Raw genomic sequence first — 121,096 nt, forward strand, 5'->3', positions numbered from 1 at the left:
GATTATTCCTGCTAACGACCCTGCATCAGTGTGGAAAGGCCTGAAATTAATTACTAACTTCAAGACACCATCCCCCAACACTGTAGGGAACCAACAACTGGCTGACGACTTGAATATGTTTTACTGTAGATTTGAAAGGCCCAGTCTCACACCCCACACCCACTCTGACCTTCACTTCACACAAACATCAACACCTCCTGCAACCCCCCTCCACCCCCCTCCTGCTATTCAATTTGCACATAAGATCTGTGAAGAGGAGGTGTGCCGTTCTTCCGGAAACAAAAGACAAGGAAAGCACAGGGCCCAGATGGTATTTCATCCACATGTCTAAATTCCTGTGCTGACCAGCTGGCCCCCACCGTCACACAGATCTTCAACAGCAGTGTGAAGTTCCCTGCTGCTTCAAATGCTCCACCATCATTCCTGTCCCAAAGAAACCCAAACTCACAGGACTTAATGACTACAGGCCTGTCGCTCTGACGTCTGTGGTCATGAAGTCATTTGAGAGACTGGTGTTGGCCCACCTGAAGGACATCACTGGACCCTTTCTAGATCCCCTTCAATTTTCTTATCGAGCAAACAGGCCTGTGGATGATGTAGACCAGGGACATATGCAAGGATCCTTTTGTGGACTTCAGTTCGGCTTTCAACACCATCATGCCAGCTATTCTCTGGACTAAATTTCACAAACTCTCTGTTCCCATGTCTATCTGTCAGTGGATCACCAGCTTTCTGACAGACATGCAGCAGCTAGTGACACAGGGGAAATACGATCAGCACTGGTGCCCCCCAGGGATGTGTGCTCTCCCCACTACTCTTCTCCCTGTATAGCAATGACTGCACTGCCAAGGACCCCTCTGTCAAGCTCCTGAAGTATAGAAGGGAGGTTGAATGGCTGGCTCACTGGTGCAGTCAAAACAACCTGGAGCTGAACATGCTCAAAACAGTGGAGATGATGGTGGTCTTTAGAAGGAACACCCCACCATCAACCCCGCTCACCATTCTGAACAGCACTGTGGCAGTAGTGGAGTACAGAATGGTGAGTGGGGTCGATGGTGGGGTGTTCCTTCTAAAGACCACCATCATCTCCACTGTTTTGAGCATGTTCAGCTCCAGGTTGTTTTGACTGCACCAGTGAGCCAGCCGTTCAACCTCCCTTCTATACTTCATATATATATATATATATATATATATATATATATATATATATATATATATATATATATATATACACACACACACACACACACACACACACACACACACAGTATATATATATATATATATATATATATTTCTTTGTCTTATTGTGAAATTCTATATATACTTATATATTTACTTTTTATTATTATCTCTGTCTTGTTGTTGTATTGTTTGTGCACTGGAAGCTTCTGTCACCAAGACAAATTCCTTGGATGTGTAAGCATACTTGGCAATAAAGCTCATTCCGATTCTGATTCTGTCAGGCCAAACAAGTGCTGTTTATCGCCTGGACTGAGTCCACGTTGACACAACACTCATGGAGATTGTGTTCATGACTCACAAAACTCATCGCTCTCAGTTTGCTTTCTATGTCTAGCAAAGAAAGGATAAAGAGCACAGAGAGTTTGAGGATGATTTGTTGCATTGCATCTCTCCTCCTCTCTTTCTCAAGCAGCTTTGCCTGTTCAGTGTGCCCATGGCGATTTGGGGCTCACTCCAGCGCACTATTATCGTTCACATTCGGCGATGGTAATTATGTCAGGGATATTTTGTCGCTGGGCTTTTATTAGTGAGACATGTACTCGCGAAGGTAAGACGCATACCGTAATTCCCACTGCAGGCAGGAAAAAGGGACAAAAACAGCCTCAGAGACTGTCTCTTGCGTTACCACCTTTGCGGTGCTTGTTAAACACGCAGCACCACTAATCAGCACTCCAACCCCCAAGGTTTCTGTCCAGGAAATTGGCAGGTCTTTAAGTGGCCCAGTGTCTGTGGAGTGACACCCCTGGCTAAATTTGTCAGGAATTTGCTTCTTGCTTTCCCCGCCGTGTGAGCCGGAAACAGGTTGGCAGCATGAAGTAGGTCACTTCAGTGCCTGTTTTAATGTTGTTGGCAACAGTTCAGAATATCCTTCAGGCCTTGTCGGTTCACGACTCTTGCTTACAGTTTGACCGGGCTTTTCAAAAGCCATTCAAAAGCCCAAGTAGGGTCATGTGCCCAATTTGCTGGCCTTCCACTTTAGGGCTCAGGTTGTTCCCTGCAAGCATTCTCTCCTCTTCCCTTTGAGTTGGATGAGGCTATGAGACTGTATATGCTTTGCCCTGTGAGGGTAGTAAGCATAAACATTTATCGAATCAACTCAGTATCAACTCAGGTTTGGCCATCTCCAAGCAAAGAATTTTCCACTGGATTTTGGAGGTCACTGCACTCGCTTATGAGTCACAAGACATACAGAGTCTCATCGGTGTTAGGGCTCATTCTTGGGCAAAAGGCATGTCCTTAGTGGACATCTGTCTGGCTGCAGGCTGGGCTTCCCCTAACACCTTTGCCAGGTATTTTAACTTGGATGTTTCCTTTCTCGCTTACCAGGGTTTGGCTGTGGAGGAATTTTTTATTTTTTTTTTCACTATCTTGTTGGCTAGTGTCATGGCATTATGTTCACTGCCTTCTGCAATATGTCACTATGCAAGATGGTTAGTGTCATTTGTTGCTTAGGTGGACAGACTGGTTTTGGCCATGTGTATTTTTATTTTTTTTATTGGCCCACTTCCTTAACGGCTAGTGCCACTGTATCACTTTCCAGTCTGTGACCATTTTTGTCTCTTCACTTCCCACTATGTGTGAAGCAAAGCTATTCATGAAATGTTTCACGACCTGGAATGGCTAGTGTCATTGTTATACTATTACCATAAATGGTTTCCTTTTTGTCCCTATTCCTTCCTATTTTTCAATACGAAGGGGTGGTCATGCCTATGTTTTTTCACCCTATTGGCTAGTAGGCATTGTCACTTGCATGTGAATCAGTAGCACAGTGTTATGGTATACGGCTCCCATAGTGTCATCTACTGACACAGCGTCGAAGAGACCAACTTCAAAGGAATCATCTCAGTTACTGATGTAACCTTGGTTCCCTGAAAGGAGGGAATGAGATGCTGCATCAGTAGCTGACGCTATGGGGCAATATACCATAACACTTTCAGGAAACCAAGTTTACATCAGTAACCTAGACTTTTTCAAACTAAAATGTTTAGTGTGGACATGGCCCTAGTATTGTAAAGATGGGAGGGATGGACAGTTACAAGCATAAATAGATAAATAGCTAATATTCATTATGAAAGTAACTGAGCTTGCAGTTAGATAATAATAACACACACTTATTATCATACAAACCAAATCAAACAGTAAATTTAATTGAAAACCTAAGTCAAATTGGTGTTTGATGAGTGACAAAAAAGACAAATGCACAGTATATTCAGAGGGTGCAAAAAAGAAACACCATAGGGTTAATGTAATTATATCACAATTACAAATGCAGCTGCAAAGATGAGTCACATTAATTACTTTAGGTTCATTTGCCAATTAGCAGTATGTGTCAGCTATTAAAATGTCTGAAAATTAGCACTTTGATATGCAAGTTTTCAAAGCCTCATGAGGCGACTAACAAACTTTTAAAGAGGACATATGACTGAATTGCCAGTTATTTAATGAATTAAACAGCCTCATAAATTATGACATCATATTTTAAACATAGAAAAACTGCATTGGTAAAGTTGATCCATGAGACACATCACAGGGTAGTTGCTAAGTGCCAATAAAGTACAGTCTCAAAAATTACCACAAAAATAAATCTGGTCCTTTGTAACCCAGTCTCCTTAAAAAAAACTGTACATTGAGCTGCACAAAGCTGAAATGTATGGCAGCGCTGCCATTCCAAAACCACTGATATCTATTAGCAACAAACAAATACCCATTTCTTGGTGAAAGAAGACTGAACATGGAGCCCAGAGCAATATAAAATAGTCTCATGACTAATTTTTTATATATCAAGATAGGTTTGAAGAAAACCAAATGATACCTTCAACCTATAATGCCTGTTGTTAAATATAGAGAGCATCCATAATGGTATGATAAGCAGTCTTGTGGGAATATATCGTTTTGTCCTGTAATTGCTCTGCATGTTTGTATGACAGCCATGAAATATAAAGTCTTTTTAAAAAAGCAGGTGTCCACTATGATGCACACACTGTTCCCTCATTATGCTCCCATATTCCAGGATGACATTGCCATGGACTATATGCTAGATTATTGCAAAACCTGTTTCATAAAACACCAAGTCAAATGCCTTCCATGCCCTCCCGAGTTACCCGAGAAAGAAAGAAAGAAAGAAAGAAAAAACATTGAACATTTATCCAGCATTCCCACACTTTTTAACCAATTAATTTCCATGACTTCTCCATGATTATTCAAATCATTCATGAGTGTGTGTATATATATATATATATATATATATATATATATATATACACACACACACACACACACACACACACACACACACACACACACACACACACATACACATACACTATATATATATATATATATATATATATATATATATATATATATATATATATATATATATATATATATATATATATATATCTCAGTGGAGATTTCTCAGGGCCAGCAAAGCCTTCTCTGCTGGCCTTACATGCCAAATAAATAAATATTTTTTATCCTTTCATTCTCAGTTATCTTTTTGCCTATGTATTTTTAATCACTTTCCACTCCTAATAAATCTACAAACAAATAGAGAAAAACTAAAATGTTTATTCAATCAGAATTTATTCCTTGATGCTTACAAGCAAAGTGTGACAACCGTTTCACAAATCGCATGCCGGAAGCAGCGCGTGAGTCTGAGCTCCACCCCTTTAGGCCTTCAGAATTTCTTCAGAATCCCTCAACAGTGCAAATATATACTTTGTCTTCCTATGTATACATAGTTACTTCCAGCTGCAATATTGATTTTAAACACTTGATATGTATGAGCAATTTAAAAAAACTAAACTATTTTTTGTTCAGGGGCTCTTGGCTGCTTGGGGATCCAAGTTATGCCTTATGTTGCGGGTAATCACATATTGATCACTGGCCATGTAGGATTTCATTAAAATTGCACTTGACTCTGCTATAAACCCTGGATCCCTCAGCAATCTGTGTAAATAGGCTGGTGTAGTAGTGTATTTCAGTTAAGAGCTATTTTGCATCAATAGGTATGTTATCTATTTTGTATTTAGGTCACCTGTAGGCCTGCTGCACTGTTAAGTGTGTAATTTCTGCACCACTAGTGGCAAAAATAATGATTGTTTTCAGACAGGTTTTCCAAACACTCTTCCTATCTTATATTGGCAAAACAAACAAAACAAACAAAGAGTTTTGCCTCACAATACTACAAGACAAAATTTGTTTAAACAAAAAAAAAAAAAATTTCAATCAGGGGAACATGCAGCAATCTTTGTCCTCAACCGTTTTTTCAACTCAGTGAACATGATAACTTTACAATTATAACATGTTTCATCTTGTAACTAATTATCCTTTACTTGACCAGATTGGGTTATAAATACTGAGCTGTTTACGTAGAAGGGAGATAAAGTCCTAATGGTAGCAGTAAAAAAGGCAGGCAGAGTGGGCAGAAGAAACAGATGGTTAGAGCTTTGGAGAGTTGCAGCGGAAGGTTGACATGCCTGAATCTAATGCCATGCAGTAGAGAGAGGAGGCGCGTCAATGATTTAATGAAGTCCTCTGCTCATCTCCTCTACAGAGCTGCTTTAATCTAAAGCCATCACTGCACAGCTCTTCCCTGACAGGTGCAGGAAATGCAATCAGCATTACATGCCGCCCCTGAGAGTGCTCCACCAGAGTAAAGTCATGAATGAAACGTCATGTGGCAATTTTTATAAATATATATTTAATCCTTATGGTTGTTTGCATGTAATAAATGTTTTTTAAAAGATGAAGAATGTGTCATGTCCAAGGCACTGGCATACTGTCAGAGTACAGCCACTTGAATGCATGGCTCACCCTTTTGGCATTGTCATGCATTCTCTTGTCTTGTTGGTTATTGGCATGAGTGCATTGCTCTTATGTCATCTTGCGGCATGCATTCGTGTCAATTGATTTGTTTGTCTCTCGTGACTTCACGTTGCGCTCGTGTTGCGCTTCGTGTCCAGGTCGTGATCCGTTGTCATGTTGTGTTGGGGTTCGGCCACTTCAGTCTTGGTTGCCTGTTTATCTGTGGCCGAGCCCTCGCACAAATGTCCCGTCTTTTCTGTCATTTGGCATGAGCGTATGTTGCTGTTGTCTCAGGCGATATGCGCTTGTGTCATTCGGGTGTTATGTCTGTGCCACGTGTCTCTCAGTCCTGCATCACACCCCACCTCCTTTTCTGTTCATTATTAGTTTATTGGTTTCACCTGTTCCCTGTTATAACCTGTTTGATTTCTCTCCCTTTATTAGCTCCTTGTGTTTGCTGTCCTGTGCTGGATTGTCTTCACTCGTTGGTTGGTTTTCTTCCCTGTCTGTTCGATCTGCATGTGTTTTTTTTGTTTTTTTTAAGTTGGTTTTGTTAGTCATTTTCTCCCTTGTGAGATTTGTATGTTATGTTTATTTTGTATTTTAAATAAAAAGCTCATTGATGCCATCTGCGACTGGGTCCTTCCTTTAAACACCCCATTCAATGACACATACAAATTACTAATAGCTATTTTTGTTTTTTTCTATACAATAATCTTTCAAGCAACTCATTAATTAGGTGCCAAAAAGTTTGTAAAGAGGAATTCAAACGCATTCTTTCCACTTGTGTTCCATCCATAAATACATTCTTTTTGGCTGTAATGGGGCAGAACCAAGATCCATTCTGCTGACATCAAGGGATGGCATTAGTTGGGCTGAAATATGTAGGACAGGGATCTTTAACATGGGGTCTGCCAATTACTCTTTTATTTCAAACTAATTTCTATAAAGGATATGAAAATATGTGTTAAATCGAAAATGTATTTCAAGTTAACTTCAAGCTAAAGTGAAGAAGTGAAAGTACAGCTAAATGCTTCATTGTCTCTCCCACATTAAAATGCATTAAGCAATATGTAATTAGAATGTAATGTACAAGTATGTCTCTGTACATCATTAATTACTGTTTTAATGGCTTTGTAATGTAAGCATGATAATTAAGAACATAAATACATTAGGTAATATGGTACTATACGCATGTTATTGTAGGACAGTCTTAAAACGCAACACTCAAGCCACCAAGGGGCCCTTGGAAAAAGGTTGAAGACCCCTGATCTAGGACAGCAAGGGTTTATCCAAAATAATGCATCTTTCAGATAAATTTGTAAAAATCATATACTGTATGTAACTCCAAATATATACTCCTTGATTAATATCCCCTTTTCATAATTCCTGGGTTGAAAAGAGATTATGCTTCTGTTTTTTTCCATGTCATGTGCCGGCAAAATGTTATATTTCATATTAATGTTATTTTTATGCTAACTGTTAATATAAATAATGAATGCATAAAATTTAATTTATGTCTGTTTCATGGGCTGCTGTTTCTCTTTTTATTTTAGAAGAACGTTCCATTCTTTTATTTAGAGAAATAATTTACTTTCTCTAAAATGAAAAAGAATCCTGCCTCTTTATGTTAGTGAAACCATGTATGGTATCTAAATGCTACCTTTACACATTTAGGGAATGATCACCCTTCACACTAAACATGCACCTAAGGGAGCATGAAAATCAGCAGAGCTAAAAATCTGCCGATTTAGTGGTCAAAATGTTAACCTAAGTTATGTGTGATTCTTTGTTGTTTTAAAGGCTCTCAAATGCATGAAATATGAATTGTGTTGAAGTCTCGGAGGAAGTTTGAGACCGAAGATAAAGCGGAGCACAGGGAGAGCCCTGTCCAAACAAGTGCACTGAAATCCCATTATCCAGTGTGGACGGTAAACAGAAACGTCCTGGTTACTTTCATAACCTCCGGGAACGAGACGGTATGTCAATGTAGTGACACTAGGGGTCACTCTTGGGAGCCCTAAACACCTCTGATCTTTGAAAAAAGGCCAATGGGAATTGGCGAGTGGAATTTGCATGCCACTCCCCCGGACATACGAGTATAAAAGGAGCTGGTATGCAACCACTCATTCAGGTTTTGTGCTGAGGAGCCGAGACAAGGTCCTGACCATTTCAGCAGGTAGTTCAGTGTTGTGGCAAGAGGGACACAACGTCTCGTTCCCTCCATCGGGGAACAGAGGTTACGAAAGTAACCAGGACGTTCCCTATCTATCACTCACTCGACGTTGTGTCGATGTAGTGACACTAGGGGTACCTATACAAAACGGCACGACTACTGAATTGTGTTACGTGGACTAGCAGTGCGAGACGGGCAGACCTCTGTGTGCCTCGTAGCCAGCGCACCAGGCCGTCATGTAACCTCCCCCAATGCTCTTATGAGTGTCAAACGTTCCTTTGGGAACAAGTCAACTGCCCAACAAATAGGGACAGGCTAGCCCAGGCGTGGCCTCTTTTCCTCTTTTTTCTCCCCAAAAAGAGTGGAATTTATTAACCAACTGGGGGCCATAAATGTCTAAGTCGGGGGGGTGTCATTCCCAAAGGGAAGACACCACAGAGACCACACCCTGCCCAGAGAAGGGGGGGGGTATTTAGAGTGGAAATACATCACATGGTCTTACCGAGTCTTGTCAGAAGTATGTCATGTGGAGAAGTCGCCTGGTAGGTCCTACCCGAGGGGGGAGGAGTTTCTAAAAGCATGGTGACCGGGGGCAGAGGGGCCTCTGCCCTAGGAAGATGCAGTTTACGGACAGGGAAACGATTTAGCGGAAGATATATCACATGGGGTCACCTATGGGGAACCAGCACATGTGGAGCACCTACCCCAGTACAAGGCTTAGTTAGCACATGTACTGGGCCGGCAGTGAGTTTCTCTGCAAACTCGTCTGCCACAGGGCTAAGGAGGAAAATCATCCAGGGATTACAACTTGTGAACATGACTGGGAGTCAAAAGCACACGTCTTCACCTCGTGGGAGGGGAAAGGCGCTATACGCAAGCGGTACACCCGGCCAGCCGTCCCGGAACTTACCTGTTTAGACCTGACAACACACGGGACGAAACTGGCTCAACCCGGGGATTATAGAACCTCACAAAGGTGTTGGGTTTCACCCAGCCCACTGCTCTGCAGATGTCTGCCAAAGAGGCACCACTGGTCAGGGCCCAGGAGGCCGCTACACTCCTAGTAGAGTGGGCTCATAGCGCCATGGGGGGCGACACGTCCTGAGCGTGATATGCCATCACGATGGCGTCAATGACCCAGTGGGCGATCCTCTGTCTGGAGACAGCGCTTCCTTTACGCTGTCCACCAAAGCAGACAAAGAGCTGCTCGGAGCTTCTAAAGCTCTGCGTGCGATCCAAATAGATGCATAAAGCACGCACCGGACACAGCAATGCCAAAGCTGGGTCTGCCTCCTCCTGTGGCAGCGCTTGCAGGTTCACCACCTGGTCCCTAAAGGGGTCATGGGAACCTTGGGCACATAGCCCGGTCGGGGTCTTAGGATCATGTGAGAGTAGACCGGACCGAACTCCAAGCACGTTTTGCTGACAGAGAATGCCTGCAGGTCTCCTACCCTCTTGATGGAAGTGAGCGCAGTCAGGAGGGCAGTCTTCAAAGAGAGTGCCTTAAGCTCAGCTGACTGCAGGGCTCAAAGAGGGCTCTCCGTAGACCCCGAAGGACTACAGAGAGGTCCCATGAGGGGATGAGACGCGGTCTGGAGGGATTCAACCTCCTAGCGCCTCTCAGGAACCTGATGATCAGGTCATGCTTACCATCCACTGTGTCGCGGTGTGCCGCTATAGCGGCTACATGCACCTTCAAGGTGGAGGGGGACATCCACTCCTCCAGCCTCTCCTGCAGGAAGGAAAGCACCGATCCGACTGCGCATTTCTGGGGGTCTTCGCATCAGGAAGAACACCACTTAGCGAACAGACACCACTTCAAAGCATACAGGCACCTCATAGAGGGAGCCCTGGCCTGAGTGATCGTGTCTACCACCGCAGGTCCAAGGGCCAGACGTGGAGATTCCAGATGTCTGGTTGCGGGTGCCAGATGGTGCTCCGTCCCTGAGAAAGAAGGTCCTTCCCCAGGGGAATTCGCCGGGGGGGGGGGCTGTCGCGAGGAGCATGAGGTCCGAGAACCACGTCTAGGTGGGCCAGTAGGGTGCTACAGTAGGGTGCTACTATGGTACTAGCAAGTAGGCTCACTGGGGGAAATGCGTATTTGCATAGTCCAGGGGGCCAGCTGTGTGCCAGCGTGTCTATACCGAGGGGTGCCTCGGTCAGGGTGTACCAAAGCGGGCAGTGGGAGGATTCCCGGGAAGCAAACAGGTCTACCTGTGCTCGACCGAATCGACACCAGATCAGCTGGACCACCTGGGGGTAGAGTCTCCACTCTCCCCTGAGCGTAACCTGTCATGACAGCACGTCTGCTGCGGTGTTGAGGTCGCCCAGGATGTGAGTGGCTCGTAGCAACTTGAGGCGCTGCTGACTCCAGAGGAGTTGATGGTTGGCGCTACCATCGCAGTGTTGTCCATCTGGACCAACACGTGCTTGCCCTGGATCAACGGCTGTAACCTCCACAGTGCTCATTTGTGAGGCGTGCCGTCATGGAGACTGAGTCCAACTCCAAGCTGAGAAAAGAGATGCTCTGAACTGGGGAGAGCTTGCTCTTTTCCCAGTTGACCTGAAGCCCTAGACGGCTGAGGTGCCTGAGCACCAGGTCCCTGTGTGTGCACAATAACTCTTGAGAGTGAGCTAGGATCAGCCAGTCATCGAGGTAGTTGAGTATGTGGATGCCCACTTCCCTGAGCAGCGCCTTATCCACCTGGGGGATCACCGAGCTCCTCATGCACTTCCGGGAAGAAAGGGGTGGGGGGGCAGCGGTGGGAGGTCGTGAGCGGTGCTCTGGGCCCAGGAACCAATCATCAAGCTGCGAGGGTTCAGGGGAGAGTGGAGGGTTCCACTCTAGCCCGACGCTCGCGGCTGCCTGGGAAAGCATGTTCATCATCTCTGCGTCGGCCTGAGACTGGGTGACCACACCCGAAGGAGGGAGCCCTGCCGAGGCATCCGCGTCAGAGTGGACAAGCCCGCTCTCCGATGCTGTGCTCGATAACTCATCGTCTTCCCGGGCTCCGAATAAGAGGTCGAACTCACCGTGAGACAAGCCGGCGGTCTCATCTGAGAGCCCGACCGTGGCGAGCGAGCGTGCTTGTCAATGGCAGGTCCCTGGGTGTTTGCCCGTCGGAGGTGCTCCCATTGAGGTCCCCAAATCGCCCCCAGTGCTAACCGGCATGGCCTCATACCCGTAGGTAGAAGGACCGAGGCGGGGAGCCGCTGGGGTGGCTTGCTTTCTTACGAATGCAAGCCGCGACCGCAACATTGCCATTGTCATGTTTTCGCAATGAGGACAAGACCCATCCACGAACGATGTCTCCACATGGGCAGCACCCAGACACGTAAGACAGCGATCGTGGCCATCAGAAGCGAAGAGATAACGACCACAACCAGGAATAACACACAAACGGAAGGCATCTTTAAAAAGACTTTCCGTGTGTGCCGCTCTTTTAGAATGAAAATATACTCTTTTTAGAATATACTCTTTTTGTTATTCTGCCGAAGTGCCCAGGGGCATTCTCTGCACTCCATGTGTGCAGAGGGGGAGAAGCCACTGAAATGCGGCATAAAATCCAGCAGATGAGGTGAATGAACTCGCAGATGAATTCGGCTTCAATGAATAGAACCGCTAGGCTCCGAAGAGAAAATCTGAATGAGTGGTTGCATACCAGCTCTTTTTATACCCGTATGTCCGGGGGAGTGGCATACAAATTCCACTCGCCAATTCCCATTGGCCTTTTTTCAAAGATCAGAGGTGTTTAGGGCTCCCAAGAGTGACCCCTAGTGTCACTACATCGACACAACGTCGAGTGAGTGAAAGATAGGGAACAATATTTGCATGTGTTGCAGCTACACTCAAAAAGCCTCTTTACATTGGGCTCCTGACTGAGCCTTTGAAAGTTGTTTGAGTGCATCAGTTTCAGTCAATAAATCAATGTCACATTGAGATTTGTTTGCCCTAAGAGCTTGGGACACTTCTGACATCCCGTGAATTGAATGAGGATAAATTGATAGCATGTCAGAATTTTCTAGAATAACTGCACCAAAATTGCATGCCAACACAATATATGTGCTATATTTTCAAATACTAGCACACTGAGTAAGCAACTTGCAATGACATCATGTAAATAAATGAATATGCTATATGCATGTCATTATAGTCCATGATTAAAACACAAAACTTAATTTCCTACAATATGTAACAGGGGGTGTCTGCTCTGTCTCTGTAGTCATCAAGGTGTCCTTGGCATGAAAAAGTTTAAAGATCCTTGTGGCAATGGGGGTGTGATCTTGACAAAGATAATAATGAGTGCAATACACTCACCGGCCACTTTAGGTACACCTGTACATCTACTTATTCATGCAATTATCTAATCAGCCAATCGTGTGGAAGCAGTGTAATGTATAAAATTATGCAGATATGGCTAAGGAGCTTCAGTTAATGTTCACATCAAGTTAATGTTCACTCATCTCAGTGATTTAGACCGTGGCGTGATTGTTGGTGCCAGACGGGCTGGTTTGAGTATTTCTGTAACTGCTGATCTCCTGGGATTTTCACACACAACAGTCTCAAGAGTGTAAAGACAATGGTGCGAAAAACAAAAAACATCCAGCATGCAGCAGTTCTGTGGACGAAAACGGCTTGTTAATGACAGAGGTCAGAGGAGAATGGCCAGACTGGTCCAAGCTGATAGTAACCCAAATAACCACACGTTACAACAGTGCTATGTAGAAAAGCACTTCTGAACACACAACACGTTGAACATTGAGGCGGATGAGTTACAGTAGCAGAAGACCCCTCCAGGTACCACTACTGTCAGCTTAGCACAGGCTCACCAAAACTGGACAGTAGACGATTGGAAAAACATCGCCTCTACTGAGAAATCTGGATTTCTTCTGAGGTACACAAATGGTAGGCCCACTGCAGCCTCAATTTTCTGTTCTTGGCTGACAGAAGTGGAACCCAAAGTGGTCTTCTGCTGTTATAGCCCATCCACCTCAAGGTTTGACATGTTGTGCATTCTGAGATGCTATTCTGCTCACAATTGTACAGAGGGGTTATAAGAGTTACCGTAGCCTTTGTCAGCTCGAACTAGTTTGGCCATTCTCCGTTGACCTCTCTCATCAACAAGGCATTTTCGTCCACAGAACTGCTGCTCACTGGTTGTTTTTTTGTTTTTTGCACCATTCTCTATACACTCTAGAGAATGTTGCATGTGAAAATCCCAGGAGATCAGCAATTACAGAAATACTCAAACCAGCCCATCTGGCACCACCAATCATGCCACTATACAAATCACTGAGATCACATTTTTTCCCCATCCTGATGGTTGATTTGAACATTAAATTAATGAAGCTCCTTTTTATCCCATTTTATACATTACACTACTGCCACACGATTGGCTGATTAGATAAAAATCGCATAAATAAGTAGATGTACAGGTGTACCTAATAAAGTGGCCGGTGAGTGTATATGTGCTATATTTTCAAATTCTTGCACACTCAACGAGTAGCCCGTCATAATGACATCATACAAAGATAATTTAAAATGATTAATTTATGAATCATTAAACTTTATCAATTATTCAACTATATATTTTCCATTTCATTCATAAAATATATGACCCTTATTAGTCATTATAATTAAATGCATAAAATTGTCTGGATAATTTTTAGTTTTTTTAATAGTCTGAAGGATAACAATGACTGATAATTGTGTTAAAAGGTTGTTTGGTCCAAGATCTGGTTACTGTACTAGAGGTCAGGTTATGCACACCTTAAATTTGACTTCCTGGTTAAATAACAGAAATCTTGCTATGATTGATTACAAAGAGCTCAGCTCAGTGTAGAGTTGTTTGTGCCTTGTCAGCTTTGAAGTGGAAGTTTAATTATATCCCAGAGGAACACTGATGGAACATCCAATACAGTGAACAACTGCAGGTAATTTCCTATGTTCTACTCATCCTTTTGCTCTTGAGGTAAAGATCATTATCATACAACAAAGAAGCAAAAGCACGGGCTTCTTTGGGCAATCTTCTTTATTCTTTTTGAGCAAGAGTCAGAGGAGAGATTTATCCCCATTTCTAAAAAAAGATTAATGAATGACTACCGTCCTACACTAGCTCAAACATACTGTATATTTTCAGATTACATTGGGAAATAGGCCTACTAATTTACCCTCAACAATTAAAGGTGAAGTGTAGCATATGTGTGTCATTAGCGGCACCAAACGGAAGTGCAAAAATATTGATCAGTGCAAAAATAAGATCATATTACTGTGCATCCTGCAACAGTCGGTTGAAAGTTTTTCAGTTAAAATCGGTCTGTGTTTACCAAAATTCGAACTACTGCCCCCAATGGCCAAAGCTGGAAGTGTGAAATGTCCACAGAGTGGCACCAAAAGCTAGTTGTTTTTAGATGTAAATTATGTAATGCAGTCAAGAGGAATGCATATTTTATAAAACATACACTCTATTCCAAACCCCAACCCTAAACCTAACCATCAGTGAAGTAAAAATGTAATCTTAGATGGAAAATGTAACCTCCGAATCGTGCTCATCATTGATTATGTGAACGTGATTACTTCCTGGTTTCAATGGAACCAGAACCTGTGTCTCTAAGGCAGCTCGCGCAATGCGCCATCCGTAGCCCCACAGGAAAATGAAAACACATTTGAATTGATGCCTCATGGGGGATGCCGCTTATTGTTAATTTGGCAAAATGGGGTTGATTTCAGGGTACAGGAACATTTGATAGCAACATGTCGAGTTCCAGTGTAATAATATTGTTCCCAAACACTCACCCATCTGCCATTGGTTAAACACACAGAGTCCCGCCCCAACTCGCACCATTGGTTGTGCCAATGTTTTGATAATGACACAGTGTTTAAACCTAAAAATGGATTACTTATTGTTGCCTAACCTCATTAGATTGGGATAGGAGAAAGTTATCATTGGAAAAAAAAAAACACGCTTCACCTTTAACATCATATAAAATCAATAAAATAAACACTGATACCATCAAAATTCTCTGTCTAAAACTGACACTCAACCTTCTCGGAGAGCTTAATGTCACAGAGCAGCTGCTAAAGTGAGACATAATTTAAAGGCACATGAGTCAGTTCTGTAGCACTGGGTGTTGAAGCCTTCATTTAACTTGGGCCGATAATAAAGTCATATGTTTCTATCTAGATTTGAACTGCCCCTCTTAACTTGTCCTTGAATAGCAGTTCATCTGTCCACAAAGTTGGCCAACTCCCCTGCGGTAGTTTGATAACATTTGTTTATGTGAAGCCAGAGAATCTAAAAGAAAAGAACATTTGTCAAGTGCTAATCAAACACACTGAGAGGCAGAGAGCTTGTGACACATAGATATGAAACTCTTATCAAAGCCCAAGTCCGTGGCTCTGTTCTTCAAAAAGATCACTACTGACTGCACCTTATCAGCCAACACATAGCGGCAAACCTTGGCAGGAGTTCTACAGCTCAGTGCACATTTAGGTTTTTAATTAGCAGCATTGGTGTCAATTAATTTTTTATTCTCTAATTTGCACAAAGGAATAGTGCTTCAATCACAACACATGCACAAGGTTTATCACATTTGACAAATTTGTCAACGAACCTGTATTACATGACCTTAATTAAGTGGCATATTCGGTTGTGACTTGTATGGGAAGGACTAGTATTTTCCTTGATCTAACATAAAAGACAAATTGTATGTTCTGCACTACTTTACTGTAGCAACACTTGGAGTTTCTGAAAAATTTAACAGATTATCAAACCCAAAGAGAATCTGTGCTCACAGAACTCAGATTTCCCCAGAAATTGAACGCCCTTCGTTCACAAAACTGTACACACACACACACACACCCCCCCCACACCTTTATATTTATTTATTAAATATTTGGTCTAATTTGTTTATGCTTCAGCTATCAATGAGAATGTACACTCAGCTCTGACTAAGACATTTTACCATGTTTAAATCCGTACTGAATTTCCTTCAAATTAAGTGCAGAAAATTAAGTGCGGATTCCATCTGGGCCTGCAGATTAGCTGCAAACTGTTTCTCACAGAATTACTTACATTTATGAAAAGAAATGGTTTGGATGAACGGATACAGAGAGCTGCAGGGCTCCCACACATTTTTGACCAATGGATTTCCATGACATCTCCTGTAATTCATAATTATTGGATTAGGTTTTTTTTTTTTTTTTATAATAATTTCTTAGAGATTGCTGGGCAGATTTGTTTATGTCAGGTACAAATCTTTTGCATTAACCGATTAAACTTATTAGTGTACAGATGTCTCCAATATAGCCCTCAATGGAGAGGCCAATGTTACCAATGTTATTTTACTCTTAAAAAAAAAAAAAAGAAAGAAATCAAGCAGATAAATATTTAAGAGCAGAGCTAAACTAGACAAAAATATATATATTGACAATAGAAATTCCCATTACTTTTTAAGATTTTATAGCTTTCCATGACTTTTCAATGGGAACCCCAGAGCTGATGATGCCCTGGATGTCCTAAATCAGTAGTGATACATCTGTATCCTGTCTATGAAAGACAATGTCCTGTGAGAGACTCACAAAGTCACAAAATGTAATTTTTTACACATAATTAGGCTACCTGAAGCAAACCTCCTCAACAATAAACCATAGCTCCACTGTCAAAATGTTTTTCCAGGTTGTCCTCTAGTACCATACTCTTCACAGGAGAGCACACTCATTCCTTGCACATTGCAAAACAGATGGTGAGAGACAGATAATGATACAGTCATACAAACTGACTCATCATGAAAGTAATTTATCTTAATTGAGAGGGGAACTTATCAGGATGAAAAATGACATTAATTTACTATATAATTAAGTGTATGACTGACTAAGGTGCAATGAAGATCAAGAGCCACGAATATGAGATGTGAATCTCATTAAAAACACTCAGACGCATACTCTGAAATGAAGGCCACAGCGCTTGTTGCAATTTAGCTGTCTACAGTTTCTCTTTAATACCTTCCTCTAAAGTTTGGCCAACCAGATCATTCTAAGCAAAGTTTTCTGATCATCATAAAATTACATGTGGGGGGAGGGACTGAATTAATTACCGTGTCTGCCAAGCTACATTTCCCATGCTAGATTCACTTTGGTGTTTTATTAGATGTTGTATCTCAAACGGTCAGTTGGACAGCCAGAACGCAGTCAAATTTCACTGGGCAATGCTGGCAGTGCAGGAGAGAGATTAGAACATGGCCTTCCATTTATGAAGCCTGACTAGCTGTGTACAAAGGGAATGATGTGAGGTCAGTGTTGTTTTTGTATAGAATAAAAATGAGTGGAGCCGTGGCAGCAACTGCTGATCCTGCATCTGTTGCCAGCATTTGGAAAGAACAATAATGAACAAAACTTTGGTGCGTATTTGTGAAGCGCAGCCTTACTGCATGTGTGAGAGTGACCGGCTGTGTCCACCACGCTTTACCTAAGCAAATGGTTTGAAATTGTTTTATTGTCTAGAATAATCAGGATACAACAGTGGTATAGTGCAGGTCTGAAATCTATTGCCAGTAGCTTGTTAATAACTAACATGGAATAAAACACACCCACATTAAGTCCCATTTCGAGCGGACTAAACAATGCACACATTCTCTGTCTCGCTCTCCCTGCACTCACTGCTAACCATGCCAGGTCTAATGTACCATGAGTCAAACGTTACAGTCAGTGCTCTAAGCCAGAAGGGCTCAAGCCCATTAAGTTATCAGAGAGACACACATCAAGATGTGGAGTGATAGAAAGCATAAAATGCTGGACAATTTGTCAAAAGAACCAGACAATGAATAAAACACAATGACGGTACAGAGATCTTTCATCTCAAATCATAAGCGGTGCTTTATTGGATGGATGTTTGTGTTAAATGGTGCTGAAATACCCATGCTAACCAAACAAAACACAAAACATTGAACAAAATTGTGAAATTATGCTTGTCTCTTGTCTGACACAATAAGCCACCATCTCACATAAAGGTCAGACTATTTTCCTACCAATTTCCAAGTTAAATCACTCTTAAGCAGTGTGTCAAGGCGTGTATTTATAAATGTACTGCAGTCCTTTCCTAGAGAGCAACTTTCCGAGTCGAATTTTGAGTTTAAAGCCAAGTGCCATATTTGAATATTGACACTTCAAAAGCTCCTTGATTTCATTGGACCAAGACACCAGTTCTTTTGGGAGTGATTTGAAATTCTCACTGAAGCTGTATAGATCCCTCTTGGCTGCAGATAATGAATTCTAAGGCAAGTCTCTTCAGCTCAACCTGGAGATATTGACATGTGGGTGAAACATAGCATCTGTCGTTTCATCCAATCAGACTGTCGTGACAATAAGAAAACTCAGTGTAGAGGGTTAAAGGAATAGTTCACTCGAAACTTATTTACTCACCCTCGTATCATTCCAAACCCATATGACTTTCTTTCTTTTGCAGAACACAAAGAAAAAAAAAGAAAAAAAAGAATATCATGATCACTGATACCCATACTTTAGTAGTGGAAAGTGCCTTACTTTAAAGCTTAAAGAGCACCTATTATGATTTTTAAACATACCTAATTTTGTTTTAAAGGTCTCATACATTAGATTTACATGCATCCAAGGTCAAAAAACACTTTAATTTGCTCATAATTTAAATTGCAGCATTACCTTTTTTTTCCAGTGTCAAAAATGACTCGTTCAATAATCTGTTCTAAAGGATTCATTCTAAACTCCTCCTTTCAGAGAGGCTACTCTGCTATGATTGTTCAGATGTCCCAGTCTGTTGTGATTGGTCTACCGCTTAGTGTAGTGTTTGAGGGCGGGTCAAAGCTGTCCGCGAGCAGCCAATGAAGACCAGAGGTGGGTTTTTTGTTACCAAATTACAGGAAGTAAATCTGGAATTACTAACGACTCATTTCAGGTGTTCAGAATCTTTGCTGACTTTTTTACATTCACAAACAGCTATATAACACACTACATGAAAGGTAATATTTGAAAAACCATAATAGGTGCTCTTTAAAAGCACGCAAAAGTGTAATAAAAGTAGTTCATGTGACGAATGCATCATATTACAAGTCTTTTGATGGCATACAATAATTTTATATAATGAACAGACTGACATTTAAGTCATCATTCACTCTCAAATCAAATTAAATCGTTGATCCCGGTTTTCTGTGCTGTCCTCTTTAAGACTTCAATAAACACACCCACCATGTTATGATTGACTAACATCTTTGAAGCGCAAACATTCGTGGAGTTGTTTTCCAAAAATAAAAAAAAATGAAGACAGGCAAATGATTTACAAAATCCCCTGAAAGCACCCAGTCCAGGCAATTATTAATACAGTATAGCTATAGTATATGTTCAAATTTATGTGAAACATGCAATCAAACTACTACAGTTTTTCTGAGATAACAATCGGAAACTGAAGAAAGTCAGCATATACGGATATGGTGATACAATAATGATACAGTATATAAAGCTGAGAACAGTGAAAATAGTCCAGATTAACATAAGCTGTGAATGTGAAGGGTTGATAAATCTTTATCCAGCTGTAATGGATGGTTAACTCGGTAGTGCAGCCGATTCAATATGCATCCTGTGTAATGGGAAGGGGATTTTAAAACAAGTAGTTTTTGCAGAGTAGAAAAAATAAATGCTCTTTTTGGACTGCAGAGGAAGTTTTGAGTTCTGAAAATTACAGTATGCTTTTATAGTACAATGACCTCTTATTTGTCAAAATACCAAGGAAAATCTGATTCCTCATGACATGACCACTTTTACTTTCTCTGTATGGAAAAGAGCAGCTTTAAGCATACTGCTATAAATAATTTATTTTATGTTCATCGGAGGAAAGAAAGTCATAAAGGTTTGAAAGACATGAGGGTGATTAAAAGATGGTAGAATTTTCTTTTTTGGGTGAACTATTCCTTTAATGCTAGCATTTTTCCACCACCTGCTGAATAAGCAGTCCAAATAAGAAGATACACAGTACAATCAGTTGCCTTAAACAGTCAATTATGGTCTGACACATAATGAGGAAACAGCATCCACTGTGGCTCTTTGAATATCGAGTTTGACAGGGCTTGTTTGAGGTATTGCTTGGGAAAGCAGAAACAGTGTACTTTAACGGAACACCAAACAGAATAGCTAATGCATGGTGGAAAAACAGACCTGCTGGCACACATAAGAAGTCCATTAAAGACAGAGATAACGTTTAGCAGGCAGAAATAAGATATCTGCAGTGTTGGGAAATGTCGCACCCAGAATTAACAACTTTGGTTCAAAGTAGCACATTTACATGCATTAATAAACCAACAATGTGTAAGGTCATGTAAACTCCTTAAACACCATCATAAAAGATCATAAACAGTTTAAGCACAAACTGATTGGCACGTATAGATTTTTGCCTATTATTCCGATTTTGCGTTTTATGTAAACACATTTAGTGGCATTCTTACCGGCTTTTCAAAATTACGTCAAATGCAGAGAAATATCCGATAATTTCTAATCTCATGCAAGATCAGTTTTCTTGCATTTTTGGATTTTTGAATAATCTTATTTTTAGTAGTTATCAGCATATTGTTGTGCATGTAAAAAAGACCTGTCAAGAACACGTACTTGTCATTTTTAACTTTAAATCAATACAAACAAAATACAATAAAAAATACATTAAGGACCATTAGGTTTTTTTACATTATTTTCAAGCACATTTTACCCCCAATTCTCATTACCACAACGCGTCTGAGCATTATACTTTTACTGTTCCTGTTAAAAGTAAAAAAGATGCTGTTGCACAATGATTTTTTAAATTAAAACCAACGAAAATGAAAGGCAGTTTCATGGGAGTACTACTATCACTACAATGATGTATAAACAGGGCTGGGGAGTAATGGAATACATGTAACGGGATTACGTATTTAAAATACAAAATATATGCCTAAACACAATAACATAAACCCAAAATAACATACCACTATGCACACCAGCACCCATACATCATCCATTCACAAGTCCCACACTACTGAAAAAAAAGTAAACAAAAACATCTCTTGGTCCAACAGACATATACTATATATACCTTCAGAGACTCCACCCCCACGCCTTCTTAGAGCAGCTTAGGAGAAAAAACAACGTTCTTCATATCAACTAAACATGGAAATCAAGTCAGAATCTATAAATCCCTCTCACAGCAACACAAAATACACACAAATGCACACACACAAGCATAAAGATTCACACTCTCCTGTCAGAGCCTATAAATCATTGCAGCGCAAAAGCAGTATGCCTCCCATCCATCTGCATTGTGGCGTTCTTGCTGGCCACTTGGCCCCACAGCCTTGTCAGCACTCCACACAGAGCTACTCCTGCGACTCCTCAGCCCCACATGTATATATTAATTCCAATCACAAAGACTTATGTCTTATTTATAGGGATGCACAGATCGTTACATTAGCATCTGTGTGGGGTGTTTAATGGTAAATTGCTACAGCTATGCAACATCACTGAGGCCGCCTTTTTATGGAAATAAGAGTTGATGATTTCACCTTAGAGCACGACATTACTGCATAGGCCTAGGATAGGCCACACTTTGATCTTTGTTGTATATATTTAGTAAAGTATCTCATCAATAAAATACTTAGCCTTAACTATATTCTTTTCATTTAAAATATAAAGTATATCTGATTTTTTGTTGCTGAGATACAAGATGACCTTATGTCACTATAGTCAACATTAAATATATTCATGTATTTTTTTTTTTTTTTGTATTCAGAGCTGCAAAAATTATTTATGCAATGTATGCAATGCATAGGGGTTATTTCTAGGCATACTGTAGCTGAGGGAGCTCCCTTCGCCTTGCTAGGGTATCTGATTGACAGAATTTTTGGGTGAACTATCCCTTAATTATGTTGCTTAGTTTTTGTCCTTATTGTTTTATAGATTAGATTTAACAAAATTCACCAGATGGCTCTATTAACTTTTTCTTAGAAAAGGTTATTTACACAGCAGCTGGTTTGATAAGGTTTTGTGAACAACAGATGCTCTAGATTTGTGAAGGTGGGAACAAATACGAATGCTGCACATTGACCTAGATGATGCCCTTTTGCAATACTGTAGAAGCAGTACCTAAACCAACCCCTTTATAACTTTGCTCAGTGCTGATGAAACAATAGTAGGTGGCCTGCACTTAATAAATCTGGACTAAAATAAATAAAAACCAGTCTCAACAGGGCAATATTATATGCAATATGAAAAAAAAAAAAACAACAACAAAAACATGATGTGTTCTTGAATATGACAAACAACAGCACGTTGGACTTCAAAAATGGCAAGATAACATGATTCAATCATCAAAACAAGATCAGAGGCAAGTACTGTGTATATAGTATATATAAGCAATAATTGTAAACATAGATGGGAAGAGGAAAAAAATATAAAATCACAGCCTCTTGTGCAGTTACTTACCCTTATATTACAAGTGGGATCTTTGGAGAACACAACACACAAGTGATAATGTGATGATGTTCTGCATTGAAAACCAATGCAGGGCAAAATCCCTAAACAAATTCTACTTACCTACCAGGAGGCCCTGTTCTTAAAATCTGACTGTAACTAGCCCGCTTGCAGCCAAAATCTCAGCTTCACCTTTAATATAAAATACACAAGTTAGAAACATTTCAATTGACAAGTTGAAGTTCCCTGAATAATAGCCTTGTATATGTAAACAAAGCAGTAGTCTGGACACTCACTGCACATAAACTCATTAACAAAACCAAAAGAAAGCAACTATTAAAAACATGTAAAAGAAATCCTTTGAGAACAAAAAGGAGAAAAGAGAAAAAAAAAGATAAACACGTTTGCTTATGTAAAACACAAAAGAACTTGTCAAACAGAGGTTTAAGACAAAACGAACAGCATGCTTAGGCAAAACCGAAGTTTAAGCCAAATGATCAAGAACTGTGTAATGCTACTGTCCACAGACAAGCAAACAAAGTCTTCAACAACCTGGCAGCTAGAAGCATCCTACTGAAGCAGAATGTCAATTCTTTCCTTAAAAGGGTGAAACATTTGTCGCATTTTTCTTCCTTAAAATAAGAGCTTATTCTCATAGAGCTAGTTGTTTTCAAGACTGTAAAGGTTACAGGTAATGCTTAACTCAACAGCACTTAAAGGGATAGTTCACCCAAAAATGAAAATTCTCTCTCATCATTTACTCACCCTCATGCCATCCCAGATGTTTATGACTTTCTTTCTTCTGCTGAACACAAACCAAGATTTTTAGAAGAATATTTCAGCTCAGTAGACCCATAAAATTCAAGTGAATGATAACCAAAACTTTGAAGCTCCAAAAAGCACATAAAGGCAGCATAAAAGTAATCCATATGACTCCAGTGGTCAAATCAATGTCTTCTGAAGCAATCCTATCAGCTTTGGGTGAGAAAAGACCAAAATATAACTCCTTTTTTCACAATAAATCTTGACATCAGCAGTCTCCTTGGCGATCATGATTTCAAGCTCGATTACACTTCCTAGCGCCATCTAGCTCTGGGCATGAGTCACACACTAGGAAGTGTAATTGAACTTAAAATCATGATTGTGTCTAAAGATTGCAATGGCAGGATGTACAGTGAAACATGAGTTATAATTTGGTCTGTTCTCACTCTAAATCGATTAGATCTTTCTAAAGATATTTGTTTGTGTTCAGCAGAAGAAAGAAAGTCATATACATCTGGGATTGCATGGGGTTAGTAAATGATGAGAGAATTTTCCTTTTTTGGTGAACTATCCCTTTAATATAGCCTAGTTTGTTTTGGAAAGACTTTAGTTTTCTATGTGGACAGTTGCACTGTCATCTAGTGGCAAATAATATACAGTGCAAAGTGATAGAGAAGTCAGTAAGGTAAGGAAATGATCAACTCTCCCTTATTAAACAATATTTACTATAATGATTCAATAGTAAACTACAATGCGACGACTGCGCATGTTATTTAACTTTTGTTGATATAAAAGACAATTTGCACACTAGAGGCAAGTTTGCTTCAAATCTTAAATTTCTAAAGCTCAAGGGAATTTATTACGTCAAAACGTTATCTTCACAATTTGTAAAAATAAAATAAAATAAAATAAAATAAAATAAAATATTCGATATAAATGACCCAGGCATTTCAAGATAGCTGGACATTTGTTGGCATCTGAGCCTCTTGAATGCTATATTATGAGCCTCAACTTCATTAGCATCACCCTCGTCACACTTTTTGTCACTGATGTTGTAAAAATTTAATGATCTTGGTGAAACACGGTATGGTCTACGTTTTAAACCAAATAGTGACTGTAATATTTAAATTGTAATGTAACAGTTTCAACATTTGTAATGTGACGTTCAAAGCAATTTTGGATAGTATTAACTTATTCTAAGAATACATCGTTATGACGCACCAACAAGCATAATATCTGTTGAGCGATGTGGTTTGTACTTAAATTTTGAGCTGTAGCAGCGGACTTGTGAACGCCACGTACCTCTTTGAGCAAGAGTCCTTCATAAGTTACCCTGGAAACCTTTGACAGACAGATCAAGCCCCAATGACAAACCAACGCGCAAACCTCAAAGGAGGAAGTGAGAGGATTTATCCAATCACCCGAGCGAAGGGCGTGTCTTTACACCGCAGTAGGCAGGTTTGTAGGCTGGGTTCACGGAACTGTGCTTAGCACACATCAGGTAAAAAACAAGTTGCAAATAAACTGTCAGCGCGCTAATCTCTGTGACGCTTGAGCGAGGCGAGGACAGCGAGTTTGTACACTATTCTCAGGGGATCTTTGAGGGTAAGTGCTCGCCTGTTGCTCCTTACAATGTCCGCTGTATTCCTTTAACATCTGATTTTATCAGGGGTTTATTTTTTATTACAAGCGTATTGTGCAATCTAGCTTTGTTTACAAAGGGAAAAAAACAGAAACACACGTTGTTCAGTACCCAGTTTATTGTAAATTGCGAATGTGTTTTCACGCATAACACAGTTTTTTTTCGATTCGTCGTAGTTAATGGATAAGGATGTCTTGCAGAGGGATTGACAAGCCTCTGACTGGTTTATCATACACGTGCTTGTGACGTCACACGGCTTGTAGGGAGTTCCCTTTAAGAAGAAATATACCCATGATAAGGCCATGTCATTTTTTTATCAATAACTGTCTTTTCTTTTAGATTCTTTTCTTTTATTATAATTTTTTTGGGAGGTTTAGTTTATATTAAGTAAAATATCTAAGGGGGGGGGGGGGGGGGGGGGTAACGGAATACATGTAACGGGATTACGTATTTAAAATACAAAATATAAGTAACTGTATTCCACTACAGTTACAATTTAAATCATTGGTCATTAGAATACAGTTACATTCAAAAAGTATTTTGATTACTGAAGAGATTACTTTGCATTTTATTGTCATTTTTTTCATTTAATATTTAGTCCTTTCAGATGGAAAACATTTATCCATATAAATGATGTGATCCAAAGTGCATTTGAACAGCGGTGAAACACTTTCTTATGATATGTTACATTCATACGAGCAGACAGAGAAGTACGTTTGGAGCAGAATAAATAGAAATAAACCTTGTGTAAATTGTCAGCTTTACGCTAAGCTAAAATGCTATTTCTAGCCATTTTACATGCACGTTACCAGGCACGATCATATTTTTTTTATCAAGAAAATTCACATTGGATCATAATTTATTTTTTCTAGTAAGATCTTTAATATTAGTGCAAAATTTGTATTCTTGATAATAATTTTTGTATTGTTTTCCTGTAAAAATATAAAAAAGATCAATTAGATGTATCTTGTTTTAGAAACAACACTGCATAAGATATTTAGGTTTTACAGAGAATGTATTTTTAACGTGTATTTTGTCTTACTGTACTAGCAGAATTTTTATAGTCAAAACAATTGAAAAAATCTACCAGTGCTGAAGAAGTAATCCAAAGTATTTAGAATATGTTACTGACCTTGAGTAATCTAACGGAATATGTTACAAATTACATTTTAGAACATGTATTCTGTAATCTGTTGTGGAATACATTTGAAAAGTAACCCTCCCAACCCTGACTGTATATGTGATCATATATTTAATAGAAATCTAAAAAGCATCAAAAAGTGCAAATAGTGTTGGATTTTGTTTGCACCCCTAATAAAAATACTAACATACAGTATAGTGGCATCACTGCAGTGTGTTTATTGTGTTTATTTAAAGTCCCACAGACACCCTACACCAACCCCTAAACCTAAACTTCCCTTACAATAATTAATCATGGTTTTACTACAGTAGCCATAGCATCACCATGGTATTTTGTAGTCAAATCATAGTTTCTAAAATTACAATTGGTTACTATATTAACACCATATTACTCTAGTAACACCATGGTGAAATGCATTAAAAATAAAGCTTCTGCCAAAAACATGGATACAACCATATTACTATAGTAAAACCATGGTTAATTTTACCCGGATTAAACCTTTCTCTTATCACCCGACTTTTACAGTGACCAAATCTCTGTGAGGAAATCAACCTTTATGTTAATTTTTATTAGTAGTAGTAGTAGTAGCGTTAAAGGAAATATTAAGAGTTGAGACGGGAAACAGGATGGGCAAAAGGTGGAATCGAACCCTGGTCATCCACATGAAAAAGCACATCCACACTGACGTTACACCCCACGCCACTGCAACAATACTAGTGGGTGCAGTTTGTCTTAAATTTCTGTTTCCACCAGGCTATTGGAGTGCAAATAGCCACGCTGTGTGGCAGGTGCTGTTTACACCTAGTGCAAATAGTCACTCCATTAATAGAATTAAGATAATTTACCCCATTTAATTTATCCCCTAGGCAACAGGTTGATGCTGTAATTCCACCCACTGATAATTTTAAGAATGTTACATACATGCATATAAAATGATGACAATATTGACATTAGTGGCGTTCTTGTCTTTACACAGATGTTGGGACGCAAAGGTCTGTCACGCTGTTGCTTGATGCTGTGTCTGTGGGCTTGTTTGGATGCAGTGCCAGTTGCTATAGATAAGACCAAAGTGAGCCCTCCAGCACAGCAATTGGACCCACCTAAAAGTGCAGTAAGTAATTTTATAGCTGTGTTATAAGTACCAGTTGTGCCTCTAATTTTAAGGATTTGTAATCTTGCTTGTATGAAATCTTTAGATAGGTAGCAATGAATATAAAGTAAATCTTGATTATTATAAGTTTGTGTACAATAAGTGCCTTAAAAGAAGGGTTCAACAAATACAGACTGGCTCTGATTGCTCAGTCTGTTTGAAAACATGAATCATGTAGGTTTCATAAAATGTGGTTGCTCTAGTCTTTTCTCTAACTTTAATGTGTACATCTAATTTGAAATCATTTAGGACACCGGACTGCACTATGACCGGTATCTCAGAGAGGTTATTGACTTCCTGGAAAAGGACCAACATTTCAGGGAGAAACTTCATAACACAGACATGGAAGACATCAAGGTAGTGCAGCACCTTATTTTCCAACCTTACTTTTCAGATGTGCAATCAGATTATGTGAACACCTCATTGTTTACTTCTCATCCCCCGTTTGGCAAAACAGCAAGGGAAGCTGGCTAAAGAGTTGGACTTTGTTAGCCATCACGTGCGAACTAAACTTGATGAGCTAAAGAGGCAGGAGGTGACCAGACTGCGCACCCTAATCAAAGCCAAACAAGACATGAATAGAGAAAAAGGTATCACATAGCAAGAACTGCCTAAAATTATACATTACAATGCAATTTGTTTTTGTTATTAGTTTGTGGTTAACATTTGCACACAAGCTATTGTGAAATGTCCTCAATCATCTTGTTTGTTTGCTCACAGAGCACAGATATGCAGGGACACAGTATGTTGTATCTGAGAGTCTCATTCATCAAACTTTTTATTTCACAATTTATTTTATATACACTATTCGGCCAAAAGTGTGTGGACACCCAAACACCCATATGTGCTCGCAGAGCCATTAATTTCAAAACCATTGGCATTAATATAGAGTTGTTCCTCCATAACAGCTTCCACTTGTCTAGGAAAACATTGCATTACATGTTGGAACATGGCTGCAGGGATTTGGTTGCTTTCAGCACTAAGCAATGGGGCCTGGCTCACAGTTGATGTTCCAATTCATCATAGAGGTGTTCCATGGGGTTCAGTCTGGGTTTGTGCAGGCTTTCACACCAGACTCCATCAAAAAATCATTTGTTTTTACAACTTGCTTTGTGCACAGGTGTAGTCATGCTGGAATATTAAAGGCCCTCCCCAAACGGTTGCAGACTGATCTTACAGTAAAATCGAAAACGGTTTGTTGACTTTTCTTTAGCTAAAATCTGTCTGTGCTTACCGAAATTTGAAACACTGCCCCCAGTGGCCAAAGTGGTAAGTGTTGTTGGGCATATGGGCACGTGTGAGCTCCATTTTTCAGGTGAAATGTCCATGAGGGCCGCCAAAATAGAGTTGTTTTTATCTATACAGGCTGTAATACAGTGAAGAGGAATGCATATTTTATAAACTGTACCCCAAACCTAAACCTAACCATCAGTGGAGGAAAAAAAGGGGAAAATGCAACCTCCGAATTGCGCTATTCAGTGATTATGTGAATGCAATTACTTCTTGGTTTAAATGCAGGATTTGAACCCGGGTCTCCCATACTGCTGACGCAACGCGCTTCCAGTTGCTCCACAAGGGAAGGTAAACATGCCAGGGCCAATGCAAAGGATATGCCGCTTGTCAGTGAGTTGCCATAACAGGGCCGATCCTAGGGTACTGGAACTCTTGGAAACAACATGCCGACTTCCCGTATAAAAATGTTGAACTGTTGCCACAAAGTTGGAAGCTACCGTTCTCTAGAATGTCATTATATTCCGCAGCATTACGATCTGTAATTAAGGGGCCTAGCCAAACCTGTTCATTATACGGTGGTGTTCACATAATTTTGGCCATGTAGTCTACCTGTAACCTTGGCCTGCTGCATGGACAAGAAACATTAAAAAAAAATCTGCTGTTCTGTATTTTCCCCGAAGGTATGACAGTGGACCACCAAGCCCTTCTGAAACAGTTCGAGCATCTGAATCACATGAATCCACATACATTCGAGGTGGAAGATTTGGATCGCCTCATTAAATCGGTAAGCTCCATATCTGACTTTTGGTTGAGTTCACTGGTCTTCATATCTCACATTTACATTTTCCTCTCTGTCTGTTCTCTAATTTTGTTAATCTAAGGCCACTAATGACCTGGAGAACTATGACAAAGAACGACATGAAGATTTCAAGAGGTATGAGATGATGAAGGAGCATGAACGGAGGGAATATCTTAAGAAGCTAGATGATGAAGCACGCAAGAAAGAAGAGGAACACTATGAAGAGATGAGGAAAAAACATGCAGATCATCCCAAAATCAATCACCCTGTAAGCTTAAGACACTCAATTAGCTATTTAGTGGATGCTTGTGAATCTGCACACAGGTCTTCTTATTAGTGTATGACGTCAAAATCACAGGTTTGATTCCCAGGAAGACACAATACTGTTAAAATGTATGAACTGAATGCACTGTAAATCACATTTGATAAAACATCTGTCAAATGCATAAATGTAAATGTCCTTTTGTTGAAAATTCTTGAAATTATAGGAGAACAACATACATAAAGTACACTAGTAAACAGTGTACATTGCAATTCCTAAATGTATGTTTGGCCATATTTAAATATTGCTAGGGTAACTGAAGGGAGGTTTAAATAATTAACATGTTAAATCATATAATCTAAAATGATATGTGCATTAAGCTGTTACTGTTAATGGTTTGGTCTGTATATGTGTCAATAGGGCAGTGAAGACCAGTTGAAAGAGGTCTGGGAGGAGACTGATGGTTTGGATCCCAATGAGTTTGACCCAAAGACATTCTTCAACCTGCATGGTGAGATCACAGAACTGCTCTGTTCTGAACACAGCTCCATTTTGTTCACCACCAGGAGACAGAATCACAGCATCACTGTGACATCTGTTTGCTTTCACAGACACCAATGGAGATGGCTACTTTGATGAGCAAGAGCTTGAGGCACTGTTTACCAAAGAGGTTTGCATTAACATTTCAATTAATAGCTATCATAATAGTCTTTGAAGATGACACAGCTTTATGATGGTAGTAAATCTGACGTTTATCTCAACCATGTTCAGCTAGAGAAGATCTATGACCCCACACGCGAAGAGGACGACATGGTGGAAATGGAGGAGGAGAGACTTCGTATGAGAGAACATGTGATGAATGAGGTGGGGACATCATAGTAGAGCATTCAGTTCTTCGATTGAAAATCATTACTAATGATATTATGGCTTGTATTTACTGGAAAACTAGTGACTGGTCCACTTAATCTCATTATAATTTCTTTGTATGGTCTGTCCATAGGTTGACACTAACAAAGACAGGCTTGTTTCATTAGATGAATTTATGGCTGCCACAAATAAACAAGAGTTTCTTGAGCCAGATGGATGGGAGGTAATTTTTTTTTACCTTTGTTTTCTTAACCTCTTGAGACCCGAACGTGACTGCTGTGTGCATTTTCCGTTTCCCTTTTTTGATATGTAACTAGCAGCACCTAATAAACAAGCAAAAAAAATAAAATAAAAATAATTCCTAGAGCACACATACATGGACAGTGGGACTATGTTGTGAAATTTTAAATCACACTAAGCTATAGAAAGTCGATTCTTTTCATCAAATTGTTTAGCATAAATAATTCTGATTCAAAGTAATGCCCAGCATCATCCAATCACTGCCAACCATGTTAAAATAAAATGTAGCATTATAAAATTCTCAGTATATTTACTGAGTACCATTGTCCCATGTCTGCCAAACATGTTGAGTGGTCCAAACATCATCTGCAGCCTGAAACTGAACATTTGGTTGGAAATTAGGATTTTAAAGCAGCATATCAAACGAAACTAGAGACGCTACTCTTTACAACCAAACAGGTTTCAATGGAAAAAAAAACATAGATATTTCTTACCAGAGGCATTTTTGTTGCCGCTGCGTCCGTAGGAGCACCGAGGAAATCGACGTCATGTTGTTGTCACATGAACCCTTTAAATGACAGTCTAGAGTCTTGTGAACAGTATTCATTTGGTTTTTATTCATTTAAATTATGCATTGCATATAGCGAATCCAAAAAAGCGAGTCCTCGCATGAGGCAGTGGGGTCGCACAAGGTTAAAGGTAAATTCCATTCAATTGTCTTAACTTTCAAAAATGTCTTTGTCTGCTTCTTCTTGAGACTCTGGAGCAGAATCCAGCCTACACTGAAGAAGAGATTAGAGAGTTTGAAGAGCATTTATTGCGGGAGGAGAACGACCTCAACCAGAAAACGAATGATCTGCTACAACAGAAAGAAGACTTGGAGAGACAGCAGGAACAGCTTAATGCTCAGAAAATGGAGCTACAGAGGGTAGGAGAGCATAAGAAGAGAAAGAGAGAACAAAGAAATAGAAACTAGCAGACACTAACTTGCAGGCAGACAGTGCATGAAAAATATAGCATAAAGATTGTGTTGTTGTCCATGACACGAGTTTACGGGTGAATCTCACAAAAGTTGTCAAGAACATGTCTAAATCATATTTCACCCCAAAATCAAATGAAAGAAAAACGTTTTTTTTTTTCTTCTATTTTTTAGGAGCTATTTTAAGACACACTCACTGAGCACTTTATTAGGAACACTGTGGTCATAAAAAATTCCCTGACGTAGTCTTCTGCTGTTGTATCCCATCCGCCTCAAGGTTCGATGTGTTGTACATTCTGAGATGCCAGTCTGCTCACAATTGTACAGAGTGTTTACCTGAGTTATCGTAGCCTTCTGTAAGCTCGAACCAGTCTGGCCATTCACCGTTGACCTCTCTCATCAACAAGGCGCTTTTGTTCCCAGAACTGCCTCTCACTGGAGGTTTTTTGTTTTTGGCACCATTCTGAGTAAACTCTAGTGACTGTTGTGCATGAAAATTACAGGAGATCAGCAGTTACAGAAATACTCAAACCAGCCCGTCTGGCACCAACAATCATGCCACAGTCTAAATCACTGAGATCAATTTTTTCCCCATTCTTATGGTTGATGTGAACATTAACTGAAGCTCCTGACCCATATCTGCATGATTTTATGCATTGTACTGCTGCCACACGATTGGCTGATTAGATAATCACATCAATAAGTAGGTGTACAGGTGTTCCTAATAAAATGCTCAGTGAGTTAATTTTCTGTTATTATGATTGCTTCTACTGGCATTATTTTCATAACAATGTGGCAACTCCCCCCATTCTCATTACTGTATTGTAAGACATTGTAATTGTAAGAATTGTAAGAAAATCTAATTGTAAAAACTAATGCAAAACAATAATTATACATCATAGGAAAGTATTTATACAGAATGCATTTGTTGTGCTGCCTTTAATTTATGCTGATTTAAATGTTAAATCCTTGTAATTTTTTGTGGTGATCTAATGAGAACCTTCTAAAGTGAAGTGTCCAGGTGCGATTTATCTTTTCTTCTTGCAAAATATAACCTTTTTTTCTTTTGGGGTGAAACGTGACCAAAATATTAGAAATGTGTTAATATTTGAGCATGTGCTCTGTGGCTGTAAATGTTGGGGATTTTGTCTATCCTCAGTATTCCTACATACTGATACCATGTTGATTCCTTGTTGATTCATTGTTTCTTCTTCTCTTTAGGCAGCAGAGCACATGGAGAGGTTGAAAGCACAGAAAACAGAGCCTCTAGTCCTGGACAAAGGTCAGTGTGATTGTTTTTACAGTTTTGTGGTCAAAAGTGGATCTCTGATTATGAGCAACTAAGTATTGAATTTCTGTGCTTTGAAATCTTGTTTTTTTTAGCAAATGAAGTGGAGATACTTCCTGTGGAGATACTACCTGGGGACAGTCATCCCATGTCACAAGGTCACCAGCAAGACCTTCCAACACATTCTTAGCAATTCAAGCTCTCCTCAATGTCTGTAAATTGTTCCTCATGTACTGTGTCTTTTTATGTAGTGTCAAATATTTCCATCCTCACATTTAAAAGGATGATATACTGTCTCTCAGCAAATGGCTTGGCATTCCTTGAAATGATCAAGTAGAACATCATTCTGGTAGTATTAGCTAACACAAAAGAGAACTGACTAATCTTGAGTAATGCTATGTCCAACAGGCTGTTTTGTGAGGACAGGGATTGTACTTGAAACTTCTGTTTAGAGAAATCAACTTTTTAGTGTTTTTGTAAATCTTGTGTCTGCTTTGCAAAATCTTTGCACAACATTACAGGCCAAGACTGGTACTATTAATATTCATTATTCATGATTAGACAGTAAACCTGGGCAACAAACAATTAATTTCCTGTTAAATGCTTTACAATTCCGCATTTCCATTGTATAGCACTTCCTATGATAAGACATGTTAAAGTATGCAGAATTAAAAAAAAAGATTAATGTCCTCAACAACATAACCATGATGCTATCATTACTGTTTTAATCAAGCAATTGGTTTATTTATTATTATTATTTGCTCACTTTCATGGTATAAATTGCAAAACAATGACAAAACAATTTTTTTAAATATTTGTCCCATATAATTAATTCAATTAAAGTATGCCTGATGTCTTTTCGCTATAACTAAAGTTTGAACCATCTGTCCTAGATCAAACTGCACTATTGTGGTCCAATTAGGAGGCATTTAATGTAGTTTCACATTAACAGTTAATTATTTTAAGCTGTTTCTACAATGTTAACATAATTAATAAATTTTTTTCTCTCAACCAGTATCCTACGTTTTACCTTCAAACTATGAAAACAAATCCAATTAAGCATAATAATGTGTATGTGAGACAATTTTGGCTTGTTTGACTGTCTTTTCAGATTTAATGTGTAAATGATTGTGCTTTACATTTCTTTAAAATTATTAAATTATCTCGGCTTCACCAATTGTGTTTTCTGGTTACCATTACAACATACACATACAGTATAAAATCCATAATAATAAAACAATTTCCATTTAAGCCATAACATCATGAGACAGGATCTGTTTTTTGCCATAAGAATCCTCAAACCTGGACAAAAGGTAATCAACTGACTTAACTGGAGGATATTTGTCTGATCCATCACAGCAAGAAATATGGCCTCATCATCAGGCTGTACAAAGAAGGCCAAAGACTGGCGTGTGTTGGTGTCACCTACAGGTGGCAGTAAAACCCTATGAACCTGAAGGAGCAAGCTAGAGATAAGAATGCTAAGCACATACAGGTGCATCTCAATAAATTAGAATGTCGTGGAAAAGTTCATTTATTTCAGTAATTCAACTCAAATTGTGAAATTCGTGTTAAATAAATTGAATGCACACAGACTGAAGTAGTTTAAGTCTTTGGTTCTTTTAATTGTGATGATTTTGGCTCACATTTAACAAAAACCCACCAATTCACTATCTCAAAAAATTAGAATATGGTGACATTCCAATCAGCTAATCAACTCAAAACACCTGCAAAGGTTTCCTGAGCCTTCAAAATGGTCTCTCAGTTTGGTTCACTAGGCTACACAATCTTGGGGAAGACTGCTGATCTGACAGTTGTCCAGAAGACAATCATTGACACCCTTCACAAGGAGGGTAAGCCACAAACATTCATTGCCAAAGAAGCTGGCTGTTCACAGAGTGCTGTATCCAAGCATGTTAACAGAAAGTTGAGTGGAAGGAAAAAGTGTGGAAGAAAAAGATGCACAACCAACCGAGAGAACCGCAGCCTTATGAGGATTGTCAAGCAAAATCGATTCAAGAATTTGGGTGAACTTCACAAGGAATGGACTGAGGCTGGGGTCAAGGCATCAAGAGCCACCACACACAGACGTGTCAAGGAATTTGGCTACAGTTGTCATATTCCTCTTGTTAAGCCACTCCTGAACCACAGACAATGTCAGAGGCGTCTTACCTGGGCTAAGGAGAAGAAGAACTGGACTGTTGCCCAGTGGTCCAAAGTCCTCTTTTCAGATGAGAGCAAGTTTTGTATTTCATTTGGAAACCAAGGTCCTAGAGTCTGGAGGAAGGGTGGAGAAGCTCATAGCCCAAGTTGCTTGAAGTCCAGTGTTAAGTTTCCACAGTCTGTGATGATTTGGGGTGCAATGTCATTGCTGGTGTTGGTCCACTGTGTTTTTTGAAAACCAAAGTCACTGCACCCGTTTACCAAGAAATTTTGGAGCACTTCATGCTTCCTTCTGCTGACCAGCTTTTTAAAGATGCTGATTTCATTTTCCAGCAGGATTTGGCACCTGCCCTCACTGCCAAAAGCACCAAAAGTTGGTTAAATGACCATGGTGTTGGTGTGCTTGACTAGCCAGCAAACTCGCCAGACCTGAACCCCATAGAGAATCTATAGGGTATTGTCAAGAGGAAAATGAGAAACAAGAGACTAAAAAATGCAGATGAGCTGAAGGCCACTGTCAAAGAAACCTGGGCTTCCATACCACCTCAGCAGTGCCACAAACTGATCACCTCCATGCCACGCCGAATTGAGGCAGTAATTAAAGCAAAATGGAGCCCCTACCAAGTATTGAGTACATATACAATAAATGAACATACTTTCCAGAAGGCCAACAATTCACTAAAAATGTTTTTTTTTTTTTTATTGGTCCTATGATGTATTCTAATTTTTTGAGATGGTGAATTGGTGGGTTTTTGTTAAATGTGAGCCAAAATCATCACAATTAAAAGAACCAAAGACTTAAACTACTTCAGTCTGTGTGCATTCAATTTATTTAACATGAGTTTCACAATTTGAGTTGAATTACTGAAATAAATGAACTTTTCCACGACATTCTAATTTATTGAGATGCACCTGTAACCTGATGAATTCAATCAAATGCCATATAACAGTTGAGAAACTTACGGCAGACACATAAACATCACTAGTCCACCTTTGCATCAGGTCTGCTATGTTAATTATAACTGTTCCAGGAATACTTGAAGCTGAAATATATTCTCCATTCTGGTTAAAAACCTGGAGGATAACACACAGAGACATGCAGTATGTGGTAACAGCCTACTGTATGTCATTATGACAATTCATGCAAAACAGCACTTTTCCCTCATTTCCTATACTGGTACTCACCTGCAGTCCACCCTCTGGGCTTTGGAAGAGCAAAGTGATACTACCATAGTCAGAATGTTCACCACAGCGCAACTGACCGTCCTTCACAGACATGCTCTTCACCGGAGGATAGTACAAAGTCCGCAGTGTGGTGCCATTCACATTACCTTAAAACAGCCCACAATACATAAATCTCGTTAAAGCCAGAGGGAAAAGGGGAATTATTAACATGCAACCTTTGGGTCACTACAAGGAAGTGCATATCATTTTACTTACTTCCAACATTCTTATGTGCTTTAAGGAAGATCTCTTCTTCCAGACCCAAACCGAGAGCCATCACACGTAGCACTCTGAGAGAGAGTTCCTTACAGCGCAGAAAAAAGGACACTTGGATATCTCGGAAATCCTCTACTCCTTCCGAGGGCCAGTCCTTAGCAAATCGAGTGTGGAGAGATATATTTCCAATCACAAATGTAAAGCTTTCTAAAAGTATCTTATCATTGTGCTACAACAAGAAAATGTGCATATTCAAAATTCGGATTTTTTTTTTTTTTTTTTTTTCAAATACTGTATATAGTGGGGTCCAAAAGTCTGAGACAACATCAACATTTATTTTTATTTTATTTTTTCATTTAAACTTGGAAATAAACAGACTTTTAGGATTTTAAACTATTAAAAACAGTCGAAAAGTGACGTAAAATGAAGAAATATTTAACCCTTGTGCGTCAATAAAAAAATAAAAAAAAGTTACTCAAAAATGTCCACGTCAAAAAATTGCCATAATAATATTACATATTAATATTATTTTCCACTTTCATGAGTTAATATTTTTTAACCAACATCAGTCCTGGTCATAACTACCAAATATTCATTAATTTTCAGGATTTTAACCCTTTAAATGCCAGTATGTTTATATTATGCCACTGTTCTTTTTTATGAAACAAACACAAAAAATGTATTTTCCATATACTAAATGCTAAGGGCGCATATAAATATATATATATATATTTTTTTTTTTTCCTCACAGTCTGCGATATGTCAACGATTAGCAACAACATTGATTTTGATGCATAATACTTTTTTGTGCAGTGTCAGATTTTAATAAATAAATAAATAAATAGAAAAGAAACACATTCAGGACCTTAGAGGACAAAAATGTCCATGTCAAAGAACTGCCATAAAAATATTATATATTAATATTATTTTCCACTTTCACTGTCTTTGATTTTATAACCAACATCAGTCCTGATCATAACTACCAAATATTCATTCATTTTCAGGATTTTTACCCTTTTAAATTGTTTACATAATGCCACTGTTGATTTTGACACACACACACACACACACACACACACACACACACAGACTTCTCAATACACACATACAAAACACACTCTGACATCCAAACCAACACACCCACACAATTTTATCTGCATCATTTATTCAATTGGCCTACGGTGCTCTATAATACAGCAAACAGAAAATAGGAAAAAAGCATGTATTTGCTCCATAATGGTGCAATCTGGTGGAAAATAGTACAAATTAAAATTTTGAAGCCAGGGCTCAAGAATGAAAGCATAATATCATAGAATTCATGATTTTATGCTTTAATGGCACTGGGATCAATTATTGCAGTTTTAATGGGTTTCAATGGGGACATTTTTGCCCTGAAGGTCCTGAGTGTAACTATTTTGTGTACACAGTGTATTATAGATGCATTATAGGAAATGAGGTTGAAATATCAAAATTCCCCCAAAAACACACACATTTGGCAAAATGTATGCCGTTTGCATTAACAGCGAAAATAATCGAAAAACGAAAATGAAAAAGACAAAAATGCCCCTAAGGTCGCACAAGGGTTAAGATTCTGCACTATTCAAATCTCAACACATGTGACATTGACAATGATAATACAAGATTCTTTTGATTGTACAAAAGATCAGATTTCCTTGCTTGCATTAAGGCACACATTATGCTCGTTGGAACGTTCTCTAATAATGCCGGGATAACATGTATTATCAGGTTTTGAACAAACTTGTGAAATCCATGCAATGATTGCATGCCACCATTAAAGCAAAAGGGGGAAATGCCAAATACTAAAAACTTAAAGGTGCACTCATTGAGCTATAAAATATGGTGCATTCAGTAACTTTTGTCTTTGTGTCATCTTGGACTTACACTGACACCTAGTGGCTTGGATGCAGCATATTTTAAAATCAATATTTTCAGTTTCAGATGCTATTGTAGAAATTTTGTGTTCACAGTCAGCCATGATTACTTTAATCAATGAGTGAAAGTGTCAAATAACAGAAGGTTACTGAGATTAAATGAGTAGTATTCGGCTGCACGAGATTCTAACATAGCAGCCCCCATGTGCGGACCCTCTCCATGTAGAATAAAACAGCTTTTATAAGGTTAGTGATATTTACCGGAGTCTTCATTTTAATGTGAGCGGTCATGATTTCCTACATTTATTGCAAAAATACAATTCATGTCTTTAGGAGATTTTTAATGAGGAAAAAATTACTGAGTGCACCTTTAATGTACATTTTTCAATTCAGCGTTCCACTCAAATTGTTATGTTACTAATAGAATTTGCAATTAAAATTCGTTTGTTGTGGTAAAGAATAGAACAAACCCTTAGTGGCAATACACTTACTATTATAACTTAGGGTTTTCTTAAAGGGATAGTTCACCCAAAAATGAAAATTCTCTCATCATTTACTCACCCACATGCCATTCCAGATGTGTATGACTTTCTTCTGCTGAACACAAACAATGATTTTTAGAAGAATGTTTCAGTTATTTAGGTCCTTACAATGCAAGTGAATGGGTACCAACATTTTGAAGCTCCAAAAAGCACATAAAGGCAGCATAAAAGTAATCCATAAGACTCCAGTGGTTAAATCCATGTCTCAGAAGCAATATGATAGGTATGGCTGAGAAACAGATCAATAGTTAAGCCCTTTTTTTATTATAAATTCTCCTCCCTGCCCAGTAGGTGGCGATATGCATGAAGAATGTGAATTGCCAAAAACAAAAGAAGAAAGTGAAAGTGGAGATTGATCGTAAAAAAGGACTTAAATATTGATCTGTTTCTCACCCACACCTATCATATCGCTTTAGAAGACATGGATTTAACCACTGGAGTCGTACGGATTACTTTTATGCTGCCTTTATGTGCTTTTGGAGCTTCAAATTTTTGGTACCCATTGACTTGCATTGTGAGTACCTACAGAGCTGAAATATTCTTCTAAAAATATTCGTGTCCAGTATAGGAAAGAAAGTCAAACACATCTGGGATGGCATGAAGGTGAGTAAATGATCAAATAACTTTAATTTTTGGGTGAACTATCCCTTTAACTTAAAGGTTTCTTGCAACTGGGCCTGGACCTTTGGACCCCACTGTAGTATTTAGACTTTTTTACTGTCTGACAGTGTTATATAATGATCGGTTTTACTAACCCTTCTATATTCATTGCTTAAACAAGTCTGGTGTTGTAAAGTTGTGACAGATGGGTAAACATAGCTCTGATTAACAATATAATTGTGTGCATGTAATTATAAAATCATGCTTGGTAGTAAAACACTAACACTGTTAGCATACAGTTGTGCACTATAGTCATGCTATCCATCTGAGAGACAGACAGAAAAGGGGAGATTACTGAGAAAAAGGCAATTTACAATATCCATGCACAAAGATGTTGTATTAAAGGCCTCCTTCAGATCACCGGGACGTCGAGGATTCAAACTGTGAAATTACAAGAGAAGATTAAAATATTGGCATGTTTTTTCTTTCATTCGTGACTCGTGAGTATAGCAGTAATGCTGAGTTTACAAGTGTGACATGCCTTTCGGTTTCTAATGAAACCCAGCCGTGGTTTACACTGCAGGAGAAATTGCCCCTGCTGAAAGGCTTTTTCATATCTTCAGGCAAACAGAAGAACTTCTTTGAAATACTCATGACTTTGTCCACCTATAAAACGGAGTATACGGTGAAGAAAATACTATATTGTAATTCTAAAAAAGTAGAGGTAATGTAACTACAAACCTCTTCCTGGTTTATTCCAGTGTTTTTCAGATAAACAAATCCCACCTCGACGAAGGCCGTTCTCAGTTCTTCACTTAACTTTTCCAATTTATCAGCTGCTACATTGGTCTTTCCCAATTCGTAAACATTAAAGTCGACGATAGGTATCTCCATACTGAGCTATTTTCTCCGGAGACTGCAAAACGTCAAGAAGTTGTTTAAAATGGTTAATAAACCCTTAAGAAATAAAGTATTGTTGCCTCGCGAATCAACGCACAGTCTGCTGTTGAACTAATCATCTGCGTAGTCGATTTTGGTGACGTAGAGGATGTTTTGGTTTTTATGCGTTACTGAGTACATTATTACTTAGGAGTATTAAAGTATTACACTGAGACTTTTGTTTAATATAACTTAGCTTTTTAAAAATGTTAATAACCATGGATTTCGTTTTTCCTCATCACCCACAGAAAACAAAAATATAAATTAAGCAATATACTATACCAACAACCATCCATGCGATTATCTAATCAGCCAATCATGTGGCAGCAGTGCATAAAACCATGCAGATACGGGTCAGGTGCTTTCAGTTAATATTCACATCAACCATCAGAATGGGGAAAAAAAAAATTGATCTTGGTGATTTGGACCATGTCATGATTGTTGTTGCCAGATGGGCTGGTTTGAGTATTTCTGTAACTGCTGATTTTCATGCACAACAGTCTCTAGAATTTACTCCAAATGGTGCCAAAAACAAAAAACATCCAGTGAGGGGAGTTCTGTGGACGAAAATGTCTTGTTGATGAGAGAGGTCAACAGAGAATGGCCAGACTGGTTCGAACTGACAAAGTCTACGGTAACTCAGATAACCGCTCTGTACAGTTGTGGTGAGAATATCATCTCAGAATGCTATTGCGAGATGCAGGATGACGCTGTTTTGGCGGCACGAGGGGGACCTACACAATATTAGGCATGGTTGTTTTAATGTTGTGGCTGATCGGTGTACTGTATATGTATATATACACTGATGAGCCAAAACATTATAACCACTAACAGGTGAAGCAAATAATGTTGATCATCTCCTAACACATGTCAAGCCACATGTCAAGGTCTGGATAGATTAGATGGTAAGCGAACAACCAGTTCTCGTAGTCAGTGCGTTGAATGCAGGAGAAATGGGCAGGAGTAAAGACCTGATCGACTTAGACAATGGCCAAATAGTTATGGCCAGACGACTGGGTCAGAGCGTCTCTGAAACGGCAAGGCTTGTGGTGTGCTCCCGGTCATTAGTGGGGAGTACCGACAGTGGTTCGAGGAGGGCCAAACCACAAACCACAAACCGGCAACAGGGTGTTGGGCATCCAAGGCTCATCGATTTGCAAGTGCAACGAAGGCTATCCCGTCTGGTTAATCATGAGGCCTTGAACATATATTGATTTAAACATATGTTAATTCAAAATAGCGAAGGAAGTATGGTTACAAGAAAAATAATACACAGCTTGTAGGGCTTTCACTGATGAAAAACAAACAAACAAAAACAGATAAAAACATTGCACCTTATTTAATTGCCATCTTTAATTTTTGATGGGAATGACAACGAGTCTGTGAGGGATAGACCTTACAGTCTTCTAATGGGTTGTACTGTTGTTTGAAGTTGATGAAAAAAAAAACATTTCTGCATAAAGAAAACCTACCAAAAAAATGTGATGTGATCTAGGAGATTTATTCAGTGCATACCATTGAAAAGACTGACATCTTTCACTCACAGCCTCGTTTTCATTCATGTCAAACATCCAAAATGCAGCTACTGTGAAGAAGGTCTATTGGTCTTGTTTCTAAAATCATAACATTCTCAGTCAACTGGGTCATTGGATTCATTCTGATGGATTGACTTCTAGGATGAAATCCAGATGGAGTGACTTATAGGATGACAGGCACACGCACACACACAAAAAAAAAAATTCATTTGAAATTGGGAGTCCATTTCTTTTATGTTTTCTTTCCAAATTTGCTCTTCTTGTCCTTATTTTTCTTTATCTTCTTGTCTTGCCATTGTTCTTTCTGGTTTGTGCCTTCTAATTTCCTTTTCTTGTCACTAAGGGAGAAAAGGAAAGATGAGTTCATAGCAGTTCAAGCTGTCTCCATACAGACAAAACTCAAAAATAAAGGTCTCTGACATTTGTGTCCTCCACATGCCAGAGCTCCATCTTTCAACACTTACATTTTTATGCTAACAATAGCTGTTTGTCCTGCTTTCTTCAACACTTGGTCCCACTCCTCATCATCTCCTCTGATCATGTACCTTCATAAAAAAATTATAATAGAGTACATGTAGCACTGCACAGCCATCTGACTGAAAATGTCATAAATAGTACTTCCTCTAGATTCACGTTATCACCAGATGTACCTAATTACACTAACATTGATGAGAGAAGGTTTTCACTTTTTTAAGTATAAAATTTTATATTTATCTGGTAATATCTGCATGGTAATAGTTAAATAAAGTTTGGTCCATTGCTTTGAGATTACTCACTGTGAAAGATCCATGTCTTTAATGTTCTCCATGTCCTTGTTGTGTCTCTCTTGAAACTCTTTGGCAGCCTCATTCTACAGGTGTGGAGATATAGTCAAAATTTTCTCACAAAACAATTACATAACTTTTGACTACAGGCTGAGAAACAACATTGTTACAAGTATCAAACAATTGTAATAGACTAAAAAAGAAGCAATTCATGGAGTACCTATTCTATGAATGTGAGTGATTGTATATTTGTTCCTTCAAGGACTGCCGTAGGATTTACCCATTTAAAATTGGCTAGTGAGATGCCACCTAAAGATGCTTGGTCCTGTTGGCTAAGCAATATCTTTCAAATCACAAAAAAAAAATCTATAGTATCGTACCAGATCTTCATTTAGTGTCTGTGCAGTTGGTTCCATGCTTATGTCTTTGGTGGCCACCATCTCTGCCTCAACTGCCTTTTCCTGAAGAGTGTTGAAGAACTGCAGAAGAGTTGAAAAACAATAACTACACACTGAAACAACAATATAGAGTAGGCCAAAGAGCAAATACAGTGCATTCAAAAAGTATTCAGATGCCTTAATTTTTTTTTCACATTATGTTATGTTGTTATGCAGTCTTACGCTAAAACGTTTTAATTATTTTCACATCAATCTACACTCCATACCCCATCATAACAGAGCAATAAACCAGATTTTTGATTACTTTGCAAATTTATTAAAAAGAAGAAACTGAAATATCACATTGACATAAGTATTCAGACCCTTAACTCAGTACTTAGTTGAAGCACCTTTGGCAGCGATCACAGCTTCAAGTCTTTTTGGGTATGAAGCGACAAGCTTTTCACTCCTGGATTTTGGGATTTACGGCCATTCTTCTCTGCAGATCCTCTCAAGCTCTGTCAGGTTGGATGGGGACCATCGGTGGACAGCCATTTTCAGGTCTCTCCGATTGGGTTCAAGTCCAGGCTCTGGCTAGGCCTCTCAAAGACATTGACAGAGTTGTCCCAAAGCCACTCTTGCATTGTCTTGGATGTGTGCTTAAGGTCATTGTCCTGTTGGAAGGTGAACCTTCAGCCCAGTCTGAGGTCCCGAGCGCTCTGGACCAGGTTTTCATTAAGGATATCTCTGTATTTTACTGCGTTCAGCTTTCCTTCAACCCTGACCAGTCCCCCAGTCCCTGCCATTGAAAAACACCCCACAGCATGATGCTACCACCACCATGTTTCACTGTTGGGATGGTATTGCGCAGGTGGTGAGCGGTACCTGGTTTCATCCAGACGTGACGCTTGGAATTGAGACCAAACAGTTCAATCTTTGTTTCATCATAGACTGCGAGTCCTTTAGATGCTTTTTTGCTAATTCCAAGCAGGCTTTCATGTGTCTTGCACTGAGGAGAGGCTTCTGTCTGGCCACTCTGCCATAAAGCCCAGATCGGTGGAGTGTTGCAGTGATGGTTGTCCTTCTGCAAGTTTCTCCCATCTCCACACCTGATCTCTGGAGCTCAACTAGAGTGACCATCAGGTTCTTGGTCACATCTCTTACCAATGCCCTTCTGGCCCAATTGCTCAGTTTGGCCAGGCGGCCAGCTCTAGGAGTCCTGGTAGTTCCAAACTTCTTCCAGTTCAGAGTTATGGAGGCCACTGTGCTCTTGGGAACCTTCAATGCAGACAAAAAAAATTTGTAGCCTTCCCCAGATCTGTGCCTCAATACAATCCTGTCTCTGAGCTCTGCAGGCAGTTCCTTTGACCTCATGGCTTGGTTTTTGCTCTGATTTGCATTTTCAGCTGTGACACCTTATATAGACAGGTGTGTGCCTTTCCAAATCATGTACAATCAATTGAATTGGCCACAGGTGGACTCTAAGTGCAGAAACATCTCAAAGATTATCCAGAGAAATGGGATGCACCTGAGCTAAATTTCAAGTGTCATAGCAAAGGGTCTGAATACTTATGTCAATGTGATTTCATTTTTTTTCTTTTTAATACATTCGCAAAGTTATAAAATGTAAAGTTAAAGATCTGGTTTTTGCTTTGTCATTATAGGGTATGGAGTGGAGATTGATGTGGAAAAAATTAATAATTTAAAGCGTTTTAGCATAAGGCTGAACCATAACAAAATGTGAAAAAAAATGAAGGGGTCTGAATACTTTCTGAATGCACTGTATGCAGTATATTTCTCCCTCTTGACAGTAGCAGTGGTTTTATGATAAGCATGTTCAGAAGGCTAATCCTTCTAAGCCAATTTAGTTAGTTAAGAGGCCTGTGTGTATATGAAAGAAAATGAGAGGGCTTGTTTTGTCTCACCTGCACCACTTTACGGATGATACGGTTGAACAAGCCCATAAGCTGAGAACAAGGCAAGTCAATCTTTTTCTCAAGCTCATCTACAGTCTTGTGTTGAAGCCCAACTCCCAATAGTAGAGCCTGAAAAAGGATTGATTAGGTTTTACACACATGCCTGAACACATACGTGCACACCACAGAGATGAAAACTCAAGTCTTAAGACACCAATTTACTTGACTCAACTTAAAACTTGGACTTCAAACAAGAGATTTGGGTCTACAGGGACAAATATTTCCTTTGAATATCACAAGACGGAGATAAAAGGTGCTCTCTTGGGCACTCTGTCATATGATTTTTCTCCTGTGAGAATGTGTGCTCATTGCTCCCATATTCCATAGAAGTGCTTCAACACAGTAGCTGGATTTCCATCCAACTATTTTTATGTGCATTTTTAAATTGCGCATAAGAAATCCCGAATGGAAACGAATAAACTAATGCGCTAGGAGGAGGTGGATTTCCTAGAGTTTTGCATTAGTAAAAATGTGCATTAAGGTGATGGAAACACTTTTTTTGCAAAACGATGACAAGTTTTTACCATTCGTGCACGTGTTATGAGTGTGCAATAACTTGATGTGACTGGCCCCACAAAAGGTCAGACCTTGGCACACAAATCTTCGAACATAGCCCTTGACATTCAGAAGTGTTTAACCATAACAGTTTTGAGCGTTGGCGTTCCCAGGTTTGTGGAGGCTGGCAGTGTGTGGGCATCGCAGCCATTTCAGGCCTCATTATATCAGATATTACACTTATTCTGCAGCATCTCCTGGCAGCATTTAATAAAACAAGGTACAATTGCTCAAATCCTGCAAATTAAACTTTCCCCGAAGTAAAGAAATCATTCAGCTGTTCCATCATGACAAGGTGGGCTCCCTCAAGATAATGCGCATGACACAGTAGATGGAAACACGCAACAATTCATATTTTCTATAGTAACATTTTGAGAAATGCAAAACGTATCGATGATAACTCAGCTAATGACAACAACTGGTTTAATGTTAAAAAGGTTTAAAAACAGTGACCGTCTGACAAGTACTGTATGCAGCCTCTTAAAAAAAAAACGGCTTGTCTATCTGTGGAACCTTCACCACATGACAGCATGACAGAAATACAGAATCATTTAATATTTAATGTTAAATGTAGGTAAACAGTCTGCAACATATCATATAGTATTAAATAAATATTATATATTATATAAATATTATTACTAAAAAAATATTCATTTTAAAAGTATATATATATATATATATATATATATATATATATATATATATATATATATATATATATATTTTTTTTTTTTTTTTTTTTGTTTATTTATTAAATTAACTAGGGTTTAAAACAGGGTTCATATAACTAACCTACACAGAGAAAATTATTAGCAAAAGGGAATTGTGTACGCATACACATACTGCTGACTTACACACTGGGCAACAGAGAGCGTGATGTCTCCTAGCTGTTTGAGGAAATACATGTGAGCAATAACAGGAATCATGTCCATTATGAGATGATAGTCCACCATGTTTCTTGAATACATCTCCAAACGCTTTAGGTCATATGGAGTGAACTGGGCAGCTAGCTCTGCATTGGTGAGTCCTGAAAAGACACAGTCACATTAAGAATTTCATCTTTCACCAACACACATACAGCATTTAGTGAAATGAGGTAGAAGATGTGTGTCTGTACCTGCTGGGCTATCATCCTTGGCGCTCTTATTCTGCAATATGCTGAGAGCCAGTGTCGGGCTAAAACTGCTGAACTGGAAAGACAGCAGGGAGATGAACCTCCGTCGGAAATCTATCCAACACAAAGAGTCCTCTAAGTCTTTCAAATCAGACAGTGGATTTAAAACAGCATGATTGAGTGAGCATTTTATGTTTTTTAATTAGTCTCCTAGAATAGTTGATTATGACTGGTCAATCATGGCATTCTGCAGTCAGGTATGTTTGTATGATGACCACTCAACTGTATAATTAAAAGGCAAATGATTTCCTACATAGCTGTGCTAGTTTCATGTCATGCTGTAGTTCTTAACAAAGAATGAAATAATAGCAATCTAATAGTAATCATATTAGATGTAATACAAATATTTCATATTTATTTATTTGGTAAATAGCCAAGGAATAAGCAGGAAAGTTTACAGACACCACTTCAGTGTGATGATCCGGATTATCCTATTGCATTTAATTTTGCTGACTGTACATACCCTGTTTTGCACTCTGTTTTTGACAACAAATGTCAAGAAAATGCAGATGTTTTTTTTTTTGTTGTTTTTTTTTTATGAGATTATATTAAAAAAAAATTTAGAACTTCGGTCAGAGCTGTATCCTTGTGGACAGTGCTCTGACATGGTTGCTGTAGTATCATGGCCGACCCGAGTTTGAGTCCTGGCTCGAGGTCCTATCCCGATCCCATTCTCCCTCTTCTTCCCTGCCGTTTATTGTCTCCCTCTCCACTATCCTATCTAATATAAGTGGCTTTCTAAGGCGAAAAGTGCCAAAAATATAACTTGCAAAAATCTGAATTTAGGAACCGTGAATGTGTTCATGCATACAGCAGGATAAATATGAGAGATTGGGAATACTCACCTTTCCAGAAGGCAGATAGCCACTGGCCCTGCTCTGTCGACTCCTCAGTATTAAGCTCCTTCAGCATAATGCACGAGTGCTCCCCCGTCAGGTCATTCTATGAATCACAATTTAAGAATACATTCTGCCTTACATAGGGCCCTATGAAATTTTTAATAAAGTTTAATTTTTTTCCTAATTCCATGTTTTCCATTTTATTATATATGAATTCCATCTTTTAAAGTTTAATTTAATGTTATAGTTTAAAATTAATTAATAGAATTTTTATAAAATTAAAAGTTATTTTTCAACATACCATTACATTATTTTTATCAAATGAAATGCTTCTCACAGCACAATCCAAAACACAATAATGGAGTTGTTTTTTCAGTCAAATACAGTGCTACACAGCAGAGCATCACAGTATTGATGAAAGCATTGATCGATGGAAACTCTTGTTCAGTACAAAAGCAGTCTTGCTTGTAAGATATTGCTCAAATATAATGTTATTATTATGTATTATTACATGGAATATTAACATTACTATATGGTAGGAATATATTTCTGTCGCAATTTCACGAGTCTAGTTAAATTGAGCTTTTATTTTGGTGGAAAGTCGAATAAAGCAATTTGAATTTGTATGTTTTTGATGACAGCTTCACACCTCCGGATAAGTTCTTTGGCTTAAGTGTGCTTGTCATACCGCAAAAGGCTGGGATTTAATTATATAAATATATAGTCTGCATGTGCTGCACACTTTAAGCTTAATGTGCGCTCTGCTGTCTGTAATCAATAACAAACATTATCACATAGTATAAGTGTGATGCTTATACTTATGATGAAGTCTTATCGGTGTACAAGGGGCCGGATTCACACATTCCCTTTGAAACGTGCAGCACATTTAGATTGTATTTAATTAAATCATCTTTTGTGATTTAATCATCACACTAGGACATATCACATCTTTAACTGGATTAAGCATTACAACATAAATTTTATCCAAAATATGTCACATTCCGTGTTTAATAGTTAATCCCGTTTTTATGACTGGAATCCGTGATTCCATCCGTGTTTACAGCATCGCGTGTCATAGCGCCCTACTTTTACCATCTTATTTTACAAAAAAAACTATAGTCTTGACCATACTGAAAAACAAAGCTGCATCCTTACCGGAGTCTGTCTTAAATAAACCGGAACAAATCCAGCCTTTTTCCAGAATCTGGAGTGGAAGAAAGCGGGGTGATTAAGAACAATATAGCAGTAGTGCTGTTTGTGCATACCCTGTAAATCTGCAACTCACTTCAGCAGCTGAGAAGTGAGACCATATGACACCCCCAGGTAGTCCAACCTTTCGGCTCTCCTCTCGTTCAGCTTCAACAGCAATGGTGGCAGGTCTTTTCTGGGTGACACCACCTCCTCCAGGAGACTGACAGTCTGTACACACATGAATAAAAATTAAACAATCCTTACTGAATACACTTTACACTATTCTCATTTATCGTAGCTTTTGATCAAGATAATATGCTACTTTATCAGCGAAAAGTTGAATGTTGAATCAGTGTCATCTCTTGTTTGTGAATGAAGAAACAGAGGACATTACAATTGCCTCCCCTAAACTATATTCTGTGCAATGTTGCCTGAGGGGGCTAATTAAAAAAAAAAAGCTTCAGACAATAGCACATCAGTTAGGGCTTGATCAATACACATCTGAAAAGATTAAATCTAAACTTAATAAAGCAGATTATCTTAATAAGAGCTTAACACTGAACTCAACCAAAAAAAGCATTGCTTATTAAAGACTGTTACCTCACTGCTCACGGATGTGATCGTGCTGGCTGCTGTCTGTTCTTTCTCATCCAAAAGAGGAAACTGACCCTCGTAGTATCGCTGCAGCAGTTCCAACGCACGGCTGCCGTAACCCATCTGCAGAGCAATACAATGAATCACATGTGCAATGGCGTAGCAGTTCAAACAATGCAATACTGCAGCAAATTGCATATTTAAGCTTTTCACTGGACATTAACCATGCTTGTCTAAAATCAGAGGAAGTGAAGATATTTACCCCCTGATAGTCAGGATTCACTGCAATACGGACAATCCTGCCGCCCGAAAGGCCTCCAAACTCAGGGTCTTGAAACTAAATGCAAAACAATAGAGTATCACAAAAAATAATTAGAATTCACTCTCTTGTAACCAGTTGGTTAGAAGTAATTGCAAATTGGCTAAGAAAGGTGAAGCTAGTTCTAATAAAGGTCTAGCAGCATTTGTTTGCAGATGCCATTTTATAAGTGTGACTCAAGTGACCAAAAGTGTCCAAATACTTTTTTGGGCCACTGTAGATTAATACAATTGTCAGTATAGAATAAACGATCTATTCCATAATTCACGCCATTTCCAATTACCTGTTCTGAAACAGTCCAGGGAATGAGGTCACCTGAAGCTTTCTTTCCTCTGGACAAGCTGCTGAGGATGGACTGACGGGAGATCTCTCCTTCTAGACAAACCTGTAAGCAAAAACGCAGGTGCAAAGTTCTATCAAAACAACCCACAGGTCTTTCAATAACGTCAACTTCACCTCATTATCACTAGTATCAGAATTACGTGAGCTGTGGCCATACCTGCACAACTGCTAAGACTTCCGGGAGAGAGTTCTGTGTGGGTGGAACAGGAGGAAGCAGACAGAACAGATGGTGAGCCGGAGCGTCTGAGAGCATCTGAAGGTCATTGGGCGAGTTCTGAAGAGGAAGAGAAGAAAACTGAGCCAATGCAAGTTTGATATCTGGAGGTTAAGACATAATGTAATAGCTCAATACAATAGATAGTACACTAATACATTTACCTTGTAGTGTGATGCTACATAGAGTGCCATTAGGCGCTGAAGAAAAGTCTCAGAGGCTTTGTGGTAACAGAACAATGTGTCTCGATTCACATAGTAACTGGAATAAGGTATTAAAGAAAGCTAACACAGACAGATATTACATGTATGTGTTTACAACATATTGTTCTAGGCTAATTCTTTATCTAACACCAAAGAAACAAAAGGTTTGGTATATAAACTGATGAGATGCTACAATATTTTGTTATTATGGGATTAAGTATATGTATGTGTTGGCTAAACTGTTTGTATCAGGAAGGTAAAATGCAAAAGTGAAAGATAAGCTAGTATGATGTCTCATGATGAACTCATGAACCCATGAGAAAATGCCTTTAATAGGCTGTTAGAGGATACAGGTCACACGTCTGGGGTAAGGGGCAGCCGGAAATGATGCGTGGTACACTCAGACAGTCCAAACACAGCAGTTCATTTAGCCATTTCTCCACATGGTCCCCTTGGCCATAACGGATAGACTCGTGGAGGGTCACCTCATGGAGGGTTCGTGCTGCAGAACATAATGAATAATTTATTTAAATGGATAATTCACCCAAAAAAGGAAATTCTCACATCATTTACTCACCCTCATGCCATCCCAGATGTGTAGGACTTTTTTTTTCTTCTGCAGGACACAAAGATTTATAGAAGAATATCTCAGCTCTGTTGGTCCTTACAATGCAAGTGAATGGTGGCCAGAACTTTGAAGGTCCAAAAAGCACATTAAGGCAGCATAAAAGTAATCCATTAATTCCAGTGGTTAAATTATCATTAGATCAAAGAAACCGATCAATATTTAAGTCATTTGAAAGTCACATTTTGAAAGTGAAAGTGGAGATTTATGGTAAAAAAATAAATTAAAAAAAAAGGACTGTTGATCTGTTTTTCACCCACACCTGTCATATCGCTTCTGAAAACATTGATTTAACCACTGGAGTCTGATGGATTACTTTTACTTGGCCTTTATGCGATTTTTGGAGCTTCAAAGGTCTGGTCACCATTCACTTGTATTGTATGGACCTACAGAGCTGAGATATTCTTCTAAAAATCGTTGTTTGTGTTCTGCAGAAGAAAGAAAGTCATATGCATCTGGAATGGCATGAGGGTGTGTAAACAATGAGAGAATTTTCATTTGTGGGTGAACTATCCCTTTAAGTACACATTTACAATCATTTAGTCATTCTAGTTTTGCAGATTGTTGCCAAAGAAGTTGTACAAAAATTCATACTGTAGCCAAATTTAAAATGTATCCATGTATGAATGTCACTAAACCTAATTTGCATTTTTTCTTGAATGGATTAATTGGAACAGATAATGAAGTAAAAGCAAACAAGAAGTGCCAAGTATACATGGGAACTCCTTCAATACAGTTTAAAAAGCATTCCAGGTGGGTACCTCATGAGAGAATGCCCACAGTTTGCAGAACTGTAAACCAAATTTAAGCTAAATTTAAGATTAAATTTTTTTTATTCAACAAATTTTGGTCACTACATAATTCCCATATTTCTGTTTGTGTTATCAAATCAAAATCAAATCCCTTTATTATCACTCAACCATATACACAAGAGCAACAGTGGGGGATTATTAGTTTTTATAACTTTATTATTAATCTAACATATGGCAAACAGTAATATTAAAGAATGACTAGTTGACTCCAAACTTCTAGTGTAAAATGAGGTGGAAATCTGTGTTTTTGTTTTTTCCATTTATGCATTTGGCAGACACTTTTATCCATAGAGACTTTGTGCATTCAAGGTATATATATTTTTTTTTCATCAGTTTGTGTGTTCCCAGTGAATCTAACCCATGATCCTGGCGATGCTCTACCAGTTGAGCTAAAGGAACCATGTATTGGATGGGTGTTGGATACCTGCTGCCAGTCTGACTGTGCTGGTGTTTCTGTTCTCAGCGGAGAGGTTCTGCTGGCTGTCTGCACTTTGTTGCCTCAACTGCTGAATGAGTTTAAGAGACAGAGAGCGCCCTGTCCCCTCATAGCTGCACATAGACACATGTACACATAGATTAGTGCCAATGTTATTTTACCAATCTAAAACATTAAAATCTAACAGATCTCCAAATACAGACCCATTAATTGTAGATGCCATAAACACAAGGTAAGGCCCCAGTAGTTTCTTCACTAAAGGCAGGGGGATAGCAGCAGCCTCATCAATGACTAGCAGCTCTGCCTGGCCTAACTTCACAGCATCAGCAGGGTGGATGTACTGCAGGTTAGCAAGAGAGTCGGTTGGTAAATGATGGTGTTGATCTTGTCTGGGGTTACATCTCTCTACGCTTTCATATATTTAAAACATACTGAAGTGCAATATGCACACTCTGAGCAAAGGTATTGTCTGAGACTCCACGATTCAACAAATATTTGCAAGTAGGAAAAGCAGAGATGGAAGCCAATTTACCTGAATGGTCTGTCGGTGTTCCCTGAAGATGTTAACACGGACCACAGCTTTGTTAAACTCTGGGTTCAAAGACTGGATTATTTCATAGTCCATATGTTCCTACAATAAGAACATCTGGTTTAACATATGCCCCTCAGACATTTATATTCTCCTGATAGATAGTCATTTGTATAATACAGATAGTGACAGTCCTGGATGCTGAGTGGTCAATACATCGTTCCAGCTGTGCTCAAATACACATAGTAACAGCTATAGTCACATTTTCATACAAGTTACAAATGTAACTTCTGCACAAAATCAGATCGGCAAAACAATTCTGTAAATAAAGCAGCTTTTCCAACCCACGTGTTGAGAGAACAAAATAGTCACTAGTTGCGCAAAATAAAAATGAAACAAGAACTTGAAGCCACTATGGCTCTTTTATTAAAATGTACTAAATAACTTGTGGTTTAGAGTGCGCAGACAAGCCGCTAGCGTTCAGCAGCAAAATACTAGCCAATCAAGTTGATAACAAGCTTTGTCTCTGTGATTTCAGAATAACCAGAGCAACATTTCAGATAAAGGGTTTGAAGCATTCCACTGCATTTTCTGCCTAATAACCACATTTTGCTGTGACTATATTCACAGTATGTTGAAATACTGAGGGGGAAGTATAGTTTATACCAAATATTATGTATATTAATTATGGCTGGGAAAATTAACGCATTAATTTCTGCGATTACTAGTTGACTGTTTAACGCGTGCATTTTCTTTTTGCGCAAATAATGCAGTATCCCTTTTTATTTTCATTTCCTTAAACTTCACTGATGTTTTTCCACACTTCCTGTGGCTAAAATTGGCATATATCAATTTTCAGGAAGTACACACTCTACTTGACTGCACATCCTAGTACAGAAACTGATTGTGTGGAGCTGTGTACACTTATTCAATCCCCAAGACATATGTCCTGGGCATAATAAATACGGGAGCGGATTTACTGTACAGAGAATGGAGACTTCACTCGCAGGCGGTGAGCCAGGGGTGGGAAAGTATGGCAGCTTGCCCATATTTATCTTCACATCACCTGAAAATGCTCACTCTTTGTCATCTGAACCAGTGTCAAAAGCGAAAACACACAAGAAAGACTCGGCGTATATATTTATTGTGTCCAATAATGCATTGACAATGTACACTTAAGTTTATCTTGCCAATAAAGCTTGACATGAATACGCCCTTATGATCATATTATTTACAAAGCCCACTGGAAAATGGCAGAACATTTTGCCCAACTATTGACTCCAGCATGTCCACTGATTTTATGGTATTTATACAAACATTTATATCAATATTTATACCTGTTAAAATGTCTCTAATAAACATGTACATTTTTAAATAATTAAAATAAACAACTTATTTACTTGCAAGTTCTCTGAGACCAGATATAAAGAAAATATATAGTATTTATGATTACATTTTAATGTTTGTTTTAGTGTACCATGATTAATCGTGATTAATCACAGAACACTAGTTAAAAATAAGAAAATTAGTTCAAAAATGCTCATCAATTCACAGCCCAAATATTAACAGAACGGTCTGGTTTACAAATAGATCATTTCTACTGTTTAATAATCATAATGATGATTACCTGATACTGGAGGGCGTCAAAACCTTTAAATATGAACTCAAACAGTGTGTGCAGATTGTCCGGGCTGGGTGATGTGACGAAAATATTGGAATAGCTGAGAACAGAGAGAGAAATCAAAGAAATTAGCTACTTACAGCTCAGGAAGGAAATGTAACAAGTGTGTGCATGTATGAGAGAGAAAGAGCTTGGTCATGTTAGCATTCACCGCACTACATACCCAAATGCAACAGCTCCGGCTATAGCCAATCCCAGCGCAGCAGACTTGCCTCGACCACGGGCAGCAGTGAGAGCTACAGTGCTGCGTAAGGTCTTCTCTGAAATGGCCTCTATGAACTTCAGCACCGCTTTGGCCTAAACACAAATACAAAGACAAAACGTCACATTGTGCCACATGAAACACATGAAACGTCAAGATCTCTATCTGTTATTTTGGTTATACCTGGTCCACAGTTTTGCAGCTGTCCACTAGAACACCAACTGGCTGTGTGTCTTGTAAATTCTCCTTTAGATCCTTCAGCTCTTGTTCCCGTGGAGACAGTCTATCATCCTGTTGGCAAATACAAAGATTATGGAACTTATCTGTGCCCACTGACAAACAGTACATGATCAGATTCCAGACTTACCTGTGTTTTAGGGGGTAGAGGTTTGATGTTGGTAATATGACTGGAGATTGGCAGAATATTGAGTTGGTCATCAATAACAACACATGTTTTACAGGAGGCGAGAGACAGGATGAATCTAGGAAACAATATGAAAAGGCATTGCTACAAAAATATGTGAGGCAATTGTCTCAGAAACGTCAATGGAGAGATGAAGCAAAATAGGATACAGCAAGCTTGATCTCAAGACTTGTATTGGTCACAGCAGTAAAAGCCTAATAACCCAGTAATATTCACATTAATTGCTCGAAACAAAGTTTAGAACAAAACGCTTTAATGTAAACTTGATTGATCTTGATCTAAATGAAATTTCTAGCAGCATTAGTGTTTTCAAATGCATGTTTAATGTCATTTGATCTTCTGAATTTATATTTTATAATTTGGTCTAACAAAACCAACCTTTCATTGAACCTTCCAACAACATCCTGGTGAGCCTCTGTCCGATATCGCGAATGAACATCCTGAAAGAGAACAAGACTAAGCAATAACAGTCACACTTACGTAATTTTTTTTTTTACACAAATTAGCACATTCATATTTGTTTACAAGCACTTAAGGGGCCATTTACCATTGTCATTGTATACAGCTGTTTCAGTGAGTTCACAGTCCTCAGAAGAATGACCACAATGCCTCCACCTTCCACTGTCTCTATGGTTCGAGCTAAAAGGTTAGGAGTGAGAGCTTCAAAGTCCTAAAACAGGAATTAAAGGTGAGATGAACTTCATTTATAAAGTCTAGCGTAATAAGAAGGTCCTATATGAGAAGTGTGTCACTGTTGTTACCTGCAGAACACACATGCCATATGTGTTTCCCAAGATCTTGTGAGTTTCATTGTAGTAACAGTAGCGGATGTTGGTTGCAGCAACAAAGAGCTCAAAGGGATCATCCTGATTTAGATTCAATGTGCCTGTTTTGATCTTCTTCTGCAGCTGCCGCATCCTCTTCTTACGATTACTATAAAAGAAAAGATTTGTATACAAATGCTTATACTACATACTCCCACACATTTTGACCAGTGAATTTCCATGACTTTTGCTTTGGAAATCTTCCAAATCAGTCGCAACTGAATCATTCACACCGATTTGTGAATCATTTCGACTAATTAATTGAAAAAAAAAAAAAAAACTTTAAAAGGAATATTCTGGGTTCAATACAAGTTAAGCTCAATCGACAGCATTTGTATCACTGTTGATTACCACAAAAAATATTTCCGACTCATGCCTCCTTTTCTTTAAAAAAAAAAAAAAGCACAAATTAAAGTTACAGTGAGGCACTTACAGTGGAAGTGAATGGGGCCAATGTTTGGAGGGTTTAAAAGCAGAAATGTGCAGCTTATAATTTTTTTTTAAAGAACTTATATTAATTTTTCTGTTAAAACTCATGTATTGTTTGAGCTGTAAGTTCTTTAAATAGTCATTTTTACAGCCATTTTAGGGTTTGTTGACATTACACTGTTGTAAAATTGGCTATAACTTTACACAGAAAAGGTTAGTTAGTGATTTTATCACACTAAAATCATGTTAAAATACATGTTGTTTATGACTTGTGACTATCCTTCTGAAACAGTGAGTATTTTAACGTTTACAGAATGGCCTCATTCACTTCCATTGTAAGTGCCTCACCATAACCCGGATTTTTGCCCTTTTTTTTTTTTTTTTTTAAGGAGGGATGATTCAGAGTTATTTTGTGTGGTAATCAATATCATACCACTAATCCTGCTGATTGAGCTTAACTTGTATTGAACACGGTATATTGCTTTAAACAATGATTCGCTCGCAAATCAGACATCTTGCAAGCAAGGTTTACTCAACAGAAAAGCAATAGCTATTTGACAGTTTTGTCAGACAAGTAAGGGTCTGTCATCCGAGTGTTCCATGAAAAGTTAACATTGGGGGGCTAAAGTGTTCTCATACCATGAGTAATCATACCTGCTAAAGCCAAGCTCCTTTTTGTAGCACCATAAGACTGATGGCCGGGCTCGGACTGTAGCTTTAGACAGCATGTGATGCAGAATGACAACCTGGATGCATAGTAACGTACTGATGAGTGTGAGTTTAGGTCTGGTTCAGCAAACGTCACACAGGAATACAGTACTATTAAACACAGTTATGCATTACCTGATCTCTTCCACGATCACCAACAATAACAAACACAGATCGATGTTGTTGCGCGACACCGTTTTCTATCTGGACACGAATACGATTGTCCACCTTCTTCCGAAAAGTGGCCATGGCGACAACGCTTCACCCTGTCAACACGATTAGTGAAACAAGTTAAGGACAGTAATTAAACCCAGCTTTACTTTTTACATTTGTGACATGGCCTGGAATAAAATAACGTAGTGTGTCGGCAGAAACGTACTTTTTACACATACTATATAGCGAACAGTCAGATATTGGCTAATTTTAAGCGTATTCATGAATGATCATAAAAGGCATACCTAAAATGTTGTACCAATGTTGAAAAATAACACTATTTAAATCTCAAACACAACTTTGCAAGACGAACAACAAAAAACAAAACAAAAAAAAACAGTGTCTCATTTACAGTACACCACCATGCTCATACGTTCACGTGGGAAATGCCTCGGCGGAAGGACCTCGAAATGATGGACCATATAGCTGTCCATGACATCGCCTGTTCAGAATGACGATCAAGCATTAAAGGAATATTCCGGGCTCAATACAAGTTAAGCTCAAACGACAGCATTTGTGGCATACTGTTGATTACAACAAAAATTTATTTTTATTTGTCCCTCCTTTTCTTAAAAAATAAATAAATAAATCTGTGTTCCAGTTAGGCACTTACAATGGAAATGAATGGAGCCAATCTGTAAACGCCACAAGACATAAATATGTGTGTTAACATGATTTTAGTGTGATCAAATCTCTCACTAACCATTTTTGTGTAGTTATAACCAATTTGACAACTTTGTTGCCATGACAATGTCAACAAACCCTAAAACCACAAATAAAATAATTTGTAAACCACTTTATAGCTAAAATAATACATGCGTTTTAACAGAATTAATGCAAGTGCTTTGATAAAACTATAAGCTTAACATTTCTGCCTTTAAATCCTCCAAAAATTGGCCCCATTCACTTCCATTGTGAGTGTCTCACTGTAACCTTTTTGCTTTTTTAAAAGGAGCGACGAGTCAAAATTATTTTCTGTGGTAATCAACATTATGCCACAAATGCTGTCCACTGAGCTTAACTTGCATTGAACACAGAATATTACTTTAAAATCATAAATGAAGATAAACAATTTAAGGGCAAGCACATATGTCTGCAGTGGTGTTCCTCATTTTTGTGTGAATTTCATGATCTTAAATGTATATATATATATATATATATATATATATATAAGTCTGTGCTATTAATTTGTGTTTGAATAAGAATCATGTAAATAAATATACACCCTGCTGAAAAGGGGAGGCACTTTTTAACTGTTCAGGCTGGAAGACAAGTTAAATCCACTAAGACTAGCCAACCAGTTTAGGCTGGCTTTAGCAATTTTTTTTTATATATATATATTTCCAGCAGGGTAGTGGAATTTGATGTGTTTGTAAAGGCAAACAAATAAATAAATGCACAATTTAGCCTACATGTGATTATCTATAGGCATTGCTGCTGTATGCAGCTCCATGAATTTCCAACAGAGCATTTGAATCAGTCAATTCATTAAGGGCAACTCCAGATATTTTCAAAATACAGGGTTTGCATGCTCTTTGGGTTACAAGGTTTGTGTCCAGCTTTATGAATAAATTATTCAAAACTGCAGTCAGCAAAGTCTCTTATTTCATCCCTAATTTCTGTAAATTTGAATTCTTTTGAAAAGTTTTTTTTTTTCTTTGTAATTTGTCTTGTGTTTTAAGTCATCAATGCCAAATAAACATTGTTTGGAGAAACAAGACATTGTCCATCCCATGCAGAAGATTCAACTGTCTTGATTTATCCAGCTGAAATATAAAATATTATTCGCCACCATATTTGGTCACTTGTTACATCTGTGGTGAGGTACTACAGTACATACAGTACTGTGCAAAAGTCTAAGGCACATTAGATGTATAACAAAAACATTGGTTTTAAAATGGTCATTTTAGATCTGCTGCTTTAGTGTGTCAATAGGAAATATCAATTTTAGATTTCCATACATTCCTTTTGTAAATAGAAACAGATGGCATGGCCCCAACAGAGCCTTAACATAATCATTTAATCAGTCTGCGATTACATGGAGAGTTAGAAGTAATTGAGACAGCCTAAATAAATAAAATTCTGGCAAGTTCTCCAAGATGCTTGGAACATCCTATCTGCATAAGTGTACCTAGGAGAATTAGTGATGCTTTAAAGGCATACGGTGGTGAGGCTGATTTAGTTTTTTTTTTTTTTTTTATATATACTGCCCTTTGTATGAAGTTAATTGATAGATGAAAATTATTCATGGTATTATTTTTGAAAACATTCTCACTGTGCAACATTCAAAAACTTTTGCACAGTACTGTATATAAACAAGTATAACATTAATATCATGGCCACACTTTGGCTAAAATAAAACCACTCTCCTGTAAAATTTTGTTTCATGGAGTTGGGCACTTACTGAATTCACCACTTAATTTCCTATAATTAATAACGATGTATTAATGTAAATACAGTCCATTCATTAGCACATTGGACAATAGATAATACCCCTGAACTTATTTCCATGTAACAGAGCATTACACCAAGCATTTACAAGCTGCTTCTCATGAGCTACTTTTTGTCAGATACTTATCCAATAATTGCACAAAGTACAGTATAGAAATCAATACACAAGGCTCAAACACATTAGAAAAAAAGGAAATATCATCGGTGACTAATGGCTTTATAATAAGAATCATTTCTGTTGCAGCATAATTTAAAACTGAAGCACAGGAACTGCAGCAGAAAAGGGTAATGCAACATCTTTATTGAAACTCTTGAAGCAACATCACTTTACAAACTGAGGGTCTGGGAGAATCTTTAAAATGTACCAAAAAAATAAAAATAAAAGAAAATGTAGAACCCAAATGAGTTAGTGCGAACAAAACCAGTGGGACAGAAAGAGAACTCCCAGTATTGGACCAGCTTTGGAGCGTATTTGAGCTTTATTTTGTACAAAAAATAAATTAATGAAATATTTCAAGTTTACAGGAATCTGTAAGAAACACAGGGTAGCTTTTAAAATCTTGACAGTTTTCAGCTTGCATTCAGAATCAGTGAACCATTTCCTCTTTAACATGTCAGAGTAGGCATCAATTGATGATCAATTCTGGGGAGAAAAAGATTTGGGATATGCACTTCAGTATTTCAATGTTCAGTGTGGTCCAGGATGTAAGGTCAGTTTACAAGGCTCAAGACCGCATGGCTGAGGTGTTTCCTCGAGGGGCCCCTCGAGTACCTTGGCCAGCACCACGTTTATAGTTCGGTTGGTAACCATCCTGTGGAAAAATTAATATAACCCCATTAAGGAGAAATCCCTTTTTGGAAAGGTGACAAGTTACTCAGAGCTCTCATCGTTATTTTAAGCAGATTACAATAGTACAAATGTCGATCATTATGTCTAGAATCCATCTTACTGAATATTCCCAATGATTTTGTTGGTGATCTAAAATTACACAACAGTGAACATTGTTTATGATTCTGAACTGTGTGGCTTACACGTTGATAGTTGCTGTTGGAATAGTCCCGTGGAGCACTAAACTGGGTTTGTCCATATCCCGAATTTGCAGAGTTGGAGAAAGGTGGGCGATAACCATCATATCCCCCTTGAATAAATTAGAAATCTATAATGATTCCTCCATCAACTATTTCAATTATCCTCCAATTTAAACCAATGGGACATCTACAAAAGCTGCAGAACATCAGAATGTTGTTCTGTACCTCTGAAACCATTGGATGGTCCTCTGTAGCCATTCATCACACCACGCGAGTTTCGCGGGCCACCACGAGACATGGCTCTGCTATTGTAGAAGGACTGAGTCTGGCGACCGAAACCATTGCCCTGGCCATTTGGCTGCTGGGACATGGGCTGGTGGCCAGTGGAGTTTGGAAGTGACTGGTCTGGAGAATGAAAGGCACCAACCACTGTTAAGACAGAAAGAAAACAGCTGAAAGTCTTATTTAAACCCCAACCTTAACCCAAATAATTGAAATGCATACACTCACATTCATGTTGTCCTTAACCTTTTTAACTTTATTTTGTCCGTGGAGCACAAAAAGAGATGTAGTGTCAGTCACCATTCACTTCCATTGCACTGAAAAAAAGATGCAATGAAAGTGAATGGTGACTCTCATTCTGCCTAACATCTCCTTTTATGTTCCAAGGAAGAAAAAGTCTTTGAAGTCTGGAAAACAAAGGCAGTTGAGTAAATAATAGAATTTTCATTGGTGAAATATCCCTTTAGGAGTAAGTGCGTGGGGGTGTATAGGAAAGGATCATTATTCACAGGATTATATGGAGCGTATAAAAGGATGATCTGAGAAATTCTAAAGATTTTCTCACCAGGCTGCTCCGGTGGCATGTCTGTTTGCTCCACAGGGTGCTGTGTCTGGCTATTAAAACCCTGGCTATAGCTACTCTGGTACTGGCTGGCCTGCTTCATTGAGTCTGTGTCATTAGATGGTGGGACAGGCGCATTGAGGTTGAACACCTGTCAAGAAGATTGGATTGAGGATAAATTAAAATTGTATAATTGCTCCATAACAATACAACCACTTTGAAGAAACCCCACCAGTTTCTTAAAACACTAAGTGTTCAAATGCAAATCAACAAATCACACCCATTCTGTATAGTAGCTAAAAGGAGATATTTTCACAGAATGACCAATTGAAAGTTTTTCATAGCTAAAAATTTCTAATTACATTTGAGGCATGTTACCGTTTGCATGGACTGGAATGGAGCTGCGTTAACGTTGATGCCACTGCCGTGCAGGGGTTTGGGGCTGGACTGGAACACTGGTGTTTGTGAAGCAGGAGAAAGAGCAGTAGATGGAGGGGGCTGCTCTGTCAGGGGCATGGAGGCCTACATGGAGAACACAATTTACCACAAATTCATGGCCAGTGATATTTTTTTCTGAATTCCATATCAACAGTTTATTTCAATTTGATCATTAACATGGCGTTTAAATAAATAAATTCATTAACTTTAAATCAAATGAAAACATAATTAATTTTCATTAATTATTTTTATCAAATAATGAATAATTGACTAATTGAATAATTGGCCGGAGTCAATTATTCCACTTATACCACGGTTACCACACCTTAAGACATCGTTCAGGGTTTTATCTCAAGACATTTTCTGGTTTTCGTCCTTAAAACGCTCTTATGAGTGGAACTATTTTCTTTCGCCACGGATTCAGCGTCTTGCTCTGATACAGCTCAAGCTGGAGGATTGTGAGGCTTGCGCTGCTTTACTGGAGCACTTACTGGAGTAATGAGGTAGTGCGTGTGAGTTTGTGTTTGAGGGATCAAAAGAGAGAAGCTCAGAAACAGAGTTCGTCTGTGAGATTACCTTTATTTGTTGTAGCTTTCATCAGAAGTAACATCACTTCAAAATCGCCTTGATGCAAGTTTAAGCACTTCTCGGCAGCAGCAAGTGTCGCCATATGTAACAACTGTTTTTAACCCTACTGAGATGCCGGTGACTGACATGATGGCTCTATTTCTCTCTCTCGAGTAAGTGTGCGTAATGCGTATATGTGTCCATGTGTGTGAGTGAGAGCTTAAGAGAGGGGAGGTCGAGCGCGAGGGTGTTTCCCACAGATATTTCAGATAATATAGAAACAGTTGTATTGATCAAGTGTATCTAGCTTTGATACAGCTCAAGCCTTCGTTGCTTTCGTTCGAAAATGTCACGTTTGAATGTTTACAGAATGACATTTGTATGTCAGATGGCATCAGTTTTTGGTATCAGAGCATTTTTACTCGCAGAAGTACACGAGTGCGGTTTCAGACCCGATTCCGATACCAGTATCGATATCAGGACATCCCTAGTTTATAGGCTATTCATAATCAGTAACTAACCTGCAAAACTAGCCAAGCTACTATTATTTTCCATTTAAACATGTTTAAAGTCAGTAATTGTATGTGCATATTCATGTGATTGCCATTTCATAAAAAAATACTTAAGACTTATTTATGAAGTAGTCCTCTTGATTATTTGCATATTAAGCTTTTAAGTAACATTAATAACCCAACGCTGTCAGCAGTGCCAGGAAGAAATTTTGGATCTCGACAAAACATTGTGGAATTTTGGAAGGATAATTAATTGAAATCAAAATTATTTGGAGGGTGTCAGTTTGCCTGAATAGCATCAATGGATTCTGTCTGTGGTAGAGTATCAGCTGTGTGAGAGGACTGGTACATTGGTGGCGGTGTGAAGGTTTCTGGTGATGGAGAGACTATGGTGATCTGGGGAGAAAATAAATGTGCAAACATTTATATATAAATAAATTAACACAGTGACATAAAGGGATAGATCATCTCAAAAAATACTCTTAATTACCATCAAATTGTTCTAAACTGGTATGACCAAGTAGATGTTAGGCATGTTAGTCTCAGTCAGCATTCACTTTTATTGCTTCTATTTTTTTTCTCCATACAATGAATGTGAAAAGTGACTGAGGCTGGTCGTTTTGTCTAACATCTGCTTTTGTGTTCCACAGAAAAAATGTATACAGTTTTGGCAGAGTATGTGGGTGAGTACATAATTTTCATTTTTGGATTAACTATCCTTTTAACCAATTTCATCTTTCATATTAGGCCAGCTCAGATTACTTATGTTCTTGGTTCTCCATCGGTGCAAGTACAAGATGTTTTTTATCACTTTCATCAAGATGAATTGAACTACACTTACTTGTGAGGGTTCAGGCTGAATGGCAACCGCAGGAGGCTGTGTAAGACGAGATTCTGGGTGAGCTGTAGGTTGATACCAAAAACAAGTCCAGCGGTTAAGGACAATTATTAGAATGCTTCAACCATAATAAAAGCTGCACAACCATGGGACTTTAGTATGAACTTACTTGGTTGACACACCATCGAAGGCATATCCATAATTGCCGCTGGCTTCATAGGTTGTGCTGATACAATAGCCGGATCAAGGGACTGGCCGTCAAATTCAAGCATGGATTCCTGTGAATGAGTAGTGCTTTTAAAATGTATAAATATGCTGTGTCATATGCCAAATTAAACCAATTTGCAAAAGGCTAACCTGCATGAAGTTGTATGGTCCCTGCATCTGTGCCATGAGATCCTGAACCACCTGCTTTCTAACCACAGGGTCTGAAGGGGGGGTGGGAGTCAACGTTCTCAGTGGGTGGGGCTCTGGGACAACAGGGGAGGGAGCCATCTGAACTGGCTGCTGCATGGAGTTAACCACCTGTAACAGGCCCAAGTAGCTGATCAATGCTTTCGAAAAACAAACAACTACACACTAATCCAGGGCTACATAACTTTGGAAAGCTCAGGGACCACAAAGCAGGACCACTAAAGCCTTGAGGGCCACACTCTTAATTCGAGTAATTCTTATAAGATTTATTAATTTTATAGTGAGAGTTAATTTTTAAAGTATAAAATATAAATTAGGGGTGTAACAGTTCAATTTCTCAAAGAGCCACTTTCTACTACACTCATTCCAATATAGAAAACAGATATGATCAGTTTTACTCAAAAAAAAAAAAAAAAAGTTTTACTATATAAATATTGTAGTTACCATGGTTTTGATACTATTAACCCTTAAATGTATGGTAATTTTCACAAACATGCTTACATAATTGGGTCTTTAGAGACCCACCACTTATATCTATCAAAAATGGATGTATAAAATGCCCAGATAGTGTCAAATTGTACAAATATTTTCAAGACAATTAGAAAACAATAAAATATTTGATGTTTTATTTTTCATAAATTAGAGATAATGCAACAAATCAGGACAATTCAAGAACAGGATTCATTATTTTCACACTTAAAAAAAACCAGACACTTACATACCTCTGGTCTCTAGAGACCCTATACACTTTTGGTACTTAAACCATTATTGCAATTCTGACTTTTTTTGTTACACTATTTATAAGAGATAGATTGAGGAATACTAAAGAGGTGTGGGCACAACTCCAAAAAAAAAAAAAAAAATACAAAATACAAAATGGATGAGGTACAGGGGGTGGAATGAGGTCCCGGGTCTCTAAATACCCGAGGTATGCATTAACAGGGGTTAACCATGGTTTTACTACAGTAATATTGAATTTATTTAATAATAAAAAAAATTCTATAGTAATATGGTTGTAACCATGTCTGCAGTAACCTTGGTTAATTTTGTGGTTACTATGGTTTAACTTCACATACCATGGTTAACTACTATGGCTACTATAATAAAATCTTTGTTAATTTTCCTAAGGAACTGTCAAAGACACTGTCAACCAACAGACAAAGTTCAGCATCACACAAACCTGAGATACGTTCAAAAACACGAGAAATATTTCCTGTACTTACTCCAAAACTGCTCCTGTGACAAAGCATTAGTAGCTATTTGTTCACCCTTTAATGCGTTTTGCTGCGAAGTACTGCAGTTAATGAATAATCAATTGCGTGAAGATGTCTCAACGTCTTTATTGCAGGATAAACAATTATTTTTTTTCTGTTATTACTGTTATCGTGATGATTATGCATATATGGTGAGCTATTCAAACAGGTTGAATTCGCACTGTGATAAGTGACTCCCAAGCACGTGCATGTTTGAATGACAAAGCGCATGTTTTTTTTCCCGCACTCTGATCTGCCATTCAGGGATACAGAAAATTACCATAAATATTCTACAAAATGGGCACCTTGCAATCATACACATTTGACATTGATAAATATTTTTAAAAGATACTTGGTGCCACATAGGTTGTAATACCAGGAGATGATTCCTAGAGTTGGTTACCTCCGTTTCTGCACTCCATTCCTCTCCATGCTCCTTGTCTCCACTACTGTAGGGGCTCTCTGAAACAAACTGCCTATTTACAAACTGGAGAGAAAAATAGGGATTGAATGGAAAATTAGTTTAGGTGAACTTATTAGGTCAACTTTATCCCACACTACAAGATCATAAAATAAAGGGTCATTAAATTTTGTTATGTCTATAAAGTAAATGCAGATCAATAAAATAAAAAACAAAAACTGTGCCACCATCATCTCTCTGGCCCAGAATTAAACTGTCACCCAAGTTTAGAATCAGTCAAGGCCCGGCACACTTACTGAGATGTTCTTCGCTCAGAACCAAAAAGAAGTTTGAAACAGCCGAGCAACGGCATACTGTCTGCAAACATTCAGAAACCTGCCACGCCGCGGGGGGGAGGTGTTTAGAGAAGCATTTCAATAGGAGGACGTACAAGCCTACATGTAAAACCTTAACTAATGTGACATCAAAATGTGTTATCAATAGTCGCTTTTATACATACAGCCTTTTCCAGAAAATGTACTGTAATTATCAGTTTAGAGGTCATGTGTGAACACAACCTTTCGAAAATACCGGTGAATTTAGCACTGGATATTTCCCTGAATGAGAAATTGTAGAATTACCCGAAAAGTTCAGTTTTGATGTGATGTGTGAAAACAGTCATAAGATTAACCGTTTAAGCACATTTGAGGTCAGGACGTGGTGATGCAAGACGGAGATGATTTAGTTACTCTGGAATCAAAAATGTCATCAAATTGGAGAGTTGGTGAATTTATTCCATTATTATTCCAAAACAAATTATATTTTATAGCCGACTATAGATGAAATCTTGTAATGTGTGATGCTCTACGACTCAAATATGAAGTCATATGGTGAGCAGCCAATGGAAATCGACCGCGCATGGCCACAACACTGGACCACGAAAAAAATGAAGATGGCGAACAAGCGCTCAAAGTGGAGAAAATATTTACTGCCACTAAAATTCCAACTCGCGCTGCAGTATCAGTCTTTCCACCCAAGACTAAATGTGCTCAGCTCATTTCTCTTTGAGACTCAGAACAGAGAAGCAGCAACATGGCAGCGCTCCCACACTTCCATATTCATTAACATCTGTCATGTGTCTCATAGAACGGGGGCGTGCGTTTCTGCACGAGTTTGATCAGGTCGAATTCACAGCCAGAGTGAGTCTTTTAATGTGTGATGCCCAGTTTTTTCTGTAGCCATTTACATAGCCGGAAGGTGCGTGCTAGCTAGTATTTTTAGATTCTTTAGAAGAAAAAAAAAAAAAAGTCTATGCGAACGATTGTACGGATATAGGCAAATCTGCACCAGCTCGCTAATAACTCTGCAAACCATTGTGTTCATGCTGACTGATCTTTACTGACTGTAGGAAGTAACGGAATTAGCTCTCTGCCTCAAAGTAGGTGGAGCTCCATGTCAAAACTTCCAATGACATGGACCAATGGCAATAAGGTGTTTAGCAGCTCATATGCAGTTTTTCTGAATGTTTGTGCTGGCGAGCTGTTACAAACCACAGAAACTCAAAAAAAACCTTAGTTTTGGCCAGATGTTGTTTTAAATTACATCACCCGTTCATTCTTCGATTTTGTATAAAGTGTGCCGGGGCCTTCACTCTTGCTAAGTTGTAAGTTACAGTATGTTTTCATAGTACAATTACCGGTAACTTATTTCAAAAGACCAAGGACAATTTGAGTCCCCATGATATGACCCATTAAGCCTGCATGGCCAATATTTAAATTGTTTTTAAAACATGTCTCACCTCTGTTGGCTCAATAGGAATGGGTTCTATGCACTCTTCTGTAATTTCACCCTCTGTTAGCAGAAAAGACATAATAGGTCAGAAATTATATGAGAGAAATCAATCTGGATTACAGTTTCAGAATGACACAAAGAGTCACTTGTGTCATAAAATGAGAGGGAACACATTTTACCAGTGTCTGCATGGTGTTCCTCTGCTTCAGACACTTCGACTACAGCTGTCTGCTCCTCTTCCTCGGCACAAACTCCGTTTTGATGAGACGGCACTCTGTCAAAGTAGCCGCTCTGCAGAACATGCTCCAGTGTCTCATTCAGTGCTTTATCTGGGAGAGGAGGTGAGAAGACTTATCAGGGTTTCTTATGACCATTCTACTAATAAATTCTCCAACACCATCTCTTGATATTTTTCATATGTTGGTTTTAGGGTCCAGAACAGACTGCGTGTTCAGTTCCAACCGAAAAAATAAAAATACATTTTAACTATTATTCAGCTAGCAGCTTTCATACATCATATATAACAGCCAAGCTGGTGAATAGCCAATGGATGTATTTATATGCCATGGGCCACATGATCCCCTGCAGAATACCATGGGAGGAAAGTACTCGAGGCTAGGAGCCATCTAAGGTAGTGCTGGGCAATAGAGCTTGGCAATATGTAAAAAAAAATAAAAAAAATTACAAAAAAACCCCTTTACAACATTTTCATAAAAACACTGCGTTATCCAAAGACCGTGTCATTATACTAGTTGTGCGATTCTTGAGTCTCTGATTTAGTAATAGCAAAAAAAAGCTTGAAAAGCTATATGTTTAAACAAATCAATTTAAAACTTAGATTACAATAGCATTTAGATATCAAAATATTTTAGAGAAACGTATTGAAAAATAGATCCATTCGGTAAATACATTTAGAAATATCTACATTAATATACATCATCAAAAGGGTGAAAAACAGATATTATTTTAAACTGTACCATCCATCCAAGGTAACCAACACCAGACCATACAACAGCTGAAAATATCTTTTAGCACAAGTTGTCAAGTTGCATTTCAAGGTTAGGTTAGGTTATACTGCTATATTCTGATGCTTGACTCAAGCATAAAATGAAGATTTAATCTTCTCTTCATTCCCCCGATTGATCAAATGATCTTTCACTGTCAGTGTCCTTGGAGAGTTGCCCAACCCTCAGCTGCAAGACCACAATTCTGATTTGGAAGGCAGAGGACATGGATCTTTCCAGTCCACCCACTGCTGTGTAAGCAAAGGCCTCCACCATATAGCTTCATGGTTACATCATAAAGTAAAACCTTTCTAAAACTAAAAATAATTGCTTTTAAATACCATCAACCAATATGCAACATTCTAAATCACCACAATGTTTTGGGAAACTTACAACAATGGATGTTGCAAATTTCTAAGTATATTACACAATTCTCCCTTTAAATGGCATATATAAATCTTCTTGAATCAACATTCACCAAGCAGACTTGTAACCCAAAGAAACTGTAGTTGGAAACTTGTTTACACATTTTAAATAACAACTGAAACTGTCCCTTTTAACACCAGCAAAAAGCTGATCACATCGTAAGAATTAGTCAGATATCACTGAAGGAGTCATCTATCACTGACTGTCTATGTAAAGAATTCTATTACGAGAATGGGAAGAATTCCATACACAATCCTTTCTGTCAAACATTTTAAAGATTCTCATAGTACTTTTCAGGAACTGTCATACTCTATAGACCCAAAAATGCTTTTATAAAGTCCATTGACATACACGTTGTTCCAGCTACAGGCTTGTCCTTCCCCTCCAAGAGTTCCCATAAGTGCTGTGATGCTTCCTGATACTGGTCAGTTAACCTGCGTAAGATAAGAGAGAATTTCTTTATGAATGTACAGTACAATCTAAATGGTGGTGATCAACAGAAACCATTAGCTCATTAAGATTCTTAGAAATTCACATTAAAGAGAGGTACCAAATAAAAGGACATTTTCGTATGCACACTGGCAATCCAAATTCATTAACCCAAAATGAAAATGCAGGTTTGGAACAACATGAGGGTTTGAGTAACACCAATTCTCATTTTTGTGTGAACTAAACCATTAAGAGTGCAAAGATACAAAGGAGCTGGCAAATATAAAAGCATACACAACCACTGTCAAGATCGCAACTTCTCAAATTTATTCTAATGGAGATCCAAATACATGTAAATGCTAATATGGCCACCATTAAACCATCTGCAAACTAAGCTTTCAAGATAGCTTCAGGTTACAGTTGGAAAACACTGACACTTGTTTGTTAAAAGCAAAGACTTTAGTCTGTTTACATGCCATTACAACTGCCCAATTACACCCACAGGGGCAGTTATTATTGCATCAGCATGGCCTATTTCACCTGATGGTTTGGTCACGTTCAGGCCCCACCAGCTTGTAAAACTCATCCAAGGCTGTTAGGTCACTCTCAGTCAGCAGTGAGGGACCTTCAGCTCCTTGCAACAGCTCCAGCCGCACATTCTCTTCCCCAAGTCGGTCGAGGAGGAACTGCAGCTCCAAAACCCTCTTCAGCCTTTTCTGCTCCACCTCCTCTCGCTGGAGCTGTTCCCGTCGAGCCGCTTTCTTTACAGTCTTTTGGATCTGTAGGATGCACAAATCCTTGTCACACAGATCCTACAGGCACCTCACACTAACTTCAGTTACTGTACATGTTCTAAACAATATAACATGTACAGTATATATAAATGTGGTGCCTTAAGGAAATAGCAAATTCAATTGTCATGTACTCACTTCTTGACCCAATGCCAAAAAGCTCTTCTGCAGCTCCCGTGCAAACTCAAGATTATTGGTTACTTCCTGGTACTTAGTCAGGGCTTCCTAAATTGATTCAGTAACAGGAGATATTTTAAGGGGAAAAAAGGCTACCAATTGTAAACAAACAAACCATTTGCATTTTTCCTAGCAACACAATACTATTCAGTGGCTTTTTCTCTGAGGAGGCAAAGGAGCAGAGCCTCCTCAAAATTCAGATCAGAAAAATAAATCGACTGCACAAATTATTACGAAATGTGAGCTCAAATTGTGTATAGCAATAATATTTCTAAAATTACACCAGTGGATGAAGTTTCAGAGGGAGGCTGCACCTCTCTTGCCTCCCTTCAGCTCATTGTGATCTCACTGAGCTCATAAAGCATGGCATGAATGTGAGTTGGGTAACCGCGGAATATAGGTGAGAAGTCTCGTGAGAGGAGGCTATAGGGGTGTTCGACTTGAACTGAATCTTGATTTACCGATCGGCGAGATTTGCCGGTTGTAGTCGGGGAAGGAGCTGAAAAGAAAGCCTTCAAGCCGGACACTTTGTGCATCCCGTCATCTGCTGAACCTGCGCCAGTCACGGAAGATTGCGTAATGTTTGCAGACGAAGTGGAATTCAGATTTTTTTACATATGTGCTGCTTGATACAGTGCCTGCAGTGTGTACAAGAAGTCGGTCCAATAAACGCCTGTATTATTTGAATAACAATAAAAGAATGCAGTATTTTTTTAATCATTTTGAAAGTTTTTTTATGAATAAACATATGACAAACACAATATAACATGATATAAACATGACATACTGTTATAAAACATGGATTTGTGAGAGTTTTCACAGAACTGGAGGTGTCACAATAACAGCGTGTGTATACGTCACAGTGACGCAGCGATGGTGCAGTCTCAAGTCGGACAAAATTTCTAACCGACATGCACTGCTTTAAGTTCAGTGCCGATCGGTCTGCTCAGTGCTGCATGACGTCGAACACACCTAATGTCTCCACTTTGATTTAATTGATCATTACCCTGTCATTAATTCGTCAATGCGATAATACCCAGCCGTCTATCATGCTAGAAGTGAATCAGCAGATCGCCGTGAACTGAGAAAACTGGTGGAAGTGGGCGGACAATTATGGAGTAAACAACTAACCAGCACGGACAACACCACTGCTGGTCACATCAGAATTAAAATGAACTTTAAAAAAAAAATGACTTGAAATAGAACATGAAATGGTCTGCGAATGAGCACTTCTGTTCATTTAAAGGCGCACAATCTGTGTTATGACACCTGTGGTGCTTACCAAGAGCAAATGATCCAAAAATAAGGTGACAATTTAAAATAATAGCTGGACAACAATTAATAGTAATAGATACAAGAAATATGCTTGTTACTGTATAACTGTAATTATTTTTGAAGCAATAGTGAAAATCTTAAAATATAGAAATTTCTACTAGTCCCTCCTTATCTTTAAATGTTCGCCATTTTATGGCAGCAAATTTGACAAATTAAATATATCTTTACACTAGAAGGATAGTATGCAATTTTAAATCACACTAAAATTTTAAAGAGCACCTATTATGGTTTTTAAACGTGCCTAATTTTGTTTTAAAGGTCTCATACATTAGATTTACATGCATCCAAGGTCAAAAAACACTTTAATTTGCTCAATTTAAATTGCAGCATTACCTTTTTTTTCCCAGTGTCAAAAACGACACGTTCAATAATCTGTTCTAAAGGATTCATTCTAAACTCCTCCTTTCAGAGAGCCTACCCTGCTCTGATTGGTCAGATGTCCCAGTCTGTTGTGATTGGTCTACCGTTTAGTGTAGTGTTTGAGGGCGGGTCAATGCTGTTCGTGAGCAGCCAATGAAGACCAGAGGCGAGTTTTTTGTTACCAAATTAGGTAGGTTAGTACAGGAAGTAAGTCTGGAATCACTTACGACTCGTTTCAGGTGTTCAGAATCAGTTCTTTCTTTTGAGAGTCAATAACTCCATTTGTCGTGCACTTTGATCTTTGAAACTTCGTAGCCTTTTTTTTACATTCACAAACAGCTATGTAACACACTACATGAAAGGTAATATTTGAAAATCCATAATAGGTGCTCTTTAACACACACTGTTAATGTTTTGTGGTGATTCTTTTGAAACTGAGTATTTCAAAGTTTATGAATTGGCCCCATTCACTTCCATTGAAAGTGCCTCAATGTAACCTATATTTTTGCTTTTTTTAAAGAAGGGACAAGTTGAAAAATGTTTGTGGTTATCAACATTAGACAAATACTGTTGGTTAAGCTTAACTTGTATTGAACCCAGAATATTCCTTTAATATGAGCATACAAAACATTATAGTACTGAATGCTTGTAAATAATGTAAGTTAAAAAGGCATTCCATATCCCTTCCCATACAAAAATTGTATATATGGCCATAAACATTTAAACTATAGTTCACATATTTGATCATACATATTCAAATTCCACATTGATTTAGGAAAATATGTGTTACATATATGAAAACATCTATTATTTTTTTTGTAGTATTTTGAAATAAATGGTGTTGCATACATCCACAAGTATGTGTGGAATCCATCATGAACATGCATATATATGTTTTACAAATACAGTATTGTGATATATAACATTTCTGTATGGGTTTCACCTGAAAACTATGTAAACGTCCAATGGAACTGAAATATGAATATACAGTTGACTAAAAATAAATAAAAATAAAAAAACCCAGAGATAGCACTTTGTCTCCTCATCTCAAAAGTCCCCCACACGCCACTAACACTATTATAACTGTAAATTAATAAATAATAATACAAATAAAAACAAACACGTTTACAAACCAGCTGGTCCTGGTTAAGACGTTCTCCTTTGCTGTTCCTGGCCTGGTAGTCGTCAAGCTTGCTCTGTAGAAAGAAAAGTATAAAGTTAAATAAAAGACTTGTAATAATTTAAGGCTAATATTACTGAAACATTAAAACTGCATCATTTTGTCTGAGAGAAAATTATGGCATAAGGGTGTCTCCATAACCAAATTTGTAATTATGGAACGCATTTTTCATTTATTGTGGATAAAATAACTAAAAGCAAAGTACTTTATTCAAGAAAGCTCCAGCATGTGGTTGAATTATTTGAGGATTATCTTATATCAAGGTTCAGTGGGAGAGAGGCCAAGTTCACCTTACTCAAGTGAATATTCCAAGTCCTGACAAATCTTGTATTCATCAAAAAAGTTATATTGATTCATAGAAATGATACCCCCAAATGTAATTTATACAAGTCATGGTATTAATAAATGCAGCTTTTGCTTTCATAATTAAATCCCTAAACGCGTTTTAAATAAGCTAAATAAAAGTATTAAAACCTGATGCGGTGCAGCACATTGTAAATCAAGTCTCTTCAGTAAATCTCTGAAACCCGCAGGAACTGGAGGCCAAAGGCGCTCTCCATAAGGACACACACCTGTCTGACCCACTTATCTCGACACAACCACAAGAGCTTATAACTTCGTTCCCAAAACATAAACAACTCATTTACATGTATAAGTGCGCCTGCAGTTTCACCATTTTTTAGCATGTCGCCATGTTAGTTTTATCTCCATGTGCGCGTGAAGCTCATCGTGTTTACAGCAACAAAATGCGTCAGGAAATAATTTGGGATTCATAGCGTGTTAAAACGAGCTACTAGTACACGTAGCAAGGAATATTGTAAACAAAACTGTCGAAAGAACTGGAATAACGTCCAAAGTTAACAGGCTAGCTCATAGATATCATGGGTTAGCTTGTGTTGAAACTGAATGCTAGCCGCTTAGCACCTGTGCTTGATACAAAGAAAAACATCAGGGACCAACCATTTTAACTTATAAACGATTTACATTAGATTTAAAAGGGTCGTTCAGTCAAATGCATTTAATTCAAAATGTCTCAAATCCTAGCGTCGCGTTTTTCAAACGGGCCTGATTGGCTGGCAGAGTTTAGATGGTGAAAAGTTGGCCGAACAAAAGACAAAACTAAAGATGTATACGTTCAAAGTCCACACATTTACAGTAGCCTAATTCACGTCGATTACATATGCAATATGAAAACATGCGTCTGTTTGGGGTAATTATTAATAAAGTCGCCAAACGATCACATCATTACGTTATCCTGGGACGCATTTTATAAAAAAATAAAAATAAAAAAGAGAAAAAAAAATATAATCTGTCATGTTACGAAGATATATCCATTATTGATGTTTCGCATGAGCAGAAGGGTCAGAAATTAAGGTGTGCAAGGGGAAAAAACGCAACCAAAAGTGAGAAAAATGCCCCTGAAATTAAAAATGTGGTGGCATAAAAATGCCCATGTAATATAATTTTTTTATACCATCTGATATTGTTATAAATCTGATCATATTCTATTCTTAAGCCTAGTTATACATAGTATCACAAAATATGATTTGATGTTGATTTTATATATTCTCAATCTAATTATTCAGGTTGAATTTACACTAATAAATTGATTAAAGTAAATAAAAGAATACAGTTTTTTTTTTATGTTAAAAAAATGCCCCCATAAACAAAGAAAATGCCCATAAAATTTAAACCCAGAGGGCAATTATGGGCAGAAAACTTGACACTGATGAGCAGAGCAGTAAAAAATTTTTTTATATATTTATTATTCTTGTCGCACTCTAATCTGTTTTGGCTAGTATTTTTCTGATGCAATTGAAACTTTGTAATGCAGCACTTTTCGTACTACTGTACCCTTAAGATGAATCGCTTATGTTGTATTCCTTTGGATAAAAGCATCTGCCAAATAAATAAATATAATTGAACACTAAAGAATAAGGGATCTGAATAAGTGGAATAAACCCATGTGACAGTTAAAATATATTTTAGCTGTACATTCCTATGGCAATGTTGCTAGTTATGCTCAAATAATACTAATTGTGTTAGTATGTTCGAATAGTAGTTCAAACTGGAAAGAGAAACTGGTACCTTTTTCTTCTCCATATTGCGGACTTTCTTTTCAAGAACCACCAGCACCTGCTTCATGGCTTCTGATTGGATTCCAGTCAGCTGGTTGCTGGCTGTTATTTGGTTCATTGATCCGGGAGCGGATCCCAAGTCTGGGCTGGCAGACTTCACAGTCCTGGTGCCATTTGTTGCCGAGGGCATCTGATCAAGGATAAAGGACAGGTTTTATAGTTAATAAAAACATAGGTCTATCCCCAAGTATTCCTATATGAAGATAACCTCTTAAAATAAGAACTTCTTTGTTGTCACAAAAAGACAATGGCATTTGAGGTAATAAATGTTATATGAACTCCAGTTTTATGGTTTGAGCATTAGCTGTAGAGAAGACAACTAAATAAATAGGTTATTACAGGGTCAGTTTGAAAATAGTGAAATGTAGAAACGCCAGTCTGAATGGCAGTAAGATGATCACCACCATAACAAGGACCAGAACGTGATGCAGGATGCTTGTGACAAGGCCAATGGTTTGACTGATGCTTTGATGGAAGATAGTTTCATATTCGATCATATCAGATTTAACAAGCGATAATTATCCGTTGGCGAGAAATCAGATTTTTCTATTTTGGTTGGTATCAAACTAAACTATAGATGTCCAAATGTTTTGTGTAGAAATACGGCAGATCGCCATTCCTGCAATTCCATTATATGACGAAATTACAGTCTAGATTTTGCCTGATAATGTTTTGAGTTGGCAATGACTGAGCAGTACAATGAATAAAACCTATCCACAATAACCTTTCAATATTATATCTAAAAACCGGGCTCATCAGTGGAATTAAATGAGATGTTATTCCACAGATGCAAAGAGTAGAAGACATTGTCATGGGAAACCCATTGTCCGCATTTCAGAGAGAAACTCTCCTTTTCATAACGGAATCCAGACAGTTCATCAGTGATTTGGATGATCTACGCAAGTTCTCACCTTTATGCGCAATATGTCCACAAGGGAGAAAACAAATCGGTAGGAGGTAAATAAGCCGAAGCGTTGATTGTGTTGCTTTCTATTTTCTCTTCCAATTTACTATGGGATCCGCCCCGCCGGCCTCACCGACAACTGAGAGCGACTGAAAGGCGAGGAAAAGGTTTATAATGAGGAAGGGCCCCGTTTTTAGACGTCCTGGATTTTGCCTGTGACCCACTGACATTTATTTACAGCCGATAATTACGAAAACTGGGCAACTCACCAGTATACATTTGAATGTATACATGACGTTTGCGACGCAAAAGAAAGAGTCGTGAAGTTGGCCGAAATATTGCAAAGTTTTATGATGTCGCAAAACAGGCAAAAGAGAACCACCACAAAAACAAAACTGGCCGATTTTATATAAGTACGACTGTGAAGGAAAATAAACAAAATATTAATTTGGGGGGGATATAATATTTCAGTGATTTCGTACAGGATTGTGGTACTGTGTTTTGATGTATTTTTATAGTTGTGATATTTTCCCGACTGAAGAGAAGGGCTGTTGCTTTCTAGAATGTGCTAAGTCGCCCACCCATCCGCGATTTGGCCACTCTTACCATGTATAACAATATGTAGCACTATTACATGCCCTGTAAAGGCAAGGCAATTTTATTTATATAGCACATTTCATATACAATGGTAATTAAAAGTGCTTTACATAAAAAAATATAAAGAAAATACAAGATACTATATATATATATATAACCATTTAAGAACAAGAAATGAGAATAAAAACTAATAAAATACATTTAAAAATTATTTAAAAAATGATTAAACTGGATAAAAAAATGAAAAGAATACATTAATAAAATGATTCAGTGGAAAAAGTGTGTGCCGCCAAAGTCAAAGTATTTTATTTATTTATTTATTTATTTATTTATTGAGAAAGTGTTGACTTGCCTAACCCTGAATTTTCATGAATTGGTGCAAGATCTCTTTCCAATTTAAACGACCAAAACAAATCAATATTGTCACGCTGCATAATTTTGGGAACACACCCATTACACCAGAGTAATTTTCCATTGTCTTTGGTTATTCCATCAGGTGCTGTTGCTTTATTGAAAAATACTAATTCTTTGTTACCAATTTCACTTGATCCAGCTGATACTGTAGTTGGCAGTTGTGTTTTGCTTCTCCCTGTAAAAATAATAATAGATTAGTCCGATCATTATTCAACAGGATATTGTTACTATACATGCTGTGACTGCTTATTGGAAAAATCTAGTCAGTAATATTTGCTGGAAGATGTGGATGCTTTCCAGATAAAGGAGATTTCTTTCAATATAATTCACAAGTGTTACCCCTCCAAACCATTATATGAGAAAGTATAAAAATATTTGCTCCAATTGCTCTTTTTGTGGTGAATCTGCTGAAACTGTTGTTTGTCTTTTTTTTTTTGTTTGTTTGTTTGTTTTTTGGCATTGTCCATTTACAAAAAAGCTTTGGCAAGATATTTCAGGATTTATTAAAAGTGAAATTTATAATGAGTTTGCAATGTTTTGGAAGGGTGTGTTACTTGGCTTTGTGGACAATGACCAATCTAAAAAGGACAATTTCATATTCTAAATTTGCTTCTATTGCTTGCTAAGTTCCACATTCACAAATCAAAGTATTCAAGCTCTAGACCTCTCTTTGTGTTTTTTTTTTAAAGGAATTTGAGCAATACCTTACATTGACTGAACTGTAACAGTTTCTTGCAGTTCTCTAAAGTTATTTTAAGTTTAAATGTTTTACATTTAGATTCCCCTCTGGTTTTTTATTATTATTTTTATTTATTTTTATTCTGTTTTCACTTTGTATTGTCTGAGCATTAATAATAATAATAATAATAATAATAATAATAAAAAATGTTTTGGGGGGGAAACACACCGCTGTACAGCACACAATCAGACGGCAGATGGCAGCAGAGAGATTCAGCCCGAAAACCCCGTTCAACTCAAAATTTCTGATCACCCACCTGTCAATTTTCATCAACATAGTAGCTTAATCTTTGGGATTTTTGAAGGGAATTACAAGGAGACTGTGAGGGAAAAATTCATTCTCTTCACTGGGACTTACTGTTGTTTAAAGTGGTTTTGGATCCTTCCGTTGACGAGACATTGAAAAATATCTTTCCAAGATATTTTAGTAGTAAAAAAAAAAGAAAAGAAAAGAAAAAAACTCCAGACAACATGAGCTGTAGAAAATAAGATTTGATTCTAGGAGCTTTGTGATAGCTTTATACAGTGCATGTCATTGTAGAGACTGTACGTCTATCCCTTACAGCCTCATTTTCATTCCCATCAAAAATCAAAGATGGCCCTACTGTGAACAAGATCTATTGGGTATTTAACCCATACTTATTTATTTATACAAAATAAGTTATATTCTCTTATTGCATCTGTGATCTCTTCAGAAAGCAGGTTTATTCCTTATAAGAAGTCTTCAGAACTATGTCTTGGTCAGTTCATGTGATTTTACAGGAACATGTATTGTGCGATTTTTAGGGTGAATACAGTTAGAGTGGGAAACTTTCAGATACATTGTCCTTGCCATTGTTTTTAAAATATGATCCGAATATTGTCCCATACTTTAGCAATAGAAGAATGCATAAATATATAATTAAGCTTAAGTGTCCCACTTTACCTGTATTTACCCTAAATCAATAGAAGACCATTGGCAGACAAAATTTCCCATAGATATATATTTAAGAATAAGGCGTCTGTTACTTTCTGGCTTTTTCTTTCCTTCTGTAAAGTATAATGAAGCAAACTATTCAATAACTATGTGAATGCAGTGGCAAGAGGTTTTGTTTGGCAAATACAGGAAGCAGTTAACATGGTTGCTCTGCTCTATGATAGCACTGTTCTATTGAAAGGGTGTTTTCTTTCAAGAATAATACTGATTAGAGGAGTATCCCATAGGGGAATGAAGCTCCCTTTCAACGAGTGACTCATTTCCAATCCTTGTTGTGGCAACTCAGCCGCAGTCCTTCACTTAAACATTTAAAGGCAACTATTAATTATAATAACAACTATTAAACCAGCAATAATAATTATAATAATATTGATAATAAAAGTAATGGAATCTGAGTAAATATTAATTATGAACTTTATTGAATTCATCCATCTGCTCAACAGCAAGGTTTGGTAGCAACACTCAGAAAACATTTCACATTGTCAACAACATTACTAACTTTCTTCAAGGCTTCATTTGAATTTTTTTGATCTTCCTCTATGTCTCAAGGGGCTGGGTGCTCTGACATCGCAATTCGTGAGTGCCTTCTCATGCAACGAATGTTGCGTGACTGTGGCAATTTTTTTGCAAAATAAAATTGTGGTTGATTACACGTGAGCTCTACTCCTATCTAAATACATTTAACATTTTGAATACATTTCAGTCTGGCTTCAGACCCTTGCACAGCACCGAATCTGCATTGCTGAAGGTCACTAATGATATTTTTCTCACCATAGATTCAGGTTCACCTGTTGTCTTAGTTTTATTAGACCTCAGTGCCGCGTTTGAGTGTATGGTTGGCATCCAGGGTATGGTCCTCCAGTGGTTTGCCTCCTATCTAAAAAATAGGACATTTTCTGTAAATCTAGAGAATTTTATTTCCCCGCAAGGTTAGACAATAAGTATTCAGTTGATAATGTCCTAAATTGCTTCAAAGATATTAAACATTGGCTGGCAATTTTTTTTTTTACAATTAAATGAAAGCAAAATCGAAGTTCTGATCTTAGGTTTATCCATGTCCTCCTTATCTGGCTTGATTGCCCAGTTAGTTCCTCTGTTGTTGAATGTACAAGATCATGTAAGGTTTCTTGGAGTGATTTTAGACTCATAATTACATTTCAATAAGCAGATCAGTGCCATTGTCAAGGGTAGCTTTTTCCACCTGAGATATATTGCTTAAGTTAAACATTTTCTTTCCAGCAAAGACCTGGAAATTGTGATCCACTCACTAATTTCATCAAGGTTAGACTATTGTAACACACTGTACATTGGTCTCCCTCAAACTGCATTATCTCGCCTACAGCTGGTTTAAAACGCGGCAGCCAGGCTCTTAACAGGGTCAAGAAAGAGGGATCACATTTTCCCTGTATTAGCGTCTATACGCTGGCTTCCTGTGAAATTTAAGTTCGATTTGAAAATTCTGATTTATGTCTTCAAGGCTTTATCTGGCCTCGCGCCCCAATATATCAGTGACCTTCTCCTCCCTTACTCCCCCAGTAGAGTGCTCAGGTCTTCTGATCAACTTCTTTTGAGGGTTCCTCGTTGTCGCTATAGCTCTAAGGGCAATAGTGCCTTTTCTGTGGTAGGTCCTGATCTCTGGAACAGTCTCCCTTTCCATGTGAGGTGAGCTTCTTCATTAGTATATATATATATATATATATATATATATATATATATAACTCTGTCATTGTACATTTATTTGTTTGATCTGTAAAGCACTTTGGGTCAACTTCTGTTGTTTTTAAATGTGCTCTATAAATAAAGGTTGACTTGACCTCTCAGGGCAGTTCCGAAGTGAAATGTCCACTTTGTGGAGCTAAAAGCGAGTGAAATGTTCTCCTGAACAGATGAGGTTTTTAAGGTTAATGTTCTATCAAGATTTAAATCAACAAAACCTACCTCCCTAGTCTAAACCTTAAACTTAAACCTAACTGATAGTGTCATAAAAAGCAAATGTGAGATGAAAAACACAATTTCTGAAGCAACTAGTTCATTTTGTGGTGCTTATATGACACTTTTGGCTCATGTGTCGACTCGTGTGCTCTCCAGTACTCGTACCCCGGCCCTTTACAAAATGTAGTTGGTTATGTAAAAAAAAAACATTAAAATGAGTCATGCACTATAGTAAAAGTTTTTATATGTCATAAGATAGCGTTGTGAGGAACAGATTGAAAAGTAAGTTTATGAACTGATAATCTGACGTTTTACTCGTGATTTGAGTGAAAGGGGATAAAAGTCATTGTTGTTTTAGCACCTCTAGTGTTCACTCCACCAGGAAATTGCTGTGTTACATAAAACAGGCCACATAAATATAATTTTGCAAAAATGTAGTAATTTTAACATGATTCTATGATCAGGTTTCAAATGTCACTGGGGAATAAATATGACAGTTTCCAGAGACAGTAAAAAGATTAGTTTAACAAACCAATCTAATTTAACTACATCCTCTCTCACATAATCTCCTCCCTTGATTTCATTCTATCTAGGAAAAAAGTTACTTTTTACTTTTTTAATACTTATTACAATTTAATGTGAATACTTTTTTACTTTCACTCAAATATGTTTTTGGCTAGATACTTAGACTTTTAATTGAGTAAAATTTCCACTCTGTATCCATACTTACACTTAAGTAAAATTTCTGAGTACTTTTTACACCCCTGGCTGTAGAGTGGCTTCTCCTTTAATCACTGTTCATCTTAAGTTTACAATTAATACAGCAGATCAAAAACCAATTAGAACAACAATGTTTTATCTTGGTCTTACCAACAGTGTTCACACAAGCTGCTCAGAAAGGAGCCAACAATAGTTAAAGCTGAGATTAGACAGGAATCAGTAGCCTGTTACAGAGTATATGTAATATCAGAGAGTCAACAACACATCCAGGCCTTACAGGAAATAAGCCTTACTGCGATTGTTGTGTGATGGATGACTTTTCTAGTAGGACACAACTTTGCTTGGACCAATTAACCCTTTAACAATCACTAGGAAGGAGCTAAGGAAAAAAATATTTTATACAAAATTCGTATTAATAGACATCTAAGTAACCACCTCCAAAGTTTTTTAGATGTTTTTTTTTTTTTTCCTAGAAGATATTAAACTCTACCATACGGTTAAGACGTCTGTTTATGGTAAATCTTGCTTCAAATCGGCATTACTATTTCTTGGTCTTTCTATGTATAATAAACATAGTAGGTCTTGGATGCATTTCATTATTTAGCAGGCTCTGTATGAAATTAAATCTACCCTAAAGGGTTTTTTGAATTGTTACATATACATCCATACATTGGTATATGACAGTCCATATAACATCCAGACCACAATATCAGACCTGCATGCAACTCACATTTTTTGCAATTCACATTTCAAGTATTGTTTTGTTGTTGAAGTTTTCTACTTTTTTTTAAACCGTTTTTTACCCCAACAGTTAACATGCTATTTTTTTATTATAATGACATTTTAATTTAATCGTTTTATATTAATTTTTCTATGCCAAACATGCCAAATCAGAAATCTTTACATTTCAATGCAATAAAAAAAAAAGAGTTAATTCATAACATTTTCAGTCAGACTCAGTTCAATAAATTAAAAAACTTAAAATGACTAAACATTAAAAATGACTAATTAATGCTTCAGTATGTCTATTCAAGGGGGAAAAAAACATCATCATAACTGGCCTTTATATAAGAGGGGCATCCCCACACCCAAACTAAGGTCTACTATATGGTTGTGCTTGTCAGTTAAAGGGTTAAGACAAAACATGTCCAACATATACATGTCCAACATATACAATAAGAGGAGGTCTATGGATATGTCTCCATTTTTCCATGAATGGTAAATAAACTGGAATGGCATTTCCTATTTAACAAAGTGTACAAAGCTACATTTAAAAATGCTTTGAGAGCTTAGGGTTGTGTCTGGAAGGTAACCATCCAGCTGGGGAATGTCTTGTGGGACTAGCATGTAACATTCATACTGTGTGTTTATTGTGTTTGATTTGGAGTCCCACAGAAACCCTACCCCAAAATCCAACCTTAACCTTAGTAATAGCAAATGAGACTTTCCCAACCGGACAGTTACCTTCTAGACACAGCCAAAGTTTAATTCCATGATAATGTAAGTGAAGTTATAGTCATTTTTATGACAGACAAGACAGTGGACAATGGTTAGATTGTGATGATGCATTTCTGCCTTAATTTTGCAGGGTAAATCTAGCAAAGTTTCTTATTTTCAATTTTTTAATTATTTAATGTATATTTAAATCACTACAGTCTGTGTTATTATATTACCCTGGCATTAAAAAAAAAAATAAATAAATAATACTCCTTGCGATGGGGTTTTAAATACAACTTTTGAGAGAGCAACAGTAAATTTGGCATCTTTCTGTCTTCTGACTGCCGTAATCCATCTCTCTCTATTTTCTTCCTCTTTTAAAAAGTCATTAAAACGCAACAGTGGATTTTTTACTTTTGCTGTTGGAGTAAATGGAAATGCAAAATTAATATTTGTTAGTGTACCTCTTTCATTGTTATAGAAGTTTACCCTGATATAGTTTACTTCATAGTATTCCTTAGTTTCAGATGAACAAAATGGCTTTCATATTATTATTTTTAATCTTTTGATATTAAGTAAAAACTATTAGATGTTTTTACACCTTTATTTGCTAGATATTCTTGATTTGTCACGTCTTCAAAATGAAGTTGAAGCAGAAGGCATTCTACATTAAATAAATAAAAAATATTAAGATTTGAATTTTAAATGCCTCCACAATCCTGTTAGCATTGGCATTAAATAATAATAAATAATTTAATAATCTGAACGTTCATTAGAAGATTCATTAGGAATTTATTTTTTCAGCTTGTGGTTCATTCTCAGGAAACAGTGCCATTTTATACTATGTGTTTATCATTTAATTTGAAAAGGTTACTGGTCATTACTATAATAGGTAATGGGAGACCATCATTAAAGCACGTGTTAATTCTTAATCTACCTCCAGTCCTTAATACATAGTCACGGCCTTGCAAAATACTAAGTTATTTATCATTATTACTAACTCAAGACATACCTTCATGTATTTCAAACGCAGCACAGGAAGTTTAGAATTCATGTTCTTATGATTTTATTAGATAACTGGGTCATACTTTAAATTTAGTGTCTTTAACTGTTAAGTACTAACATTAAAATACATGCAATACAATGCATGTACTGTGTAACTACATGTTGTTGTACGGGCTGCTGCATTATGCTGAATGGCCCATGTTAGGTAAGGGTTAGGTTTAGGGTTAGGAGGTAAGGTTAACAATGTAACTACTAAAAGTATTTAAATGCAGGTACTTTAAATGTAAGTACAATGCAACAACACATATGTACAGCACATAAGTATATTGTATCAAATTATTAATTACATAGTAGTTGAAGACAGCTAAAATAAAGTAGGACCGATAACATAATTCTGGTAATATCACTCAGTTTTAGTTTATCGCTCCCCAACACAATTGTTCAGTTAGTTCAGTTTTACTATTTAAAAAAATAAATAAATGAAAGGCTCTGTAAAGAAAGACAGGAACATCTTACTTCACTCTTATTTTTATATATGTTTCCAGTGGCATGCAGGCAGTATAAATGCCAGTAAGACACATGATACATAAGACCCACAGAATTTTTAAATAATAGCTAGTTGTGGTTTAATGTCACAAGCAATCCCTAACCATTTTTGAAGGAAACCTACTCTGGGTTAAGAAAGAGTTTCCTGCCAAGTAGATGAGTTGACAGTCCGTGGTTTCCAACACACTGTCTCAAAAGCCATTCTCCTATCAATGGGGGCCATCTGGAGCCATTCAACCAATCAGAGTCCAGCAGGGTGATCAAGTCAAACAAGTAGGAAGTCAGCTTGGCTCATACCACCCCCTGCCAAGGTTCATCTGTGCTCATTTCCTGTACATCCTCTGGGTTTGCTGTGTCCGATCCACAGGAAATGGTGGACGCCTTACACACGCAGATCTAACTGTTATTGAACAATACACTGCTGAAGCACACAACGAAATGTTTTAATTATGTTAACACCTTGGATAAATAGCTCTGCAGTATTGGGAAATCTCTTTAGGAACAAGTATGCAACAATAAAAGCATTTAAACTGATAATTATAGTAACCAAATTGGTTTGTGAGTGTAGTTTGTCAACAAAGAGAGCAAGATATTACCATCCAGTTGTGAAATGTTATCAGTGAAGATGATTTTACATTTGTTCACTTGGCAGATGCATTTATCCAAAGCAACTTAGTTACATTTTATCAGTACATGCGTTTTCTGTTATTTGAATCCATGACCTTGGTGTGCTTTAAAGGAATATTCTGGGTTCAATACAAGTTAAGCTAAAACAGCATTTGCGGCATAATGTTGATTACCACAAAAAATAATTTCGACTCGTTCCTCCTTTTCTTTAAAAAATGCAAAAATCAAAGTTACAGTGAGGCACTTACAATGGAAGTGAATGGGGCCATTTTTTGGAGGGTTTAAAGGCAGAAATGTGAAGCCTATAATTTTACAAAAGGACTTTTTTTTAGGGCTTTATGGTTTGTTGACATCATGGCAATTAAGTTTTTTTTTTTTTTTTTTTAAAGAAAAGGAGGAGCAATTCAAAATTATTGTTGTGGTAATCAACATTATGCCACAAATGCTGATGATTGAGATTCACGTGTATTGAACCCAGAATATTCCTTTAAGATTTTATACATTCTGATAATTACATTATGAACAAAATTACTTTAAATTACTTTTCTGGCCACTCAAAATATGTTTTTCCCACTGTCAACTGGCCCTTTACATCTCTTAGGATGAAATGTAGTTTGCTTCAGCTGCTCCAGTTGTGAATCAGAATAGTGAAATCCTAGCTAAGAGGCAATCTTTGACCTAACAAGTTTATTGTGCACCAGGGCCAGATTGGCATAGATGCAGCCACCATTTGGCTCCAATAATGCCACTGAGTTGGATCCCTATAAGCATAGCCATGATGTTTTTGGGTCCCATTTAATGCCCTTAAACCTCTGGCGCAGTTAAGCAGTGTATTATCGCCAGGCCCAGTACTGTTGTTGACAATCCTCGAGCAGCTCTGGCAGGAGATAAGAAGAGTTTTCTCCAACGACATCAAGCAGAGATGGGTGTGAGCTGATAGATCAGGAGTAAACGGTTCAAAGGAGCCATTTACTGACTTTGTTAGCTCCATGACAATTAAATATTTTCAATACGTGTCAACTGTGTGTCAAATATGTCAACTGTGATGTGGTGCACAGAATAAAACATTTGTGAGGTGCTGTCTTCACTGAAGTTTTGCTAGTTGCCACATTCTCCATTGTTTACAATTATTTTGTCAGACCAGTAAGGCTGGGTATGGCAAGCCACGAGTGCCGAGTGCATGAAGTGTCCAACATTCCACACTCTGTTTTGAAGATTGAAGTAGTAAGTGCATCATCTAGGTACTCATGGTACACTTCATTTTGTTGAATTTTCAGTGTAAACATACTACTCGCACTACTAACACTACAAAACGGCATAGAATAGTGCAGAAGTGTGCAGTTTAGGACGCACCTTATGCCTTTTTGACCCGTATTCAATTCCGTGTTTGTCGCACTCTTTTTCCCATTCTGTTTCCCGTCTCCTCTCTTAATATTTTCTTTAATACTTTTAATAATAATAATTAAAAAAAAAAAATTATATAACATAGTTTTACTACAGAAATATTATATTAACCATGTTTTTTGGCGGAAACTATAGATTTGATTCAATTAAATTACAGTTATGTGGTGTTTATATAGTAACCTTGTTTAATTTTGTGGTTACTATGATTTTACTACAAAATACCATGGTGATTCTATGGTTATTGTAGTAAAACCATGGTTAATGTTTGTAAAGAAAGGTTCCCAGATAGCAAGGAGACGTCGATTCAACGTCTATTTTTAGCTGTAATGGTCAGGATCAGTCCTTGATCAATTTTAAATGTTGAACTAACATTCACTCTTTAGTCGGTACATCAGAAAATTGTTAGGTCGAAAATAGAACATATGCTCAACGTCGAAATGAGGTTGATTCACATTTCGAAGGCTGCATGCTAGGTAGGACGCGTCCTTTGAAGGCTGCAGTATACCGAGCGTCCTCCTTTAAACAAATCTTGTTTAAACGAGACGGCCTTCGTAGGACAAAAGGAAACGTAACGTAACATGGTTGCTATGACAGCACGCCACTCTTTAACAAGCGCGAGCGCTTTGAGTGAGAAGGGAAGAAAGTCCCTTTAGAAGGGAATGTATGAGGTATATTTTTTGGAGAGTTATAATGATGTAAAGAGAAAAGAAAATAGATTTTACAGGTGTACTTTTAGTCTAATACTTTATTTTAATTATATATTAACATAATTATACATATTATATACTCTGCACCCATCTACTGAGGTACTTCAACTTGGGAATTAACATTACGTGCGTTTGAACATCATATTTACCGGCAAATTGGCGCTATTTTTTTTTAGACATTTCCGTTGAAGCAAAGAATTGTGGGTTGTGAGTGCCCACGAAGGATACACCTCATGCATCCTCCGAATTCCCATGAAAGAAGGTCGCATTCGAATGCTGCATTAGAAGTGTCCTACTCGCTTTTATGAAACGAGACAGACTTGATGACGTATGTGGACCTCCGGAAGACGCAGCCTATCAAATGAGACATAGCCTTGGTTAAAGAAATCTAGAGTTTTGCGCATTCACATTTTTTAATCTTCAACGGGCCAACCGTCAGTGGATGCGTCGCTAGAAAAAGGTAAGCATAAATGTATTTTTATTCATCATTTTACACAATGGTTTGTCAGTCTATCGTTGAATATCACTTTCCCACAACATTCCCACTTGGTAATTTTGTAATTAAATGCACTATTTCCACACTGCCCAGTCATTCTAAATAAGCCGATCAATTTGACACCTCATTTGTGGATCTACGACAAATTGTGCGGGATCGAGTTAGGTGCCTAAATTTTGTAAGGAATAATAATAATCATACAATAATAATAAATATAGCTGCGAGCAGCAATTAACGGGGTTCAAGCGGTTTAAGGCCTTTAAGCACATGTGTAAAATGGTATTATGTTTTATTTAGCAAGCATGTAACCACCTAGATCATAGATGGAATAGATCATTTACAGTCAATACAGGCAATTTACTAAGGAAAGACAATGCTTTTTAAAGCTCATAGCGCTACATATGGTCCGATCTCCATAAAAGTCTGCATGCTTGTTTAGAATCATATGTCACGTGTGCTCACCTAATTTCGTGAAGTTCTGAGTTTTTCTTTAGGAATTATGGGCTTATTTGTACACTTGACCATGCCCATTTTCTAAATGACACTGTTATAGCTACCCAAAGGGTAAAGTTCAAAAAACAATTTTTGATAATTATTGACCTAGAGAGTCCAGAGAATTGTACTGCATTGGTTTTATTGAGGTTGAACGAAAAACCTAGGACTAGTTCACAAAAGTAGGTTTTTTACATAATCGTGAATATTTAATGAACGATTTGATTGACAGCAGTGGTTCTTGAGGCAAAGTTGTTCAGTATGAGGAGATCTAACAAATGATATGAATTATAGCTATGTCCCAATTCAGAGGCTGCATCCTCAAAGGTCGCATTCGAAGGCCGATTGCGTCGCTGCTGCACGACAAAAGCTGTCTCAATTCGAAGGCTCCTTCAAATGCGGCCTCCAAATGCATCCTTCATTCCCGTGAAATGACGTTTATCTTGCCTACCCCAGAATTCATTGCGCGCCAGTGACGACAGGATTTTTTTTGAGAGAAATTGCTGAATTACACTTTTAAATGTAAGTATTAGGTTTCAACTTATTCAAATATCTAATGATACAAATGTAAAAAAAAAAAAAAAAACAACTTTAAAGTGGTTCAAATGTTGACTTATATCTTACTAAGATGCGATTATATATAGTTTTAACTCTTTATTATATACAGAAATGGACCATGGTGAAAATATTTAGACAGTTTGTGAACACTGTTTTGTTTTCAGACAGTTTAATATAACTTTCAAAAAAGTCCAACACAAACGTTACAGTCACTCGGCAGCTGTCACAGTTGTTAGGCAACAAAAACAGTCCTCCGTAGGCTAGACTGTCCCAATTAACAATGCTCAGTCTGACTTTCGCGGCCTTCGAAGGTGTGGCCTTTGTAGTCCGAGTCCTTCGAAGGATGCAGCCTTTGAAGTCTGAGTCCTTCGAAGGATGCAGACTTTGAATTGGGACACAGCCATTTTGTGTATGTGTGAAACACCACGTGAATTCAGAAGCGTAAAACTCGTTAGCACCATCCATTGGCCGATTTCCTTCAAATTTCACACAGACCTCTAGGGCCAGGAGTCGAACAGGCCCACCGAGTTTTGTGCCGATCGGCCTCTGTTAACCTTGTCTAATAGGTGCTCAAACTTCATTGGCCGATGGCAGCCATGTTTTTTGAGATACGTCAATGTCCTCATACACAGTCATGGCACCTTGGACAAAGACACTGCATGCCGATTTTCAACTCAATCAGACTAACAGTTGCGTAGTTAGAGCTGTTTTCATGTTTTTTTTTCCTGTTATAGCGCCACCAAGTGGTCAAACTCCGCGGTTTTTTTTTACCGTGATCTCAAATTTAGCTCATACACATGTGTACCGAGTTTGGTGAAAATATCTAATTTTGTTCGGGCCTTATAGCCATTTTAGTAAAAAATGGCCCGCCCTTTTCCAACGTTTTGGCACCCCTTAGCAACCCTGAGTCGAAATTTAAACTTTTTTTTTATAATTATTGATAATCACACTCCAGAGTATATTTCTGCACTGGTCCGATCGGGCGAAAAACCTAGGACTAGTTCGCAAAAGTAGGTTTTTTAACATTATCTGAAATATTTACTGAACGGTTTGACAGACACAAATGCTTCTTGAGGCAAAGTTGTTTAGAATGAGAAGAGCTATCAGGTGATATATATTACTTGTGTTTTTTCACAACACTGCATTATATACAACCATTAACACCTACAAAAATCGTGATAGCACCACATAATGGCCGATTTTTTAAAAACTTTGCACAACCCTCTCAGACCAACAGTCAAATAGGTCCACCAAGTTTCGTTCCGATCGGTCATTGTTAATCTTGTGTATTAGCTGCTGAAATTGATTGGCCGATGGCAGCCATCTTTTTCAACATACGTGAATGTCCATATAGACAATGATGGCAGCTGAGACAAAGACCATTTTTTCTGGGCGACGACCAGAGATTGACCTCTTACATAAGCATGCCAAGTTTGGTGAAGATATCTCATTTCCTTCAAGAGTTATAGCCATTTACGTAAAACTGGCCACTCCTACTTCCTATGTTTTCGCATACTGTAGCTAGCTCGAGTCGAAAGTTCAAACTTGTTTTGATAACCTTTGATATTGAGACTCCATAGAATCGTGTGGCACTGGTTTGGTCCCGATCGGGCGAAAAACCTAGGACTAGTTCGCAAAAGTATGTTTTATGAAAAATCCAAGATGGCAGAACATTTTTATAGATTAAATCGGAGATATACCTTTTGTTTGGTTTGAGCCAATGATTCCAGTGGTATAAAACACTTGAGTCTACGACAAACGGTCTAGGAGTTATGAGCGTTTTTGATCGCTGTAGCGCTCCCTATTGACCGATTTGGCCAAGTCCGTGTTTCTGAGTAGCGAGCAAAACTGCTACCATCTGACCAAGTTTCAAGTCTCTAGGCCTTACGGTTTGCTCTGCCTGATCAGTTTTATGGCGGAATAATAATAATAATAATAATCTTAACAATTACAATAGGGTTTCAGCGCTAAGCGCTTGAACCCCTAATAAGTATGTGAGAGAATAATGCTTTGCATAAATGCAAGCACCACTAATAATAACTTTCAATAGTAGAACAGTAGGTTGGCTTTTTCAAGCTAATCTAATCAATGAAGACAAGAACTCTGTTTGGTCACTTCCTGAGCTCATGCAAGAATTATTTTAGCATGAATAAATTATGTGGTGACAGTATGTTGCATTGTGTCCTTTAGCATTCTTTCTGTGCTTGCATAACCGTCAGGCTGTCAATTGTTTGTTTTTTCACTAAGTTAGTTGTTCTCTATTCATTGCATGGACAGTTCGATCTCATTAGTTCAACCTCAGGTATTTGAAATGAAGAGTTTGTTACTGTGAGCTCGTGACCCTTCGAGTCACGAGTCCCCATGTTTTATAATTGACTGGCGGCTAGCGGAGTCTGGGAGCGCTATTTCCTGTCATTGTCGAGGCGGTCGTGAGCAGGAAGTCGGAAAAGAGACCAGAAACTGGGTGGGCAGGGCCATTTAAAAATACCTGCTGCCTTACAATAACGGGACCACAGACAGCACGGGGCAGCGCTTTGGCGACTTCGCGCAGAGGAGATGACATGCTTGATGTAAAGTCTATATTTATTATGCAGTTGCTCTGCGCTCTAAAGTAGCTACTAATTAAACAAACGTGGTTGGGGAACATCTGCCTGTCACCACTTCTCATTCATAAACAATATATGACATGAGGACTGAATGCATGGAGACAGAAATGTGATGTAACGCAAAAGAAGCGACATTCTGCGTATCTGGATGCACTTGGACGACGAGGTTGACGTCTCCAGTACGTTAAAAGGCAGGTGCATTTTTGCGCACGCTTGAATTGCTTTGGCAACAACGCTGTTAATTTTTTAGGACACTGATGGTCTTTCAGTAGTAAGCACTACAGACGGCGAGTGTGGGGCATATTTGACGTCAAAGTGCGCATATCAAATGCACAGAATTATTCCTGAACCACTTATTTAATATGGCATCTACAATAGAGAGGAAGACATTGGAAGCGAACGAGTAAGTAAGCCATATATGTATATATGTATTATTTATTTATTATTTACTTGTGTTTGCATACATTTGTTTTGTTTAATTGCAGGATATTAGACAACAATTAAACGCGGACTGCGTATGCTTAGTGGTTTCTAAGTTTGTGACTTTAAATAGTAACAGCGAAGACCAATAAACAGTGAGTCTAGTCTAGTCTAGTAGCCTTGCGATATTTCTTTTTAAACCAAATGAGATTTAGCTTGTTGACAGGTGCCTAGTTCAGTTGTCATAATTTCAATGTGCAATGGACCGGAGCGCCTCATTTGCCTACCGCACTTGACGCTTCTTTTCTCTCTTGGGATGATGAGCCAGTGGCTGCAGCTAGAGCAAAACGTTATTTACAACCAAGGCATTGCAGTCTAGATTTTCCGCCTAGACGGTTTGTTTTTAGCTCTGTTTAGAACACAAATAGGCCAGAAAAAAGTTAGCCCATCCGTTTGGCAGTGTTGATGTCGTTTTAGTCGTACGGAATACAGAGCAGGTTGAGTTTTGTGTGTGTGTGTGTGTGTGTGTGTGTGTGTGTGTGTGTGTGTGTGTATGTGTTGTCAATAAAGCATGTAGCAATGCCCTCTGGCGTTCAAAATGGTGTAGCGCACTGAAAACATATTGTAACCGAATGCTAAATTGCAGGGAACCAGTCGACGAGGTGCTTCAGATGCCCCCATCACTGCTGACATGTGGCGGCTGTCAGCAGAGCATCGGGGACCGTTTCTTCCTCAAGGCCATAGAGCAATACTGGCATGAGGACTGCCTGAGCTGTGACCTCTGCGGCTGCCGCTTAGGGGAAGTGGGCCGCAGGCTTTACTACAAGCTTGGCAGGAAGCTGTGCAGGAGAGACTACCTGAGGTAAGACTGGCACAAAGAGATTGATAGCACACAGAACTGGTTGAGGATAAAGTGCATTATAAGAATACAGTTTTGTAAATTTGTGTTTATTAAAAGACGTGGTCACCAAATTTTCAAATACTTAGTTGCATGAATAATAATGCAACTAATAATTTATTTGCTTAAATGAATAGTTCACCCAAAAATGAATAATCTTGTAATTTACTCATACCCTCATGCCATCCCAGACATGTATGACTTTCTTCTGCAGAACACAAACAGAGATTTTTAGTAGAATATCGCAGCTCTGTAAAAGTTTGAAGCTCCAAAAGCACATAAAGGCAGCATAAAGGTAATCCATAAGACTCCAGGAATTTAATCCATGTCTTCTGAAGCAGTCCAATCGGTTTGGGTGAAAACCGACCAAAATATAACTCCTTTTTGACATCAGCAGTCTTTTTGGAGATCATGATTTAAAGCTTGATTAAACTTCTTAGCGCCATCTAGCACTCTGTGTATTTGTCAAGCACTAGGAAGTGTAATTAAGCTTGAAATCATGATCGTGCTTAGAGACTGCTATGGAAAGATGGAAAAGTGAAAAAGGAGTTATATTTTGGTACGTTCTCACCCAAAATCTATTAGATCGCTTAAGAAGACATTGATTAAACCACTGAAGTCATATAGATTACTTTTGTGCTGTCTTTATGTGCTTTTTAGAGTTTGAATGTTTTGGACCCCACTGACTTGCATTGTATGGACCTACAGAGCTGAAATATTCTTCTAAAAATCTCAATTTGTGTTCTGCCGAAGAAAGAAAGTCACACATCTGGGATGGCATGAGGGTGAGAGACTGATGAGAGAATTTTCATTTTGGGTGAACTATTTATTCCTAAAGCCACCTGTCCACTGGATCCGACAGACGATAGACCGGAAGCCATTTATTTCCAATGGAGAGTCGCACGGGGGCTGCGTGGACTTGCGACCATCTCTGGATGCTAAATTTTTGGATCCAGTTTGAGCTTCAGCTGCTTTGAAATATTTCAGCTTGTGCGACTAGATAGTATGCAAAAGTCCGACCGGATGTGATGTATTCACTCAAAACTATCAGCGCGAAGTGAGAAATATCAACGGATTTTAGACAATTATGAATGTAGAAGTCAGAAATGATTGTTTATGTTAAAATAGATCCAACACACTCTCATGGCGAAATTGTCAGGATTCATACGACTTTTCTAAATTTGGCTAATTCGTATGATATCGTGCGACTGCACTCGTTTGAATTCCTATGACTTTCACTACAGCCAATGACATCGCTGGACATCGTTTCCATCTAATACGTGACAGTTACTTGCGTCTGCCACACACAACAGCTTCCTATCATGTTTACACACTCTTGGTAAAGTTTAGATAAGGGGTTTGGGTAAGGGCATAATATTAATAAGCATGTCCTTAACGGCTTGTGCACGGAACTCCCGCTTACTTCCGCATTAGACATCCAGGAATTTGCACGTGATGAAGTCGTATGAGTTTATGCAAACAACATCGTGCGAGACCATATGAAATAGCCAACTCGTAAATTATGTACGACTTTTCATGAGATCGGTTTGAATAGATCACACAAAGCTTTTGTAATTACAGTAAATGTGTGATTAAATGTGTACATGTGTCATTTATTTCTGCACATGCTCAGCCTACATATTTAAAATGACATCTATGAATTTCTGCTTCCTATTTGCTGAAATATGGTTGTTGTTGCTGTTAATTATCATAATAATAACTAAAAAGTATTCATAATAAATAATACTATTAATAACAAGTACTGAATTCATATTATTAATGAACTGGTAACACTTTACAATAAGATTCCATTTGTTAACATTAGTTAATAACATTAGTTAACATTAGTTAACAATGAACAATACTTAAGCATTTATTAATCTTAGTTAATGTTACTTTCAACATATACTAATACTTATTTAAAATCAAAGACTTTATTAGTTAACATTAGTTAATGCACTATGAACTAACATGAATTAACAATGAACAATTGTATTTTCATTAACTAACATTAACAAAGATTAATAAATGATGCAACAAATAGATTGTTAATTGTTTGTTCATGATACCTAATGCATTTACTAATGTTAGCAAATGGAACCTTATTGTAAAGTGTTACCAATTAATTTTATCCATCTGCTCAACAAAATCACACACAGGAATGTCATTCTGAGGTGAACCATTGGTAGCTTCTTCCTCAATTAATAAAATCCATTGCAAGCAAATACATTTTTTTATTTTTATTTCTTCTCTGCAGACTGTTTGGTCAAGATGGGCTCTGCGCTTCTTGTGAAAAGAGGATCCGGGCCTTTGAAATGACAATGCGTGTCCGTGACAAAGTATACCACCTGGAATGCTTCAAATGTGCTGCCTGTCAGAAACACTTCTGTGTGGGAGATCGCTACCTGCTCATAAATTCGGACATTGTGTGCGAGCAGGACATTTTCGAGTGGTCCAAACTTAATGGAAGCATGTAATTTTCTCCTAAATTGTAATTAAAAACCTCCTAACATCTGCAACAAACAATTTACTCATTTGAATTCGACTATGTACTTTTTTGTAAAAAAAAAAAAAAAAAAAAAAGCAAAGAATTATCTTTCTTGCTCAAGGAGCAACCACCATGAACTATCATGAATTTTATGAATTGTCTTTTTTTTTTTTTCTTTTTTTTTTGGTTATTCAAACTTTGGAAAATTGCCACCAGCAACATGAAATAGCTTTTTTATTGATCTATTATTTTTTTTTTAATCTAATAACAGCATAAATACAGTTTGTAATGTATTGCAATACAAGCAGATTACGTTTTCTACTATGTATCATAGAAAGTTAGTTTTGAACTATAAACAGTGTTAGTTTTTTGTTTAGTAACACAATTTCCACAAAATATTACGAGATCTTTCTTACAGTGTTAATAAACAAATGTACTCAGTTTCTGTTTGTTTGAGGCAGAATAGATCCACTGGTTCTTCCTCACACCATTTATACTGTAAAGGAGAGATACTCACTTACTGATAACAACAACAACAACAATGTAATAACAGCAATAAACTACTTAAAATAAGTAATAAATGCAATAAATGCTATTTTTCTACCTTGATCTAATTTAAAATATACATTTAAGAAATGCTTGTGTCCCGGGTTCATGAGATAAAAGCTCCAATACAATGAAAAAGATGCAGTCTGGGTAATTTCCACACAATAAGATTAAAGAATCTGTTTTATGGTCCAATGAACAGTACTCTTTACTGGTTGTTTATTTTGTCCATGGTCATTTTTTAACATTTTTAAAATTCTATTTTTACCTGATGTGACCTGATGATGGTTTGTAATCTCACGTAGTCATGTTAAATAATATTTTGATAAAACCTGTTAATTTAGATGTTACCACATGAAGTACATATTTAGGTTATCTGACAAAATATTTTTTACAATGAAGTGCATGTTCCATGCTCTTTCCATGTCAACTTCAGATTCAAGCTCCTAAAAAAATAATATATATAATGAAATGCACTAAAAGTCAAAAAATGATCTGAAATTTGATTTAAGTAACAGCTGAAGTCTGAAGTCATTAAAGCAAGTCATTAGGCTAAATTATGAAAGACAAGCTGCTGATGGTCAGTATACAGTTTTTGACCTTCAAAGCCTTTGTTTTTGACCACAGATATGACTCGAGGCAGAACGTTATTAAATTTAAAGCTGAAGTCAGTTTACAGAAGTAAACTACAGCATCATAGACACCGTTCCCAATTCATAGCCAGAAATGAGAAGAATTCGTCACATACTATCTAATGAAAGCTAGATTAAGGTCTGAAGCTAAAGAGAGAATATCCTTGTTTACATTCAGTCATGTAGCTCAAACAGCTTAATAGACAGCAGTTTAGATTAGTTCATGATCATTCTTATGAAGCATTCAGTGACAAAGCCACTACCAAAAATAAAGAATCAAAATGAGGGCTCAGGCCCAAATTTTTTGAAAATCTTAAATTTTTGACAGAAATCTTTGCAAGCTATGACAGTGTTCAGGACTTTTTTTATTCTTTTCCATACTAAACTAGTGTGAGTGTGAAAAGTCCACAGGGCCAAAAGTGCCCATAATTGAAGACACACCAATAGGCCTTCACCTTTAGCTTGCTGGGGTCACAGGGTTTAGAAGACCTGTTTGGTGGGTAAAAAAAAAAGTGACCAACCTTGTCACGGCAATGGTACAGTACATGTCTGAAAGCCACAGGTTCAAAACAGAGGTAAAAAGCTATTAGGTGTTTTCCATCTCACTATCCAGCTTTAAAGGAGTTCTGGTGCTGAGCTTTACCAGAAGCCAGTGTTCAGCCAGTCCCAACAACAGCAATAAATGCTACGCTTCAGCAACCTGTCCTGGTCACTCTGAGCACATCCACTCCAGGCAACTTTTTGTTTGTTGTCCCATCTCTGCTATGTGTCTCCACTCATCCATGAATAATTTACAAAACAGACCGTCATGCTATGGAAACTGAGAGACAGCCACTATATGTTGCAGGCTGTGTTTGTAAAAGGCTTAGAAAACATGTTTTCTATGGAGCAATGGTGTTTATATTATAAACAGACGAGGGCGCCAAAGATAGACATTATATATATATATATATATATATATATAGTGTGTGTGTGTGTGTGTATGCGTATTCATGCCAAGGAGAGAAAGTGACTAATTGTTCTAAAAATATACCTTAGTTATATTTACTGTGGCGTGATCTACATATTTCAGTATCTTTAGGGATCCTACAATGGATTTTAAAGGGATAGTTTACCCAAAAATGAAAATTCTCATCATTTACTCACCCTCATGCCATCCCAGATGTGTATGAATTTCTTTCTTCTGCAGAACACAAATTTTTTTTTTTAAAGAAAATTTCAGCTCTGTAGGTCCATACATTGCAAGTGAATGGTAACCAGATCTTTGAAGCTCCAAAAAGCACATAACGGCTACATAAAAGTATAAGTCTCCAGTAGTTAAATCCATATAGTCGATGCTATATGATAATTTTCTCACAAACCTATCCATAGTCCTTGTGAGGAGGCAGGCGAGGAATGAGGATCTAAATGCAGCTTTTAATGGAAACCAAAGATAAACAAAGTACTTAGAATAAAACAAAACATGGGAAACCAGGCACAGAACATGACAACACATGTGAAGACTGACCAAGAAACCAGGGGAAAACAAGGGCTTAAATACATAGGGGCAAACAAGGGAATGAGGAACACCTGTGGAAACAATCAGGGGAAAACCCAATCATAAAATGAAACTACAAAAATACTACAAACTAACAGGAAACAGGAACTAAACAAGAATTTCAACATAGAAGTCAACACAAAAACAGGGAATATGTGACAGATCCCCCCTTTAAGGAGTGGATTCCAGACGCTCCAAAAAACAAAAACAAATTGTCCATGGAATGTGGGGGAAAACAGGTAGTTCAAGGGGGCACAAGGGGCAAGGGGAATAGAGGAACAAGGCAAAGTCAGGGAGATTTGAAACCAAGGCGAGCTGGAGGAATGGAAAGCCAGAGCGACGCTGCAGGCTTGGAGGATCAAGTAGACCAGAGCAGATCAGGTGGGCGGCCAGGAGGCCAGGGAGACCAGTGCAGATCAGGCGGTTGGCCAGGAGACCAGAGCAGATCAGGCGGACGGCCAGGAGACCAGGGAGACCAGAACAGATCAGGTGGACTCTGGGGGCGGAGCCACTGGGGAAATAGTCTCTGGGGCGGAGCCGTGGAAGACTCTGGGGGAGGAGCCGTGGAAGGAATAGGCTCTGGGGGTGGGGGCGGAGCTGCTGGAGGAATAAGCTCTGGGGGTGGAGCCGTGGCAGGCTCGAGGGGCGAAGCTGTGGAAGGCTCGAGGGGCGAATCCATGGCAGGCTCGAGACAAAGAGTCCTGGATGAATGGGAAACGACCTCCTTGGTCGCGAACATGGGAAGAGACTCGGGAACGACCTCTGTAGTCGTGGGCATGGGCAGAGACTCAGAAATGACCTCCGTGGTCGTGGGCATGGGCAGAGACTCGGAAATGACCTCCGTGGTCGTGGGCATGGGCAGAGACTCGGAAACGACCTCCGTGGTCGTGGGCATGGGCAGAGACTCGGAAACGACCTCCATGGTCGGGGGCATGGGCAGAGACTCGGAAACGACCTCCATGGTCGGGGGCATGGGCAGAGACTCGGAAACGACCTCCGTGGTTGTGTTCACGGGATGAGACTGGGAAACGACCTCTGTGGTCGTGGGCATGAGCGGAAACTTGGAAACGACCTCTGTGGTCATGTACACTGGAAGACTTGGGAACAGAAACTTTTCTTCTCCTTCTCCTCTGGTTGGCCGAAGTTGACAACGCTGGCTCTGGGACGGACAAGGCTGGCAACGCTGGCTCTGGGACGGACGAGGCTGGCAACGCATGGCGTGGAGCAGACTCAGGCGTAGCTGTGGCATGGCGTTGAGTAGGCAGAGGTTTGGCTGAGACATGGTATTGAGCAGGCTGAGGTGTTGCTGTTACATGACATGGAACAGGCTGAGGTGTGGAAGACTTGGAAACCAGAACCAGGGTTGAGAAAGAAGGTCTATAAAGTTAACTCCACATATTCCTCCCACGTGTAATCACCGGTCTCTGGCAATTCCCTCCACTTGTGAGCTAGGAGACCAATCTGATATAAGGACTTCAAGTGGGAATCAGTAAATCCCGTGTATCTGGCAACAATGCTAAACAGACGAGAGTATTCTCTAATTGGTAAGTTTGCTCGGCTCAACTGGACAAAGCACACTGCTAGATCTATTTTGGAAGGTCAGTCTTTCTGTGAGGAGGCAGGCGAGAAATGAGGATCTAAATGTAGCTTTTAATGGAAACCAAAGATAAACAAAGTACTTAGAATAAAACGAAACACAACACGGGAAACCAGGCACAGAATGTGACAACACATGTGAAGACTGACCAAGAAACCAAGAGAAAACAAGGGCTTAAATACATAGGGGCAAACAAGGGAATGAGGAACACCTGTGGAAACAATCAGGGGAAAACCAATCATAAAATGAAACTATAAAAGGACTACAAACTAACAGGAAACAGGAACTAAACAAGAATTTCAACATAAAAGTCAACACAAAAACAGGGAATATGAGACAGTCCTTTTTTTTACTATAAATCTCCACTTTCACTTTCACAATCTTTCACATTTTGAAAGTGAAAGTGGAGATTAATGGTAAAAAAGGGACTTCAATATTTATCTGTTTCTCACCCACACTTATCATATAACTTCTGAAGATATGGATTTAACCACTGGAGTCATATGGATTACTTTTATGTTGCCTTTATGTGCTATTTGGAGCTTCAAAGATCTGGTTAATTTTCACTTGCATTGTAAGGACCTACAGAGATTAAATATTCTTCTAAAAATCTTTGTTTGTGTTTTGCAGAAGAAAGACACATACACATGTGAAATTGCATGAGGGTGAGTAAATGATGAGAGAATTTTCATTTTTGGGTGAAATATCCCTGTAAATATATAGGGGTGACAGAGGCTAGTTGTCAGATGGTGTTATATCTCAGTTACTATAAGGTTTGCAGTAACAAGTCCAGTTACACCAATGTGTGTTTTCTCTAGCAGTAGTTTTGTATGTTGGTTTGTAACACCTGGTTCAAAACCCTTTTAAATTAATAACTTTTTTGTGAAGTCTGTCCACCAAACTAAAATTCCAATTTCAACATATTTTTGCTATAGTTTTGCTTTAGTCCTGTGCGTGTCACCAAAACAGAGCCGACTTGCCGAGGCATGGACACTAAAAGACCCCTGAAGGTGTCCTGTGGGATCTGGCACCAAGACATTAGCAGCAGATTCTTCAAGTCCTGTAAGCTGCGAGGTGGAGCTGCCATAGATCAGACTTGTTGGTTCAGCACATCCCACAGATACTCAATTGGATTGAGATCTGGGGAATTTGGAGGCCAGGGAATCACCTTGAGCTCTTCATCATTTTCCTCAAACCATTCCTGAACAATGTGTGCAGTGTGGCAGGTCGCATTATCCTGCTGAAAGAGGCCACTGCCAGCAGAGAATATCATTGCCATTAAGGGGTGTACCTGGTCTGCAATGATGTTTAGGTAGGTGGCATGTGCCAAACTGACATCCACATGAATGGCTGGACCCAGGGTTTCCCAGCAGAACATTGCCCAGAGTATCACACTTCCTCCACCGGCTTGACTTCTTTCCACAGTCCATCCTGGTGCCATCTCTTCCCCAGGTAAACGGCGCACACCTATACTGCCGTCCACATGATGTCAAAGAAAATGGGACTCATCGGACCAGGCGAACTTCTTCCATTGCACCTAGGTCCAGTTCCGATGCTCGTGTGCCCATTGTAGGTGCTTTTGATGATGGACGGGGTCATCATGGGCAGCCCCATATACAGCAGGGTGCGATGCACTGTGTGTAGTGACACATTCCTCCCATAACCATCATTCAAATTATCTGTGACTTGTGCCACAGTAGATCTTCTGTTGGTTTGGCCAGACGGGATAACCTTTGTTGCCCTCGTGCTTTGATGAGCACTGGGCACCCAACATCCTGTCCCAGTTTGCGGTTTGTCCCTCCTCGGACCACTGTTGGTAGGTACTCACCACTGCTGACCAGGAGCACCCCACATGCCTTGCCATTTAAGAGATGCTTTGACACTGTCGTCTGGCCATAACAATTTGGCCCTTGTCAAAGTCGCTCAGGTCTTTAGTCCTGTCCATTTCTCCTGCATTGAACTCGTTGACTATGAGAACTGATTGTTTGCTTACCATCTAATCTACCCAGACCTTGACATGTGGCCTTGTTAGGAGATGTTCAACGTTATTTGCTTCACCTGTGAGAGGTCATAATGTTTTAGCTCATCAGTATATATAAATATTTTTACTTTTAACATTTTTGTTTCATGTATTGTTATTTCATATTTATACTTTTTATAAAAAGCTATTTAATGGCAGATTCCACTGTGACAAATTACCCCATATATTGTAAAACATATTTTCCTAAAAGATCAATGTATCTGTCACAGTCTTTCTCCCTCAAGTTTTCCCCCGGACTACATCTCCCATAATTCACTGCCCTCATCACTTCCATCCGATCCTCCAGCTATAGTTCGTCACTCCAAGCCTCCAGCTTCACAGAGGTCCTCCTTCCCTATGGCTCCACCTCAGTCCTCAGTCCCACCGGCTCCGCCTCTGTCCTCAGATCCCCCAGTTTCACCTCAGTCCTCCGAACCTTCGGCTCCACCCTGGCCCTTCGAGCCGTCGGCTACTCTCCGGGCACCAAGTTCCCTGGCTCTGCCCCTTGGGACTCCCACGGCTCTGCCTCCCACGCCTCCACCCTTAGAGCCTTCCATGGCTCTGCCTGCCTTCGTTGAGCCTCTTCTAGCTCCACCCTCAGACTCTTCCACGGCTCCGCCCTCAGAGTCTTCCATGGCTCCGCCCGCTTCTCCAGAGTCTCCTCCTCCAGCGGTTCCACCTCCTGACCCAGTCCTTGCCCTGTGGCCACCTCCCAGTCCTTCTGAACCAGTCCTTGCCCTGCGGATGCCTCCCAGGCCTCCGGATCCATTCACTGCCCTGTGGCCACCTCCCAGGCCTCCGGATCCATTCACAGCCCCGAAGCCTCCTGATCGTCCTCCTTGGATCCTTCTTCACCTTCTGCGTCACCCTACCCTCCTCATCCGTCTTTGGGTGCCAGGAGTCATCCTTTAAGGGGGGGGGGGGGGTAATGTCACAGTCTTTTTCCCTCATGTTCTTCAAGGACTCTTGTTTTGAAGTTTTCCCCTGGACTACATCTCCCATAGTTCACTGCCCTCATCACTTCCATGTGTTCATCATCATCCACACCTGCCTTCCATTCCCTCATTAGTTCCATGTGTATAAGTTTGATTCATTCCTTGTCAGTCCTTGAAGTGTTACATTGCATTACTAGTTTGTGATGTTTAGCTTTATTGTTTTTTCCACTCCAGCGATTACTATTGTTTAGCTTTATTGTTTGTTCCACTCCAGCGTTTGTTATTAAAAGATTGAAAGTACTTACTCCTGTGTTTCCTCTCTTCCACTCCAAGAACCCAACGTTACAGTATCATAAATGAACTGAATTGTTTTCTGGGCAATAACCAAAATTTTCATTAGCTTTTTTTGTAGTCAACACTTTAAGGTATGTGCCTATACAGAAACTGATTTTCAGAAACATACCAACCCTGAGAAATATTCAAGTGTGTGCAGTATATACTGTACATATAACAGTATATTGTCCTCAGTAAATTTTGTTGTTGTATTTGTCAAAACAACTAAATTTTACTATATTTCTCTGCACTGTGGTGGGATTGAAATCTCTTTTAATCCTATTATTTGCAGTGACTTTCACATGCTCAAATCTGATAAAAATGTTTGCTTTCACATTCTCTCTCTCTGTGCCACTGAGTCCCTCTTTGTTCATCCCCTCACTTTTTAACTGTCGCCTTTCTGAAACATTTTAAACAATCATAAATCCACGATACATCCACAACCAGGAGGCCAAATCCTGAACATTTAATTAAATTATATGCAGATTGTGATATATATGCAATACAATTGCTGAAATGTTTTGAATTACTTCTCTGTTTCTCATTTGAGTTAAATGACCAATCATGGCAGAGCTCAAGGTCTGCTCATCACATGTCCAGCTGAGGGCTAACCAAAATAATAAATAAATAAATAATAATAATAAATAAAAAAACATCTGGACAATTACACAACAATCTAATCCTCATTACCTTAAACCTTCATCAAGACATCCACAAACTCATTGTGCTCACAATAGGTTTATAAAAGTATAACATACAGTATATAGCATGTACTATAATTATATCAGTACCATGAAAGTACTGTATGAAACTACTGTGTGATATATTAGGAGAGATGCTGATGCAGCTTTACTATGGGACATAAATCTTCTTCCATTCCATCAATTGCTTTTACACATGTTTCTGGAGTTATTATGAAATGCTCCCCATATGTGAATGTTTCTGGATTGGATTGACCCACAACTAGAACTTCTTCTAAGGCCCTGTCTGATGGTGAAAATCTAAAGGTTTTAAATGCCCACAGGTGAATGTTTGAACCATTGAGACTCTAAAAATCTTTTCAGTCCTGTTGGACTTGACAATTAAAATAGTTTAAATTAGACCTTGGGTGCATCACCTACAAAGATTTACATATTAGCAGTGGTGGAAAGAGTACAGATTTATTTTTTTTACTTAAATAAATGTACTGCTACTGAAGAAATAATTCACTTGAGTACAAGTTGAATTACTAAGAAATATTATGACTCAAGTAAGAGTAAATAAGTAGCTTGCTGAAAAACTTCTCAAGTAATTATGTTACAAGTTACTTTATGAAAATTATATTATATATAGTATATAAGCTTCCATTTTTAGAACACAAAGACATTTTTGTTCTTGAAAGAAACTTATGCTTCTTTTCACCAAGGATGCATTAAATTGATCAAAAATACTGTCAAAATCATTAATTGCCAATTATTGTTACGGTTTGAAATAACTGTTTTAAGTGATTTTATTAAATTTTTCTTTACCCGTGATGGCAAACATATACTGTGTCACCTATTCCTTACAAAAGCATTCTAAAGTGCTAATTTGGTACTCAAGAAAATGTTATTATTAGAACAATTGAAAATGGTTGTGCTACCATGCGGACATCACAATACAGTGGGTTTTTTTCCCCCATTTGCTGAGGTATTGAGTTCTTACAAGTTGCTTTACACTTGCAAGTCAAATTTTGGTTTTAAAAATAGGCAAAAAGAAACTACTGAAATTCTATTTTCTTCTTAAGTCTATTGTTTTAGAGAGATGAAGACTATTCCACATTACTGTTTTGAAGAAAGAATCTTTAACCAGGATAGAGAGGGAAGTGGACGGCTCAGATGCACAACAAAAAGACTAGTAAATCACAGTCTCTAGTTTGAGAAACCAACTCCTCACAGGTCCTAAACTAGCAGCTTCTAAATACCAAAGACCTGCATTGCTGCAAGAGGATTCTTGGACAAACTGAAAATATTAAGAATACAACATTTATTTAAATAGAAATAGCCATTTGTAACATTCTAAATGTCTCTAAATCATCTCTAAACTACATAATGTGCATTGTGACTGAAACACATTCCTATTTCAGGTTTATTCTCATTCAAGTATGTCCAAGTATTTTGGCTATTAGGTTAACATACTGTACAAAACTAATATAATGCAATATCATAGAGGAGTAAATGTATCCTCTATGATATTGCAGCAATTATCCAGATATGGAATGAGATTATTAAGCAAACTGTTATCAACTCCTACATGCCAACTGAACAAAATAAGTTAAAACTAAACATTTCACAGTGTTTAGTGAGAGGTATGATTGATTCAAATACTAAAAGTGGTTGTTCTGTATATGTATTATTGTATTACAGTTGTAATAATGAAGTCTTAATTAACATTATGGTTATTTAACATACTTAGATATTAATATTAAGTAAATTGTAGCTGCCACGTTCTGTCTCCATGTTTCCCTAGGACTCTTATTTTGAAGTTTTCTCCCAGACTACATCTCCCATAGAGCACTGCCCTCATCACTATCAGCTGTTCCTCATCATCCTCACCTGTCTTCTATTCCCTTATTAGTTCCTTTTGTATATATACCCTCCAGTTTTGTTCATTCATTGTCAGTTCTTGTCCATGTAATGCTTGTGTTAGTTTGTAGATGTTGGTTTATGGCACTCCACGTTGTTCTGTTTCTTCTTCTTCTTCATTTAAGCCTGCAAATAGATCCATCGCCTCTTGCCTCTTCTTCTTCATCATCACTACCACAAGTCAAGACAGAAGAACTGACCCACAAAGATGGATCTACCGGCTGTGAAAATCCTCCTCCTCAAGCAAGGGGACTGTCCAGTTGAGGATCACGTTCGTGAGTTTCTCCAGCATTTGTTCGTGAGTTTCTTTGGTGCACTATGATGACCAAGCTCTGGTGAGTTTCTTCTGGATTGGCCTGAATAGTGCCCTAAAGGAGCTAATGCCTTGGCGGATCCTCACTGGATGCTGCTCGAGTACGTGGAGGTGGCTCTTCAGCTTAGTGGCTCTCCTTTCACTGTGGGTGTCAAGGATGAGGACCTGGAATTTCCTCCAAGCCTTCACCGGCTCCTCCCTCCAAACCTGCCATGGTCAATGAGCCAGCGCCCACACCTGCCATGGTCAATGAGCCAGCGCCCACGCCTGCCATGGTCAATGAGCCAGTAGCCTCGACCGTCCCAGAGCCAGTAGCCTCGACCGTCCCAGAGCCAGTGTCTGTAGCTTCGCCCGTCCCAGAGCCAGTACCAGTAGCTCCATCTGTCCCAGAGCCAGCTTTCACCAGGTTGGTAGACCTGGACTTTTTTCCCCCGCCCTTACTACCCTTCACCCTCTGCTGGTTCCAGCCAGCATAATGGACACCCTGGTTCCGTCCAGTGCCCTATCCCTTCCTCCTCCGCTGGCTCCACTTAGGACATCCGCTTCTCCCTCTGTTCAGCCGGTTCCCCTCAAGTCACTGGCTCGACCATCGGCCCCGGTGACTCCACAGACAAGGGGATCTGTCAACTCTTCGACTTCGCCTTGGCCCTCCGAACCCTGGACTCCACCTTGGCCCTCCGATCCCTCTTCATTGCCTCAGCTCTGCGTCCCCTCGTCTCCACTGTGGGCCGTCAGCCTATCGGCATCACTGGGGTCCCTCGTCCCTCCAGCTCCGCCTTGGTCCATCGGTCACCTGGCTCCACCTTCGGCTCCACCAGGGACTTCCTTCCCTCCAGCTCCGCCTTGGTCTTTAGTCCCACCGGCTCCGCCTCAGTCCTCTGATCCCCCAGCTCCGCCTCTGTCCTCCAAGTCTTCGGTGCTGCCTTTTTATGTTTTGTGATTTCTCATAACTTCTTTATATAACACCCATCCCTTGCACAATTTTGGCCTCTAGCGGGTGAGGCTTTTCAGACAGATAAACAGCAGCACAAGGCAGGGAATTAATTTCCAACACTATTGGCATTGTATCTTTCTAAGGTATTTAAAAGTTTGTTTTAGACATATAGAAGCAAGTAAACAAGATTGCCTACCTTAAAAACAAGTGAAGTTTGATCAGTGGTTAAACGTGTTCAGACAGTTCCATCATACCTGAATGAACGGCTCCTTTCCAGAATAAAATGAAATATGCAGAAAATCACAGTATTACAGTTCTTGTATAGTGACAGGGCAGAAAGTCTTGGAGAAGCTAGAGAAGAGAGGACACCGGCGGCAGTTTATGCAAGCTGCTGCTGTGCTCATGATGCTGTGCCCTGCGGGATTCCATTGTGCCGTGCACAGCACGTTTTTGTTTATAAACAGTTTTAGCATTTATAACTTTCTTCTTCCCAAAAATTCAGAAATATGATGTATTTTTTTGTACTTTGTAATTGTGGTGAAAAATAACTATAGCGAAGTTGAATATTTAATTTTTAATCAACACAAGTAAAAGTACTATTATTTATTTATACTTGAAAAAGCTGAAATGTAAAAAATGTACTCAAGTACTGTAACGAGAGTAGTTGTATGTGACGAGGAGGAGGGCGGGGCCGGGCCGTGAGTGAGCACGGCCGGCTCCCAATCAGGCTAATCAGCCGAGGAGAGAGAGAGAAATCCAAGCTGGATGCGGCAGTTCGGGAGAGAGAAAGCCACATTCAGCTGCCGTGTGTGTTTAGGTTTATGTCTTTAAGTTTTCATTAAACTTTATTTTGACAGTTCAGCCAGTTCCCACCTCCTCCTTGCCCATTTTAACCTTGTTACATTGTAATTTTTTACTTTCCACCTCTGCATACTAGTATGACAGTGATGGCACTGTCATCTACAGACACTGTCAAAAGAGACTGTGTCTGGAGTCCAGCTGCCCAAAGCTTGAAAGCTCTATCAGATCTAATCTGCTAATTGAAGAGACTGACCATCTATGGGGTAATGTGCAAAATTAGGACTGAAGATTGAAATAATTTCAATCAGATGAGAAACTTAAAAGCATGTTTGATCTCATACATGTGGATTTCTGTGAGGGTGCTGTTTTGCATATAGAAGAAGACTCTGTGGTCCCCAGATAAAATATAAAGAATGGTTGTGCTTAGAAAATGTCAAAACTGAGATCAAACCTCTGTCTAAAGTATCTGTAAGACAGCATAAAATAGATAGCAGTGGAACTCACAAATCGGTGCATGGAAAATGTAACATATAGTACATAGAACATTTACATGTGCAGTTCATTATGAAACTGACTATGCTTTGTTCAAAGGTGCTGTCACACTGTTTTTTAAAACTACATATTGATGTGCCCATTGTGATCCATAGATTTTTTATTTGGAGCAATTATTTTTGTCTGGCAAGCACTTGGGTATCATTTTTCACATGTGGATTAGGTAACAAAATTATTTTACGTGACTCTCAAACATTCCAGCAAAGCCTATAATGACAGTCTAAACGTTCTGTGAGAAAATTGGCGCAGGTCAATGGTAAGAAAAAATGGAACTGGATAAACAGACGGATGATGAACCATCACTAAACCAAACCCTGTTGTACACAGGGAAGAAATTGTTTTTATTATCCAGGGAATTTTCTACAGTGCATTATCTATTCAATCTGCCATCTCTCCCTAACTTTCTAACTCCACTGTATAGCTTGTGTGATACAGAATATGCATGGGTTGTGTTCTTCTATATGTAAGCTGCCTTACTGCATTTTGCACAATACAAAATTGTTTACAGAATCAGTGCTCTAAACTTTACAGCCTTGCTTTCCTCATCTACAATGATTTACAGTTAACACACCAGCCCATAACATAAATCTGAAGCAAATATTGAGGAGGATGTGCCATTCTCAGTGGTGCAATGGCGTGACACCACAAAGCTGTGAGGACATCTATAAACACTCAACTTTGCATTTTATTTTAGATAAATGTATTTGATGCTCCAAACTGTATTTATAAAGATAAAAAAGCATCTCACTTATATGTTAATGAGTGAAATGACATGTACTGATGAGATCTGTTAGCATGCAGTAGAAAATAGACACCAATGATGCCTTTCACATTAAGAGTGTGCTCACTCTGCGGTCTGTGTTGTTCCTAATGCCCCAGTATAGTGATGGGGACAATATACTGTAAAAAGACACCATCCTTTGGATGAGACGTTAAACCGAGGTCCTGACTACCGAGGTCCTGACTCTCTGTGGTCATTAAAAATCCTAGGGCATTTCTCGTAAAGAGTAGGGGTGTAACCCCATTGTCCTGGCCAAATTCCCCCCATTGGCCCTTCTCCATCATGGCCTCCTAATAATCCCCATCCATTAATTGGCTTTATAACTCTACTCTCTCTTCTCCACCAATAGCTGGTGTGTGGTGAGCATATTGGCGCACTACGGCTGCCGTCGCATCATCAAGGTGGATGCTGCACACTGGTGGTGGTTGAGGACAGTCCCCTGTTCAATGTGTAAAGCGCTTTGAATGTAGTGTCAGAAAAGTGCTATATAAATGTAACATTCAAGAATTCCATTATAATTTGAGATAGTGGATGACTGTTGTGGTTTTACTGTAATTATTCTCTCTAAGTTTTTTTTTTACAAATGAATGTTCATAAAAAATTAGCAGTGTTAATATCATGTTGTCAGTGACGAATGATCAGTCTCCGGTCGCTACCATCTCACTTGACGCCGAAAAGGCGTTTGATATGGTAGAATGGGATTATCTTTTTAAGATTTTGGAAATGCACGGGTTTGGGAATTCTTTTATTGGATGGAATAAGTTACTTTATAGACACATGGTGGTGGCGGTACAAACAAATGGATTAATTTCAGATTATTTTGCTCTGGATAGGGGCACCAGGCAGGGTTGCCCTCTTTCCCCATTATTGTTCTGTCTTGCCCTGGAACCATTAGCAGCCACGATAAGAAAGGAAGATAATTTTCCAGGGGTGATGGTGGTAGGTGTGGCGCATAAGCTTTTGCTTTACGCAGATTATATTTTATTATTCGTCTCTGACCTTACTAGATCTATGCCTTGCCTCCATAGAATTATTAATTCCTTTTCTAAATTCTCAATTGTCAGTTGGTCTAAATTTGAAGCTTTGTCTCTGACAGCATACTGCCCGATAACGGCTTTTCAGCTGGGCACCTTCCAGTGGCCCAAACAGGTCATTAAGTATTTGGGCATTTTATTTCCAGCAAATTTGTGTGATTTTGTTAATTTTGACCCCTTAATAAAAAGGTTTTCGAGCGATGTGGGCAGGTGGGCTTCATTACATTTATCTATGATTGGGAAGGTTAATGTTATTAAAATGAATTGTATTCCAAAATTCAACAACCTGCTACAATCTCTCCCTGTAGATGTCCCCCTCTCTTATTTCAAGCAATTTGATAGCATAGCGAAGTCCTTCATTTGGAATGGTAAGCATCCCAGATTACATTTCAATCAGTTACATAGGCTGACTGACAAAGGTGGGCTAGGCTACCCAAGATTTTGTTGTATTATTATGCATTCGGTCTCAGACATTTGACTCATTGGTCGCTTCCACCTGAGAGAGTTCCTCCCTGGTTTTGTATTGAACAGGAAGTTCTTGCCCCTATTTTGCCATTGCAAAGCCTTTCTATTAAACTATCCGGAGAAGTTAAGTTACACCCCATTATCTCGCAGTTGCATTCGGTATGGACAAAAGTGTCCAGAGTGTTTAATTGGGAAATTTATTTAAATGTAGCCTCGAGCTTATGGCTGATCTCAAAATTATGTATTAATAAGACCCCTTTCTGCTGGACAGAGTGGATTGTGAGGGAGGTTAACATGCTCAGTGACCTATATGAGAGTGGAGTGTTGAGATCCTTTGAAAATATGGTTCAACATTTTAGGATTCCCAGATCTCAGTTCTTTAGGTATTTACAGCTGCGCCACCTGCTCTGCATTATTTTTTAGGGTAGTATATACCCCCTAAAGCAGCAGATACTCTGGGAGTGGTAATTACTGCTTTTGGAAAAGGTCATGAGGCATCAATGTATTACTCCCTGCTGATTCAGAGTCTGGGGGATGGAGCTTCAACTTCTATCAAGAGACAGAATTTTCATTTTGCCCCAGACTCTGTATTCTAGGTGATGGGACGGTAATTAATTATAGGGGATGGGTACATAAAGAACTGGGTCCTGACTGGTGTTATGATCAGAAGACAGGTCATCCTTAGGGTATGGAAGTCGGCTAGTGCGCCCTCGTTTCGGGAGTGGTGCACAGAGATGGGCAGGGTGGCGGCATTTGAGGGGATTACATATAGAACGCTGGGCAACATGGGTTTATTTAATAAAAAATGGGGCAGTTATTTGGACTTTTTGGAGGGCTCTCGGGGGGAGGCAGTGGAGGGAAATAGGTCATGCTAAATGTGTGTGTGTGCATTCTTATTGTTTTTTTGTTTTTTTGAAAGTATACTTTTTATGTTGTTTTTAAATTATTATTTATTTATTTTTTATTTTTTTAATTTGCAGTGTTTGTTAACTGCGTAAAGAGAGCACTTAAAGACTTAAAGATGTATAAAGAGCAATCTTAAATGGGTAATTCACCCCAAAAAATGAAAATTCTGTTATTATTTCCTAATGTTGTTTCAAACTCGTATGACTTTCTCCCTTGAGTGGAGCACAAAAAGTAGGGATGTCCTGATACCATTTTTCTGAGAACGAGTCCAAGAACCGACACTTTCTGATACTCGCCGTTACCGAGTCCGAAACCTGTTTTTTTGTTTTGTTTTAGTTTTTTCTGATCTGCATATTAAGATTATTTCAATTTTATCATAAAAATGGTGTTTAAATAAATGAATTAATAAACTTTAATCAAATGAAAATATAACAATTAATTTTCAAAATAATGTTGTACTTTGTTTTTATCAAATTAAGTGTTTATATACAGAACTTCACAGCGCAATACAAAATACAGCATTGGAGTTTTATTTTGTCAAATAAAGTACTGCATAACTGAGCATCACAGATGTGAGATATTGCTTAAATATAAGACAATTACCATTGATTATTATTATTATTAGTAGTAGTAGTAGTAGTAGTAGTAGTAGTTGTAGTAGTTGTTGTAATACAGTGAATATTACAAAACTTTACAGTAGTGATATATTTCTGTCATACTATTTTTCATTTAAATTGAGCTTTTATTTTGACTGAGCTTTTATTTTGAAGTGTTTCTGTGTGATGATGGTAGCTTTTCAGTCTGAAAAGGCCGGTTGCTACGTGACACAAAGTGATTATTAAACTGCAAAAGCCTGATCTTTAATTAAATAAGTAGGTTCTCTGTATGTGCCTTGTGCTACAAAGTATTTGCGCTCAGTTCGCTGTCATCTGTAACAAACAGAGTGTTCGATGCTCATGACGTTTTCCCAGTATGAGTCAAGGAGGAGCTTTAAAAGATATGTGTGGTGCAGCCGGCTCCGCACATTCACTAGTGCTCTGCTCACATTTGAAGCGCACAGCACATGCAAAGTAAACTATAGATTTATCTCATTAAATTGCAGCTTTTGCAGTTAAATAATCTAGGACATAATGCGATTAAAAGTGAGCAATAAACGTGATTTGATTTTGATTTGATTTTATTATAATTTGTGCGCTGATTGTTTACGTAATGACATTCGTATGTCAGATGGTATCGGTTTTTGGTATCAGTATCGGGACATACCTAATAAAAGAGATGTTAAACAGAATTTTAGCATCAGTGACAATGTATGAAAAAAGATGCAATAAAAGTGAATGGTGACTGAGGCTATCATTGTCACATATTCTCTGTTTTTTGTATTGACTTTTATGTTGAAATTCTTGTTTAGTTCCTGTTTCCTGTTAGTTTGTAGTCCATTTGTAGTTTTAATTTATGATTGGTTTTCCCCTGATTGTTTCCACAGGTGTTCCTCATTCCCTGTTTCCTTTGTCAGTCTTCACATGTGTTGTCGTGTTCTGTGCCTGGTTTCCCGAGTTTTTGTTTCTTTTTATTCTGAGTTACTTTGTTCATCTTTTGTTTTCATTAAAGCTGCTTTTAGATCCTCATTCCTTGCTTGCCTCATCACAATCATACTGCCTAACATCTCCTTTTGTGTTCTTCAGAAAAAGGAAATTCATATGGGTTAACTTGAGCATGAGTAAACGATGACAGAATTGACATTTTTTTGGGGTAAACTATCTCTTTAAATCTAGTAATTATGGGGGAAATGTTTGTGCCATATACAAGCAGGCATAGCAAGTGTGTGAATGAGGAAAAATGTGTAAAAAGATATTCTGGGGTAGACATGAGAACAAGTATGTATGTCTTCTTAAAAACAATATCTGAGTGATTTCAAAGTGCACAAAGATAAATAAACCTTAGGGACCAATTAAAACCTAATATACAGAACAACATACTGTATATCATAAGTCAGCGTGATTTATGTCTTCTTTGAAGTACTTAAGGGTCCTGCAGTGCTACAGTAATTGGACTAAGGTGACAGAAAGGCTTAAACTGAAAACCAACACATTTTGAATTGGCATCAAACATGCACACATGGTGGGATGCCTGGGACATATTTTTTTGTTCAGGTAGGTGATGGGAAATGGCAACAGTCTGGATTCACTATTTGAATTTCTCTCAGTAATTGCCCTTCACACAACAAGCCTGCTTTCAATCAAGTCAAAGCAGCACTAGGCTGTGCTCCGAAATAGTAGGCCTTCAGAGCAGTCTGGGCACCTTTTTGAATGGATCATTTGATGGGATGAAATTTGTCTTACTATAAGAACTTTGAAAATGAGGATGTTTGTGCATTATGGCTTATTCAACATACAAATTAAAGTGATGGTCTATGCAGTTTTGAATTCATAATCATATTGTACAAAGCTTTAAAGGGATAGTTCACCCAGAAATTACAATTCTCTCATCATTTACTCTCCTTCATGCCATCCCAGATGTGTATGACTTTCATCCCTCTTATGACACAAAGGAAGATTTTTAGAAGAATGTTTCAGCTCTGTAGGCCCTTTCAATGCAAGTGAGTGGTGACCAGTCACCAGATCTTTGAAGCTCCAAAAATCCCATAAAGGAAACATAAAAGTAATCCATACGACTCCAGTGGTTTAATCTATGCCTTCTGAAGCGATGCAGCCACTTTGTGTTAGAAATAGATTAATATTTTAACCATTCTTTACTATAAATATCCACATTCACTTTCAGAATGTGAAAGTGGAGATTCATAGTAAAAAGGGACTTAAATATTGATCTGTTTCTCACCCACATCTATCATATCGCTTCTGGAGACATAGCTTTAACCACTGGAGTCCTATGGATTACTTTTTTACTGCCTTTATGTGATTTTTGGAGCTTGAAAGTATTGTATGGACCTACAGAGCTGAAATATTCTTTTAAAAATCTTGGTTTGCATTCTGCTGAAGAAAGAAAGTCATACACATTTGGAATGGCATGAGGGTGAATAAATGATGAGAGAATTTTCATTTTTGGGTGAACTATCCCTTTAATATGAATCAGAAAACAATATTCTAATATGGTGAATGATTCCATCTCTGTTTCATCCACACAAATTAGAGCAGAGAGATGAATTTAGAGCTGTCAGTGTTCATAATACAAGTTCTTGTGACAACACACAGATATACCCACATGGGTCTACGAGTTTAAAGTCTGATTTAAAAATAAGCTTTTATTTTTCTCAACACAATAGAACCTCAATATACTCATGCCATTATATATTGTATTGACCCAAATTCAGTGGAGACTGCTATAGACCATAATCCTTCTCTGCTCTGGCAAGCAAATCCAGTGAGAGTTTATTTGTGCCACAGTGATTTTCCTCTTTGTCAAGATGACAGATCCCATGTAGCCTATACTTTAGACTCAACAAGCTCCACAGAAAGTGTCTATAGATCAATTAAGCAAGGCTCAGGGATAGGACAAGGAGGTCAAGGTTTACTTTTTCTACAGGTACTGTATATTACACTTTACAAAGATGTATATGCAGTTGTTACCTTAAAACTGAAGTATGTAACTTTTTCAGCATTAAAAAACGTTCTTCTATCTAGCTTAATATGCAGAGACAACTGTAAGTAAGCCATTCATAGGTTAATTTTCATGAAAACTGTAAACGCTGTCTCTGTGGCGCAATGAAAATTCCTGTGTTTGTTTTGAGCGACCCACTTAGACCCGCCCCAACAACGTGGGACCATGTCTTTGTTTGATCAATGGGAGATGAGGAGCGTATTAAGAAAGCTGTTTTGAAAACATTGTTTATTTGTGCAATTCCATTTGGTGGCACGGAAATTAAATACTTCAGCTTTAAGAATCTATTTCTTCTTGACCAAAACCTAAAACAATTGTTTTTGTTGGTGTAAATGATTCGAAATGTAAATGAAGTTAAGCCATAAAACACTCCATATAGCAAGTTAATTGGTCCTTTGGAACTGTTATCTGTTAGCCAATCAGCTCGCATGCACTACAGCCAAGATGATAGGTCTGTTGACATGTAATCTGTTAAGACAATCGGCTCTTATGGTACAAAGTGTCTAACATTTAAATTGTCTCAGTTGTTTGCAGGTAAGACATTGTCACTGCAGCACACTACGAGAGTTTTCTCTCTGAAACCCTCCTCCTCCCCAACATCACCTGTCCAGATCTGCTTCACTGTATTGTATTCACATATTATATGTATGCCTGACTGCAGCATTAGCAGCAGCATGTCCTACGTGCTTGATTCATCATGTCTTATGTACTGTATGTCTTATTGTATGTTCTGTGCAGCAGTATGTCTTTGTATGTTCTTGCATCGTACTTGCTTTGCTTTGCAGCAGCAGCAGTGTAAGATCTAGTCTAAGACCTTGTCAAATCCATTATAACACCTTAACTTTTTTCAGAGAGTTGTCATGACTAAACTTAATTTAGTCAGATCTATTTAGTCATGTTGAATAATCATTTTGACTTTAGGTGATTAAATTGATGAAAACTTTTCCACACAATTAAATTAAAATTTTCCAACAAAAAAAGAAATGGTTTGAACTGACTTGTTCTAGTTCAAGTTGTACAAACTTAAATTAATTTTGCCAGAACAATTAGATAACATTTAATTAATTGTCTAGATTTATTTTATTAACCATTAGTATATGCCTGGTGAGCAAGTGTAACAACAGTGAAACTGTTGCACTGTCAGTTTGATAGCAACTGCTTATAGAGCTAAGCAGCATTCAAATTTCACTGAAACTAAGAGTCCATCCTCAACCTAAGAACAAGCACCAATCTTCACCACAGTGGTAACTCCAAAAACACCAGCCTAAAAAACAATCCTTTTAAATGCCAATATAACACAACATTAAACTTGAACAAATCTCCTCCTATCATTATCTTACTCTAAAATGCATACAATAACACTTAATTTCAACATTAATTTCACCCCATCCAGTCCCCTGCAAAGCATGCTGGGAACCGGAAATCCCCTGCCCAGTTTCATCAATGTTACAAAAAGTATTAATATAGTCCTAACTCAAATTGATTGAGTAAATTTCAGTTTTACAAATGTAATTGTATAGAACGTAATGAAATCAAGTTAAGACAAAACGTTCTAGAATTGTGTTGCTTTATTTTAATTAAGTAAACTGAACAATCTGCAAAAATCCTTTTTTTTTTTTTTTTTTTTTTTTTGAGTGTAGCTCAACAGCTGGGAATCAAGGCTAAGGTTCTTTTTTTTGTCATCCAAACCGAATTGAAGCCATTACTTGAGAGCCAGGAGGCTTGGCTGAAGAACTTTCTTCTTCCATGTGAGATATTAGCTGTAATTCAATAATCTATTGGTGGGCAGGGTGCGTGAGCCTAAGGCATAAAGTGAAAAAGCGGTTGTGAGTGATTTTTGTCTTTAACGCTTACACCGGTACCTAAAATCTGAATCATGTGGCTTAACCAGAATTCTTCTTTGACAACCATCAAGCCATGAAAAGCAGATTATTACAAAACAGTTCATGATGACAGTATCAATCCTGACTTAAGAGACATTTAAACTCAGGAGAAACATTCCATAGCATTATTTAAAGTCCAAAAATGAAATCAAATTAACAATTAAAAAGATTGTTTTTAAAAGTCGTATTCTATAATATTGTGATTTAAGCATCATAAAAAAAAAATTGTCTCTACAATATGTTCTTTAATGTATAGAACTCTCTTAATAAAGCCTGGATGCTTCCCATTCTTAAATTATGTGATCTTATAAAGGCTAATTCAGACCAAATTTACACTCCCATGAAAGTAATATGTGCTATTCACCAAAGCACTTCTGTATATAAAGAGATTTGCCTCTGTAGATATGGTAAAAATGACAGAATGAAGAAGAATGAACTAAAGAATATGTTCATATCTGTGCAGTTGAACCCAATGTGTCAGCCCCACTGTCTTACCCTCTACATCCTGTCGAAGGAAGACTTGTTTAACAAGTGTTCGGCCCATGTTAAGACAGGGAGTATGACTTTCATTAGAGTATGAAAGAGCCTCAGTCTTGTCTCTGTTAGGACATTCCAGGTAATTACTGGTTGAGAAGGTCCTCTGTTCTTACTTCTATATGACCTCAGCCCCAACATCGGTCAGTACTGATGAACCACCTGAAATATGCTGTGAGAAACAGACAGCATAAAATGGACCCTTTATGAAAATGCTTACCCACATTCAGAAGAACAACTCAGTAAAATTGTTACTCTGATGTTTGAAATGCTGTATGATGTTGTTCTTGTGAAGAACACTGTTAAAATTGAACACAGGCAGTTGTTACTTAAATAAAGATTTCTACCTGATCCGACCATTTAACATTTAGTTTGTTTAAGCTTACTGTATGTAGTCAGGTTCAGTCATATTAAATCATATTTTTGACTTGAATAAATGTGTGAGACATCTGTTGCAGGGCTCCCTGTTCTTCTGTTCGATTCTATTCTATTTGAAAAAGGAATGTTTGGGAGTCTAGATTTTATATTTCCTATTGACAAACTAAAGCTGGTTTAGTTCAAACTCTTATTTAATTTTTTTTTAATTTATTTATTTTTTTATGTCTTTGGGGAAAGGGAATGAACAATATACTTCCCGAACTCAGGCTGCTGGCAAAGTGAGTGGTCAGCAGTCACACTGATTGCCATGGTTTTGCAGTGAGATTTTTATTAACAGTTCAGAAATTTTCTGCAAACACCCTGGCTTTTTCAGATGGACACCAGTTTGAGAAACTATATTTAGATTATTTAGTGCAGAAGTAACCATGCTTAAAAGAGTCAGCTTCAGGAGTTTGACAGTGGAATTCTTTACAGGTAACAATGAAGCTGAGGCTTCAGGCCTCAAGTTTGAAAACCAGAAATTCTCAAGGATTATCATGGATAAAGTGCAGGATTCTGATTTTATTTTTTCTTTCACAAAAATGACTAGTGTTTTATATTTGTTGAGGTTGCTTTCAAGACTTGTCAGGTGAAGGATGTTTGTTTTTCATGCAATTAGACTGCTTCTCTGTGCTACATGCTTATGTATAATAGTTAGTTTAATTAACTGCAGCCTGTGGCCAATATGCAAAATAGGTAAATCCTGATAAAAAAAAGTATTCCAGAATTTAGAATGCTGTTTTTGATCAAGATGGACTTGGAATCACTTGTAGTTTTAAAAGTAAGCTGTAAATTGATATTGACCTCTGCACTATGATATATCTATTACTAGGGAGGAATGGTGTGTTGGAGCCTTGGAGGTAAACAAGCATCTGTATAAAATGTACCAAATCTTCGCATCATATTGTAATGGTTTTCTAAACTCCTCTTAGATCCCATAGTTACTCTTGGTTTGTTTTCAAAATTCTTATGTTCCACTCTTATGCTGGCTGAAACCTAATACACACATCATTCAAATAGAGAATCTACAGAGGAATCTCTTGAAACAAACTGAAGGCTATTTAATGAGGCCATTCAGTGTGCTCTCAAAACACCCATCATAATGTCATCACGCCCGCTTCAGCCTGAAAATAAAGTTAACTAATGGCTTTTTACTGACAGGCTTAGTTAGCACCATGTTTGATTCCATATTTCTAGTCTGTCTCTCCATCATACATATCTCAAACCACTGTGCAAACCACACATTGCATCCAAACTAATTACAATTAATCGTATACTTTCATAATCAGCTCTTGTGGTCAGTTTGTTTTCATGCTGCTTGGTTTGAGAAATTACCTAAACACAAGTGTCAAAAGGACAGTTGCAAATGTACCTGACATCTTGACTGCTACAGTATACTCTTAGATCTGGAATCAGAGATGGTTTATGGTTCTCCAGTGGCCTGTACAATAGTTCGTAGGTAGGACCTAGTCTCTGGTTGGATGAGTTACTAAAATTCAAAGCTAAAAGTATATATGATTAAAACAAATCAAACACACTTGACTGAACTATCGATGAGTGGGGGAACTCTAGACGACCACACACAAAAATTGTTTGCGGTGGCGCCTTTGAAAGGAGTGTTAGTGTTTTTGTCTCTTTTATTTCTCTTATTAAATTAAAGATCAGTACAACCGCTAGTCCTTTCCACTCCCTTTTTAGTGCCTGCTTAATTTGATCTGTGCATCAGATGACAGAGTCCCTACCCATCTCATGTGAAATCAATTTTAATCTCTGTGAGACACTCTCACACACACCTCCACACTCCAAGACAAGATTAGTATTGTATCTTGTAAAGTGTTCATTTATAGGGATCACTTGAATGAAAGATCATATCAGTGTTAAGGAGGATACATAATCAGAAGGAATTCCAGAAGAAAAAGGAAAATTGATGGACAATTGAGAGTGTATTGCACAACAAACAATTGCGAATTTGAAATGACTACTTGGTAATATTCATTTAGGCCTGTTCATTTATTTTACAACATCATGGTCCATCCATTGACAACTATAGCCAGTGCCAATGCAAACTATCAGTTTCTAATCTATCCTAACAATGTTTTGTGCACTAATTATTCTATACATTTTGTATACATACGTATTTCAAAACATACAGCATATACAAATAAATATGCAAACTATTTTAACTCTTTTTTGTTGTTGTCTTATGTAAAATTTCAAATTTTAAAGTAAGCGTTAATTTAAATCTTTTAGCATGAAGGATCTGAGTAACTGCAGAGGAATAAACACTGAGAGGAACACAGAAGAGGTCAATCCTAAATCCAGTCTTCCAAAAGAGTGCCCGAGGTGCCCTCTGTGATGTTAGACACAAAACTGAGGTTGTCAACCTACTGTTGCTTTTACCAATTCCCAACATTCCTGTAGTTATCAGTTTGAGACTAGGAATGGAAAGGCTTCAAGAGGTATTTTTTTAATTCCCCCTGTTGTTTCTTGAGCTAGACTGGAGGTAGAAACTTTCTCAGAGGTCAGTGATGGAACATAATATACAGAACAAAGATCATCAGAGTATCAAACTATAAGCATATGGACTGATCTCCTTGACAATAATTTTGACAATCAGTCTGGTGTTGCTTAATTTAATGGAAACCCCAGCCATTAAAAAAAAAAAAAAAAAAAGTCATCAGATCTGCCAAGTTATTAGCAATGCTAAAAATATGTAGTAT

The 121,096-nt window shown here is 38.2% G+C and overlaps 6 protein-coding genes across 10 annotated transcripts; 2 read left to right on the forward strand and 4 right to left on the reverse strand.

Moving 5' to 3' along the window:
- The first annotated feature begins 24,905 nt into the window (after positions 1-24,905).
- On the forward strand, positions 24,906-34,227 carry nucb2b (nucleobindin 2b). The gene is made up of 13 exons (XM_051724389.1): positions 24,906-25,058; positions 27,213-27,347; positions 27,636-27,743; positions 27,844-27,976; positions 29,300-29,403; positions 29,501-29,686; positions 30,101-30,191; positions 30,292-30,350; positions 30,452-30,544; positions 30,681-30,770; positions 31,545-31,715; positions 32,988-33,048; positions 33,150-34,227. Exons 2-13 carry the CDS (start codon positions 27,213-27,215, stop codon positions 33,242-33,244), a joined length of 1,326 nt encoding a protein of 441 aa, XP_051580349.1. The 5' UTR covers positions 24,906-25,058; the 3' UTR covers positions 33,245-34,227.
- Positions 33,758-40,740, reverse strand: si:dkey-10o6.2 (uncharacterized protein LOC100124608 homolog). Its single transcript, XM_051724416.1, is given in 8 exon segments — positions 33,758-34,423; positions 34,426-34,507; positions 36,181-36,291; positions 36,403-36,548; positions 36,658-36,811; positions 40,066-40,132; positions 40,233-40,357; positions 40,433-40,740. Coding segments are annotated over 8 exon segments (960 nt in total). The 5' UTR covers positions 40,586-40,740; the 3' UTR covers positions 33,758-34,301.
- A 1,224-nt stretch (positions 40,741-41,964) lies between these two features.
- nat10 (N-acetyltransferase 10) lies at positions 41,965-57,985 on the reverse strand. 2 transcript variants are annotated; one of them, XM_051724374.1, is made up of 29 exons: positions 57,842-57,985; positions 57,519-57,649; positions 57,330-57,421; positions 56,184-56,355; positions 55,970-56,092; positions 55,801-55,862; positions 55,366-55,480; positions 55,182-55,289; positions 54,960-55,093; positions 54,743-54,836; positions 53,119-53,217; positions 52,790-52,926; positions 52,575-52,699; positions 51,065-51,215; positions 50,675-50,771; positions 50,454-50,570; positions 50,238-50,339; positions 49,898-49,972; positions 49,642-49,758; positions 49,136-49,269; positions 49,006-49,054; positions 47,857-47,953; positions 46,955-47,065; positions 46,692-46,864; positions 45,232-45,351; positions 43,310-43,408; positions 42,942-43,015; positions 42,630-42,710; positions 41,965-42,503 (listed from the first exon to the last, which is right to left on the reverse strand). In XM_051724374.1, exons 2-29 carry the CDS (start codon positions 57,630-57,632, stop codon positions 42,398-42,400), a joined length of 3,078 nt encoding a protein of 1,025 aa, XP_051580334.1. In that variant the 5' UTR covers positions 57,633-57,649; positions 57,842-57,985; the 3' UTR covers positions 41,965-42,397. The 2 variants fall into 2 exon arrangements, 1 of the variants encoding a protein (XP_051580334.1); XR_007899785.1 differs by lacking the exons at positions 41,965-42,503; positions 42,630-42,710 and adding an exon at positions 43,717-44,584 and having other exon boundaries at positions 42,970-43,015.
- Positions 57,986-60,328: 2,343 nt separating this feature from the next.
- On the reverse strand, positions 60,329-77,042 carry caprin1b (cell cycle associated protein 1b). Its single transcript, XM_051724378.1, has 18 exons — positions 76,885-77,042; positions 75,924-76,103; positions 73,789-73,851; positions 70,922-71,008; positions 70,533-70,771; positions 69,915-69,997; positions 68,313-68,462; positions 68,141-68,193; positions 66,346-66,429; positions 64,633-64,800; positions 64,445-64,553; positions 64,279-64,340; positions 63,726-63,833; positions 62,299-62,442; positions 61,924-62,071; positions 61,302-61,505; positions 61,080-61,186; positions 60,329-60,859 (listed from the first exon to the last, which is right to left on the reverse strand). Exons 2-18 carry the CDS (start codon positions 76,101-76,103, stop codon positions 60,773-60,775), a joined length of 2,076 nt encoding a protein of 691 aa, XP_051580338.1. The 5' UTR covers positions 76,885-77,042; the 3' UTR covers positions 60,329-60,772.
- A 14,716-nt stretch (positions 77,043-91,758) lies between these two features.
- lmo2 (LIM domain only 2 (rhombotin-like 1)) lies at positions 91,759-96,381 on the forward strand. Of its 3 annotated transcripts, none has more exons than XM_051724413.1 (3): positions 91,759-92,096; positions 93,199-93,414; positions 95,708-96,381. In XM_051724413.1, exons 1-3 carry the CDS (start codon positions 92,083-92,085, stop codon positions 95,925-95,927), a joined length of 450 nt encoding a protein of 149 aa, XP_051580373.1. In that variant the 5' UTR covers positions 91,759-92,082; the 3' UTR covers positions 95,928-96,381. The 3 variants fall into 3 exon arrangements, with proteins under 3 accessions (XP_051580373.1, XP_051580374.1, XP_051580372.1); XM_051724414.1 differs by having other exon boundaries at positions 91,767-92,323; XM_051724412.1 differs by having other exon boundaries at positions 91,771-92,535.
- A 2,037-nt stretch (positions 96,382-98,418) lies between these two features.
- Positions 98,419-103,148, reverse strand: LOC127456085 (uncharacterized). 2 transcript variants are annotated; one of them, XM_051724403.1, is made up of 2 exons: positions 99,609-103,148; positions 98,419-99,569 (listed from the first exon to the last, which is right to left on the reverse strand). In XM_051724403.1, exons 1-2 carry the CDS (start codon positions 99,933-99,935, stop codon positions 99,012-99,014), a joined length of 885 nt encoding a protein of 294 aa, XP_051580363.1. In that variant the 5' UTR covers positions 99,936-103,148; the 3' UTR covers positions 98,419-99,011. The 2 variants fall into 2 exon arrangements, with proteins under 2 accessions (XP_051580363.1, XP_051580364.1); XM_051724404.1 differs by having other exon boundaries at positions 98,419-99,452; positions 99,492-103,148.
- Between the last annotated feature and the right edge of the window lie 17,948 nt (positions 103,149-121,096).

Source organism: Myxocyprinus asiaticus, chromosome 18, assembly GCF_019703515.2.
Source record: "Myxocyprinus asiaticus isolate MX2 ecotype Aquarium Trade chromosome 18, UBuf_Myxa_2, whole genome shotgun sequence".
In the NCBI taxonomy this organism is placed as follows: domain Eukaryota; kingdom Metazoa; phylum Chordata; class Actinopteri; order Cypriniformes; family Catostomidae; genus Myxocyprinus; species Myxocyprinus asiaticus.

Bases quoted from the DNA above. Each gene is read 5' to 3' on its own strand.
- lmo2 (XM_051724412.1), top strand. From the start codon at position 92,495: ATGGCATCTACAATAGAGAGGAAGACATTGGAAGCGAACGA. The intron at 92,536-93,198 runs GTAAGTAAGCCA...GCTAAATTGCAG, and splicing joins AAGACATTGGAAGCGAACGA to GGAACCAGTCGACGAGGTGC. The intron at 93,415-95,707 runs GTAAGACTGGCA...TCTTCTCTGCAG, and splicing joins TGCAGGAGAGACTACCTGAG to ACTGTTTGGTCAAGATGGGC.
- nucb2b (XM_051724389.1), top strand. From the start codon at position 27,213: ATGTTGGGACGCAAAGGTCTGTCACGCTGTTGCTTGATGCTGTGTCTG. The intron at 29,404-29,500 runs GTAAGCTCCATA...TGTTAATCTAAG, and splicing joins TGGATCGCCTCATTAAATCG to GCCACTAATGACCTGGAGAA. The intron at 30,545-30,680 runs GTGGGGACATCA...GTCTGTCCATAG, and splicing joins GAGAACATGTGATGAATGAG to GTTGACACTAACAAAGACAG.
- LOC127456085 (XM_051724403.1), bottom strand. From the start codon at position 99,935: ATGTCTCAGCCAAACCTCTGCCTACTCAACGCCATGCCACAGCTACGC. The intron at 99,570-99,608 runs GTCGTTTCCGAG...CCGACCATGGAG, and splicing joins CCATGCCCCCGACCATGGAG to GTCGTTTCCGAGTCTCTGCC.
- caprin1b (XM_051724378.1), bottom strand. From the start codon at position 76,103: ATGCCCTCGGCAACAAATGGCACCAGGACTGTGAAGTCTGCCAGCCCA. The intron at 69,998-70,532 runs GTGAAATAGGCC...TATCTTACGCAG, and splicing joins GAACGTGACCAAACCATCAG to GTTAACTGACCAGTATCAGG. The intron at 60,860-61,079 runs GTAAGCCACACA...ATTTTTCCACAG, and splicing joins CCAACAGCAACTATCAACGT to GATGGTTACCAACCGAACTA.
- nat10 (XM_051724374.1), bottom strand. From the start codon at position 57,632: ATGGCCACTTTTCGGAAGAAGGTGGACAATCGTATTCGTGTCCAGATA. The intron at 49,973-50,237 runs GTAATTGGAAAT...TTTTGCATTTAG, and splicing joins CCTGGACTGTTTCAGAACAG to TTTCAAGACCCTGAGTTTGG. The intron at 45,352-46,691 runs GTAAGTCAGCAG...ATCCTTTTTCAG, and splicing joins CGCTCTCTGTTGCCCAGTGT to GCTCTACTATTGGGAGTTGG.